This window comes from Ambystoma mexicanum, chromosome 12 (genome assembly GCF_040938575.1).
Source record: "Ambystoma mexicanum isolate Mex_15411 chromosome 12, UKY_AmexF1_1, whole genome shotgun sequence".
NCBI lineage: Eukaryota > Metazoa > Chordata > Amphibia > Caudata > Ambystomatidae > Ambystoma > Ambystoma mexicanum.
In genome coordinates, this window is record NC_090936.1 from 917,918,825 (window position 1) to 918,063,003 (window position 144,179).

Sequence of the window (144,179 nt, forward strand, 5' to 3'; positions counted from 1 at the left end):
AATTGTAAAGCCCTCCAGCTGGGGTGTGGCCCTAAGCCAAGTCTCCTGTAAGCAGACTACATCAAAGTCCTCAAATTGGAGGTCTCTTTCACTTAGCAAATGCTTAAATCCCCTGGTGTTCCAGCAACCCAGTGAAATCTCCTGCTTTGTATCATCTTTCTCTGGGTTTAAATGTTATAAGTTGGTAGCTAGCGCTCCAGCAAGATTCTTCCTTATTCACTTGTCACTTTCCTAATTGTTGGATCCTCCCATCATGTTGAGGTTGGGTATTATCTACCTCAATCTGAAAATGATCAGCTTGTGATAACCCGTCATCTTGAAGTGGGCTGATGGCAGTTACGTTTCGCTGGTTGTCCGCTGCTCTCCCTATATTGGATCTGTCATTCAGTTGGTACTTGTCTTCCTACAAGCTGCTGGTCAAGTCTGCGCCCTCGCCAATAGGGATGGTTCGATGTGGATCCTCCTCTCTGAGGTAGAAACCCATTCTAGTTAGTTGAGGGTCCTCCCTCTCCAAAAGATATTTAATTTTAGACGATGAGACGTAGGTGACAACCCTATCTTTTCTTGATTCCTCAGGGAAGTCAACTAGATGGATGTGCTTGGAGTGGATGAGAGCCAATTGAGGTACGCTATGGAAGAGTCTTAAAATGTTGGCTCTGTTGAGGATGAAGTCATCTTTTAGATTCAGTATTCTTTCAAGTCGCATTCTGGTGGTGTCTTCGCCATTGAAAGCTATAGATCGATTTGGGCCATGACAAGAGTCTAGTTTTCTGTCCACACTTAGAATTCTGGAAGAGGCCGATCCATCAGACCAATTTACCTTACCGTTGATGTCCCTGCTTCTTTGTTCAAGAGTTTTATAGTTGCCCTTTGTGGTCCTAGGCAATGTTTCATGTGTGTCAACTAAGTGGGGTCTGCCTCTGTGGACTCGAGAGCTCACCTTTGGCCTTTTTCGTGGACTTGGAATCGGGATCAGTTGGGAATTGGACTTTGGAGTTTCGCCACCTTCCCTCTGCTGGTCTGTGACAGCCTCAAAATTGTCACTACTTACTTCTTCTATAGTGTCGTTTGTATAGACACTATGCTTGCCCTTTGATCTCAAGGCTCCCATGCATTCCACCAGCAATTATTTTGTTGATGGGACTTCTTCCCAGTCAACTAAATAGGTAGAGAGGTTCATCAAATTGTCTAAATCACTGAGGGCTTCCTTTTCATGCGTGTCATTGCATTCCCTCATTGGAGCTGCTTTCTGCAGTCCTCTACTCAAACTGTCATCATCGCTATCTTTGTCTAGACTGATGTATGAGTCGTCCACAGGGCGTGTTGGGAGTGCCAACGTTCAGACACGTGTGTCCCTCGTAAACTGTCTCAGGTGGTGAATGCTATGGGCTCAATGACCTTAAAGTTTTCGACTTGCCTTTTTGCTCCAGACAGTATTCCCTTTGTAGCAGTTTTCCCCTGTTTTTGTTGCACTTTAGGCACAAAGGCATGCCTGATGTTTATTTGTCTTCCAGTATTGCTTGTGGTAGATGGTATTTCCTGTGGTTTGACAAAAATATTGTACGTTTTGCTCAAGGGCACCATGGAAAGAGCGGCTGGCTGTTTTCCTTGTATGTTTACAGGGCCCTTTAGCACATTGTCCTTTTTAGGGTCTTTCATGGCTTCACCACTGTTTGATCTATTCTTGTCAGCATATCTGTCTTTTATGGACTTGGGGGTGACGGTGTCGTATTTGTTGTGTGGATCCGTAACGTTATGTTTGTTTGGTACTTGAAGGGTAATGACGTCATCTTGAATTTGAAAATCCTTGTCTGTTCGTGTTAATTTGATGTTGTCTTGTGAATCACACATGGAGGCAGGTAGTCTCTGATGAGATGACAGCAGTGAAGATTTTCTGTCCTTTTCTTTTATTATTGGGTCCAGAATGCTCTTCAAGAAATGTGTGATATTCTATGAGTTTTTATCAATATTTCCCTGCAGAGCGGATATGAATCACTTGACAAAGACCATTTTTGAATGTAACATTGCTATAGGAGTGGTTTGCTCTTTGAGCTGGTCTGAAACATTCTCACGAAGCTTCATAAAAAGAGCCATTGTGAGAGATAAAGCTGTGATCATGCAGGCGTCTAGGGATGGTTTTGGCATTGTTTTTTCTTTGATGGGTGAGGCGGCGAGGTCAAACAACATGTCCTCGTCTGAAGCAGTGGTAGGTTCCAATAAATTGGGATTGGTCGATCAAGTTGTTAATCGACCCCGTTTAGTGGGTGCCTTCGTGCAGGCTAAGGCACTTGTGAACGTCAGACCAGGTTTTATGATCTCCAGTTCAAGGCTTCCTTCCGATGTTACTGCAAGGGCTACATCATCTTTGTCCGTTATGTTTCTTCTATAGTTAAACTTTAAGGATCCTGTAGGGATTTTTATTGACGCTCTACTTCTTTATCAATACCAATGCCTACTTTTGTCACCTTATCCTTAAGTGGACCCGTGAGTGGTGTAGTTAATTGTTTCTGTACTGGGGGTTCAGTTGCACTGGGTTCAGTGGGAGCAAGATTTGGCCGTGAGTAGGAAAAGCGATCTCTGGCCTGCAGCATAACTGGAGTCAGCCCCCTTGGTTTCCAAATTTTCAAATTTGGCAAAGTACAGTTAAGGCTCTTTGGTTTTTTTGGGTCTGGGGCTCCAAAAGGGGATACTTTGGAAATTGTGCTTGGCCCGTCTCTATTCAGCGGAGCAGTAGCCTCCAAGTTTATACAGTCATTAGTTGTGCCCCCTTCGGACTAGTTTGGGCAGATGTTGACTTCTGGCAGTTGCAGACCCTCTGCCCCCTGTTCATTGGCCCATTCGACAACCGGAGAAAACAAGTCAGGTATATCGCTGTCTGAGGGGCCGTCTAAAGGGCACTCTAAGATGTTCCGTGGGGATGACGTCCTTGAACCAATTTCTTTCCGTGCATTGATTGGGCAAGAGGGTCGATCCTCTTTTGAAAAGGGGGCTTGTGTATTGTTGTACTTTCCATCTCAAGAGTCTCCTCAAGATTTTACGTTTGGTTTATAGACACTAGTTGTGCTAGTGTTGGTAAATAGGCGAATCAAATGGTGAATCAAGCCCCACAGTCTCCGCACAATACCAATGAGTGAGAGAGTTTCACAAGCAATCTTCTACCAGAGCCTGGTTTATTGCAAGTATTTAGGCAGGGAACAGAATAGAAAATCTGTTACGCTTACAAAAACAGAAACAAAAAACCATGTGTGCTTGTGCGCCTACATGTAGAACTCCTACAGTCTTATCTCCCCGCTAGCCCTGTCCCCCCAGCTACTGAAGCGCTGACAACTGAAAGTCAGGCAGAGGTGAGCGTAGGCAAAATACGATGCAAAGTATGCGGCAACGTACGAGGCAGTCACATTACTCAGTCCCCACTCAGTCGCCACATGATAGGATATACAGATATACGGTGTCTCTTATCCCACCATCTAGCCAGTCTGCAAAACTGCGGCCAGTCACTGTTCCGGTCTAGGAGCCAGCTTTGTGCATTAAGCAGAGCAAGCCGCCCCTCAGCTCTCCTCTCCTCTCCTCAGCCTACCCGTCAGTCCAGACCCGGCCCGTCACGGCCGTGCGGCTCCAGTGGAAAGCAGAGTCCTTGCTCCTTGCTTGCTGCAGATGACTGGGGAACTCCAACTCAACAGAACAGGGCAGAGGAAAGTACCTACACGCGTGCTCACGCTCACTGGGTCAAGCCATAGTGGTTACTGGTAACAATTGTGAATCAGCCGTTTCCGACACAAAGTGTTTAGTCAATAACAGTTGTGGGGAAAAAATGAACATCATTCTTTGAAATTATTGCTATATTATTAATCTGTTAGTTTTCCAAGAATGTGAAAGAAACATTATTTGTTTAGGAGCTAAACTCTTCAACAAGCTCCCAATACTTTAGATATCATTTCGCAAAACATGGACAAAACAATTAATTTGTTACGAATGTAACCACATTTCTGTATCATTTTCTTCCACCTTCGAAGCAGCATTTCATTGGGTCGAGTGTGTACAAGCAACATCGCCGCAGACGTGTGTCGTATGTGCTAGAGTTGTTCTCCCCATACCTACTGCATGATGTATGTGTCAGGTTAACATTGGAGCCCACTGCGTCCGAGAGTAACATTTTACTGCCTTGTGTTCTCTAAAATGGGAATTCTACACAAATGTGTGCCAGAATCAACTCCAATTACTTTGTGATGTATGGAACTGCAAGTGTTTTAAGGTGCGGGCATATAGTCTGAAATCACACAAGGCTTGGCTTCATAAGCAGGGAAAGTCGTGCATTGAGACTAGGAAAATACACGTATATTCATAGTTGCCTCTTCAGCAGACAAGAAGCCGCAGGAAACAACAAGACTTTGACATCCAGTCCACATCTCCTGACACCTACAGGAGACACGCATCTCCAAGGAATCAGTCGTTGGTATTCTCTGAAGGATTGCAGCTCCCCCATACAATTATAGTGTTTCTGCTCCAAACAGGTCCCAAACAGCAGCGGGTTATATTGGTAGCTTTGCCTTGTGCTCAAAGAAGATCAACTGGCTCTGAACACTAAACACACGTTTGCATAAAACATTAAACATTAACGCAGTAGCTCAATTCAAAGTTGTCCCAGTCCCTGACATTCTCTTTATGATGCATTCAGGTGGGATGACCCCTCCCCAATGCTACTCATTACCGGTGGAGTACATATATATGAATATTGTAATTAATGACGCAATGTTTGCCTTGTGCGTGACCACCCTACTGTTTCCAGCTTAATATCTCAACTACTACAGCATGACTATGCAAAGCATGCTGAAATGGGTTATGCAAAGGCTCTAACGAGCTATATATGCCCTTGGGACAGTGCTTCTTGATAGAGCGCGCTTCACGTTCACTGCATAAATACAAAACAGTCGAAGAAAAATAATATCACAAGATTACTTGTAAGAGGTATTTTAGAATTTACACATATTACTAACATAGCAAGCACTAGAAACGGAGGGAATGCCTTGTGTAAAAATCGTTCGGTCACATGTGTATTCAAATGGTTACATCATTCTTTCAAAGACTTGTATTCATGTACTTTTTGCATTTATATTGAGATTATTTGAAGAACAAGGATATTTTTGGCGATCAGAAATTATTTGCAGATTGCAGAGGCATTCGCCCAAAGGGTCCTGTAAAATAGCAGATGAGAACAAGCGGTGGGACAATGTATGAAGGTGTATGAAAAGGGGGGATGGACAAAGGGCAAAACAAAACAAACACAAATATGTGAGAAACACTTCAGTTACAAAAGTAACACTAATCTAAAGGGCAAGTGCTTCAGACCAAAGAGGACCGCTGTATAAATATACAAAACTGTACTGTTAAGATTCACAGGAGGGAGTGGTGGGGTCAGAAAGGGATCATGGGGGAGAGGGCAATGGGAGCGCCTTCTTTATCAAGTAAGTGAAGTTAATTATTTTAAGAGTTCCAGAGTGGGCTGACTTTGATTGTGATGGACGGCGGGTTCCCATAGTGGAGTGGGGGAGTAGGGTAAGAGGAGTCACAGGAAGTATGGGGCATTGAGGTTGAGTGCAGAAGGAGGAGTGGAGAGAAGGAGATAGAAAGTAGGCACAGATCTGATAGGTACTGAGGAGCAAGACCATTAATAGATGTTTAGGGTTGGGCAAGGTATTTTAAAAGGGGGCAGTTGTCTATGGAGCTCCAGCCAGCATCTTGTTGGTAGGAAGAAGTGGTGGAGGATCTGGCTAGGTTATAAAGAGGGCAAGTAGCAATTTTGAGGACTTTATTTAAAGGAAGCATGGAATAGAGAGGAACATCAAACAGTAGTCTTCAGCAGTAAAGTTTGATTAGTGGAAGGGTGAAGATTGGTGTTTTCATATACTAGTTAAGTTGTAATAAAGTTATTTATTACAGAGGCAGTAATAGTGATGAATTGTTTGACTCTGAGGTCACTTTCAAAAGGAAGCCCAGGTTTGGAAGCCTTGCATGAGGGATCAAAAGGTTCATTTAGGAAGGAGATAGGAGAAGTACTGGAAGGAATCGCATTGGAAGCCTGAAAGAAAGATGACTTCTGTTTTTAAAGAGTTCGGTGTGAGGCAGCAGAGAGCCACCAAGTAAGAAATTGCAGTGAGACAGTTGGTAAACAGTTCTGAGAGGCTGGGGTGAAGGAGTTAAAAGAGAAAGCAATTTGATTGTCATCACCAAAGAGGTGACAGTCAAGCCAAAGGATGAGATACTTCTTCCTAGGGTAGAGGTATAGAGGGTGAAGCACAAAGGCTAAGGACTGATCATTGCGGTGCATCGACAAGGTTGAGGGATGAGGATCAGAACTCTTTGAGTTCCAGAACATTTTAAAGGATCAACCTTTCAGGTAGGTGGTGATTGAGGTGAGAGTCGATTTGAAAATCCCAAGGTCCTGGAGAGTGAGGAGGAGAGAGGACTGGTCAGCAGTGTCAAACTGACAGATAGTTCCAAAATGATGAGTATAGAAAAGAGGGTGGAGTGGTGAGCATCACAAAGAAAGTCAAAGAAATGGCATGAGTCCAAATACCTATGGCAACAATGCAGAGGGCACAGAAGATGTGCATTAGAGCCAAGATATCGAAAATATATATATATTTTTTTATTTGTTTAGTTGACGTAACAACTTTTCAAATATTTTTACAATTTCTAAATACAATTCATTACTACAATGAAATTAATTGCATTATTATCATACAATCACTTTTTAAGATTTTGCAAACTTCTAACTTAGAGCTTTGCATATTAAAAGCAAAGCATTCATAAAAAAAAGAGAAAGGAGAAAAAAACAAAAAACGGAAAAGGTTCACACTTCCCCATTTGCATAAGAGGTAAACGAATAGTCATGCACACCCACAACAAGCCTCTCCTTTTAACTTTTAAAATAATGCATGTAGAAAACAGTACATAGTAAAAAATAAAAAAAAAACAGAATCACACATCCACTTAGTTTGAGAATTAAGGAATTATTCAATTGCAACAAAAAACTTCAGATTATCAATCAGTGCAAACAGGTAAAATCAAATCTAAATATTGCACAATGGTAATTTGCACAGTTGTCCGTACATGCGAAAACAAGAAATGCCATATATAGTCTTGATCTAAACTGCAGAGTGAGGTTAAAGCTCTCTTAAAATACCTTTCTCGCGTCACCCTCAATTCTATGCACTCCACTACAAGATGTCAAATAGTCTCCCTCTGATTTCGATCCAAACAGAATTGGCAATAGTCTTGTTCAGGAGGCAGAATTTTCCTTCTACATAGCACCTCACGAGTATTCCACAAATTCAGTCTGAATCTCAGATATTTTGCTCGTACTATGGGAGATGGACATCTGACCAAGTATGCTGCCATTTCTCCATACTTTTTCGAGCCAAACAAAAGGCTATTGAAATCTTTGTAGAGAGTGCATTTAGTGCGGTTGTCTACCTAATCTTTTTGAAAATGTTCTCATTAAGATTCTCAATTGAGAAGTTAAGGCCTGGAGCTTATTTTTTAGGTCAAGTGCGTCTCGCTGAACTGATTTGGCATGGTGTATAATTACACCTTAGTATTTATATTGTGGGACTACGAGTAATGTCTGATTCTGCAATGTACATATATATATATTTTTAGTTATGTTTCGTGTTTTATTACGTACCACAATTTGTGTTTTTGTTAAATTGATCTCTAAACTATTGAGTTGCGCGTAAGTGCCTAATTGCTGTAGTATTAGTTGAAGGCCTTTTGGCGTCTGCGAGAGGAGAACCAAATCATCTGCATATAATATATAAGGAATCTTCTGATTTCCAAGTTTTGGTGCATCACTGTCGCAGCCCACAATGTCCAGAAGGAAGAAGTTCAATAAACATGAGGCAAGGGCGCAGCCCTGTTTCAAGCCTCGATAAATGGGAATTGTGGGGGACAATTTGCCATCCAGCGTCACTCGAACTTGCATCGTGATATTTATGTGAAATAGCATGAGCAACTTTATTAATGTTTCAGGACATTCCTGAAATTTCAATTTGGTAAATAACAGAGCCCTATCCACCGAGTCAAATGCGGCTCTGAAATCCATGAAACACAAGTAGAGCACCTGGCCTCTGGCAGCGAACTGTGAATGAATCGATAGTGCTAAAACATTTGGGATTGTTCCAAGTCCTTTGACAAAACATCTTGTAAGGGATCTATTAGTTTTTTTCTGCTACCCACTCATTTAACTCTTTGAGGACAAGACGGCAGAACATTTTCCCTGGAGCATCCAAAAAGAGAGATTGGCCTATAACTAGTCAGGGACTGACGATCACCTTTTTTATAAATAAGGACCGTGATAGCTTGTGTCCACGTTTTAGGCAACGATTGTGTAGAATTTACTGCTGTAAAGATTTTATACAGTATCAAAGACCAGAGCTCCGTATGTGTTTTAAATATATGATTGGATAAGCCATCTGGTCCAGCTGCCTGGTCCAGCTGCCTTTGAGTTACTAGATGTTTTAATCAGATTAAAATATCGGATTGGTCAACTTCTAGATTGAATTTAACTGGAATTTCAAGTTGCTGCAGGGTTTATTTTTTTTAGTTTTTTTTTTATTTGTGTATAATCTTTTTAGATTTTTACAAAGCGTTTTTTTTCGTCATTACGAAGTAGATGGACTCTTTGGTCGTCTAGACTATGCAGAGAGATCTGGGACGCCTTCTAGCTAATGGATACAAATTTGCATTGGCATCAATGAGGGTTGGTCTTTTCCATGGCGATGATTAGAAGTTTAGCCGTCGGAATTAACCATCTAGTACGAGCTCCTGTGATTAGACGGTTCCACCACGTATCTTCATCGTCTACGAAAGAGTTTATGCGCAGAGGGCCAAAGAAGGCGTCCCTTTCTTGTGCAATCGCCGGGCAGGCCATCAGTAGATGTCTTGTAGTTTCTGTTGTTTCTGAATTTTTTCAGAGTCGACAAGTTTTGTCCTTAGATGCTGCTCTGATAGCTAAAATTTCCTGGGTGGGTAGTAGGTTGAGACGAGCTTTTAGTAGAGTTTTCATTAACAATTTACTAGGATGCTTTGTGCAGTACTCCATAGGTTCTCTAAGCTTGTTAGGAGCAGGTGGCAGATGGCTTAGCAGTTTGTTTGATACTGCTTTTTCGTTTGTGTTTATCCAATCTAGCCATTCCATTTTCGATTTGATTATTAAAGGATTTTGGAGTAGATCTTCTTCTGAACACGCGATCTCCTGCAATGTTTGTTGTTGAATTTCAACCCAGTGTTTTAGCATCTGGTTGTTTCCTTTCGTAATTTCTTCGTTAATCATGCAGTATATTTGGAGGCTCTCCGGGTGTCGAATCTTTCCAAATAGTTGCATTGTGCTTTGGGCCACTATTGCAGTCAAGGAGAGCAGGCCAAGTTCTCGCCTTATTGCAGCAGACGATGTGGATTTTGGAAGACCAAGTACTGTTCGCCAGATAAAGCCTTCCAATTTAGGCCAGAGAGTGGACGGGATTGAAGGTGTTGCATCCATGCCGTATACCAGGGACGGAATTACTTTTGCCTTGTAGAACTGGATTACAGGTAACAGGCTAAATTTGCCATATTTCCTATCAACTGCTCGGAGCTGGGCTGTTAGGTGTTTAGTCTTTGTCCATAAAGATTGTTGCATACTAGATGCGTTCTTAGAGCTGTCAATTTCGACCCCAAGATATTTAAACGCCGAGACGACTTAAATTTTTGACTTGAAGAGGAACCACTGCAGACTTTCTTTCTTCCTATTTCTCTTTTTCTGCATGATCAAGATTTTAGTTTTTGATTCGTTTATCTCCAAATTGTTGTCCTTGGTGTACTGTGCGAGGTTGTCCAGTTGGCGCTGGAGTCCGACCTGTGTGTGGTCGAGGATTATCAGGTCGTCGCATATAGAAGTCGATTGACCCTTACGTTGCCGACTTTGGGAGGAAATGACATGATCGTATCTTGAGAATCTTTAAAGTCACCTAGGAACGATATGAAAAGAGCGGGCGCCAGCGGGCAGCCCTGTTTCACTCCACGATGGGAAGGTATATGATCAGATAGTAGACCTTGGTTGTTCAGACGGACAGACACGCTGGTGTTCGAGTGGAGTGCGATTATGGGAGCCAGGATTTCATCGGGGCAGTTCCATCTCTTTAGTTTATTCCATAGTTTAGGCCTATCAACTCTGTCGAACGCCTGAGATAGGTCGACGAATGCGAGGAAAACTCTTGGTGCGCCCGACAAGACTTTGTCTTTAATGATACTCAGGATCATTATATTGGCTGCAGTACTAGCGTTTTTCTGGAATCCAGTTTGTAGTGGGTCAGTAGAGGGAGAAAGCCGTGCCCATTTCTGAAAGTAGCTCAGGAGGATTGTGGCGAAGACCTTACCTATGACATCCAGCAGGGCTATAGGTCGATAGTTGGAGGGGTCCTCTCTGACGCCCTTCTTGAAAATGGGGACGATAACTGCCTGAGTCCAGGAGTCAGGTAGTGTCCTTCGGTTTTTGCAGTCTTTAAAGATCAGACTCAATACCGCTGACCAGTCGTTGGGGTATTCTTTTAGATCAGAGTTTGCTAACCCGTCCGGTCCAGGGGCTCTTGATAGTTTCGGCCTTTTGATGACTTTTTTTATCTCGTCTTCGTCTGAGAGGTCCACCCATTTTCCCTCCAGCGGTCTCGTTGGAGGGTCGATAGACGTTAGAGGTGAGTCAAAGAGTTCTGAGAAGTGTTTGACCCAGTTTTCTTCGGTGACAGAGTTAATCATTTGGGTTTTGGGATGACAGTTTGTTTGGTTGACCATAGACCAGAAGTCCCGAGATTTTTTGGTGGCTAAAGCCTTGAGCATAGTCTCTGCATCTGATTGGTAGAGGCCACATCTTACCTTTCTCAGCCATTGTTGGTATTTTCTCCTCTCAGTATGGTAAGATTCCCACAAGGTTGCTGTGTTCGACGCAGCTGCTTCTTTCTTTAGTTTCCTTAAGGATCTGCGTTTGGTTACCAGGGTAGCATTATACACATGGTTATGGTTAGACCTTAGATCATTGGTGAGCTTCCGTGGTTTTTTAAAAGGAAGGAGCAGAGGAATGTAGCTGTCTCTGAAGAATGCGTCTTTCACTTCAATATGAGAAGTTAAGCTTTTGTAGTTATCAGTCAGAGTTTTGATGTCTTTGGAGGACATACACAAACGGGTAGCCTGGCAATTTGTCCTGATCGATGGTTTGTAAAATAGATGGTCGCGCAGACTGGTGTTACATTTAAGGTTCAGTAAGTTGTGGTCGCTAGCCTTTGTTCTAATTATTTCGAAGGAGGTTATGCGCTGGTAGACCTTTTCAGAGACAAAAATGTAATCGAGGGTGGCTGATGAGCTATCACGTTCCCACATAGGTATCAGCATTTGGTCGCTCATAACGTTGGCTGCGTTGTGGAGGTTCCTGGAGGTCATTAATGCTAGCCATAGTTTTCCCCTTGACTCCGCCAGAGTGTAGGGAGAAGCTTTTGTCTTTGGCGCGGCTTGGGCTGCACAGTTTGCATTTAGGTCCCCACATATAAAAATGTTTGGGGTTTGATGTTTAATTCTGATTTCGTCAATGATATTGGCGGCTTCATCGCAGAAATTTTCTGGTGTTGTTTTTTGAGGGTTCCAATAGGCATTGATGATAGCGAGGGGCTCTCGAGAAGTTTTTCTTTCCACTGCGATTTCGTCCGTCCATGTGGCAAGGACAGCCAAGAATCCATAGGTTGCTTCTATTTTCTTGATGATATGTATGCCTGAGCCTATGCCGGTAGCTGTTAATAGGCCAGATGACGGGCGACCCAGTGGGCCTTTGTAGGCCGGAGAGATCTCTATGCTGTAACCATCCAGTGCCGGTTTGTCCAACAGCCAGGTTTCCTGGAGGCAGAGGATGTCGTGTACTCCCAGGTTGTAGCTGTCAAGTTCAGTTAGGTGCATATGGCCTCTGGTGTTCCATGAGGCGATGGAGAGAAGCGATTTTTCCTGTGCTTCTCGTTTTGGACGCGACGGGGGGGTCCGTGGACTGGCACCCCCTGTTTGCTGCTATCTTTTGATACCCGGTGTTAGGGCATCCCGTATCCATGACCAGCTGCCCTTTTTTGGCACGACGTCTGAGGTAGTAGTGGGCATGTCCAATGTTTTTTTTCTGCTTTCAACAGCGTATTCCGGGGAGGATCGATGATCTTGATATCGAACTCTCGAAGGGTGTCGGGGAGTTTGGTGTTTCCCTTTGTAGGTTGTGGTTTCTATGCTCTCTTCTTGTTGGGGTTCTCCCATTTCTGGAAGGACCATATTTCGATTTATCTGGTGTGTTTGTTTGTTCCCAGGCTGATCTGGTGTAGTTTTGGATGGTTTCTCTCGACTGAGATGAAGTTTTCCTCCTTCTCGAAGATCCATATAAGTCCTCCATTCGTGATTTGAATCTATATTTTTTGATGTCTGAGGTCTTACGGTTTTCTTCGTGGTTGCTAGTTGTGTTCTGAATTGGGATCTCGTTGAGTATAAAGCCCAACTGTTCTAACTCTTTGTAGACGCCCTGAGGAATTTCACGAAGTGCCGAGCTCCTGATATGAAGATATGCTTTTGCTTGCTTGGACCTGTGGTACGTCTTGATTAAGGTGAAGTCATTTGAATTTAAGGCCTCTAGCGTGGGTACTTGTTTTAAAATCTTAAGCACTGTTCTTCTATTTAGAATCATGTAGTATTCCTCCGTGATTTGTTGTTCTATTTTGAATAGGCGGGTAGCTCTTGTTGTAGTAACTTTTAGTCTTAAGAGAGTCTCTTTCTGGTTTGCTGGCGACGATTTTCGTTGCCTAGAGTCGATCTGCTCGGGAGAAGTTGCCAGGCGACCTGGTATCTCTTTCAGATGTGGTTGAATAGTTCCAGAGAGCTGCGATGTCGTCATTCTATCCTTATTCTCAGTTTTATGATTTAAGGATATTTCCTTGGTTTTAACGTTCTTAGAACTGGGAGGGACCTTTGGTGCTTCAATTTTGGAATTGGTAGAATTTTCAACTTGTGGCTCTGAGCTTTCGATTGTGTCCCAGTGCTGTGTTAGGTCAATCATGGAGCTTCGAATCAGGAAGTCCACCGTGGTCCTGGGAGAGGGGGTATCGTGTGGCTCTGCGTTGTTGTTATTTTCGCTCTGGTATCTAAAATCTTGGTTTTCATCCGTCGTTTTTTGTTGTTTTCTTTTTTTAGTAGTTTTCCTTGAAGCCAGCACTAGATCAAGCGCTGACACTGTTTCCGAGTTGGAAGAATCTTCTTGGGCGCCTATAGCGAGTTTCAGCACAGGATGGTTTCTCGTGGCGGCCACCGATTTTGGAGAAATGTCACTTGGTAGCATAGGTTTAGGTGTTTTAGTCGGCGGGCGAGAATGTTTGTCAGTTGTTTTTAAGAACACCGGAGCCAATTCTATAGGTGGAGATGGTGCCGTTGACTGGGTTTCTTTGTCAGCCATAGTTGGTTTGGCTAGAGTAATAGATTTTAAGGAGTTTAGTTGTTCATCGAGTGAAGCAAGTTTCTGGTCCCAAGTGTCTCTGTCTGTCTTGTTCCTTTGTTCCAGGGCTGTAATGAAGCCTTCGACGAAGATCAGCTTGGTATGCATCATTGCTGTAATTGTGATGTGATCTTTTAAGGAGTCACTGATGTTCTCATAGAGTTTCCCAAAGGGTGATAATGCTATTGTTATAGCCGACATAATAGTTGTTAGGTCGGGTTTTTTTTAAAGTGATTCCTTGGCGCTTGGTGTAGATATTTCACTTAACCTCCTATTTTTAGGTGGTGATCGATCTCTTATTGTACATGGCGATGGTGGTGATGTAAATACAGAGCTTTCGTCTGTCTGGATCGATCTGTTCAAGTTTTTTGGTTGGGGTGAAGGTTGGGCAGATTCCAGTTGACTCTTCGATGGGTGGCCAGGAACGCTATACTGTCTAGAGTGTGATGGCAGTGCCGACTTTGTTTTGGTAGGCAAGTTTTCTTTTGGTGTGCTCTCAGTGGCCCGTGGTTGTGCGCGGCCGTTTATTTCTTGTTCTGTGGGTGAAATGGGTTTATTGATGATCTCAGCTTGTATTTGCGTTTCTGTTTGTTTTGAGTTTGTTTTAGACAGCCCTGGTGCGGTGATTTTAACTGGGGACTGATTTTCCATAGTCGCACCAGGCGGGTTTGCCGTGGGCGGATTTTGGTCGTCCGTAGGGGGTGAGGCGCTATTGGGGTTAGCGCTTCTTTCCGGTGTAGATTTGCCATAAGTTGGTAGCCGGGGGGTCTTTTTTGCGTTTTCAGTCACTTTCCTTACTTTGGGCACTGGGCGTAGGTCTTGGATAGCCTCCAGAATTTCCGCGTCGATAGTTCTTGGTCCTGGTCCAACTTTCTTTTACATTGTTTTTTGAAAAAGTCTTTAAGAGCGACTGATAGAAGCGGATGCGGGAGGAGTTTTTTTGTTGCACCTTTTTTTTTGTATTTTGACGTTTGAGAGTTTTGTAAGCAAGACCTAGATTCCTTCAACGATTTTTGGCGCGAAGGTTTAAGGGCTTTATCAAGAGGAGTCGTTTTTTTTTACTTTTGGTTTTTCTGTGTTTGGGTATTCTGTAATCTAGAGAGCTCTGATACTGTAGAGTCAAATAGGTCTTTTCCCGCATATTGTTGTTTAGAAGAGGGTGCAAAAGGGTTGTTTGTTGTAACAGAGGAATGATCTATGGGGGATTGCAGACTTGGAACGTTTGTTTCAGTGTTTCTTGCGCGGTCTAGCTCAAAGATTTGAGACTTCCCTATTGGTAGGTTGGAGTGCGTTATTTCGTTTACGGTCTGCCGACCGTCGTTGTTCTGTTGTGGTGAGTCTGTGGTAGGGCTCATTGCTGCGTGGATTTGTGCCAGTACCAACGTGATCGCTGGGGTCACGTTTGTTGCATTCACGGCAGACTCGCCTTTGCGGTGATCCGGAGAGCTTGCTTTCTTGTCCTCTGCTGCTTGTAGCTGGTGTGAGGGGTTGGGTTCGGTCCCGTCAGGGGGGGAGATCCTCCTTCCCCTGCGAAACCTGCCCACCACACCCCTCAGCTAGTTCATGGGTCGGAACCAGTCCTCCGACCTGCGAGAGTCCACCTGCCAAAGGAGTGTCTCCTCGGGCCTCAGCTGGGGCATCAGCTGGCTCGGACAGCACAGGGGCAGGGGCCGGCCGTCCTCCGACAGTCACGGCCGCTGCTCCTCTCGCCGACCCAGGGGTACGGCGGTGAGGCTGTATGGAAATCGCAGAGCAGGGGGAGGAGGAGAGGATCGCCACCGCAGTATGCCGTCCCGGCGAACGAGGCGCAGAAGCACCCGTGGGGGAGAGGCATTCCTCCAGCTCATCGATCCACGGCACAGGTGAGACGGGCAAGTTGGGAGGCATAGTCCGGTCCTTGGTTAGCGATGGCGGTGCGAATGCAGATTTGTTGGTAGCTTGGAAATTAAAGTGGTTTGAGGAGATCCTAGTCTCCGCATGCTCCGCATGTAGATTTGTCGGGGACAGAAAAGGTGAGCGCCGAGAGATGTCAAACGGGTTTTCAAAATCAAACAGCGTTTTTGACGATTTGCTTGCAGAATTGGTTGCGGTAAAGGGTGTGATTACACTAGTCTTTATCTCCTTTACTTTTTTGGTTGGAGGCTTCTGTAGATGAACTTCTGGAGCCTTGTAGTTACTTCTAAGCCTTCACACTTCCAAGGCTGATTCCGACGGTGACAGCGATTCCGATGGTGATGGTGATTCCGACGGTGTTTGGGGAAGGGTAGGCACCCCAAACGAGGCTCCGATGGCGGGCTTCATCGGGGAGCAGCCGCGGACTGCCGCAGACTGCTCAAACCTCAGCTCAAAGCTCCGCTCACCGCTCCGCGGTGTCTGCTGAGTATAAGTGGGTCCTCCCACAAACGAGATGGTAGAAAGACTGCCGCAGACTGCTCAAACCTCAGCTCAAAGCTCTGCTCACCTGTCAGGTACTGTTAGGATACAGTGACATATTCTGAGACATTAGGTCTGGGGAAAATTAGTATAGAAAGGTTTTTGGAAGTTATTATGAGTTTAATTTTAAAACAGCCAATTTTGCCCTTAACATTCATTGCAGTCTATGGAGAATGCCCCAAGCCAAGATGGAGGTCCTCAGTCTAAGTTCTGATTGGCTGGTGATTGTTTATAGGGAAGACAGTGAACATTCTAAACTGCCTTTCATCGTCTTTGCCCAGCTGAGAGGTTGTGTATTAAGCTGCTCCTGCTTAACTTGTTCAGGGGTTTCAAGTTTCAAGCGGTCGAGCGGCTTATTTGGAAAAGCAAACAGGAATCTTGCGGAGATTCATTTTGGCACTGAACAGGAGTAAGAAGATTTCGAGTTATCCGAAAAGAAAAAAAAAGGTTTCAAAGACTCTTCACAAGATAAGTCCTTTTAAAACTCAAGACTCTTTTTATAATGTCATTGTAGAAGATTTAATCTGATTTTCAAGTTCATATGAAAAATATTTACTAAGAACTATATTGCTGTCGCATGTTTGGCTTTGCTACGCTACGTTTTCTATCAAGCGCGTGGTTTTTCCGTTATCAGAAACCTGCGCGTGAGAGTCTTCGCTTGAGTATCTTGCGCGAGCTCTATGGTGTCGCGTGATACTCTTGTGCGTGTGTTTTTTCTACCCGCGGTTAGATTTCCGCGCGTGTGCATCTTGTATTAAGCGCGTGTGGATTTTTCCCGCTGTTCCGACTTTAGCGCGTGTGCGTGTGATCGCATCTTGGACTAAGCGCGTGTGGATTTTTACCCGCGGTTTGTCGTCAGCGCGTGTGCGTGTGCTCGCATCTTGGACTAAGCGCGTGTGGATTTTTACCCGCGGTTTGTCGTCAGCGCGTGTGCGTGTGCTCGCATCTTGGACTAAGCGCGTGTGGATATTTCCCGCGGTTGAACTTCAGCGCGTGTGCGTGTTTTCGTTTAATCGCGTGTGGATTTTTCCCGCGGTTTCGACTTAGCGCGTGTGAGTGTTTTCGCATTTTGGACAAAGCGCGTGTGGTTTTTTCTCTCGCGGTTCGATTTCAGCGCGTGTGAGTTTACTCGCTCCTTGAATAAGCGCGTGTGGTTTTTTTTCCTGCGGTTTAACCTGCAGCGCTTCAACGATCTTCACTCAGTTTGGATCCCTATGCGAGTTCAAGAGATTTCCACGTGAGATTTTTGACGCAAGTTTCAAGAACTGTTTATTTAAGTAAAAACACTCTAAAAAGAAATTAATAAGAAGAAATATAAATACTTTCCAGAAACACTAGAACTTCCATTTACTTTTAATGAACTTAAGACTTTGTTCAAGCTTCTTGAGTTTAAAGAAGATTACCTGCAAAGTTAATTTCACATTCATGGACCTACTAAGAAGGCTGAATGATCGTTGAGATTCAAGTCAACTAGTAAGGAAGTCTAGTCAGCTTATCACTTCTCTGGGCATTTTGTAGAGAAGTTCCAGGTATGGTTTTTACTTTATTTGGTAAAGGATATTGATACTTAAGGTTAGTATAGTGCCTCATGAATAACAAGGTGTATTATATGTTTATGTTTTACCACAGGTGAAGAACCAGCTAGTCTTAGCTTCCAGCCTGGTGTTTGTTAATTTGTCCCTTCCCCCTTTCCCCTGGAAGTGAGGTAAACTGAGCAGTTTATAGTATCAGCTCAGAGTGCCACATTTTGGGTGGATTGTCGGGGGCTCAGCAGCTTCTGCAGACACCAGGATCTCAGCCTGACAGAATGAAAGGCCAATAAAAAAGAAAAAGTCTGCCCAAGCTGTATGAACCCCGACGAGACAGCCATGGAGGCGTTGGGAGAAATGGTTAGGGAAATTAGAGTAGAGTTACGGGTGGCTCATCGAGAATACTCAAATCTTAATAAAAGAATAGGTGAGTTAAATTTAAAGGTAACACAAATACAAGAAAAGGAAGTGGAAGTTTCGGAAGGTGCAGGAAACCCACCTGAGTTGGTGAGAGTAGGGGAAGAACAAGAACATAGACTTTCAAGAGAAGTGGTGGGTGGTTTAGGAACTTTAGTTGTGCCAGTTCCTTTGGCTGCTCCTGAGCGTTTTTTGGGAGATCTGAGAAAGTTTCAAATTTTTCAGACTCAGTGTGAATTACATTTCTTAAGTCGTCCCGAGTTATTTTCAACGGATGCTTCCAAGGTCACATTTACATTATCTTATTTATCAGGAGAAGCATCTGCGTGGGGAAGTCTTTTGGTGAGTCAAAAGAGTTTGGCTTTGAATAATTATTCCCTGTTCCAGGCCGAATTTAAAAAGATGTTTGATAAGAGACAGGTATCTCTAGAGGTAGATGGAGAACTACTGGAGCTGCGTCAGGGAGGAAAGGAGTTGATTTCTTATATCACTCAATTTAGAACTTTAATTTTAGAGAGTAGATGGCCAGAGGAGAAGAGGGCTTCCTTATTTTATCGGGGCTTAAAAGATGAATTGAAAGATGCTTTGGCTGGTGTTTTGGAACGACCAACTACTTTAGATGCTCTAATTGATTTGGTAGTTTGGTTAGATTTTCGTTTAACCGAAAGACGTTTAGAGCGTAGACGTTCTCAGGGGGAAGTTAGGTTTCCAGGAAGAGTAGAGAGATCTAAGGTTGAGGTGGTGAACAGGGAAGTTAAGTCAAAGGGAAATGAGCTGCAGAGTCGGGTGAGAGGTCCGTTGTCAAAGGAAGAGAAGACAAGAAGAAGGGAGAATAATTTGTGCCTATACTGCGGTAGGAGTGGTCATTTCCTTGAAAACTGTCCTTTTACCTCCAAGAAGATCTTCAATTCTTCAGGCAGAGTACAACAAGTTGCTAACACGATACAGACAGCTGTTCCTCATATAACTGTGAACGTATCCTTAATGTTTGAAAAGAAAATCTTAGGTTCTGGGCCAATTATTATTGATTCAGGGGCTACAGGAAATTTTATGGACAGAGGATTGGCAAAGAGTTTAGGTGTTCCTTTAGTGGCTAAGAAAGAAGTTGAGCAGGTAAGGGCAGTTGATGGTGCATCTCTTTCTTCAGGTCCAATCACTCATAATACAGAGGTACTTGAGATGGAGTTAACTGGAGGTCATAAGAAAACTATCTCTTTTGAATTAATTGATGCTCCAATCTTGAAAATAATCTTGGGTATGCCCTGGCTTACTCTGCATAATCCTAGAATTGATTGGAGTGCAAGACTTGTATCCCTAGAATCAACTTTTTGTAAGGAACATTGTTTCTTAGGGAAAGGTCATGGAGAGGAAGAAAGATTTGTGAATTCTGTTTCGTTTTCACTTGCAGAAAGAGGGGCAATTGGTTTTGATGTTGGAGCAGTAGTGGGTGAACTTCCTACTTGTTATCAAGATTTTTGGGATGTATATGATGAAAAGGAAGCTGGAGAGTTGCCTCCTCATAGACGGTTTGACTGCAGGATAGATTTGGAGCCTGGAGCTATTTTACCTAGCAGTAGGGTTTATGCCCTGACAGAAAAAGAGAATGACTATTTGAAAGAATACTTAAAGGAAAATTTGGCTAAGGGTTTTATTCGGCACTCTCAATCGCCGGCTGCCTCACCATTGTTCTTTGTGCCAAAATCTGACGGTTCCCTCAGAACTTGTATAGATTATAGGGCGGTAAATAGAATGACAGTAAAAAATAGGTATCCGCTCCCTCTCATCTCTGAGATGTTAAATCAAATTCAAGGTGCCACCATTTTTTCTAAATTGGATTTAAGGGGGGCTTATCATCTTGTACGAGTTCAAGAGGGGGATGAGTGGAAGACGGCATTTAAGACCAGATTTGGCCTGTACGAGTACCAAGTGATGCCATTCGGTCTTTGCAATGCCCCAGCGGCTTTTCAATTTTTTATCGATGAGGTTCTTCGGGAATTTCTTGATATTTTTGTTATTGTTTATATTGACGATATTTTGATTTTTTCCCAAAGTTTGGAGAAACACAAAATTCACGTTCGGCAGGTCTTGAGAAAATTGAGAGAGAATAATCTTTACGCTAAATTGGAGAAGAGTCAGTTCCATACGAATTCAGTGGAATTTTTAGGTTTTGTGATCACTCCTAGTGGTCTGGAAATGAATCCGAAAAAGGTGGAAGCGGTTCGTGATTGGCCTATTCCAACGAAGGTGAAGGAGATCCAGAGTTTTTTGGGATTTGCCAACATTTACCGAAGATTCATTGAAGGCTTCTCCAGTTTGGTGACTCCAATTACTCGACTTTTGAAGAAAGGAGTTCCTTTTGTTTGGGACGTTAAGGCTAATGAGGCTTTTAAAGTATTGAAGGAGAAATTCATAACTACTCCTATCTTGATTCATCCTGATACTTCCAAGCCATTCTTTGTAGAGGCTGATGCTTCCAATGTGGCAATGGGAGCAGTGTTGTCGCAGAGGCATAATGTTACTGGACAATTGCATCCAGTGGCCTACTTTTCTAAGAGGTTCTCACCAGCGGAAGAAAATTATTCCATTTCAGATCGCGAGCTTCTTGCTATCAAAGCAGCATTTGAAGAATGGCGACATTTTTTAAAAGGAGCACGTCACACTGTGACAGTATTAACTGATCACCGAAACTTACTTTTTTTGAAGACAGCAAGAACTCTGACACCTCGACAACTAAGGTGGTCTTTATTTTTTGCAGATTATGATTTTATAGTTACTTTTAAGCCAGGAAATCAAAATAAAAAAGCAGATGCTCTGTCACGGCAATTTCCAGAAAGTGAAGTTAAGTCGGTTTGTGAGTCACTTCCTCTGATCGCTCCAGAACGTTTTGTTCTTGCTGGAATTGAGAAAGAAAACGAAATCTTTAAACAAGTACGAGAATCCATATCTGAGAGACAACTTGAACATTGGGTTCGTTTGGATCCAGCTCGCAAGATTAAAGATGGTTTACCTTATCTAGACGACAGGCTTTATTTACCATCTATTGAACTTAGAGAAAAGATTTTGAAGGAATGTCACGATTCAGTTCTGGCAGGACATCCAGGATATCGAAAAACACTTGAGTTGGTCAGAAGACATTTTTGGTGGGAGAAAATTCGACAAGATACTCTTAATTTTGTTAAGACCTGTGAAGTTTGTGCTAGATCTAAGAACCTCATCGGAAAGCCTTCTGGGTTATTGGAACCGTTGCCAGTTCCACCGCGGCCTTGGTATTCAGTGTCTTTAGATTTCATCACGGATCTACCACTAGATAAGGGGTGTACATCAGTATTGGTTGTAGTGGATTTACTCACTAAAGAAGCACATTTCATTCCAATGAAGGGAGAGGTTACCGCTGATAGTTTAGCTCACAGTTTCTTGCAAGAATTAGTTAAACTGCATGGAATTCCCAGTCAGGTTATCTCAGACAGAGGGTCTCAATTTATTTCTAAATTTTGGAGAGCTTTCTGTAAGAGATTGGGAGTTGAGGTATGTCTATCATCCGGTTACCATCCCGAAACCAATGGGCAAGTGGAAAGGATAAATCAGGAGTCGGAGAAATATTTGAGATGTTATCTACAGACAGGGGAAGAGTGGGTAGATATGTTGTGGGTGGCAGAATTTGCATATAACAACTGTAGTAAGGATGCCACCTCAATGTCTCCATTTTATTTGGGACAAGGTTTTCATCCTCGTTTTCTTAGTATAGAGATCGATTATGATGCTGAAAACCCAGAAGTGGAAAAGAGACTAGAGATCATGAAAAGAAATTTGGAGAAGGCAAAAGGGGTGTTGGTGGAGAGTAAACAAAAATATAAAAGATTTGCGGACCTTAAAAGAAAGACTAGTCCCCAGTATAGGGAGGGAGATTTGGTATGGTTATCAACCAAATTTTTGAGAATTAAGGGAAGAAATAAGTTTTGCCCTCGTTTTGTAGGGCCGTTTGTTGTTGAAAGGGTGATAAATCCAGTGGCTGTTCGCCTTAGATTACCAAGACATATGAAAACTCACCCAACTTTTCATGTTAGCTTGTTGAAACCTGTGGTTAAAGGAAATAGATTGACACCTACTCCTTCACCAGTTGTATTTGAGGAAGATGATTCAGAAGAATTTGTAGTTAAGAAAATTCTGGACTCTAGAATAGTGAGAGGAAAGCTACAGTATCTCATTGATTGGGAGGGTTTTGGTCCTGAAGAACGCACTTGGGAGAAAGCAAGTGATGTACATGCTCCTCATTTGGTTGAAAAATTCCATAAGACATTTCCATTGAAGAAAGGCCCAGGGACTGGGCGTTAGAAGGGGGGTACTGTCAGGTACTGTTAGGATACAGTGACATATTCTGAGACATTAGGTCTGGGGAAAATTAGTATAGAAAGGTTTTTGGAAGTTATTATGAGTTTAATTTTAAAACAGCCAATTTTGCCCTTAACATTCATTGCAGTCTATGGAGAATGCCCCAAGCCAAGATGGAGGTCCTCAGTCTAAGTTCTGATTGGCTGGTGATTGTTTATAGGGAAGACAGTGAACATTCTAAACTGCCTTTCATCGTCTTTGCCCAGCTGAGAGGTCGTGTATTAAGCTGCTCCTGCTTAACTTGTTCAGGGGTTTCAAGTTTCAAGCGGTCGAGCGGCTTATTTGGAAAAGCAAACAGGAATCTTGCGGAGATTCATTTTGGCACTGAACAGAAGTAAGAAGATTTCGAGTTATCCGAAAAGAAAAAAAAAGGTTTCAAAGACTCTTCACAAGATAAGTCCTTTTAAAACTCAAGACTCTTTTTATAATGTCATTGTAGAAGATTTAATCTGATTTTCAAGTTCATATGAAAAATATTTACTAAGAACTATATTGCTGTCGCATGTTTGGCTTTGCTACGCTACGTTTTCTATCAAGCGCGTGGTTTTTCCGTTATCAGAAACCTGCGCGTGAGAGTCTTCGCTTGAGTATCTTGCGCGAGCTCTATGGTGTCGCGTGATACTCTTGTGCGTGTGTTTTTTCTACCCGCGGTTAGATTTCCGCGCGTGTGCATCTTGTATTAAGCGCGTGTGGATTTTTCCCGCTGTTCCGACTTTAGCGCGTGTGCGTGTGATCGCATCTTGGACTAAGCGCGTGTGGATTTTTACCCGCAGTTTGTCGTCAGCGCGTGTGCGTGTGCTCGCATCTTGGACTAAGCGCGTGTGGATTTTTACCCGCGGTTTGTCGTCAGCGCGTGTGCGTGTGCTCGCATCTTGGACTAAGCGCGTGTGGATATTTCCCGCGGTTGAACTTCAGCGCGTGTGCGTGTTTTCGTTTAATCGTGTGTGGATTTTTCCCGCGGTTTCGACTTAGCGCGTGTGAGTGTTTTCGCATTTTGGACAAAGCGCGTGTGGTTTTTTCTCTCGCGGTTCGATTTCAGCGCGTGTGAGTTTACTCGCTCCTTGGATAAGCGTGTGTGGTTTTTTTCCTGCGGTTTAACCTGCAGCGCTTCAACGATCTTCACTCAGTTTGGATCCCTATGCGAGTTCAAGAGATTTCCACGTGAGATTTTTGACGCAAGTTTCAAGAACTGTTTATTTAAGTAAAAACACTCTAAAAAGAAATTAATAAGAAGAAATATAAATACTTTCCAGAAACACTAGAACTTCCATTTACTTTTAATGAACTTAAGACTTTGTTCAAGCTTCTTGAGTTTAAAGAAGATTACCTGCAAAGTTAATTTCACATTCATGGACCTACTAAGAAGGCTGAATGATCGTTGAGATTCAAGTCAACTAGTAAGGAAGTCTAGTCAGCTTATCACTTCTCTGGGCATTTTGTAGAGAAGTTCCAGGTATGGTTTTTACTTTATTTGGTAAAGGATATTGATACTTAAGGCTAGTATAGTGCCTCATGAATAACAAGGTGTATTATATGTTTACAATAGTATAATGAAAACGGGGGTAGGAATGCGCTTGACACTGTTAAACTAAAGTAAATCAACAGTCTTGCTGAATACAATGTTTTTAATAATAAAGCTTTCTTTGAAGAACAGCCGACACGTGTTTCGACACTTAGGTCGTTTTCAAGGCTGGTTAACACACATCGTAAATAAGAATAATATAGATGTTCAAAAAGATAACAAAGAAATAATCATTGAATACATAGCAGTAGAAAGATAATCGTTAAAATAAAGTACACATCGATATTCCAAAACGATAACGGAAATGCAAAAATAAAATAAAATGAATAAACATACCAGGAAAACATGCAGAGGGCGAGGTACAGCAGTTGTGGATCAGTAAAAACACAGTGAAATCAAAGATAACAAGAAAAGAAACGATTTAGAAAAAGATATAGACAATGTTCAGATGAGAAATCATCCATACGTATTACAGTTGGTACTCAAATATCATCTTAAAACTAACTGTAGCCAGCACCCCGTGGCACAACCACATGCGAGCCCAGACACCAGGAAAAAAAAAAAAAAAAACAAAAAAAAAAAACAAAAAAACAAAGTGCTAATCACAGTCCAGAATAACCCAAAATTAAATGGAGGGATATTGTAAATACAGCATCAGCTAATATTACGTGATACTAAATAATTAAAAGATACCAATTATATAGAGTAGCATAAGGATAATGCAAAATTCCTTTCGATGATAATATGATACAGAAAAGTCACTTACCACACAAAACTAAAGATCATCAATTAGCTGGTTATATCCTATTCAAAGTAAAAATATATAAAACAAAAATAGAACTCAGTACAGGAGCTATGAAATCAATTGAACAAAATGATGAGGACTAAAATAAATCACTCACCGGATCAAAATATTGAAAAAGTTCCCATCACTTGGGAAATATGGCGAAATGCAAAAGAACAAGGTACTAGTTGCCGTATTGGCCGACTGAATTATATAGCCTGAAAGGAAACCGGATCTAATAAGAAAGCTGTCGATTTCAATCAGTTAAAGATTCAATATTCACCAAGAGGAAATTACTTACTCGATATATCGAGTGAGAAACATATATACCAGGATAAATTCAACCGTCAATGATCGAAAGCTTCCAAGATAAAGTGTGTCGCTAAAGACGTCACAGAAGTGACGGCGACGTAAGTGGAGGCGCGTTACGTCGCTCTGGTGACGTATTGTATCAACAAGGTGACGGTAGCCGTACGCAGTGCGCCCCGGTCGCAGGCTATGACGTCAGATATCAACATAGTTTCGAAAAGGTGACTTACAGTGCCCGATAATTGCCGGAAAATCCTCACAACCATTTAACGTGAACTCCATGAATATGGTATACAAACAGATTCCAAATTAGACTAAAGAGTAATATAAAAATTACTGGTGGTCGGACACGCATGAGAGGTGAGCCACGGTGATAACTGGCCCCAATCAGATAGATGTTCAAAACAGTGATGCACATGCATGAAAAAAACAACCTTTCTGCTCACAAAATTCAATATTGATAAGGTAAGCCTTATTTAGAGAAAAACATGCATCTCATGATCTGAATTCAACCCACGTGTTGTGCATCTCAAAAGACAAATTAATTTGGCTTCCATCTGTCGCAGTTTAAGCTGGAGATTGCCGCCTCTTTTCCCTTTATGTGCTTTCTGCAGACCAATAAAGCGCAAATCAGTGATTGAGTCCAATTGATGCTCTACTTGCCAATGAATTGCTAATGGTGATTTGGGTTCACACATCCTGAGGCTGGCCAAGTGTTCCCTGATGCGTATTCGAAGCTGACGGATGGTACTGCCCACATAGAGTTTGCCACATACACATACAATGGCATATACCACATGGGTAGATCTGCAATTAATGTAGTCCTTAATGGACACTCTAGTTCCAAATTTATCAGTGAAAATTTCACACTTGGGAAACGCCCAGGCACATTGATTGCAATTTCCACATTTACGAAAGCCCGTCAGTTGTTGTAACCAGGAAGTTTCTGTGGTTTTGTTATCAAAGAATGATGGACTCACCCGTGATTTAATAGTTGGTGATCTTAAATAAGTAAATTTCGGTTTAGGAGTCAGGTATGGCTCTAGATCCTTGTCAAGTCTCAGGATGTGCCAATGTTTGGCAACCAATTTGTACATCATGGAAGAATCAGACGTAAATGGGGTAACCAAAGAAATATGGGGTAAAGAGTCTTTAGATTTGGCTGCCTTGTTCAAGAGGTCTGGTTGAGTGACACCAATGAATTTAGCATGTGCTTCATTGATTACAGAGGCTTTGTATCCTCTGTTCAAAAAACGTTGACTAATAATATTAGATTCTTTGTCAAAGTCGATAGGGCGTGTACAGTTCCGTCTGGCCCTGTGAAACTCACCCGTAGGGATATTATTAATAGTAGTTCGTCGATGGTTGCTCTGTGCTGCTAATACGGAATTCACCTCAGTAGGTTTCCTGTAAGTGCACGTGTAAATTTGTTGATTCTCGACAAATATATGTAAGTCCAAGAAGTCAATTTGTTTACAATCAGATTTGCCAGTGAAATTGATCCCAAAGGTATTAGTATTGGCATAAGTAAGGAAGTCATTGAAGGTATCCTCAGTGCCTTTCCAAATCAAAAAGATATCATCAATAAAACGTCGCCATGTAACAATGTTGGCATGATATTGATTTTGATTCAAAATATGGGTCTCCTCAAAGTATGCCATAAAGAGATTAGCCAGGGAGGGTGCAAACTTGGCTCCCATGGCTACTCCCTTCAGTTGAAGATAGAATTGGTCATTGAAAAGAAAAATATTATTGGCTAGAACAAATTTGAGAAATTGTTTAAGCATAGAGACATGTTCAATATAAGATGCCGAACAATCTTTAAAAACATAATCTAATGTAAGTGATGCCAGATGGTGATCAATATTGGTATACAAAGCAACAACATCAATGGTAGCTAGCAAAAAGTCTGATTGCCAAGTAGTGGCAAAGAGGTCCTTAAGAATATGGGTACTATCTCTGATGTAAGAATTCATTCGTATTACATATGGTTTCAGCACTTCATCCAAATATTTAGACAAGCTCTCTGTAGCCCAATGAATACCGCTCATAATAGGTCTGACCTCAGGTAGAATCTCATAAGGTTTGTGAATTTTAGGTAAAAAATACATAGTTGGTATGGTAGGATCAGTAATTAACAAAAAATCTTTTTCATCATCAGTTAAGAATCCTTTAGAATGCCAATGAGAAATCAGATCAATTAAATTTGACACAACACGTTTAGTGGGATCAGATTTAAGAGTGAGATAGCAGCCAGGGGTTGAAAGATGTTTGAGACCCATGGAAATGTAATCAGAAGTATTCAGAATGACAATGTTGCCTCCCTTATCTGCCTCTTTAATTACAATACTACTGTCATCGGCTAATTCTTGAAGAGCAGTTTTTTGATTTTTGGTAAGATTGGATTTAAAATGGGGTTTGGAGTGCTTGTCCATATATTGATGGATATCTCGAGTCAAAGCTTGATTAAATGTCTCAATGACATTGTCTCCAATAAATTGAGGTGTAAACTTAGATTTCGGTTTAAATTCCATGATATCCAAGTGCAATGGATTGATATTCAAATCATGGATAACATTAGAGGTGTCACGACCGGCTTCCTGATCCAAGGAAACCAAAGTTTCAATGGTTTTAAGGTCTGAAATGCTGAAAGTACTCGGGGGATCAGGTTTGGGTTTAGGTTTGTACATAGTAACCTGTGTTGCAAAATATTTTTTGAGCTTAAGTTTTCTCAGAAATTTGTAAAGGTCAATCTGAAAATTGATGAAATTGGTACACACACTGGGTGAAAATGATAAACCTTTATTCAGGGCAGATATTTCATGATCAGTCAAGTTACGATTGGAAAGATTAGTAACTAAGTCAACATCAACTATTGTCCCAAACGTTTTCTGGAGCGAGTCAAGATGCCCGGTCGGGCTAGTTCCTCGTCTGAGCTGCCACTTCCGCTTCCGCTTGCCCCCCCTCCTGCCCCTGGTATGTTTAGAGGTACTGAAGTCTGTTACCAACGGATGACGTTCCAACTAATGAACCTAATTTAAAGGGTAAACATTTTTTAGGGGAAATTCGGAGATACAAAAAAGGGAATGTAAGATTCGCAAATACCAAACAAGTTCGTTTCACCAAAACACCAACAGTATTTACTCCAATACCTCTAAACATACCAGGGGCAGGAGGGGGGGCAAGCGGAAGCGGAAGTGGCAGCTCAGACGAGGAACTAGCCCGACCGGGCATCTTGACTCGCTCCAGAAAACGTTTGGGACAATAGTTGATGTTGACTTAGTTACTAATCTTTCCAATCGTAACTTGACTGATCATGAAATATCTGCCCTGAATAAAGGTTTATCATTTTCACCCAGTGTGTGTACCAATTTCATCAATTTTCAGATTGACCTTTACAAATTTCTGAGAAAACTTAAGCTCAAAAAATATTTTGCAACACAGGTTACTATGTACAAACCTAAACCCAAACCTGATCCCCCGAGTACTTTCAGCATTTCAGACCTTAAAACCATTGAAACTTTGGTTTCCTTGGATCAGGAAGCCGGTCGTGACACCTCTAATGTTATCCATGATTTGAATATCAATCCATTGCACTTGGATATCATGGAATTTAAACCGAAATCTAAGTTTACACCTCAATTTATTGGAGACAATGTCATTGAGACATTTAATCAAGCTTTGACTCGAGATATCCATCAATATATGGACAAGCACTCCAAACCCCATTTTAAATCCAATCTTACCAAAAATCAAAAAACTGCTCTTCAAGAATTAGCCGATGACAGTAGTATTGTAATTAAAGAGGCAGATAAGGGAGGCAACATTGTCATTCTGAATACTTCTGATTACATTTCCATGGGTCTCAAACATCTTTCAACCCCTGGCTGCTATCTCACTCTTAAATCTGATCCCACTAAACGTGTTGTGTCAAATTTAATTGATCTGATTTCTCATTGGCATTCTAAAGGATTCTTAACTGATGATGAAAAAGATTTTTTGTTAATTACTGATCCTACCATACCAACTATGTATTTTTTACCTAAAATTCACAAACCTTATGAGATTCTACCTGAGGTCAGACCTATTATGAGCGGTATTCATTGGGCTACAGAGAGCTTGTCTAAATATTTGGATGAAGTGCTGAAACCATATGTAATACGAATGAATTCTTACATCAGAGATAGTACCCATATTCTTAAGGACCTCTTTGCCACTACTTGGCAATCAGACTTTTTGCTAGCTACCATTGATGTTGTTGCTTTGTATACCAATATTGATCACCATCTGGCATCACTTACATTAGATTATGTTTTTAAAGATTGTTCGGCATCTTATATTGAACATGTCTCTATGCTTAAACAATTTCTCAAATTTGTTCTAGCCAATAATATTTTTCTTTTCAATGACCAATTCTATCTTCAACTGAAGGGAGTAGCCATGGGAGCCAAGTTTGCACCCTCCCTGGCTAATCTCTTTATGGCATACTTTGAGGAGACCCATATTTTGAATCAAAATCAATATCATGCCAACATTGTTACATGGCGACGTTTTATTGATGATATCTTTTTGATTTGGAAAGGCACTGAGGATACCTTCAATGACTTCCTTACTTATGCCAATACTAATACCTTTGGGATCAATTTCACTGGCAAATCTGATTGTAAACAAATTGACTTCTTGGACTTACATATATTTGTCGAGAATCAACAAATTTACACGTGCACTTACAGGAAACCTACTGAGGTGAATTCCGTATTAGCAGCACAGAGCAACCATCGACGAACTACTATTAATAATATCCCTACGGGTGAGTTTCACAGGGCCAGACGGAACTGTACACGCCCTATCGACTTTGACAAAGAATCTAATATTATTAGTCAACGTTTTTTGAACAGAGGATACAAAGCCTCTGTAATCAATGAAGCACATGCTAAATTCATTGGTGTCACTCAACCAGACCTCTTGAACAAGGCAGCCAAATCTAAAGACTCTTTACCCCATATTTCTTTGGTTACCCCATTTACGTCTGATTCTTCCATGATGTACAAATTGGTTGCCAAACATTGGCACATCCTGAGACTTGACAAGGATCTAGAGCCATACCTGACTCCTAAACCGAAATTTACTTATTTAAGATCACCAACTATTAAATCACGGGTGAGTCCATCATTCTTTGATAACAAAACCACAGAAACTTCCTGGTTACAACAACTGACGGGCTTTCGTAAATGTGGAAATTGCAATCAATGTGCCTGGGCGTTTCCCAAGTGTGAAATTTTCACTGATAAATTTGGAACTAGAGTGTCCATTAAGGACTACATTAATTGCAGATCTACCCATGTGGTATATGCCATTGTATGTGTATGTGGCAAACTCTATGTGGGCAGTACCATCCGTCAGCTTCGAATACGCATCAGGGAACACTTGGCCAGCCTCAGGATGTGTGAACCCAAATCACCATTAGCAATTCATTGGCAAGTAGAGCATCAATTGGACTCAATCACTGATTTGCGCTTTATTGGTCTGCAGAAAGCACATAAAGGGAAAAGAGGCGGCAATCTCCAGCTTAAACTGCGACAGATGGAAGCCAAATTAATTTGTCTTTTGAGATGCACAACACGTGGGTTGAATTCAGATCATGAGATGCATGTTTTTCTCTAAATAAGGCTTACCTTATCAATATTGAATTTTGTGAGCAGAAAGGTTGTTTTTTTCATGCATGTGCATCACTGTTTTGAACATCTATCTGATTGGGGCCAGTTATCACCGTGGCTCACCTCTCATGCGTGTCCGACCACCAGTAATTTTTATATTACTCTTTAGTCTAATTTGGAATCTGTTTGTATACCATATTCATGGAGTTCACGTTAAATGGTTGTGAGGATTTTCCGGCAATTATCGGGCACTGTAAGTCACCTTTTCGAAACTATGTTGATATCTGACGTCATAGCCTGCGACCGGGGCGCACTGCGTACGGCTACCGTCACCTTGTTGATACAATACGTCACCAGAGCGACGTAACGCGCCTCCACTTACGTCGCCGTCACTTCTGTGACGTCTTTAGCGACACACTTTATCTTGGAAGCTTTCGATCATTGACGGTTGAATTTATCCTGGTATATATGTTTCTCACTCGATATATCGAGTAAGTAATTTCCTCTTGGTGAATATTGAATCTTTAACTGATTGAAATCGACAGCTTTCTTATTAGATCCGGTTTCCTTTCAGGCTATATAATTCAGTCGGCCAATACGGCAACTAGTACCTTGTTCTTTTGCATTTCGCCATATTTCCCAAGTGATGGGAACTTTTTCAATATTTTGATCCGGTGAGTGATTTATTTTAGTCCTCATCATTTTGTTCAATTGATTTCATAGCTCCTGTACTGAGTTCTATTTTTGTTTTATATATTTTTACTTTGAATAGGATATAACCAGCTAATTGATTATCTTTAGTTTTGTGTGGTAAGTGACTTTTCTGTATCATATTATCATCGAAAGGAATTTTGCATTATCCTTATGCTACTCTATATAATTGGTATCTTTTAATTATTTAGTATCACGTAATATTAGCTGATGCTGTATTTACAATATCCCTCCATTTAATTTTGGGTTATTCTGGACTGTGATTAGCACTTTGTTTTTTTGTTTTTTTTTTTTTTTCCTGGTGTCTGGGCTCGCATGTGGTTGTGCCACGGGGTGCTGGCTACAGTTAGTTTTAAGATGATATTTGAGTACCAACTGTAATACGTATGGATGATTTCTCATCTGAACATTGTCTATATCTTTTTCTAAATCGTTTCTTTTCTTGTTATCTTTGATTTCACTGTGTTTTTACTGATCCACAACTGCTGTACCTCGCCCTCTGCATGTTTTCCTGGTATGTTTATTCATTTTATTTTATTTTTGCATTTCCGTTATCGTTTTGGAATATCGATGTGTACTTTATTTTAACGATTATCTTTCTACTGCTATGTATTCAATGATTATTTCTTTGTTATCTTTTTGAACATCTATATTATTCTTATTTACGATGTGTGTTAACCAGCCTTGAAAACGACCTAAGTGTCGAAACACGTGTCGGCTGTTCTTCAAAGAAAGCTTTATTATTAAAAACATTGTATTCAGCAAGACTGTTGATTTACTTTAGTTTAACAGTGTCAAGCGCATTCCTACCCCCGTTTTCATTATACTATTGTTAATTGTTGCCAGCCTTTGTGGATGGGTTGGTGGGTACGGAATTGCTGCTAGAGACGCCTTTTCTGAATATAGTAGTGATAAATAGCGCACAAGTATTCTGTTTGTGACTCCACACATTTTCTTGTCACTGTATTATATGTTTATGTTTTACCACAGGTGAAGAACCAGCTAGTCTTAGCTTCCAGCCTGGTGTTTGTTAATTTGTCCCTTCCCCCTTTCCCCTGGAAGTGAGGTAAACTGAGCAGTTTATAGTATCAGCTCAGAGTGCCACATTTTGGGTGGATTGTCGGGGGCTCAGCAGCTTCTGCAGACACCAGGATCTCAGCCTGACATCACCGCTCCGCGGTGTCTGCTGAGTATAAGTGGGTCCTCCCACAAACGAGATGGTAGAAAGACTGCCGCAGACTGCTCAAACCTCAGCTCAAAGCTCCGCTCACCGCAGGGGTTTTCTGCCTTCAGTTCTCATGTATGACTGTGTGAAATGTGATACCCAAAATTGTGTGTCTATTTTACTGGACTGCATTTCCATTTGATGGCTCGCTGTTGTTAGGCCCACATTTTTTAAAGGTTCTTACTTGCCAAGGTCTTTAGCATATCAGCCCCATCCTGTTGGAATAGATGTGCTCTATGTCCCCTAATCCAATTTCTGTACCTTGTTCTAATCAGTTTTGCTACACCCATCCTGCTGAAGGTAGGACAAAGTGCAAGCTTTCTTAAGTCACAGCGATACTGTATTTTTCTTTGTCTTACTTCATTATCAAAGCTGTGTAAGTGTTGCACTATTAGTTTTTTACCAATTCTTCCCTGTTGAAATGCTTGAATATTAAAAATATGTACTACATTCAGTTTCATGCTGAGAAGACCTTAGCACCTCCCTAAGAAGTCTGCCAGTCTACAGAACGCACATTGTTTGATGCAATGACTGGGCCCTAAAAATCATTTCTGATATCCATCTATTCATATATCCATCTGACATGAAAATATTTCTCTCACATGGCAGCTTTTTCATGCATGCAATCATGATGTAAGCTGTGCTTAGTGACATGCACAACATAGACGTGATGAGGTACATTTTTTGTGTGGATTAACATCTTGCCTCATCTGGGAGACACTAGTGGATGTATCTAGCAAGCACTGCACAGAAATCCCAACAATTACTAATCCACTATTGACTTGTAGGATTATCCTTCTTCAGACAGGTATATTTGACAATCTCTTAGGAGCATGACACTGTTATGTCTCATTATTGGGAATATCCTTTTTGTTACATAATTCCATCCGGCATATCCCAATGTACCAGTTCCAGGTGCTTATACAAAGAACTGCTGGTATCACTGTTGCATCCGCTTTTAGCAGATGCAACCTTAGGATGTCATCCTGTGAGGCAATTCTCCATTCACTCTCCTTAGGTGAACGAGTATTACCCATCCTGACTCACTGCTGGAGGATCTTTGCATTTTTCAAAGATATGTGTGATGCTTGCACAGGCACTCTGCCTGATGCTTCCTTTGTAAACCCATTGGCCTTATGGCTCTCCCATGGTGCATTTTATGCTCTTCTTTTATCTGTCTTGGCCTGCCTCCTGGACAGTCTACTATCTCATTACAGGTTGCTACTGGACTCCTACGTTACCAAACTTGGCTTGTTACCCACATTGTGTACTGTCTACACTACCTGTCATCTGGTCCTTGTTTAGTCAAAGTACTTGCAAACATTCATCTTGCTCCTCCTTGTTCCATCAAGGTACTAGTGTTAGACTTCCATTGTACCTGTCCTTGTTCTGTTGTGTCTTCCAATGTTGACTTTCTTGCTGACCATTGTTTAGACCACTACTATTGAAGATCTTCATCCCCTGACATCACCCTATGTCAGTATGCCTATCTAATGTACTTGAACACCCTTTTGCCTTGTGTTACTTTGTGTTTTCCCGGGGCCCCGAGCGTGTATCTGAAACCACCTTCTGCTTCATGTACATCATGTTCTAAGAGTATGTCAACAGCCGCTAATTGTTTCTCTACTCTTTCGCTTTCAGCATGGGGTTGGAAAACAAAGGTCTTTCCTCCCAAATCTTTTCCTCATTGTTTGGCTAAATGTGTGCCTATCTTGGCCATGTGGTTGTGCGAGACACCAGTGGGGATATCCTCATCGACATCATTGAAGCATGTTATATTAACGATCCTTCTTTTCCACCAGTGTCACCTTCATGGATGATGCCTCTGATCCCATTGTACACTCTCTGTTATAGGCAAATGTCAACTTATGGTTATAGATGACCACGCTCACAATGCCATCAATAACTATCAGTTGTAGGCCAATGCCCATCAACTACCTGATGATGCAGAGGAACATGTAGCGTAGGCCACAGTAGTACCCACTGTAGAACTGCCACAAGCATCACTGATGACAATGGCTCCCTGTTGTCAATCCTGTTGGAAACACATGAGAGGGTCTAAATGTATTTAAATGTGTATAGCACCTTTCTCAATCAGTGTAAAATTCCCTTTTTGTGCTGTTTGACAGCCTTCAAAGGCTGCTTTTATTTGATCATATTTAGGAGAATTTGCTGCCACTCAGGGAAACCAGCAATGGGGATGGACTCCCACTTATTATGCAATGTCTATGCCATCTCAGCAGCATTGACATGGGTCCCTCACACAAGTTACAAGACACCAACATCAGCCATACCTCTAATTACTCAAACTAAGGTAAGGCAACACAGGCCGTTTATATTACTCAGTCCAATATAGTCAGTTAAGCACAGAACCTTTACAACATGAAGAAAAGAAGGCTGAGATTTTGAATAGTTTTTTTTCACAACTTGAAAGATGCCCCATCAATGGTGCCCTCCTTTCATTCATGTTTTCGGATCATTTGCACATAGTGTTGCAGAACAATTGAAGACTAGCTGAGCAGAAAAGTGAGTATGGATATCATGAGGCACACCTGTCCCCTTGACAATAATATCCAGAGTCCAAAACTCCTGCCCCTGAAGGCACTCTGGAGCCTATGAAAAGTAGAGCTGTTAGGGACAGCCCAGCTCAGAGGAAAGGGTGACACTGAAAATGCCATCTTAGTCTGTACTGTGGCAAGTCCAGAAATTCCATTAAGAAATGCCAGGGGTGGCCTCCAAAGGTTGTAGAAAAAAATCAAACACTCATTTCTCATAGAGCTTATGGAACAGACCTTGGAGGGTTTAGGTTCCACATGTCTAGCCAGCACATGCAGTTGAATGCTTCACATATCCCAGTGTGCATGTATGATGCCGGATACTGAAACTTATCCCAGTGTGCATATATGATGCCGGATACTGAAAAACATTTGTATTCATCCATTGGGATTTAATCAATGCACTTACTTTTGTTACCATCCTGGTCTTGCACAACAATCCATCTGTTGATTGGTTACATAGTAGTGTGATGCCTTCTTCACCCTTTTGTAGTCAGTCATAGAAAGCACCTTCAACTATTATCAGTTACTGAAGACACGCCACATACCCTTCCTCAGTATTTCATTGAACATCATGTTTTAGAATTTCTGCAAGAGTATTACAGTCATGCACTTGTATAGTGTACTCAATGTGCCCTGATTTGGGTGAAGGAATAGAGCTCTGAGTTACCAGTAAATACCTCAATATTCAGAGTTAATCCATCCAGGTAAATACAATAAATGGAGATCCTGCCAACCATCTTGAAGAGCCATGGCTGTCACAAGATGGGTGAGTCAGTGCCACCATAATTGAATTTCTACTTCGGTAACTCCATCTACTGAAATCTCTTTTCTATCAAAGTTGAATAGTTCCCCAAGGAGAGTTTTGAGAGTAGTGCAATCATTTTGTTTTAATTGTATTTAGTACTGGCAGAGATACCTGTTCTCCAAACGGGTTCTGTGGACAGACATGATAACAATGATCCTGTAGGTCGCTGTTTTGATTTGCTTATCGCTTTATGTGCTTTTCCCCTTGAAATAAGCAACACTAAGAATGGGCGTATAGCTGGCTGACATACCCCGGAGCAGACATTGTGGGAGGTGAGAGTTGGTGCGCTGTTGTATACTGGAACTTTCTATACTCTCTCCCCACCTGTCGCCTCACCCTGGCATGGTGCAGTTCATTGCGGTGCATTACGATGCAAATATCTTGGAAACCATGCATCCTAGGGCCTGGACCTCGAGTTGTGTTCCTCATGTCAGGGCCGGGCTTTCTATGACGACAGTGATGTTTGGCTGATTTCAAGCAACCATCTCATGTGTGAAGGTGCTGAAATCAGGGGAAAATGGTGGGGTTTTTAAATGTCATGTAGCAAATATTGTCACGAGGGTCCTAACAGGTAACTCTGCAAAATATGGTGTAGATTGGTTAAACAATGTTCAATTGTATAAGGAACAACGCTTCGCCAAGTCGCAAACCTGCAAATTGGATTTGTAAGGAAAAAAGCTTTGCCACAAATTCCTCCACAAACAAACACATTTTCACTTTTATATGTATAGATAGATAATACAGTCAATCAATGGCTTTATATATATATTTTTGTATTGGCATTTTTGGTTAATATAAACCTTATACACATTTTATCAGTACATAATAAATGTACATATAAAAGTACATATTTTATTTATTTATTTATTTACTTTATTTATTTATTTATTACACGCCCAGACCCTCGGGTAGCACGGCGTGGTTACAAGACAACTTCGGAATTGGTCATACATTGTTACAGAGTACAAGATTAAGCACAGATGGCGAAATAGTACAACAGAATAGACAGTATTTACAGTTTACAGTTTTCACTGGCATGATACACTTACGTGGCGGCATGTCCCATAGTGCTAATATTGGTCAAATAACCAGGTTTTTAGCAATTCCTTATAGCCAGGGAAGGAAGATTCTTTTTTGATGTTAATAGGGAGGGTGTTCCAATGTTTGGGGGCTAGAACAGGGAAGCGGCTACTCCCCGCTCTAGCAGTTTTGTAGCGAGGGGTGCCAATAGGAGGTTGTCATTGGATCTTAGTGATCTAGTGTATTCTTTCAGGTGTAGAGTATTGCTAAGGTAAATGGGCCTTTTTTGGTCAGACATTTGTGTGCAATGCATAGTGTTTTAAAGATAATTCTTGCTTTGATGGGAAGCCAGTGAGCGTCCTTCCTAGTCTTGGAGATGTGGTCTGATTTTTGTATTCCTAAGGCTGCTCAAACGCACAATGAAATCAATATATGCCACGTAGATCGGAAGTTTCCTGATTCCCGCTTGTGAATTATGGTGGAAATGGTGGGGAAGTTAATTTGTGTGTTAGTATTCTTCTGGAAGCCTGTCTGGTTGTAAGGAATGTTGTTACATTTTTCTGCCCATTCCTCAAGCTCTTTTACAAGAACCCAGGTGAAGATTTGTGCCTGCCCTTTTTTAATACCGATACGATTATGATGTCACGCCAGGAATTGGGAATGCTCTGAAATTACTCAATGCTACAAAATAAGCAATGCAGGGCCTGCGACCAGATATTTGGGTCCAACTTAACAATGGAGCTGTAGATCCCATCAGGGTCAGGAGCTCTGGAGGATTTAGTGGTTCCTATAATCCCCAGTCTGTCTTTAGGGTCCAAGGCATAAGACCACTTTGCCAAAGGGGCCATCCAACCTGAGGCATCCACTGACATACTACAAAGTACTTGCTGGATATACTGTACCCAGCCTCTCTTGGATATGCCTTTTAGGTATCTAGAGCGCTGTCCCCTGCCATTTATAATCCCTCAAAGGCCCTCATTACGACCCTGGCATTGGACCATGGTGCTAATAGCACCATGGTTCATGCCGGTAACTTACAGACTCCGCCATGGCGGAATGGGGAATTACCACCCCATTCCGAGGTTGGCGGGGCGGTAATTCCCCATGCCGCCATGGCCCTTCCCCATTCCCATTTTTGCGCCATAGGGCTCAATGGAAATGGGGAAGGCGCTAAGTACGGTGCCGCAAATTGCGGCACCGTACTTAGCACCAAGGTCCCTTTGCGGGTTGGTTTTTAACGCCTGCAAAAAGCAGGCGTTAAAGTCTCCAACCCGCAAAGGGACCTCATAATCAGGCATTCAGGGTTTAACAGCGCTGCCACTTTTTACGGCGCCGTTACCCACTTAACGCCAGGGTTCTAATGAGGGCCAAAATCTTTTGATGTTGTTAGTGAGAGACGCCTGTACTAGTTCTTGCCAGTGAAGGCAATCCTTAACGTACTTATGGTTTTTCAACCATTTGTGGTAATTATGTTCTGCCAATCTTATCCTGTTACTGTGGGGCACTGACAGTACTTCACACCTGGCAATGGCCTGCAATTCCACCCTCAGTTTACTTTTTCTGTCCCGTATTTCCTTATCGAAAGAATGAGGGTGGGAACTCCTACGACCAAGACCCACCCAACCTATACGATGACTGGTTGACAGGGAGCACCCCTGTTTTATTCCCATAGCCCTCAAAAACTGGGAAACCACAAAGAAGAGCCTCTTCTCCACAGAATGAACAAACTAACCCAGTGTAACTTGCGCGGCCGACCTGGCCTTAGCAAAATTACGGCTACTCCAGGAAATACGGTTGAAGCCTGTATTGACAGATAAATGGCCAGTGGACCTTACAGCATGCCCCTTTGGCCGTAAATCCAAGTGTGCCAAGATTGGAAAATGGTCACTCTCCAGTCACGAGAAAACAAACATGTCCATCACAATGTAGGGAATGTTGGCTATGACCAAATATTCCAGGATGCTGCTCTCTCCAGTGCCCACCCCAGTGAAATTAGGCAGGTTATCTGACGGGCGTGTGCCATTGATCATTGAAAAGACATGCAAGGACAGAAGGCATGCCCAGCATAGCCCCCATCACTGGGCTCTCTGTATGTGTCAACTAGTTGCGGCCGTCCTCCTGTGAAAAGGTTCTTCCTCTAGTGCAATATTATAGAGTGGTATCCTAGCATTGAAGTCCCCACAGAAAATTATTGGGCCATCAAAGTTCAAGTCACCCAATAGTCCCTCCATTTCAAGTCATGAAGGTTTTCTCTGATCAAGCATATGCTGCCCCGGCTCCTCCGAGAAAAGTGTTGGGTAATCGCTCTTGACAACGGATCCGCTCCTCGTATTGACTGATAGAACTTGCTCTTCTGTGCTGGGATCTAGTCTGATTTTTAATTTGTCTTGATCATCCCAGCCCAAAACTGCAGGTCCTTCGTGGCTGAAGTAGACCCTGGTGATGGTTTCTCTTCCTTTAAATTCGACTTTGCTGTTGATATACCCTAGCAGTTCGACTGAGGCCCCACCAAACACAGTGGGCTTGTGTCGTGTGGTGAGTACTTCCACTTTCTCTTTACCCACCATTTCTTTGTATGTCCGAAGGGGTAAGATGGTGAGGTCTGAACCGGAGTCTGCCATGACCCTTGTCTCTCTTCCATCGATTTTGATCACGCAGTGGGGCTTCTCTCTCCTGGCTCGTGTGCTGTTCACCATAATGACTGTGGGTCTTCCCTCCTCATCTGAAGAGGATTCTCTTTCCCTTGTGTGATCTGTGGTAAGGCTGGTGACTTTCTTGTTCCTCCATCGACACACTATTGAGAAGTGTCCTATGCGTTTGCAGACGGAGCACTCCTTGTCTCTGGCTGGGCACTCTCTGTCAAACGCCAGGTGTTTGGTGCTGGTGCACCTATGACACTTGAGGGGTTCTTTCTTGCTGTTTCTTACTTCTCTCGTGTCCGGTGCAAACTTTTCCTTTCTTGGACGGAATCCCACCGCTTGTATTTCAGTGGGAACTTGGGCCCCTGTAAACTCTTTCCTTCTTCCCGCCGTTTCCTCTACTGCTCTGGCGATCTCGACGGCTTTCTCTAACTGTAGCTCTTTTTCGAGGGTGAACTTATCTTGGACTTTCCGACTGTTGGTGTGGACAACTAGCATGTCGCATATACGGTTTTCCGCATTGGTGCCGAAGTTACACAGGGCTGCTAGTTCCCTTAATTTAGTGACGTAGTCATCGACGGGTTCGGACTGTTCTTGTTTTCGAGTGTAAAACCTTATTCTATGGAGTACTGTGTTCTCTTTGCTGGCGAACCTCTTAATGATTCTTCTAACCGCCTCCTTGAACACATCATCATTGTCATCATCTACCAGAATCGGGGTAAGGCCCTCGAATATTCTTTGCCCTTCCACCCCTAGGGCATTGAGTAGCATGGCCCTGCGTCTCGCCGCTGAAAATCCTGCACCACCCATAGCCTCCACGTATGTCGTGAACAGGGGCTGCCATTGTGGCCAAGGAATGGTAGGCCTACCTGGCGTTTGTAGAAAGGGTGGCGGCGGTGTGGCTCCCTGCATGTTTCTGCGCGGTTTCTTGTGGTGATCCTCGTCGCCAATTTATGTTGTATATTGATACTTGAAGGAAGACAGGAGCCAGGCAGGGGTTTCACCAGTGCTTTATTTCTGGTGGCTACTCTGGACAGTTCTCATATAAACAGTGCCCTAAATGGCAAAGGCCAACGTGGCCAACTGGGGCAGGGCTGCGGTAGCCTTGATGTCGCAGCTTTAATGCTGAATTTATCCCGTGCTCGGAGGAGCCGGGAAGACGCAGCTGTCCGTGTCCTCAGCTCGTCCCGTAATGCGCGCGTAGCGCGCGGGGGCAGAGCTGCGGGCGCGAGCGAGATCTCGCGAGAGCGGGGCTCTCGCAACATCTCTACAGTATGCTTTTTTGTTTCCATGTTGTCCGCATGTTGTGTCCATTGTCTGCTTGTAGAGCACTCATCCCCCATTTCGCGCAGACTGCGAAATGGTGGACAATGGTCTCGCCCGCTGACAGGTGTTGCAGGTGATAGGGTGGCAACTGTCCCGCTTTTAGCGGGATTGTCCCGCAATTAGGGACTCTGTCCCGCCATTTGCAGAGTGGCTGTGCGGGACGCAGGTTGTCCCGACTTTCGCCAGGACAACCTGCATCCATCACAGCCACTCTGGTATTGAAGTGGGCTGTTAAACAGCACGGCGCTGCCGCTGCTGCTTTCTTTCCGCTGGCTCTGCAGCCCCGGCTCCTTTTGAGCCTGCAGCAGGTCGAGCTGTAACGCTCGACACCTGGCTTCATTCAAATGCTAATGGTTTGTTCCTGGGTCGTGATGGTCATGTTTTCAGTTAAAACACGTGACCATCACCTCCCAAGGACAAACCATTTGCATTTGAATTAAGCCTGGTGATAGAGCGTTACAGCTCAACCTGCAGGCTCTAAAGGAGCCATTAGAAAAAAGGAAAAAAAAAAAGGGCCGGGCCAAACCTGAATGACGTAGTGACGTCATCGCCGCCTTGTGGGAAAGTGTCCCCTAAAATACCATCAAAGAGTTGGCCACCCTAGCAGGTGAGCATCTGAGGTGATTTCACCTCACACTCGAACATAACACCCCTGTGGGCGGTGTAGAGGGCAAGTGCAGTAAAAAAAAGAAAAGCATGGGGAATGGTGTGAGAGAGGGACCGGGTGAGGGAAAGGAGAGCAGACACCTTTTCAGTCTCTCAGGCAGATTCTCTTTCAGGCCGCACCGAATTTTGTGCTAGGGCCCTGGTTCCCTGTAAGCCCCTGTTTTAGGGGATGTGAGCTGTGCGACACCCACTCTGGGGAGGTAGCGCGTTGGTTATACAATCCAGAACCTCTGTACAGTCAACTGAGAGGCAGCATCGCTGCCAGTTACCTATATGTAAAGGATTAGAAAAGTTATTCACTGTTGTTGGTTGGGGTCTGGCCCAGGGATCAGCGCTATTCATGTAACAGTATTGGAAAGGGATAAACCCACTAACCCATTTTATTTCCTGATGGCATCTGTTAAAAGGGCGCAGCTGATTTGGTAAGGGGGGCGGCACCATTCTTTTATATGTATAGCCGCTCCACAATCTTTTTCTATGGTCATGAAGCACTGTTTGAATTAGGAGGCTTTTTATGTCAGAATTATGTATGCAGAGTGTATTATAAATTCCTACAAGGTCCACAGCCCAGCCAAAGTAGTGTGTTTTGTTTATTTATTTATTAATTCCTGTCTGTGTAACGCAGCAGCCAATCAACCAGTGTTCAGCATTGATGTTATTTATTTATTTATGAATTCCTGTCTGAGTAACATAGCAGCCAATCAACCAGTGTTCAGCATTGATGCTGATTATTTATTTATTAATTCCTGTCTGAGTAACACAGCAGCCAGTCAGCCAGTGGTCAGCATTGATGCTATTCATTTATGTATGTATTCATTCCTATCTGAGTAACAAAGTAGCCAATCAACCAGGTTTCATCATTGATGCTGTTTATTTATGTATTTATTAATTCCTATCTGGGTAATACAGCAGCCAATCAGCCAGTGGTCATCACTGATGCTATTTATTTAATTATGTATGTATTATTTCCTGTCTGGGTAACACAGTAGCCCTCCGTCAGTGTTCAGCATTGATGCTATTCATGCGCTTGTTTATCAATTCATGCCTGGGTATCACCATAGCCAATCAGCCCTGGTTCCACAGCAATGTGATTTATTATTATAGTTATAAATTAATGTCTCGGACAATAATGCTACCCAGTTAATATTGATGGAGGTATGCAATACATGTATTGAATGATTTATTTACTTATGTCTAATATATAAAAGTTGGTTTTATGCTCACAAACTCATGAGTGGTGCTGGTATTTGATGCAGAGTTGGCCCGGCCATAGCAACACACGATTGGTGGGAATTAGTCCACACAGCACTAGGACCCAGGCTAGGGTTCCTGGTCACATCTGGTGCCCTCGGAATCTGGTACTCACACTAGTGTGCAGTAAGGGGTGCGCCTATATAATTTCTCCTAATTCTCCCAGGTTGCTACTGCTGTGCACGTTCTGTCTAGAGCACAGCACCCATCACAGCTGCATCACCGACACCAAGATACTCTTCCTCACTCCAATTCCCTTCACTTAAGCCGGAGTGTTTGTAGGAGTCCATCTTCTCTCTCCCTCTGAAAACAATTGAAAGACTGACGCGAGGAAGGTGTTCAACGTAGTGTCGTCGGCACCAAGACACTCACTCTGCCTCGTTCCGCTTCTTTTCACTGAAGCCAGAGTTTCTGTACGGGTCTGCCTTCTCTCTTCCTCTGTGAAAACAATAGAAAGACTGCTGGCGAGGAAAGTGTGCAAGGTAGTGTCACCGGCACAAAGACACTCACTCTGCCTCACTTTCATTCATAGCGAACTCATGTTCTCCACTACCCGATGTTGGTTAAAGGGATGGCATTTTAGAGTTGAAATCTCCTAGAATAACAACTGGGAAATTATAAACATAATGTTTACATTCCAACACGTTTCTCAGTTTATTCAAGATTACTGCACTTGATTTTGGTCCTGGAGGATTATATATGTTTATAATGAGAGTGGTATCGTGTCAGCTTAACCAAATACCAGTAATTTGCCCTACCAGGATAAAATCAGAATCAAAAAGGCATATGTCTAATAGTGAGAGCATTATGTATGCTAATCCTTAATCCACCTTTTGGTCTACCTCTGTCACCTTGTTGGGCTGCCAACTGAACAGATCAAATCATCCACCGCCAAGGTTTCTTCAAAGGCAACAATCATATAATCCTGTAGGAAGAACACATATCGACTTCCCCAGTATATTTAGCATGTCCTCTAGGGTTCCAGGATATCACTCGATTTATAACATCAGGACCTACTAGCTTCCCTGGTTTGTAGAGCAATGGCCAACCAGGACCAGTCTTCTCCATCTGTTACACTATAATTCGAAGGAACCGGAAACTTCAGGCTACATTTTCCTTTGGTGATTCCTATCCACTTCCTCCCTGATTTCTTCCCTACCCAGACCGATAGTACCAAGTGGGAAGCAGATCAATTATCAGTTTCCAGTTTATTTCGACCTCTGGTAAATGGTGGACCCACCTCCCAACATCCTCTCCTGATTTCGAGAAGCATTGCTGATGAGATCAAACATTATGTAGCACAAAAATGGAGTGAAGTATAGGCTGGACCCAATCCATGCCTTCAGGCTGCTCCACAATTCTTTTTTTTATTTTTTTTTATTTACTTGCGTATAATCAAAAACATTTGATTTTTACAAGACGTTAATAAACAATAAGAAAAACACATTGGGTATAAGTAGAAAAGAATCAGCAATTTGAAAAGAAGATAAAGAGAAAAAGATGCGTAAGTAACCAGAAAACTAACACTTGACCAAAAACAAAGACAAAGCAAAGGAACAGAGAACGATGTTCATTGAATCACGCTTGAATGGATTGTGGATTCTGGTTTAAGGTCAGAGCCGCTTCTAGAATCTTTACAGTCGCTATCAACCACCTAGTTCTGTCTCCTGCAATCAGACGGCACCACCATGTGTTTTCCTCTCGTAGTGATACGTCGTAGAACAAAGGGAGCAAATAGGCTTCCCGCAGAAACGTGGTTCTGGGGCAGGTCATGAGTAAATGTCTTAAGGTTTCCACTGTTTCTGGATTTGAACAGAATCTACAGGTTTGTACTTTAGTTTTCGTCCGAATTGCTATAATTTCTTGCGTTGGTAGTTGACTGAATCTTATTTTCATGAAGGTTTTCTGCATTTTTCTGTTGGGAAATTTTATGCAGTAGCTCATTGGTTGATTTAGTTTATTTGTTGGAGCTGGTAAATGAGCCAGGAGCTTGTTTCCTGTTGTTAATTCTCCAGTTTTGATCCAATCTGCTTGTGCTATTTTTTCCTTGATTCCTTGATTCTGTTTGGGTTCTCAATTAGATCTTCTACTGAACAAGCCAGATCTACTAATATTTTTGTAAGTTTTTGAGACCAGTGGTTTAGTGCTCTACAACGTCCTTGGCTGAGCTCAATCTGTACCAGTTTGCAAATTGGGAGGGTATCTGGAAGAATAATTTTCCGATAGAGTCGCATCCGACTTTGGTCAACTGATGCTTGTAATGACAGTAAGCCCAATTCACGTCTGACCGCCGCAATTGAAGAAGATTTCGGCAGACCACGCACCGCTTTCCACAAGTAACCTTCCAGCTTCGTCCATATGGTATGGTCGATGTTCAACGCAGCGTCCATTCCATAGATTATTGATGGCACTACCTTTTGTTTGTAGAATTGGATCGCTGGGAGAAGCGAAAATGTACCGTATTTTCGATCAACTAATTTCATTTGGGTTGTCAGGCTTTTGATCTTTAACCATAGTGCTGAGTGGGTCGCATTTTCTGACCTTTTTGACTCTATCATAATTCCCAAATATTTTAGAGTAGACACGGTTTCGACTTTTGTGTTGTTCAAATACCAATGTCCTTGGGCTGTAGTTGCTTGACGGCTTTTCCCCATCGTCAATATTTTTGACTTATGAATGTTTATCTCCAAGTCGTTTTCACTGATATAGTTGGCCAAGTTCGTAAGCTGGCGTTGGAGACCAATTTGGGTTTGATCCATAAGGATCAGATCGTCGGCATATAACATTCTGGATATTGCTGTGTTACCCACTTTGGGCGGGAAAGCTCTGATTGCTGGTTGTGTATGCTGAAAGTCTCCTATGTAGGTGATAAATAAAGCCGGGGCGAGCGGACAGCCCTGTTTTACGCCACGCTCTGATGGAAATTGTTCTGATAACATCCCTTGCTGGTTTAGGCGTACTCTAAGTCTGGTGTCCGTATGTAAAGCAATCACCGGACCTAAGATCTTTGCCGGACAGTTCCACGTTGTTAATTTCGCCCACATCTTTTGACGATTTATATTGTCAAATGCTTGTGTTAAGTCAATAAACGCAATGTGAACTGTTGGAGCACCGTTCTTTACATTTTCCTTTATGATGTTCAGAATAAGGATGTTGATGCTGGTGCTTGCGTTCTTGACAAAGCCTGTTTGAAATTTATCTAAACATGGCGCCAGTCTCGCCCAATTGTGGAATCTAGTTAATAAAAGAGTAGCAAAGATCTTTCCCATGATGTCAAGGAGGGCGATGGGGCGGTAATTTGCTGGACTTTCTCTATTTCCCTTTTTAAAAATAGGTACTATTATCGCCTCAGTCGATGATTTGGGTATTTGCCTAGTGATTGTACATTGCTTGAACATTTTTTTAATTAGGGAGGCCCATTCCTCTGGATGTTGCTTAAGGTCTACGTTAGTTAGACCGTCGGGGCCAGGTGCCCTAGAAGTTTTTAATTTCAAGGTTGTCGCCAAGATTTCATCATGGTCCGCCAGATCTTCCCAAGACGATGGGATACAACATAGAAAGTTTCTAGAAGTTTGCGAAACAGGGGCGAATTGGGCTGAAAAGAAGGTTATCCACGCCTGCTCTGATACGGCATTCACGAGTTGGTTATTTGTTTCGTCATTTTTATCTTTGATCAGGGTCCAGAATTCTCTTGGATTTTTCGTTGCTAATGTCTTCAACATTTGCTCTGAGTCGTTCTGGTACATTGCTGATTTATGCTGTCTCAACCAAGATTTATATAATATTGTCGCCGCTTTAGCAGAATCCATTAGTTCCTGGTTTTTGGTAACTTTCGCCAAGCGGTTCAATTTGCGCTTTTGTTTACGCTTCAAAACCAGTTCGACATCGTACACATGTACCCCTTTTCCTTTGGGTCGGCTACACCGACCTTTTTCTTTCCTATATGGCAGTAGCAAGGGCATATAGTTTGGTCTATTCATTTGATACGTGGAAGTTGTACTCAATACATCAACTTTCTTGATAATTTCTTTGATGTTAGTCGCTGTGAGTTGGATTTGAGACGACTTTCGTGTTACTTCTACGTCAAATGGATATAATAATAATAATATTAATAATAATTTGGCATTTATATAGCGCTACGAACCCTCAGGTATCTGAGCGCTGCTTATTATTACCCACGGTGTGTGGTGCTCATTTATCGACCTCGGAAGGATGAAACGCTGAGTTTGGCGCTGCCGGGATTCGAACCTGCGTTCACAGGCTCTGCACTGATGTCAAAGCGATCGCTCTACTCGCTGTGCCACTTGACCGGATATACTTGCTTAGTAGTTGGAGCGGACTCAAGTGGACTCAAAGGTCATTACTAAAGGATTGTGATCACTAAATTGAGTTCTGTATATCTCAAAAGAGTCAGCAAACGGAAGAAAAGAGTAAGAAGTGTAAATGTGGTCCAAAGTTGCTGACGTTTCGGCTCGTTCCCAAGTTGGAATTCGGGGGAGATGGCCTCGAGCTAATGCAACATTGTAGAAGTTTCTAGAATCCATAAAGTCAGACCACTGCCCACCTCTCACAGCAGAGGGGCAGAGATAGGACGTAACAGAAAATTGGTCGACTCTGGCGTTCAAATCGCCGCAGATTATAATGCAGTCTGTTGCCTCTTCAAAAAGGAATTTATCTATGGTTTCCGCGATGTTATCACAGAATTCAGTATTGCTTATTCTCTGCGGATTCCAATAGACATTGATGATTGCTAGATTCGATTTCGTTTTGCTGCTCAATGATGTTTCTGTGTGGAGCCATTCAGCTAATAGAGCTAACATACCATATGATTTAGCCACTTTCTTTCTAATAGTAATTGCCGATCCAATTTTAACTGCCAGTAGGAGACCTGAAGAAGATCTTCCAAATAGACCTTTTACTGCTGGTGATATGTATGTATCATATCCTTCAAGCACTGGTAATTCTGTAAGCCATGTCTCCTGAAGACAGATAATGTCAAAGCAGCTTAAGTCGAAGGCGTCTGGCTTGGTCAGATGATCGGGACCCCTCGTGTTCCAAGAACACATAGAGCTCTTTTTTTTTGCAGGAGCATTTCAATGGTAGAGGTGCGGTTGATGTCGCTGGATCTTTTAGTTGTTAACTTTGTGCGTTTGGATTTAGCACCTTTTTTAACCATCCCCAGGGCCCCGACGGTTCATGTTTTTTGTTATGAGCCCACTCAGCACTTTCATCCGTGCCCTCTGGACGCCTGCGATTGTTCCCCCGTCTGTTGTTCGAGCTCCAATTTCCTTCATGTTGCACTTTTCGGTAGTTTGTATTGTTGTTAGACAAATGGAGTCTCGATCTAAATCTCCCCCTACCAACTTCGGGTTTTTCCCTGAAAGCGACTCTTCTGTTGCCTACTAACCGATCTGCAGTATTTGGCTGCTTTGCCATCGCATTGCTTACGTGTGGGACAATCTTATCCCGTAAATCTGACGTTGTAATTTCATCCAGCAAAAAGCCCATTTGATTTAAGGCCAAGGTTACATCATCTTTGCACGTTAGGACCAGAGGATTTTTCACATGAAGGTAGGATTTCGCCTTCCCACCTCTGTGATAAGGTTCAACTAATGCCAAATCCCCCGTTTTTACAAATTATGTTATTTAAGATTTTCAGAACCGTCTTTCTGTTCAAGACTAGGAAGTTTTTCCCCGGTACAAGTTGTTGCATTTTGTAGACTCGATTTGGTGTTACCTTGGGTTCTGAACGAAGACTAGGCTCTGAAGGTACCTTATTGTCACAGCTTCCAGTTTTTGTCTTTTGTGAGGAGTTTTCATGTTGTTTGGGCCAAGGAATTTGTTCTTTTTCAGATAGACCCGCTGCTGCTTTTTCCCCCCCTTTACACATAGAGATTTTTGTTCTGTTTATTTCTGAGGGCGAGGAATTGCACGCTGTTTGAAGTTCATCTTCGTCATTTGTATTTAACTCTGAGTGATGTTCTTCGTCGTTCAAGTGGACGGAAAGGTCGAGAAGTGACGAATTCCCAATTGAACCCAGCTCAGTTGACTTAGAGTTGTCAAGTTCAATTATGATTTGTTCAGTTTCTAAATTGTGGCTTACTGATGATTGGGGCGCCGTGTGCATGGTTAAGATCTTTTCCTGAATCGGAACAGTGGCTTTAGGGATTTTAAAGATCAATGGCACTTTTTGAATTTCTTTAGTTTTTTTGCCAGTTTGTGGCGTGGACTTTGGTCGCTGATTTTTTCAGATTGGTTGGCCTTTACACATTTTGTTTGAGTGGCCTTTAGATTTAACAGAGGCGAGTGCTCTGGCTGGCATTTATGTTTGTTTTCTCCAGAAATGCTTGCGATGGTTATTGTGGTAATTAAGGTCGCAAGCCGATTGAGCTTTGTGTCCCATTGTCTTTCTTTCTCAGCATTCTGCTGGCTTAAAGCCGTGATGAAACCTTCCAAAAATGTTACTTTAGCATTTAATGTTGAGACAAGAGTTACTGAATCCTTCATTGAGTCATTAATTGATTCATACAATTTCACAAAGGGCGCAAGGCCCACTGTTATAGCCGACATGATTGTGACTAAGTCGGGTTTTTTCGTTGGTGTGTCTTTGGGTAGCTGACCTACCATGTCACTGGGTCTTCTGTATCTCATCGGTGTTGAGGTGTCTTTGGGGGAATCATTATACAGAGTCTGCTTTGCGGATGGAAAGTCCGTTAGAGTTGTTTGTTTCCCCTTTGTCACCGGCACCGGTTGGGCCACTTTGAGAAGGGGCTTATTTCTTAAGTCCTGTTGGGCCAACGTTGAGGATGGTAGGTTTCTTTGATTCATTTCAATCGTTGAAGGGGGAATGGTTGATGGCATTAATAAATTATTCCCCAGAACACCTCTCTCCGATCGGTGGGAAGGCACGTCCACGTCAAGCAGACTTATTGCCTCTGTTCTGGCGCCCGCTCGACAAGGGCTAGCCACGTTACCTTGCACTTCCCTATCACACCGACTGGTGGAAGATGGAGTATCTAACAGCCCGCCATGGGCGTCTGCTACATTCCGGTCATTGGCTACTACTTTTCCTTTTTGTATCAGGGCTGAAGATACTTCCAACGGGACATCGAGCATTTCTGCATCGGAGAGTTCGGTGTCTGTTTCTAACGTCTTCTTTGATTGTTTTGAAAAAAATTCTTTAAGAGTGTGCGATGTCGGAAAATTCTGGAAAGTTGATTTCACTGAGTCACATTTTTTTTGTTTCTTATGAGTAGTACTTTTTACTTGGGGGAGATCGTGGTCTGGATGCTCCCCCGACTCCTTTTCGATCCTTTTTGATGATGCTCTTTTTTTCAATAAAGCCATTGCAATACCTCTCTTCTGAGCATTAAGCTCACATATCGCCGCATTTAGTGTGTTTACCACCATTTGACGGTCCAAGGCCACATCCTGGGACCCATTTTCAGGTGAACAGGTGGATTCAGACGCCGAGTCGATCTGTTTTCCAGATACTTGGCTTTGCCGAGAGATGGCAGCAGAGAGGAGCTCTGCATCTCTGTCACTGATGATTGACACGGGCTGTGCCTGAGAGGCAAGAGCCTCCGCCTGTGGAAGCGACTGGTGGTCCGAATGACCGAGATCCTCGATGTTAGAGGCAGGAAGCCCCGGCGCTCTCACTCTCACCGATGGAAAGAGAGGCACAGAAGAGCCCGCAGTCGGCAAGGCGGCCCGCGAGCTGAGGTTTGCCTCGAGGGGTCCTCCGACTCTGCAAGGCTCGCTCTCACTCGCCACGGCGGAGGCCCGCGGGACGCCTACGGCCGATGGCGGGGAGCTCAAACGGGGATACGGGCTCTCAAGCTCCAGCACCGGAGCGGCTACGGAGCAAAGGCCATCTCCACGCCGGTCCTCGGCCAGTTGGCCTCCAGGTGAATTCGGAGATGAGTGGGAGTGAGGAAAACTGTGCGGGTTAAAGGCAGAAGGCTCCGAGTGTGCTGGATGTACCGGAGCCAAAGAGTCGAGTGTTTCACAAGAAATGTTTGTAGAATTCATAGAGTCATCCTCTGAGTTTTCACCCGTTTCACCTTCCAGAGCTTCGTACGAAATGTCATTTGGTGCACTGGATGTAGTTCGGGTACTCCCGACCTTACTGGTCGGATTTTCAAGGGGGTGTTCAAGGGGGCTGGGAATTATTGGAGGCGGGGACACCAAGGAATGCGAAGATGTCATTTTTTCCAATGGAGTAATGCCAGAATTGACATTTGTCCCACGGTTTTTTCTTGCCGTGTACACTTTGCGGAGATCCTTCTGCTTTTCTAGGCAAAGGTATTTGCTCCTTAATACCCTGCCAGATGGACTTTTCACTTGGGGATGAGCAGAGAAAAGTTCAGGATTTACCGTGGCAGGTTCCTGTCTAGAGAGCAGGGGGAGTAAGGGGTCTGTTTGCAAGTTCATACCGCCTTACCTCCTACCCTCAGTAGACTGCAGTTGACTGCTCGCACCTCAGCGAGCCAACTCCGCGTGTCCGCTCCGCGTGAGGACTGGGCTTTTCACCACAAACACAGTAGAAGGACTGCAGGCAGGCAGGCAGGAAAACAGGAGGGACTGCAGTTGACTGCTCGCACCTCAGCGAGCCAACTCCGCGTGTCCGCTCCGCGTGAGGACTGGGCTTTTCACCACAAACACAGTAGAAGGACTGCAGGCAGGCAGGAAAACAGGAGGGACTGCAGTTGACTGCTCGCTCCTCAGCGAGCCAACTCCGCGTGTCTGCTCCGCGTGAGGACTGGGCTTTTCACCACCATCAATATAACTAGATTCAAATAGGCACACTGTGAAATCAAGTGAAACAGATGTAATACAGCCTCTCTATTGAGGATGCACTGTAAAGGAGAGCAAAAAAAGACTTTATATTTTCAATACACGTTGGGCACTAACATTGGTTTGTTCGAGAGTGGTCGATAAAAATGCTTCTGTGAAGTCAAGGCTCCATCACTGGCCGAAGCGCTGCCACTGCCAGTTTGGGTGGGGGTAGTCACCATGTGTATATATGCATGGTACGAGAGCTAGGTAAAGCCATTGGAAGCTTGCCCCTCTCCATGGAGTTACAGGACTCGACCCCCTCAGAACACCCAAATAAATTTCTCACCCCCCCAACACGGCAGAATCATTAAGGAAGTGGGCAGATGTCAGCTGCAATGTAATTTTAGGGCCTTTTTATTAGCTGATAGACAGTCACGAATATCCATATTTTTACACCCCTCTTCAGACGCAATGGTAGTATCAAAAGTAACTTTTGTTCCCGTGGAGTTATTTCCTTTGAAGGGGCCTTTAGGCTTGCAAAACAAGTCGACTTCAAGGAGAGGTTTTGACTTATCATTAGCTACTTGTTTTTGTTCATTAAGGAATTAAAAAAAAATTGGTTCCTTATTTTTATTCTGGTGTTTATGATTCAGTGAATGTTTTTTGGTAAGCATCGATAAACCTTCAATAGTAATTTCCAAAGCATTATTAACAGAATTAGAGTCTATAAGGCATACAGAAGCTGGCTTGTCCAAGCTTTCAGGCCTAGTGATCATGTGGCCAGGGAAAAGCAGACGCTTCCTGATCCTGAAACTGGGGGAGGTGTTCTGTGGGATGATCACATGAGTGGGAAATCAGTAGAACTGGGAGAACCCCTTGACTAACTTTGCTAGAGACCCTACATTCTTAATGGCCTATTGTAGAATTGAAACCTTGGAAGAAAGTATTTAGAACATTGTGGCCTTCAAATCCCACAATACCCTGAGTACTGAGATGAGGAAGAGATGCTCACAGGTGCTAACCTGCAGTATGCAGTCTAGTGGTTTTAATGTCCCACTCCTGAGCAGGACTTTTGAATATGTATGACCCCCTCAGGTGCAGGTCATTAGAACAAGGAGATGGAATAGTTGCAGGGATTTCCAGTCACAGTTGCAGTGGAAGAAGATAGGAAACAGATCTGCCGGAACTGCCACTATCTTTGAAGCAGATGTCGGTCCTGAGAGGGTTTCCAAGATTGGTGACCTTGCTTGCAGAGATTGCACATCAGGAAGCGGCATTGCAGCAGGCTTTTCCAGTGGAGAGAGAGGCTCTCCTTATTGTATGTTGTGTCCTGGTAGCTGGCGGGCACCAGAGTGCAGTAGGAGCGAGACAAGCTTCTTTTTCAATCAGTGTGGGCCACGGGAAAACCAAAGCAGTTTGCTGTGCAGGAAGAAGCAGAACGAAGACTGGCAGTGGATCGAGCGGACGTGTGTACCTACACTGATGAGTTTACCATTGTCAGATAATCCCGGTACCCTCTGTGATCGACCGCTAGCAACTAATAATGCTTTTGAATACCAAACTAAACTAAAGAAGTCACATTGGCATAATAAGACAAGAAAAGAAAGGTTATACACATTGCTATCAAAAACAACATTATTTCCAAGACAAAGAGGAGGCAATACTGAAAAAACGAACAAGAACAACCATTGCCAAAGTAAAAAGGGGGCAATACTTCAAAAGGCATAACATCCATATTGGGTGGATAACCTGAGAATATTATTGCAGAAGGATTGTGGTGATTATTGCCAGAGTGAGGAATAGGCAATAGTTGAACAAGACATTAACAAGCATTGCCCACGTTAAAAAGGGGCAAGTGTGATAAAGAAACATTTTCAGCAGGTATTTGCTGTGGATGTGGGGAAACAAGAGCGGCAGGAGAGAATCCCTCCTGGTAGAAAGTATCAAGGAGGAGAGGAGCATAACCTGCATTGCATGTTTCAAATACAAAAGTGGAGCAAACAGCACCACTGTGTATCATGTCCTCCCAGAAGAGGTTGTGAATTTCAATCGTATTGAAAGTTGAACACTTTTCCAAAAGGTCTGAAGTAAACCTCACCACAGAGTACTTGTAGTAGTGTTAGGAGCTTTTGTCCTGGCAGGTGAGTAACCAGGAAAGGGACCTTGTAGTGGTAGTCCTGGCAGGTTAATGGACCAGAAAGAAACCATTTAAGTACTGCATTGTGGTTGAAAGTTGTGGAGAACAAAAAGTGATAAGACCACTAAAGTGTTCACTAAATTGTGGTGAAATCATCCTGACAAAACATTGTTGTTGATACAGAAGAATTGTGAAAGTATTTTTGTTTCCTTAAGGAGAAGAAGTTGTGTGGAACTTTTATCTATAGGTAGAGAGATAAAGACTTTTATTTTGGTTGAACCTTTTTTAAGTCCAAGTGAAAGACTTTTGGGCTAAAATGAACTTTATGATCAAAACTTGGATAAAACAAGGAACTTTTTTTTTTTAAGCTTTGATTGAAAATCTTGCTTTGAATTTGGGGAAGGGGTTATGAGTTTGATGTATGTATAAGTATGAAGGACAGATTCATTTTTATTAAAGTGTTTTCTTTTAGTTTATTTCTATAGGAAGGGAAAGCCTTTTTAGGTTAGGGATAGTGAGGCATTTGTCAAAGTTACTAAAATGACTAACTGTGAAAATCATTTACCAAGCTGTTTGCCTCACATTTCTGCCCCGTCACAAAACGTTTGACTCCTTCTCTTGAGAGGCAATGAGAAGCAATGATTCCTTTTGCATATGGGGCCCAGGCACAGTTTCCACATCTGATAGGGTTGAGTTCATATAAGGCAACAAAAGGGAGCACAGAAGACTCTTGCCCTAGCGATCACGATTATCCATATGTATGTTAAAATCCTCATTTTCAATACTGGGGCTGATGGAGCAACAGGTAAGTCAGGGTTAGTCGGCTGAGCAATACAACTGTTAGTCAAATTGATAATAGTTACTGGATTGGAGACACTTTTATCAACAGCATCCACTACATGTGTTGATGTATCATACTCCCTGTTTAACAAGTGAATGATAAATTCAGTGATCTTAGTGCCAAGGCAAACCATAAATGCACTCAATTGCTCACTAATCGGAGAGCTCGCAGATTATTTGGAGTTAGATGGGAAGTAAGATGTGATTTCATTTTGTTTTATTTTTTATTTACATTATTTGTCTTAGTTCATACAAACTTTTACAAACAATTATGAAAGCATGCATACATTAAATCATATCACATCACATATTATACTAATAAGATCTCCCTTTAACATCATAAAAATGGAAGCATACAATATTAGATAAAAAGTGGTTCCTATATCATGACTTTTAACACTTAAATCTCTTCGTTAATTGATACATTCTTCAATTCCAATTTGTCCTGTTTTTTGCATAGGCAGCAGAATCTTTGATTAACAGGTATTTTTAAATAGGCCCCCTGAACTGCCCCGAAAAGGTAATTGGTTAATTCTTAATTGCTAGATCAAGTTGCGGACGGCCAGAGTCAGACTCTGAAGAAAGTACACCTTTGATGTAAGATAGACATGAATAACTAGCAGCATACTTGTAGCTATTCAGGGAGCTTAAGTGGTCGTAATTCAGTGCCATTGCTCAATTTTCTTTTTGGATATAAATGTTAGCATCGGGATCCCTGTGCCCCAAAATCAGCTGCCAATTAATTAGAGGGAACTAAGCCTAATTTACGCTGCAAAAGTTACCATTCTGTCTGCTGCACAATAGAGGCTTTTGATGTAGCCCCAACATATTCAACATAGGCCAAAGGGGTCTAACTTGGGATTGAATATAGAGGGCCCCTCGCCGCACCATCGCCTGACTACTAAGGGAAACGAGCCCCAACTCGAGGCATAGGAATTCCAATGGAGTAGAAGGCTAGAGATTCAACATCTTTCACCAAAATTATATTTCATGATTGTCGAGTTTATCAGACAAAGTTGAAGTGGGAGAATGGAAGACCAAGCTCCCGTCCTTTACCTCTCGCGCTTGGCCTAAAGGGTCACGACCCAGACACCCGCCACGAGAAGAGTTTGTCCATTTACCAGACGACCAGATACCCTGGTACAGGAACATACGGATGTGTCCATCTGCCTGCCCAGCAGCCCGCACTAGCCATGCCTACACCTGCGGCACGGACCAACTAGACTAAAACCTACACGTAGTTAGAGATGCCATGACGACCTAGCCAACGGATAGCACACCTGTACAAATATACACACTGGACACTCCCGCACCAATCTACACGAAGAATATACCCAGTGCTATGACGCAGGCGACAGACATACTCACGGACGTGCATCTTTATTATTTTCTATATAGGCTTTCAAAATGCAGCAACGCAAGACGCGTCATGAACTCATCTAAAAGCTTGCTCATGCTTCTCCTAACACCAGTTGCCACAATGAGAGATATAATGAAGACACGATACTGGTCATGAAACTATATGGTACTGTAACCTAAAAAGCACCTATGCACCAGACGGACCCACTTATACACCAGGCCTAAGTAGGCCGCAAGCAAGAGCTTCCATGGACGTTAAAAGAACAAGAGTCAGATTGCTGATCCTGCAGAATGAGCCCGGCGAAGCAACCAGCCAAGGTCGCACTGTTGCAAACCCACATTCCAAAAGCCAGTCATCAAGGGCACGATGTTGCAACCTCGCACGCCGCGCACCAACGTTAAAGTCACACCTGCAAATTAAACCAGACACACAGTGGAAAAACAATATTAATTGTGCAGAATTATGCCTCAAATACGGTCTCACCTCACCAAGCCGAACCTGACATGATGCCAAGCCCAGGAGAAAGAAAGCGTCTGGATCTCTCGTTACAAGACATAAGCAGATACAACTAAAAAGGCTCAATGGACATCTGCGACAGTGGGAGCAGTCAGCCCTCCAGCTATGAATAAATCCTCACATTGTCTGCACGTACCCATAGTGAAACATTGTTGCAAATGACAGGTACACCGAGAGCTGGGAACAGCGATGGTCCCAGGCTGGGAAGCTCGCGGGCGCACCAATCAGAACATGGGGCTCCTATCACTGACGCCATTAGCTTTAACCAATCATCAGGGGTCTCCATGTAACAATTCTCATGTATCTAATTGTAGGGACAACCCAGATATATCACCTGACTAACCCTCGACCACTAACATTGTTCTCTATACGTGTGCTATACTAACCCTACCACTCGAGTAACAATTAAGAGTGGCGATAGGTTTTTTACTAACTTTCCAATGTGACGCAAGTAGCGCGTCATATCAAGGTAAAAAGGGCCTGCAAGCCCTACGATTGTGTGTGTGTCAGGACGGACGCGTACGTTCCCTGACCCATCCCTGCCGTTTTTGTCTAATAAACAGCAGAGTCACCTTGCTTCTTGCGTGTGTCTCATACTCTGTCTCATCTGGGATATACGGGAGGAGTTGGGGCCTCCCTGCCCGGAGGTCTGCGGACGGCCCGGCCGACCCCGGCAGAATTTCCCCACGACAAGTTGGAGGCACTGCTGAGATCTGTTTAAGATCGACTTTTTATTTTTACTTTTTCCAGGCACTCCCGTTGCGAGGCGGCCCGGCGGCGCGGCCCCCTCTGCCGTTGCCCCCTTCTGAGGACTACAGGACCATCGCGGAGCTGCGAGAAGACCGGACAGCGCAATCCGGATATTGGCCCTTGGGAGCCGGTTGAGAAGTATCCCGCCCGCGGTTGGCGAGTGTCCAGACGTGGTCCAGACGAGGGGAGGTGGCGAGCCGCTTGGAGGGGTGAACGCAGTCGAGCGGCCCTGCATCTAGAGAACTTGGTGAGCATGACACGCACAACAAGCAATGCGAAATTGTGAGGGAGGGGGGAGGAAGTAAATAAGGGAGGAGGGAGGTGTTGCACAGGTGCGCGAAGGTTTAACAACCTAGTGTTGGCAACGGAATGAAGGGTAGCGAAACGAGTGCGAGAGCAGTCGGCTACGTCACGCGAAAGAGGGGGGCGGAGCACGAAAACATCACGTGCGGCCGCTCGTAGACACTGATTGGCCTAGGTCGCGACTACGTGTAAGGATGGGTGTGTGTGGTTTCCTACGATTTGGCATGTATTGATCAATGAGTAGATGAGGATCCCTATTGTTCGAGCAAGAAACTCGATAGGTAGATGACGTTTCCCTGTAGGCGGTAGCTAGCTAGTTGCCCAATACGGAAGATAATTGGCTGGTTAAGCCCTCCTGTTGAGGGGCGTATCACACGCGAGGCGACGCAGCGTGCGCAGTCCGATTATATTATTGATTTGATTACCTTGTTCCAGGAGTGACAGGAAGACAGCTGTAGGGTTAACGGGGGTAGATTGCAAGTGTATTTTGAACTTAAAGAATATACGAAGAGCTTACCAGTAGCTCGAAGAGATCGGTGACGTCACCAGTAGGGCTTTAATAGGATATCGCGAGCACAAGGCACATTGGGTTTGAGAGTGGTGGGGAAGAGAAATATGATAAGGGAGCGGACACGGAGATAAACGGTAAACGAGTAGATCGGGGAAAGGAGAAGGGGAGAGGAGCGTGGCTGCGCACGGAGAACGCCGGCCACGGCAAGTGTAAAAGGGGGAGGAGAATACGGAAAGAGGACGACTGTATAAGAGCGTCGTAAGGGGTACGCAGCCGCAGGGGGCTGCGTGCGCTTCGGCCGCAGGGGGCTGTAAGGATATTGTATAAAGAAAGAAAGACAGAAGGGAATATACAAATGTAAAATCCCATATATATTTTTTTATTATTGCATAATTTTGTCAAAGGATTGTCGTAAGTCCCCAAACTTACGGGGCCAGGTAAACAATATAAGGTTGTATATTGTAAACGGCTAGTGAGATACACTGCTACCAGATAGGGGAAGGGTAGCAAGTGGGGCGCTACTATGTCATACGGGACTGGGTCGGGAGGGTGGGGGAACACCCTCACTACCCCACTACAACACATATGCACCTCACTGCCACCCCATAGGGAGAAACTAATTAAGTACAGCATAGAATGGACCCAGGGGACGGATAACAAAATGCTAACACCATGGCCGCCTAATGGTAGCTTCGATCCATATGCCCAACATTCACTGGTAAACCATCTGCACAATACATACAAAGGGAAGAAGTTGGCAAACCATGTGGAGGTGTTTAACTTATGGAGGATGTTCCAGGGGTCCCGACCAGGACCAAATGGAATGTTCACTATGGGGGAAACACCGGAAGAAAAAGAGATTAAGGAGGAAGGAGAGGATGGGAAAAAGGGGAGTGAAAGCACAAGGAACACGGGGAACGGAGGAGAGGGAGGAGAAAAGAATAATAAATCAGATGACATAAAAAAGGAACCAAGCAACGAGATACCCATAACACAGGGAGTGAAGACAGAGGGAGGGGGGTTGTACCCTTTAAGAGAATTAGGCGAAATAGAAAGAGGCATTCTGAGGACCAATCCTCATCCAATAAAGGCTCCTCCCTGCTCAGAAGCTGTGCACAACTTCAAAAAATACATGTCCAGCCACAGATAACCCACATTACAATTTAAATATTGCACCCTCTGTAAAAGTCTGCAACCGAGTGCACCTGGCCAATGGAACACTTCTTGTCAAACATTGAGGTTATATTCTTTGACTTTAGTATTGTGTCCAATGCACTCAGCCAATCTGAAACTCAATTGTTCGTCACATGTAATATGATGCTTCTTATTAAACGAAGAAGAGACCCTTGGATGGGATTAACAACGACATGGGTGATAATGTACGATTCCTATGTCCATTTTACTTTAGAGCACTGATGAACAGTCATGGTATGCTGTATGGTCCAATATTGTACTTCTTCTGGCCCTAGTTGATTACAGAGTTTTCCATATGTCCCTTGGAAGCCATTGCAGATGCAAATAAAAAATATGTGTTGCCCAGCTCAGGAAAAAACATCTAATTCCTAAAGAATTGAAGCAGAATTTTCTAGCAGGGCATGTTTCCTTTTCGTGCCTACAGGGATGAATTCGTGGGTTTGGGATCCTCGCTATTTAATACATCAATGAGTTATCCTCCAGTTATCTGCCTAGTTACTTATTCATTGGCTTGTATCTGCATCAATTTGCCACTTCTTGCACTTCATATGACAGATGCATGGGTTCATTTTATGATCAAATGGGTGTCCCTACGTTTCGGCTAGTTAATGCACTCATGACTTTTTAATTCATATCTTCACTTTAAAATGCAGTCATAATTAGATTCTTGTCAAATCGTTTTTTCCCTCCCTTATATAGATTTCTAAAACGCAGTGGCGCACTCTCAAAATGGCCGGACTGCTCAGTGATTGCATGGTATCAATACGTTTCTCTATCCCAGGGCAACAATAATATGGTCAGAAACAATGCGAGTGAATTATGGGCAGAACTCTTTCGTAATAATTGAGTGGCTTTATGCAGCATTAAAAACCTTGTGTTTCCGAAGAGCATGTTCTTTATGTCATCACTGATCTACTTCAGTAACTGTACATGCATGATCTTCACGTGTGCACATATGCATTTCTTGACACCCATTTGAACATGAATGGCATAGTTGGATAATGCAATAACGTTCAATATTTGTAAAACAGATACCAGTGAATAAACGTTGGCCCTTATTCTAAATGCCGAAAATGTTGCCATTGATATTTATCAGTATAATCCGCAGGACGGCTCCATGTGTCTGCATTGCACACGATTTGCGATTTCTCACACATATTTTCCTGACTAAGTTTTGCAAGGTCTAGTTCTGCTGAAGTGCCAGCTTCGCAAAGGGCAAGTGGACGTTTTTGGAGGCCGAATGAGCAATGCTTCTGTGCACGTGCGACATTCATTTGACATTTGAATGGATTATGGTAGTACGTGCCGGCGCTGGTCAGGTATATACTTAGGCAGTCTAGACACGTGGCGTGAGTAATGACAGGCCATACCTTACTGACAAAACTAGGATTAAGGCCTTCCCTGCCTCCTTTGCTATTTTTCTGTTAATGCTCTAGGGTGATGTGCAATTCTTTCTTGAATTTGTCACGTATGAAGAGAAATTTGGTTGGTGCATAGCACAATTAGTGTTGTCATGTATTATGAAATGTGCAAACTCAAACAAAGAGCAAATCAATCCTTTTGGAGCTGATTCACATTTAATGTTTGGTTAAGGTGGTAGTATGTGCCCATACATACCTGTACTAATGAAGGATCACTGGAGCCACATGTACGTTCATCAGGTAAATCCTCGTTTTAGTTACATCGTAAGAGCAATGTCCATTTGGGAACCGGTAGCACCCGGCGACAGGGATGTGGAGACCTCCCTGTTAATGAGGAGGCTCGGAACAGGGAAAGACCCCACTCCGAGTTTCCTCAGAGCAGGAGGCTGCCATATTCCCTCGCCGGGATGAAGGTAATTGCGCTCCCCTGCGACACTGTACCCCAACGTCCCCTACCAACCCACCCCCCCTTTTCAACATATTTAACCTCCCGTTCCCTGTCCCACATACCTTGTGCTGCCATCTCCCTCACCGGTGTTCCCAGCACGTCACTGCCTCGCGAATGGCCACCATGGAAAGAGAGAAGGGACTATGAGTAATTCCCTCCGACCTGATCCATGGCAGCCACCTTTTTTTTGTATTTTTTTTTTTAGTTTGTAGTTTGTATGAGCAGGGTTTGTATGATGTGTATGTTTTGTAGTTTCTAATTTGTTGATGGTGCTGGTGTAATTATTCACGGCTATCCAGGAGCCACTCAACAGATGACATTGCTGTGCAGCCATGGCTATATGAGGAGAAATGGCATGTCGTGTGTTTGTAGACATGTGGTAGACACGACTATCCAACATTTTGCATCAGGTAGCATCTTTGATGCATTGAGTGTTATGAAGGATTATAAGAGACTAGGGGAGTGGAGGAGGACCACGAGAAGTGGAGGGGAACTGGTATGCATGCTGGAGAGTATTGTTTTGAGTTTGGTGGAGCGCAAATACAATTTCAAATCCATAGTTTTTGAAAATAGCCGCGGCTATCAGCAAATGGGCATGGCGGGCTGTTGTATAATCGTGTCTATACAAAGCATGTGTGTAGGTGCATCAACGCTTTTCACCATTTAATTGGTTTAACCCGTAGACACGGTTATAAACATATATTTCCTGTGCCATTATTATATTGTTATGTGGATGATAAAGTACAGAATTTTATTTCTGTTTGTTATTTATCTGGTTAGGTGTTCTCTTATTTCATTTGGAGTTTTGAAGGCTAGTTTAGTTTGATTTTGGGTTTGCAAAACATGTATGTGTAGCTATGGATACAAAGCAGGATCTGCAGTCGTGTCTAATAGCCGCGGCTATGAAAGATGCTGGGTGGGGGAAAATAGATTTCTGTGAGTTTCATTGTTTGTTATTCATTGTTGGTACTTTACTATTTGTGTGCTGTCGGTGATAGTTTGTGGAGAAAATGTGTCATTCATTTTAGTAGTTTTATTAGTATATCGTTCTCTTTTTTTTTGGTATTCATTTTGGAAAGTATAAAAGCCACCATTGTATGCAGTTTTATCCTTTTGATTCCAGAAATCTCACTGTGGAGGTGGCAGGAGTGTGACTGGTATGAAAGTAAGTGCTCATACATTCTACATTGTTGAAGGTTTATTTGCAGTCTTGTGTGTGTTAGTTGTATGTACCACTGCTATCGGTTGTTCATTATGATTTTTCATCTGCTTTGATTTTGTGGCATGTAGTTAATGTATTTTCAAGTTTTTGGAAAAAGGATCTATAAAATTAGATTTCTCAATTAATGACATTTATATGCAGGCATTTAGTTTTGTATTTATGTTAGTGAGGTTGAAAGGTTTATTTAATTGTATTTTTTGTAATGCACTTTCAGGTATGCTGTACTCTTAGGTCTTTATAGTGTTTTATGAGATAGTTGAATAGATGGTGGTTTGCAGGTTTATTTTTGTCATTTATTTGTGTGTGTATTTTGTTGTAGCTGTGTCAATTCCATTATCCCAGCAGACTCTCTGTAAGATGGCTAACAGTTAGGTCCCTTGAAAGGTCAACCTATATTCAGAACATAGTGGTACATTTGAATATGGAGCAGCTGGTAAAATTGGACACTGCTACAGAAGTTGAGGCTGCTTTCAGTCTAGGTGATGGTGTACTGGTGGATGCAGGTGCTGGAGGTGGTGCTAATCTGTACACATGTAATGTATGAGCCTGATGCATTTTTATTTTGTGGCGCTCACGTGATTTCTGATAGGCATCATCCACATTTTTGCAGTGGTTTCGCAATAGATGGTTTCTCATTATTGATGTTCCTACTCTTTGTGATAGGACATTGGAAGGGGAAAATAAAATTGGCAATTGAAAAAAACAGAAATAAGGATGACTGGTAATATGCTGTTCGTGATTAACCTCTCCCATTCCTTAAATGTGGCACCTCCCTTGGCTACCCATTTGTGGCATCGCTTACACATGACTTGCATCATGGAAATATTGCGACTGGGTAAAATAGGAGACTGCAGTTGGCACTGCTGCTGAAGTTGAGGCTTCAGTTGCAGTTGATGATGTTGTTGCACTGATGGGTGGATGTGCAGCAGGTGGTGCTGATCACTATCTATGCAAGGAATGGGACCCATGGATTTAGCCCAATTATCTGCATTTCTGCTGTCCATGATTTATCACACATTTTCAACGTCCTTTTTCATTGATTGTACTTCTTTTTAAATATTAATTAGTATTTGTTTTAATCCTGTTAATGGATCCATGATTAGTTTTGTGGCTATTGTTTGTGGTGCTTGCTGCTTGATTCTTGATAATTGAATGACTTCATCATCTTTTTGAAAATATTTCAAATATTTTTAAACAATTGCCGATATAATACATTTTAAAAATATTTGTGTTGGCTATATTCAAATTTGATAGTAGGCAGATAAAGTATATCTGTTTGATGACAGATAATTGTCCCTTAAAATGTTATTTTTAGTCTCATTTTAAATAATATAAAAATTAACTTACAAAATCCTGTATTTTCTTCTTGTTCATTTTCTTCAGAATTTTCTTTTTTAATTTCTTCCTCCAGCCATTGTAAGTAGTTTACCATTTTGGTGTGGTAGGAAGAAATTCTGCTTGTCACTTCAGCTATTAGAATTAGCAATGGGGGAAGAGTACACGAGGAGAGAAAGTGAAATGTTTGTATGAACTTTCTGATTGGTTGTTCATTGTCTGTGTGGTGGGTAGCTGCCAACAGGATGTCAAGTACTTCAGATGCTGTTGAAGCTTTGAACCTAGCATATAATGTATTTGTTTGAGTGATGTTTATATATGCCAATACAACTGTAGATTATATTGTATTATTTTATTAAGAGTTTTTCTACATAGTATATTTGTATTGATTGAGAGTGAGGTGTAGTTGTAGGAGATTGTGGTATTTATGGGGTATATTTATTGTTTGATTGGATATTTGAAACATGCAGTCAATTTTCCAAGGAGAGGATTTTCATTGTTCAGAAGACTGTGGAGAGTTTAAGAATTTTGAGAATGGGGTCCATAGTGATGTTGTGGGCATAGGTGATGTGTGCTCAAAACATTGGCTTAAAAAGTATTTTTGATTCTAGAATATTCTTTTAGATGGAGTGTTTGAAATGAGAGGAGTATGCTGCAATTATGGAGAAATATTTTTGACAGGGAGTACTGTTTTTTTACACTTTGGTAAAATAAATAAATTAATCATCTAGAGAAAGAGCACAGAAAAATCTTTCAAGAGGTGAAGAGTATTTCTCTGATTAAAATATATTGTTTGGTTATGTATTGGTAAGAGAACGCAAAGCCTCTTTTACGAGCCATCGAGAGACTTATTAAGTATATTGGAAAAAGAAAATACCTTTGATGCCTTTTTTTCAAATAGCCACTGTTATGATAGCAGCCAATAAAACGTCATGCCCTGTCAGGCGGATTATAGCTGTGGGTAGAAGTAAGCCAATAAGATGTGTACTTTTGGTAGGTATAGCCGCGTCTATGACTATCACCTTAGCGACAGATATGGTGATTGCAACTTCAGTGCATTGATCATGTTGTTGCATTGATTTTACACTGCACAATTTCACATGTGTTTGTGATTCTATGCCCTCATGTATACCTTTATGTTGTTTCAATTGATATATTGTTGTCAATATGTCTTTTTGAATGTGTAAACCTTTGACGGATAGCTGCATCTACTGGCGGGTGACTTGATCCATAGCTATGAACGCTCCAATCATATGTCGTACTTTGTGGTAGTCTTTGGTAGCCACAGGTATAAACCCATTGGCTGTACCCACGGTTATACCTGTCTGTAATTTGGTGCAGTGATCATAGTATATTATGGATGCATCAGCACATATTTGTACATGTGTTTCAGTGTGGATGTTCTTACCTGGAGGCTAGTGTGAATTGATTTTTAAACCTTTGTAATATGTGTTTTTCAGCACATTTGAAAAATGTACGTTTAACCGCGTATATAAGTGGGTAATCAGCATGTAACTGGGGTTGTAGCCAAATAAGGAGTGCTTTATATAGTGTGTAAATGTTGTATATAGTATTCCTTGGAAGGATTGTGAGGTTTATTGATTTATATGGGTTGTAATAAAAATGTGTTGGGTATTTTACTTGGTTGCTTTCTACAGTCCTCTTTTTGTGATATTGATTTATGAAAGCTATGAAAGTGACCTTTTGGTGAACATTTCACAATCTGGTTCCAGAATTCAGAGTGTGCTCATGTTCTGTGTTTGGCTATTGTAAAGATCTATTAATTAATTGGAGCAGCTGAAGGTGAGTGACAGTTTTTATATATTTTATGTACATTTTGTTTTGGGAGAGTGATGAAGTAGTATGACATGTTATGACATGTTATACAATGCTTATGTGTGACAAAAAATATGTTTCAAAATAAAGGTTGTTTGACATTGACATTGGAATATGTGATATGAATATGGGTGTATACAAAACCCTAGTGTGAACCAAGGAGTATAACTCTACCCTTGATCAATAATGTGGCTGTGTGTGTGCTTTGTAGTTGGATATTAACACGTATTTCTCAGACCCTATATTGTTGATGTTGTACTTTCTTCGAATTGTGGAAGCGTTTGAATGTGGATTAAAATTGACAAGTTTTATGAGACAGTGTACCTTGTGAATGCGAACTTGCTAGTCTTTTAGAAATAATAATCAACAACTATATTTGGCAGTTTCACCATTTGCTTGGAAATGGTGTGCTTTGGAAGGGCAGGATTAAATTTGGGTTTCATGCTATGTAATGTAATATGTTGTTACGCAATGCACTGACATAGGGAGATGTAAAATGAATGGGGGTTCGTAGTGAGATGGGGGAAACAGTATTATTGATGCAGTTTGCTAAAATAGCTTTATGGGTCTGGCCAGGGCACTTGGATATTCAAACCCTAGTGGAGTGGGGATGGGCATTAAAGGGAGGACGTACTGCTGATATGTTTTCTTCAGCAGCAGTAGTATAATTAGGTTGTAGGTGAAAGGCAGATAGTCGAGCAGGCCATTGGTTTATGATGCTTAAACAGGTGGGAACAGGTGAGGTGGTTCATTTCACATGTTTTTTATGATGATGGCTAAGGAGGACTAATTTAAGTGGGTTTTGGGAGAAGCAAGGGTGTGGCAAGTCCCGGATATGTGACCAGGAGTACACTTGATGTTGTGTGACTGGAGTTGACCTACAGTTGTTAAGCAGAGGCTTTCAAGGTGTGAAAACTGGAGCTACGTGTCAGTGTGTTATGTTGGAGCTATGTTGTCTTAACATGGACACACCCGAGATGAATGAATAGTTGGTTGGTATATGGAAGCAAAGATGTGTTACATATCATTTTGCAACACCTTTATGAATGTGAATGAAGAAATGTCTGTTTTCAGTAGCTTTTGTGTTTTCTTCTACGCACATTAGTTCAGTAAATTCTTCACTGCATCCTGAAGATGAGCAAACAAAACTGCTTTGCCAATGGATGACAACAAAATGCAATTTTCTTGGAAACACTCAGCATGTCCACAAGTAATAATGTCATTGTTGCAGAAGAACATTCCACGACTGGACAAAAAAAGTGTACATGCTTCTGCTGATGAGACACCTTCCTTCGTCTGGCTTGACAACATCCATGAGCAGTAGGCCATACTCTTTGCGGTATTATAGATGAGAAAAGCACCTTGGCGGTGGAAAAAAGCATCCTCACAACATCCAGCAACCTCCTCAGTCTATGTGACAAATGTAAGCAAGGTGGATAACCCATATGCATTCCACTGTAATGAATTATGATAACATCTACTACTGGAAACGTGGCGAGGTCTTTGCAAAAGTGCATGCATATCGACGAAATGGCACTCATGCACAGAGTTCCACGATGCGTCCACTCCTTGCAAACCAAAATTGATGTCAAAGTTTCTTTGCAGAGTATAGTTGTGCACATCTATTACAAAGGGATCACCTAGAGGCAAAACACAATACGTTTCACCATGTCGGCCATCCTCAGTACGCAGAGGAGAATGTGCAACCGTTTCACCTCCCCTTTCTGTTAACTGCACCCACACTACCTGATTAGCTAATCTCCACACTGCCATGGCAATTGGGCAAGGTCGTGTAAAGGGCAGATGTTGCCACGTGCGCCTCCCGAAGTAGCATGTGCTCCGCACCCCTGTAAAACTGGAACAGTTCTTCTTCCCTTTGCATCTTCTCAGCAGCTCTACTTCATTAGGTTACTGGTAAATAGGCAAACACACATCCACCAATCGCATTAAAGTTGCCATCATCAAACACTGTCACTGCTGTACAACACTTGAAATTTACCATTACACATTTAAAGTACAAATGTAGTGCCATTCCAAAGCACGTCCACTACAAAGTTCAATGAAAGTATGCACGATTTCTCCATCCTCAAACATCCTCATAGCCACCCAGGATGTGGCACTTGCCATCCTGAAAGTACTGTGTAATCCACTATCTTTTTGTGATAGAGACGGTGGGGGGGGGTGTGTGGGGTGAACAATATGAAACTAGGCAGGGGATTCATAAAGTGTTTCATGAAAGTGTTTCTTTTTTTTGTATGTTCTCTTTATATGCGTTTCTGTTTGCCTGTCCTCACATTTTTACAACATTCTGGTCAATGCTTCTTGCACAGTGTGAAAGAAAATGGCATTGCCAATGGCGCTCAAATAAATGCCATTTCTACGGAACCACTGGATATTTTGCGACCTCATTGCGACCTCATGATCTCATAGTGGGTGGAGAACATGCTAGCAGTCTGCATAAACTGATGCATAATTCTATTTATAACACACCTTCCGACTGCTGGCTGGGGATAAATTACACCGTCATGGACCCGCACTGCTCTTGGTATTAAGCATGAGAAAACCCCCTTGGCAGTAGGAAAAATATGCATCACTGCGGTCAGCAACTTCATTAGTAGACGGATTTATCATCCACACGACATGTAACCCAAATTTGCACTTCCATAGTGCACCACGACACAGTCCACGTTCGTGACGGACACCATATATCTGCAAAGGCAAACCATCCCGCGGAAACTGCAGTCACCCTGACAGGCCCAGAAAGCATCCACTCCTTCCAATCCGAAATTACCAGCAACGCCTCTTTGCACGCAACACCTGTACAGATGGCACACAAAGGTATCACCGACGACCTTGTTGGATGCCATTCACGATGACAGAATCCGTGAGCTGCTTTTGGAACTCCACAACTTTTAACTGGTTATCTGCATGTTCTAACCACTTTGGAGCTCCATCGCACAAGTTGTGCTCATCACCATCTTGGCTTGAACACTGATACTCTGCTGTGAGCCTTCAACTCGCTGCTTCTTCGAACACCACATCAAACAAACAGGGCCACACCACGTCCTGACTCGAACCGCTGGATGCCTTTGTGTTATACATTGACTGGCACATCGGTAACAATGTCACAGAGCGACTTGACCACCAATTTGAGCCTGTTGCTCTCATTGAAAGGCAAACACAGCTTCAAACCACACAGAGTGCTGACTCACTGGCTGGATCATTGCAACTGGCTACATCCCAACCACGGTTTAACTGCAAGAACAAAACATTTTTTTATATATTTTCTTTTTTTATTGTGTATTTTACAGTCAATATATATATCAACCTTTTAATACATTTGCATTCTAGAGTGTAATTACATAATTAAAATGAAAATAAAATACAATTTTAATATTCATATTAATTACAATTCATCAATATTTGATGATCCTTAAATTACCTCAATGGTTTTTCAAAATTTCATCACTTGGTAAATACGTGTCTCACCATCTCCAGTAATGAGGACTTTCCAAATGTTGTTATAGTTATAGGATTCACATGTATCCCATGCCACGAGGTACCCTCTCCTGGCAATATTCAAAGCAGAGCAGCTTAACAATAGATGCTGTTCAGTCTCAACTTTATTATCACCACTTAGATAGCACAATCTTTCATCCCCTGGAGTTCCCAAACAAGCTCCAAACTGCTTGAATATTTGTACCCTATTGAATATGACTCTTAGATATGTCCAGACTAGGTGATTGCCCAAAAAGTGTTCTACATACAATGGAACACTTTCTCACCCAAGTAAGTACTTTAGGTATAGTGCAGCAGAGGACTTACTTGCGAGGTCCACAAGTATTTGCTCTCTGCTGTGTTCACAGAGTATCTCCCACATTCTGCTCTTAAATCCTATGTAGGAAAGCTTCAGTACATCAAGGGAAAACCTGTTTGACCACAGCCAGTACTGTCAGATATGTTGTAGACAGTACTGTTTTCATGAAAGCAACCTTAGTCAATAGTTCATCCGTCATTAGTCATTGCAGTGAGCTGGAAGTCGCAATCTTTATTTTCCAACCCATGCATGCATGCATGCACAACAAGGCTGAAATTTGGTGGTAGTGCGCAATATATTGAATTCTAGGTAGATGAACTCGGCCAGAGTAGTCCTGCCCAACCGTAGGAGCCTCTGCAGTGTGCACCTTTCCAGAAATTCCAGTTTAGCCACCAGAGTTCAACCCCATATGTTATCATCCACATGATCTTAGTTTGATACAACTTCACAATTGTTCCAACCAAATTTCCCCCTGCTTTACATGTCAGGCACTTGATAGCACCTGTCATTGAGTAGTCTTGAGCTGAACCTTTTGCAAGTGTAGGTTCCCATCCAATTTTGGGTCAAGGATCACCCCCAAATATTCATAGGAGCTCACCAACTCAATGGAATCTCTAATAAGTCTCCAGCTCCAATTTCCAGTCTCTGTCTTATTTATATTCCTTAGGGTAACACCATCATTTTGGTCTTGCTGGAATTGATCTTCAGTGAGTTATGCAAAGCGTATTCTTGTAGGTGATTCAAAAGTGCTTGTAACCCCCTAGGTGTTAGGACCAGCAAGGCCAAGTCGTTGGCATAGGCAAGCCACTGTATGCTGACACTGTCCATTTTTTTAGGGTTTAGGGATTGAGACAGAGTTCTTAATACCATCACCCAAATCTGCCATGTATAAGTTGAAAAGTGTGGGGGCAAGGATACATCCCTGTTTTAATCTTGAACATGTGTCTATCCATTGTGGCATGGCCCCTAGATGGTTCTTCCAAACTCTTACTTTGGTGTGGTCGTGCAATGCAATTACCATTTTGAGCAAGTCACCTGGGATGTTCCATTTAATCAGCTTTGACCATAGCCTGCTCCTGTCCAAGGTATTGACGGCAGCACTTTAGTCCACAAAGGCTAAATAAAGAGATAATTTCCGAATGAGCCAACCTTGTTCTATGGTAGTAATCAAAGACAGTTCGTTATCTGCGGTGCTCATTCCCTCTCTAAACCCAGTCTGGCTAAAGGGTATGATGTTATTTTGCATGATCTAAATGTTTAGTTAATATAACCCTAGCAAATATTTTTTACAAGGGCATCGAACAGAGCCAGAAGTCGGTAACTATACGGATCATGTCTCAAACCTTTTTTATAAATTGGGACTATAGTGCTCGCCTTCCATGTCATAGGGAGTTGCTGGGTAATCCCTGTCAGAGTAAAGAGCTACTGAAGAGCACCTGCCCATACCTCTGGCTCATTCTTGACAAGCTGACTGCATGTTCCATCAGGGCCAGGTGCCCTGAAGGATTTACACGTTCCAACATTCTTGGATGTTTCAGCCAGCTCCATACACTATTCCCATTGCGCTTCAACAGTTTCTGTACTTGGTGCCACAGAGGAGGAGAAAACACCCAGGTTTGCCTCTACATGCCTTATCCAGTCAACCTCAGGTCCATCACTTCCAATTGAGCCATAGTCCCTAGTAGCGTTAATTATCCTCCAAAATGTGTTGGCATCATTTGTAATACTACTGTACACTCATTTGTGCCATTTGTCACATTCTTGTTGATATTTGTGCTTTGTCAGCCAAGTTCTATATTGCGCACAACATTTTCTTACAAGTAGGGAGTGTATCTTTCGTTCCAGCGATTCACGTGCAATCAGCCTCAGTTCATAGTTCTCTTTTTTTATTATTCAAGACAATGGGCCTCATTCCGGGGTTGGTGGTAGTCATGTCACTATTTGCGCCATGACTGCCACCAATAATGGGTCCGGCACCGGTCTAGTTCAATGGGGACTTACCGGTGTAGTCCGACCTTTGCGGGACCGGTAAATCCCCATTGAAAATGCCATTCCCCATTCCCATTTGAGCCCCCATAGGGCTCAATGGGAATGGGGAGGGTGCAAATAACGGGCTGGCGTATGTCAAGCCCGTTATTTGCGCCTTGGTCTCTTAACTGGTCCCGTCCACAATGCCAGGTCAGACCAGGCGTTAAAGGAGGGACCCGCTAAAGGGACCTTGTAGTAGGGCGGTAAGAGATTACCGGCACCGGTCTCCTTACCGCCGCCCGGTATCCCTTACCGCCCAACTTGGAATGAGGCCCAATGTCAAATTCATACCTGTGCACTACCTTTATTTCACTGGCACCTTGATTAAATAACCTTCTCTTACTTGCCATAACTCTCGAGCTGATAATCTTCACGCACCTCTCATATTTATCAATGCCATTTCAAACCCTTTCAGTAGTCATCAGACTAATATGTTGTAGGTCATACTCTGAAGTACATTTCATGAGTAAGTCTTTTGCTTCCTCACCTGCCCTTTCCAGGTGGTTAGTTGTTCAAGAAATATGATTATTCTGTGGGTTCACAGTGAGCACACACTGCACTCCCCCGCTGTAAACAGAAGCCGACAAGTTCAGTGCACTCATTGTGGGTAATGATCACTTTTCTCGCTCTGTAAAATGCACATATCTGCTACCAATGTCGTGTACTGTGTGGAAAATATTAAATTAATCCTGAGGAATAGAACATGCTCATCGAAGTAATTTCTCATTTACAGACTTGCTCTAGTCTTCTGTTAGTACACAGACAGGAACTCTGCTTGATATCAGGTTCTTTAGTCCCAGAGTCTTTAGGAAACCTAGCGTTAAAATCACTGCATACAATTACTAGTTTAGGCCACCTTATGGATTGAAGAAGTTGCATCTCTCGCATGATATCACAGTGTTCTACTACAGAAGGGTATCATAGACGGTGGTAATACATAGCTCTGCTGCCCATCATCTTCTTTTCCGGGGCATAGTTATTATTCCTGCCAGTAGATAAGTAGAATTTGTGGCTATTTGTGTCAATTGTAGGGGAAGTTTGACTCCCAGGGCAATTCCACTTTTAGGTCTTCCTCTTGTGCCCTGGGTGGCCAATTAGGAGATACATGTCTAGCCATTTCCAACAATCAGTTTCAATAGCCAGGTTTCTTGTAAGGCAATTATTCTGAAGTTGTCGATGACCTCCAATAACCCCCCTTGTACAAACAGGTGTTTATGTCCCCTGGTGTTCCAAGATATTCAAATGTATGGTTGTTATGCAGTAGGGAATCATCCCTGTTGAAGAGTATCTAGCTGCCATTCCCAACCTTTCTCGTCCCTTTTTTTATGATAGTCATGATCATCCTGTTGATTTTGTTCAATCCTGGTCATCAGTGTGACTTCAGGATGCTGTGTTTGCGATGCTTCAGGAAACTAGGTTTCTTTCTCCTTTCTCCCTATGAAATGCACTCTGCAAGCTATGCCAAGAAAGGGGACTCCGCTGAGTAACAGAATGCCACCTGGCAAGAGTGTGAAATCCCATGCTTTTTTATTTTTATGAAATAAAAAAAATAAAGTGGGTTTTTCTGTTTCTAAAAGGGTCCTCATTACACAGTAGGCAGTAGGGGATAACCGGCACCGGTAAGGGCACCGATGCCGGTAATCCCCTACCACCCTGCTACAAGGTCCCTCAGCGGGTCCCGTCCTTAACCGTGTGGTCTGCCCAGGCGTTATGGACGGTTCCCGCTGAGGGACCTCAGAGCTAATAAAGGTACCGCAAATTGCGGTACCGTTATTAGCTCCTTCCCCATACCCATTGAGTCCTATGGGGGCTCAAATGAGAATGGGGACTGGTTCCCGGAATGGGGACTTACCGGTCCCGCACAGGTCGGAATAGACCGGTAAGTCCCTATTCCAGGAACCCGGACTCCGACAGCGGTAGGGGGTAGCCATGGCGCTAATAGCGCCATGGCTACCTCCTACCGTGTAATGAGGCCCCCTGACTTTAATTTAAAAAAAGCATAGTGCTTATATGTGCCATTGCTTCACCAGTCTCCTGAAAACTGCAGAACCTGCTCTACAGTGGCACAGGGCAGGTTCTAAGGTCATATGATGACTAACACACAGCTATTAAAGCCACACAATCTGATAGCACACAAGTGGCAGCTATGTCAGCCTGGACCTGCTATCCGAAAGCAATGTGTATTTATGGCAGCCTAGATATCTGCACTGCTTGCAGTGATACAGAGCCCAGGATGTTGTCCACCTTTGATGCTACTGGAGGAAGGGTTTTATGTCCCCTTAGATTATTATAATGGTATTTTTTTAGCACAGACCTGGTTTCGAGAAGCAACAACGCACTTCACAGAGATGTACATCACTACAGACACACAACAGAGCACTTTAAAGAGGTATACAACAGTACAGATGCATAAAGGAGCACTTTTCAGAGGTAACAACTGAAGAGATATACAACAGGGCGTAGGATACAGAGTGGCAAACGGGATGGGTGCAGCTGTACAGAGTTGCAGGGAGGAGCAGGGCGGACTGCATCTAGCAAGTCAGGTGACGCGGGGTAATGTGATGGACTAGATGTCAAGGAGGAGACACTACTTGAAGAGGTGGGTCTTGAGTTATTTTCTGAATTGTAGGAGCATGCTGGCGAGTCTGATGATGACGGGGATGAGGTTCTATTGGGCACTCTGCTTGAAAGGAGCACATAATAAAGTGCAGCCTCCAACCTGTGTTCTGAACACCAAAGGGCCTTTTAAGTTGAAGCATGGGAAAGGGCTAGAGTTAGAGAAGCTAGAGAAGGAAAGTCGACCTGAGAAAGGGGCCACCACCCTAGTTTTTGGTGGGGCTCTCTTTAATTCCTTCCAATCCCCGGTGACATTTTCCCTTATAAGGATGGGTTCTCCCACTCATTATTTGACTCTTTCCTGAATTAAAAAAAGAATACATCTCTGGATCCCTGTTGGCAGTGCAGTCCATTCCAAAGTCCATTGCCATAGAGGTGAAGGAATGTGGCATTCATGGAATAGGAAAGCTCTGCTCCCTAACCACTACAGGGCACATTGGGGTTGACATTATTTGGACCAAGGCCTACCACTCTGCCAGCTCCACTGGAAGCAGGCTCATCACTGGAGGTGATGGAAACCCTGCTGGTACCAGCCTTACTCCCTTGACTGAGAGAGCAAAGTAAGAAGGACTCACCTTGTCTAGGAGCCCCTAGATTGGGACTCCCAACAAACATAATCCCAACAGTATCTGGAATCCTGTTTGCACAGCACCTCTTTGATCTGCCTCCAAATCTTGTTGCTGCCCATCACAATGACAGGACCCATGGGCTGCTTTTTGAATGCCACAACTTTGAACTGGTCATCTGCCTGTTCAAACCACCTCAGAGCTACATCACACAAGCCATGCTCGTCACCACCTGACGCTGTGCTGTGGAAGCCTTCAGCACACTGTTTCTTCGAGCACCACATCATGCCAACAGAGCCACACCTTTGCACGACTCAAACCGCTGGAATCCTTCCTGCCATGCATTGACTGGGCCAGTGGTAACATTGTCTCAAACCGACTTGACCACCAACTGGAGCCTATTGCACTCTTTGAAAGGTATTCCTTCAAACACCACTTCAAACCATGCTGAGCCCGGACTCAGTGCTGACTCATGGGGCCTCATTAGGAGTTTGGAGGTAGCCATGCCGTTCTTACCGGCATGGCTACCCCCAAACTGGGTACCGGGTACCGGGTCCGGGTCCCGAAAAAAGTTCATTACTGGGCCATTCCGACTATTGCCGGCCTGGTAATTCCCTTTTCTTGTGTCCCGGACCTGGTACATCCCCATTCCCATTCGAGCCACCATAGGGCTCAATGGGAATGAGGAGGATGTTAACAACTGACCCGTTAATGACGGGTCCGTTGTTAGCATCCCGGTCTGCTCACGGGTGCCAGTATGCATGTCTGGCCAGACTACACGTGCAGTTCGGCACCCGCGAGCAGACCTCGTAATGAGGTGGTAGAGTGATAACGGCGCCGGCAGCTGTACCGGCGCCGTTATCACTCTACCTCCTGGGTCGTAATGTGGCCCATTGTCTGGTTCAGCGCAACTCGTCACATCTCAACCCTGGTTCAACTGCAAGGACAAAGCTTCTGAAAAAGGTAAATCAAAGGGGGGTAAGGACAAAGGTTCTGACCATTCTGCCAAGCAAGTCCCCATAATTATGATGTGAAACCCCTGCCCATGGCAGATACGTGATCAATCCTCTGAAACTGGGACAAACACATCCACAGCACCCCTAGGTTGCTTTATGTGTGGATACATGACACATATGAAGGAATATCCAGCCTATAAGGCATATCCCAAGTGGGTCTCATGGAGGAAGCCATAATCAGTGTGGGAATCTTAGAAGATGAATTCTCACTGAGTCAGTGAGTGGCTGAATGTTCCTTAGTACCTCGAGCTGGGAAGAATACTGTCTGCCCTGTGGTGGCCTCTGTTCCCGGGAATACTCAATTCTTTTTTAAGCAAATCTTCTTTAATGGGAACAAAGTGCCGGAACTGAGTGACACAGCTGCAGTTGTCATTGCTGCCTGGAAATGATGGTTGCACGAAGATCAGATAATTCCTGATCCAGATATGTTAGCTATGGGGTTCGACAAATTAGCGTATGCCCACTGGCATCCACAGAGATTAGCTGGAGGGAGGAGACCTCTCAGTGCCATGTTGCTTGGAAAGACACAATTCAATGTGACTATTTTTTAGGGAAGGACATTTCCTACCCCAAGATAATTGCCCCAGTCACTAGATCAAGCAGCATGGGAAGTTAGACTTGAGGCCATGGGCCCAGAGGCTTACTGCTGGAGAGATCTTAAGAACAGATTCCCCCGGGAGCAGCAAGTCCCGATCCTAAGTCTACAGAGGTTGCCTGATGGCATAGAACCAGAACTTGATGTGGAGGATACAGTCATTTCAGACCATAAGGGCCTGACAGAACTGAGTGAGTTCTCATGAGATGTTGACCCAAGTATGTCTGACTTTTGCAGAGCACAGAGGGATTGCCTCACTTTCTCTATTCTGCATTAGCAAGCACGAGGAAGCCCCTGGTATGTTTAGATTGTACTTGTAGAATGATTTCCTCTAAAGTGATCTAAGAATTCTGTGGTAGGGGCCAACCAGAGGTTGGTTGCGCCCCAATTCCACATGATCGCCTACTGCAGTTGGTTGATATCATTCCTTTGGCAGGTCACTTAGGAATGACCAAGACAGCTAACAGGCTGTCTGTATGTTTTTAATGGATTCAGATGGGCTTAAAAAGTAAGGAATTTGTCCGGTCCTGCCATACTTTGCCAAGCATCCGGTAATTTGGCAAGGTGAAAAAGGTATGGACATTGTGGGTGCTTTGGACCCCATAATACCTCAGGGAACTGGTACTTGGGATATTCTCTTGTGTGTGGTTCCCTTAAGAGGTACTTTCTGACAGAGTCTCCATCTTCATATCTGCATTTATGAATACCATAGGGGAAAAAAATGGAGTAATTTATTATTTTATTAATTAAAAGTTGTTTATTAGTTTGATTAACAAACTTTTATAACATCATCATCAATATCACAAAAAAGTTTAAAAACCTCATTAGTTCGATACATCCAAAATGATGACAAGTTTAACTTAAGCTTATTCACAAAATCACAAAGTCATTTGCATAATAGAGTCCGTTCAGTCAACGAGAATCAAAGGTACTTTCATTTCATTTTTGACAGCAAATTCTTATTATCCAATTCTGAAATCCCAACCTTAAGAAATTTTGTGAGGGCCAAGTTAGCTTTACATGAGGAGCCCCACATGAACACTTTCCAACACCATCCTCTAGAATGATGTGTTGTACCAAGTAGTTCCACTCCCATTAATGTGGAGCGACGCACTTCAAAGTAACTGCAAAAAATTGTTAAATTCTTTAGTTTTTCCTTTAATGTACCATCTCCACAAAATCGGGATAATGCTTCCTTATTTAAACTAGTTCCCTTCTCCCAACTCACTGTTTTTTCCCAAATATGCAATTGGGTGAGCTTGAATCTTAAGTATAGCTCTTGTAATTTGCTACAGGGAAATTTGAGCAAATATGGTCTGCGAGGATTCCTCGCTTGCGCAAATACTGAAGCTTCTGTGTACAATTTCTTGGAATGCATCTTCTTTAACGTTTTAGCGCAATCGTGCTCAAAAAGCCGTTTTTTCACATAAGCAGAGTGAAATTCAAGATCGATAGGTTTTAGAGCAAATTCATCAAGCAGTTTAGTCATGTATTAAAGAAAGTTACCACAGAAGGTGGGTTTGCTGATTTCAGCATGATGGAGAAGTATAAGTAAAGTGAATTTTCTGGAGGAAAGAGCATCTTTGCCAAGTTGGGTAATTGGCGCCAGTGATATCTGGCCGATAATGCGTTTAGACCGAGCTCTTGTCGCAATACACAATTTGGAAGTGAGTTGGGCATTCTCAAAGTGGTCTTCCACAATTACCCCTGAAGTTGATCTAATACCGAATCAATATTTAAGAGGCATAAGTCGAGGCCATACAAAATAATGGCTTCCACTTTTAACAAGTAGAATTCCAACAAGGGACCCACTGAAAATGTGCAGAATTTGGCATACACATTCTACATGTGGGAACCGACAACAGTTATTTTAGCATTCAAATTGGTTGTCCACATTTTTCTCGAGTGAGAATCTTTAACATCGTATCCTAAGTATGTTAAGCTTGTTACCACAGGAATGGCAACACTGTCTATGGTCCATTTCATAATCTGAAGTTTTTTTCTTTCATATTTTTGAAAATCAAAATTCTTGATTTATTGACGATACACCTGAAGTTGTGCTTATAAAGGTTTTCTGAGAAAATATCCAGTTTATTTGCAGTCCATAAGGTGAGCGATCAAAAATCAACACCTCATCTGCAAAAGCGATCCATTGGATCTGCAGATGACCAAGCTTTGCAGGGTATGTAATTTCAGATTGCCATATTCGTTGAATATCGCAGAGGTAGAGGTTAAACATGGCTGTTGCCAAGTTGCATCCCTGCTTAACCCCCACCCCCGTTGGAATTGGTTTAGTTGTTACACCGGAATTGCCAGTTCTCACTAAGTAGGATGTGCCAGGGTGTAATTTCACAACTAATCCAATTAAATGTAGCGGGACAACCTTACTTTCTAGTTTCTCCCATAGGATTACACAAAGAAAAGCCGCAGAGAGATCGATCGACACCATATATAAGGCACCTGAGTTATGTTTTTTTGTTTTGACCAGCAGATGTGCAAATACTGTTGTATTTAATGCAGTGCCCAATCTGGAACCTTGACAGAATAGAATGTTTTGTTAAATGATCTTGTAGCTGTTCCAGTAACAGAATCGCAAACACTTTGGCTGCTGATCGATCAGTGCAATTGGTCTGAGGTTTGCAGCGTTAGACTTCTCACCCTTTTTAAAAATGGGTACTATCACTGATTTCAACATGAAGATGGAATCTGTGAAGCCTTAAAGATCTCATCAAACTGGATTTTAAGAATACGTGCCCATAGTTACGGATTGTGTTTTACTACGCATGGTGGAATACAATCGGGTCCTGGTGCCTTAGAGTTGTTAAGCTTTCCGATTGCCCACCCGATACCATTGCAAGTCCAACCCTTGAAATCTTCCACCCTGCTAAGTGAAAGTTTTGATGGCTGGTTGTTGAATCTTTCAGGCAATGAGAAATTTGTTTTGAAAAATTAAGTCCATGTTTCTTCGAAAAATGTTAGAAGATTGTTCACAGTTAACTCTGGCATCATCCCCCCTTAAAAGGGCCCAAGTTGATCTTCTATCATTGCGACATAGATTGTTGATCATTGCCTGATTTATAGTATGATGAGTATAAATTCTGCAATTTTTAATTTTATTCCAGCACCTGTTACTTATCATGATTTTTAAAAAAAAATCTGTGACATTAAGTGATCATTTTTTCAGGTGCCTGATCTCTGCGTTTTTCATTTTTTTAAGCATTCGTATTTCAATGTTAAATGTGTCGGCTGGTTCCTTGAGTTTTTTTATTTGGGTGTTACGTTCAACCAAAACTCCCATGGAGACCTTAATAGTGTCCAATATTTCTGAAGATGTTAATAATTTGTTGGTACTTAGATATCTCTTCAACCGCCTGTGATGCTTAGATATCTCTTCAACCGTCTAGCTGTAATTTGTTGTGTAATCAAAGCGTTAAGCCTCTCACATAAGTAAGGGTTCCACCATAAAGAGGCTCCCGGTCGATCACATAAAATAAAAATGTGAAGGGGATCTCTTTCCAGAGCAGGGATGTGCAGTTGAATCTTTACAGATAAAATACTATGATCACTTAGTTCCGATGCACCAATCTCAACTTCTCAACTTCGTTGCATAATAAACATAAGTCTTCAGATACTACAATGTAATCAATGCATGATTTCATATGATTACGTTTCCATGTGTCAATGCAACCCTTGTCTTCAAACGGAATCAAAACAATATCCCATTTGGCAAGCCATGTATGCCATAATTCACCTCTCTTAATGGAGGCTGATGTGTATCACATTCTGGGGCTAAGTGCCTCGTACAATCTGAATTGAAGTCACCTCCTAGTATTTCTTTGCATTGTGGCCATTGGGAGAAGACCTCATCAAACAATATCTCCAATGTTTCCAAAACCTTTTCAAGAGACATGTAATTTGGGTTAAAGTATAGCGAGATTATTAAGTAACAGTCCCGATTGCTGGCCCCTAATTCAATGACAACAGCTACAAAAGATTGAGACTTATGAAACTTTAAAAGGGAGAATATAAGTTTGTTATTGAGAAGAATCCCAAGTCCCCCAGAGGGCCTACTTTTGAGACCATGAATAGCCTCAATCTGAAAGGCAACAAAGCCTTTGATCTGAATTTTTTTAGTGGACATTGTTTCCTGGCACAGTATGATGTCCATACACTCGTGCAGCGCAAATCTTGTTGCCCAGATTAGAAGGATTTTAGTTCCACAAGAGTTCCAGGACATCACCCTGAGCCACTTTTTGCTACTATGTGGAGGTTATTTTTTGTCCCTCCTTTCCCGAACCCAACAGCACTGATAACCATGACCAATCTTTTGTGTTGTTAGAAATAGCTGCTAATTGTCCAATAACCGCTGCCTCTGGATGTTGGGAGAATGTGGACCCCAAAGCTTCTAAGTTGGTTGCTGTTGTGGTAACAAGGGGAGTCTCATTGAATACTTTCGCTTCTGATTGCAATGAAGTTAGTGAAAGTCCTAACATTTTTAACTATCTTCTGTGCACCCAAATTAGTTCAGAAATTATAGTGGATTGAATTTGAAGTACCATCTGGTAATTGTTAACTGGAGGCGATGTGATACATATAATATCTCTAGATGTTAATGTTCTGAGTGCGGGAATTTTCTGAAATGCCTCAAGCATGAATCAGCGATTTAGTCTCCATTTATTTCAGGAGTACTAATCCAGCCCAAAATACTGAAAATCGGTGGCATGTGATCACATTCTTTGTTGAGGCCATTTGTCTCTCCAACATGTTGGGGAAGTGTTTGGGATTTTGCAGCCAAAGAAGGATCACCCTGAAATTGATGTGATTTTGTGGGGAAGGTGCAGGGAACAAGGCTCGGTATTTCCCGGGCCACCATCCCTGCAGCATCCTCGTTGTTGGGATTTGATTGTGATTCGCTTCCCCCTTTCCACCGGAAGATTTCCTTCCATAAATGTCAATCCACCTTCAGCACCACTGTTTGTCTCTACAGCATCTTGGATTTTTAGTGCTGAGTTTTTTTTATTCATATAGGTTTATAATAAGTGGATAGCAGTGCTTGCTGAGGGATGGTGAGGGAGGATGTAAACTCAATTTGTTTGCCAAAGTTATGTTCTCCACTACAGTTGGTTTCTTTGTTCTGCTTGAACCCCCCTTAAGGGTCTGCAATTGGAGAGCTAATCTACTTTCTAAGGAAAGTTCCTCGACATCAATCCCCAATTCTGTTGATACCGTTTTAGATAAATGAGTTGGGGGTCGACTGCTGACAGACTCATCATTCTTTGCAATTAAGGAGTCCTTGCTCTTGTCTCTATTTTTTTGTTTTTGGGTTACTTTTTTTTATTTGTACTGTGTTGTTCAGAGTCCTTTTATGCAACTTTACGCAAGTTTAATCTGTTCATTGCACATGTGTAGAGCCTCTTTTCTTCCCGCAAGGCAAAGTATTTTTGATGTGTGATATCGTGGAAGTCATCAGAGAGTCTCTCACCCAGACCTGGAGAAGTTGTGTTATAAGTTGCTTCGTCCAGAATAGCTATAAGGGCAGAAGGACTGTCCGGGTGCTCTTGATTTGATATAGGTGGTGGAAGATCATCTTGTACATCTAATACTCTCACTTCCACATCGTTCGGTTGGTTAAAGTACAGCAGTTGATCCATTTTTTCTGCGTGATTAGAGACCATCTGACAGAGCTGGGCATGAGTGAAGATTTGAGTAGCCTCACTAATTTTAGGTCCTGATACTGTGTGTGTTTCGAAATATTGGCCAAAGACAAACGCTGGAGGTCTCTCCAAAGAGTTGAGATCGTCCAAAGACGTTGCAATAGGTATATTAGTCTGTGTAGCTTTCGAATGGTGGGAGGCAGTGGAATTACAGCCTCTTTCTTTTTTTAATTTTTCAGCAAAAATAAGCCTTCCAGCTTGTTTAGTTTTGAGAGCATGGCTGCCTGAGCGGATTGACAGGGTAATTCATAGAAATTCGCAGAAAAGTGTCGCAAGCGGCTGGCGCAGAGTGTCCGCGTGCGATTGTCTGCGCCAGGCACGTGCTCTAAAACCGATTTCTGCGCACAGCGTATTCATGGATTTCAGGCTCCCAAACCAGCCGTGGCGCAGAGAATCGCAGCGACCCTGCAGCAGCGCCATTAACGCCCCCAAGAACGCCCTCGCGCAAGGAAAAGCCATCAAAATCGCTAAATCATCGCAAAGGGCTGCGCGAACCCTGGACCAGTTCACCGGGCTGCCAAACAGCAAACGCCAAGCGGGGAACGTGTATTTCAGGGGTGCGCGGGAAGTTGCATACGCGATTGCAGCAGGGTACGTGTATTTCAATGGTGCGCGGCAAGTTCCACACGCGATAGTCCCAGTGCGAGCAGGGTACGTGTATTTCTGGGGTGTGCGGGAAGTTGCACACGTGATTGTCACAGTGCGAGCAGGGTACGTGTATTTCAGGGGTGGCGGGAAGTTGCATACGTGATTTCAGCAGGGTACGTTAATTTCAGGGGTGCGCGGCAAGTTCCACACGCGATTTCAGCAAGGTATGTGTATTTCAGGGGTGCACGGGAAGTTGCACACGCGATTGTCCCAGTGCGAGCATGGTACGTGTATTTCAGGGGTGCGCGGGAAGTTCCACACGCGATAGTCCCAGTGCGAGCAGGGTACGTGTATTTCAGGGGTGCGCGGGAAGTTGCACACGCGATTGTCCCAGTGCGAGCAGGGTACGTGTATTTCAGGGGTGCGCGGGAAGTTCCACACGCGATTGGCCCAGTGCGAGCAGGGTACGTGTATTTCAGGGGTGCGCGGGAATTTACACACGCGATTGGCCCAGTGCGAGCAGGGTACGTGTATTTCAGGGGTGCGCGGGAAGTTCCACACGCGATAGTCCCAGTGCGAGAAGGGTACGTGTATTTCAGGGGTGCGCGGGAAGTTACACACGCGATTGGTCCAGTGCGAGCAGGGTACATGTATTTCAGGGGTGCGCGGGAAGTTGCACACGCGATACCAGCAGGGAATGTGTATTTCAGGGGTTCTGGGGAGTACTACACGTGAATTGGCCGTGTGGGTCCTCCCAGGTGTACGCTCCACAACCTCCACGGCCCCTGCAGGCAGCCCACACCACGGGGGACTACCCTGCACCCCTGCCCATGTCCCGCAGGTATCCCATTCATCATGGGCATGCCCCCCAGCCAACCCACATGTCACCTTGCACTACCGATCAACAATGCATGTCTCCCACCACCCCCAACCCCCAGCAGTGCAGGGGCAGCCTCCACCAGGCCCCCACTCATGTCCCCCTGCACCCCCACCCCTCAGCATCCAGGGTCATCCTCCACCAGGCCCCCACTCATGTCTCCCACCACCCCCACTCCCCTGCCACCATGGGCATCCTCCACCAGGCCCCCACTCATGTCTCCCACCACCCCCACCCCCCTGCCACCATGGGCATCCTCCACCAGGCCCCCACTCATGTCTCCCACCACCCCCACCCCCCAGCATCCAGGGTCACCCTCCACCAGGCCCCCACTCATGTCTCCCACCACCCCCACCCCCCTGCCACCATGGGCAGCCTCCACCAGGCCCCCACTCATGTCCCCCTGCACCCCCACCCCCCAGCATCCAGGGTCACCCTCCACCAGGCCCCCACTCATGTCTCCCACCACCCCTATCCCCCTGCCACCATGGGCATCCTCAACCAGGCCCCCACTCATGTCCCCCTGCACCCCCACCCCCCAGCAGTGCAGGGGCATCCTCCACCAGGCCCACTCATGTCTCCCACCACCCCCACCCCCCAGCAGTGCAGGGGCAGCCTCCAGCAGGCCCCCACTCATGTCTCCCACCACCCCCACCCCCCAGCATCCAGGGGCACCCTCCACCAGGCCCCCACTCATGTCTCCCACCACCCCCACCCCCCAGCACTGCTGGGGCAGCCTCCACCAGGCCCCCACTCATGTCTCCCTCCACCCCCACCCCCCTGCCACCATGGGCAGCCTCCACCAGGCCCCCACTCATGTCCCCCTGCACCCCCACCACCCAGCATCCAGGGTCACCCTCCACCAGGCCCCCACTCATGTCTCCCACCACCCCCACCCCCCTGCCACCATGGGCAGCCTCCACCAGGCCCCCACTCATGTCCCCCTGCACCCCCACCCCCCAGCATCCAGGGTCACCCTCCACCAGGCCCCCACTCATGTCTCCCACCACCCCCACCCCCCTGCCACCATGGGCATCCTCCACCAGGCCCCCACTCATGTCTCCCACCACCCCCACCCACTGCCACCATGGGCAGCCTCCACCAGGCCCCCACTCATGTCCCCCTGCACGCCCACCCCCCAGCGTCCAGGGGCACCCTCCACCAGGCCCCCACTCATGTCTCCCACCACCCCCACCCCCCTGCCACCATGGGCAGCCTCCACCAGGCCCCCACTCATGTCCCCCTGCACCCCCACCCCCTAGCATCCAGGGTCACCCTCCACCAGGCCCCCACTCATGTCTCCCACCACCCCCACCCCCCTGCCACCATGGGCATCCTCCACCAGGCCCCCACTCATGTCCCCCTGCACCCCCACCCCCCAGCAGTGCAGGGGCATCCTCCACCAGGCCCCCACTCATGTCTCCCACCGCCCCCACCCCCTAGCAGTGCAGGGGCAGCCTCCACCAGGCCCCCACTCATGTCTCCCACCACCCGCACCCCCCTGCCACCATGGGCAGCCTCCACCAGGCCCCCACTCATGTCCCTCTGCACCCCCACCCCCCAGCATCCAGGGGCACCCTCCACCAGGCCCCCACTCATGTCTCCCACCACCCCCACCCCCCTGCCACCATGGGCAGCCTCCACCAGGCCCCCACTCATGTCCCCCTGCACCCCACCCCCCAGCATCCAGGGTCACCCTCCACCAGGCCCCCACTCATGTCTCCCACTACCCCCACCCCCCTGCCACCATGGGCATCCTCCACCAGGCCCCCACTCATGTCCCCCTGCGCCCCCACCCCCCAGCATCCAGGGTCACCCTCCACCAGGCCCCCACTCATGTCCCCCTGCACCCCCACCCCCCAGCATCCAGGGGCACCCTCCACCAGGCCCCCACTCATGTCTCCCACCACCCCCACCCCCCAGCACTGCTGGGGCAGCCTCCACCAGGCCCCCACTCATGTCTCCCACCACCCCCACCCCCCTGCCACCATGGGCAGCCTCCACCAGGCCCCCACTCATGTCCCCCTGCACCCCCACCCCCCAGGATCCAGGGTCACCCTCCACCAGGCCCCCACTCATGTCTCCCACCACCCCCACCCCCCTGCCACCATGGGCATCCTCCACCAGGCCCCCACTCATGTCTCCCATCACCCCCACCCCCTGCCACCATGGGCAGCCTCCACCAGGCCCCCACTCATGTCCCCCTGCACCCCCACCCCCCAGCATCCAGGGGCACCCTCCACCAGGCCCCCCCTCATGTCTCCCACCACCCCCACCCCCCTGCCACCATGGGCAGCCTCCACCAGGCCCCCACTCATGTCCCCCTGCACCCCCGCCCCCCAGCATCCAGGGTCACCCTCCACCAGGCCCCCACTCATGTCTCCCACCACCCCCACCCCCCTGCCACCATGGGCATCCTCCACCAGGCTCCCACTCATGTCCCCCTGCACCCCCACCCCCCAGCAGTGCAGGGGCATCCTCCACCAGGCCCCCACTCATGTCTCCCACCGCCCCCACCCCCTAGCAGTGCAGGGGCAGCCTCCACCAGGCCCCCACTCATGTCTCCCACCACCCGCACCCCCCTGCCACCATGGGCAGCCTCCACCAGGCCTCCACTCATGTCCCCCTGCACCCCCACCCCCCAGCATCCAGTGGCACCCTCCACCAGGCCCCCACTCATGTCTCCCACCACCCCTCCCCCTGCCACCATGGGCAGCCTCCACCAGGCCCCCACTCATGTCCCCCTGCACCCCCACCCCCCAGCATCCAGGGTCACCCTGCACCAGGCCCCCACTCATGTCTCCCACCACCCCCACCCCCCTGCCACCATGGGCATCCTCCACCAGGCCCCCACTCATGTCCCCCTGCACCCCCACCCCCCAGCATCCAGGGTCACCCTCCACCAGGCCCCCACTCATGTCTCCCACCACCCCCACCCCCCTGCCACCATGGGCAGCCTCCACCAGGCCCCCACTCATGTCCCCCTGCACCCCCACCCCCCAGCATCCAGGGTCACCCTCAACCAGGCCCCCACTCATGTCTCCCACCACCCCCACCCCCCTGCCACCATGGGCATCCTCCACCAGGCCCCCACTCATGTCTCCCACCACCCCCACCCCCCTGCCACCATGGGCATCCTCCACCAGGCCCCCACTCATTTCTCCCACCACCCCCACCCCCTGCCACCATGGGCATCCTCCACCAGGCCCCCACTCATGTCTCCCACCACCCCCACCCCCCAGCATCCAGGGTCACCCTCCACCAGGCCCCCACTCATGTCTCCCATCACCCTCACCCCCCGGCAGTGCAGGGTCACCCTCCACCAGGCCCCCACTCATGTCTCCCACCACCCACACCCCCCAGCCACCAGGGGCAGCCTCCACCAGGCCCCCACTCATGTCCCCCTGCACCTCCTGCACCCCCACCCCCCAGCAGTGCAGGGGCATCCTCCACCAGGCCCCCACTCATGTCTCCCACCACCCCCACCCCCTTGCCACCATGGGCAGCCCCCACCAGGTCCTCACAATCCCCAATCATGTGCGTAATGGTCAGCCTCCACAGCCAAAAAGCCCTACCAAGTAACCCATTCACCCACATGTTACACCCCCAATGTTCATGAAGCTAATGAACCCATGTCCGTCACACACAATTGTTGCAATTGAATGGGAAAACACACAACATGACATGCATGAAACCAATGAGATGATACCACACAGTGAAGTATGCAAACAAAATTGTATTGAAAAAAATAAAGAATGCTAAAGAAAGAAAACAAACTACAATGTGAATGAGAAAAAATAAGCTGCATGTCCGTATAAAAACACAAAACTGGAAATCCAAATCAAAAAATATTTTGTCCAAAGTCAAATGTAAAAAAATCTCCATGTAATAAAGAACTATGTACAAAAATAACAAGGATCCATGAGCCCAACTGAACAAAGGAAACCTACTAAAAAACCTACCTAAAAATCAACTATATACAAAAAGTGGAGCAGTGTCCGTCGACTCCAAATCATAATACGAAAGAAAGGAAACCTAAAACTAAAGAACTATATTCAAAAGCGGCGGGCAAGTCCAGCGGCTCACTCCGTGGTGTCCCGGGCCAGGGCATCATCGAACTCCTGTTCGATGTCCCGGAGGCGGTCCAGTTCCATGGCCCCGAGGGTCTGCAGGGACGACGCTGTGTCCTCCTCCAACCCCCTGCGGATTGCCTCGAGGCACTCGGCCCACCTCAGGGCCCTCCGCATGGAGTTCTCCGCCCTGACCATTGTGAGCCGCGCCTCTTCCGCCCGCCGCCGCTCCGCACCTATGGCGTGGCCCAACCGCTGCCACACGGAAGACACTCTCTGTCCTGGGTCCCCCTGCCCTCCGGCCGATGCCTGCCCCTCCGATGTCGAAAGCCCTGAGCCTTCATGTCTCCCACCATGTTGCTGCTGCTGCTGCTCTGCCTCTGCCCGTGCACTGCCTCCTGCTGCCTGCACATCCTCCGCCGGCTGGGGTGCACTTGTTGATGTGGCCACCCCCGCTGAACCTCCGACTCCCGACTGTGGCAGGGATGCCTCCTCCACCAGCCTGGCCGCACCGTCAGAGGCAGCTCCACAGGGCACCCAGGTGACTGATGGGTGGGAAGATGGCACAGAGGACGACTGGCACGTAGGGGGTCCAGTTGAGGAGGGGGTTGGAGCAAGCCCCATCAGACGGAGGAATCCGGCCTGGGTGACCTGTCCCAGCAGGCTGACATGGTCAACGAGCCATTCGAGATGACGTGCAGTCTCTCCATGAAAAGACTGCAGGTCACCTTGCATGGCCCGTTGACGCAACACCACACCACCCAGGACAGGCTCAACCCGGACTGGATGGCCACGTCCGCAGGCAGAGGAAGGCCAGTTGACGTCAGCTCATCCCCTGCCTGAAAACGGGTCTGGACGTAGGCATCCCTGCTGGTGCAAGATGATGCAGGGACAGGATCGGGGACAGGATTGCACACAGGCACCTCCGCGGCTGCCTGTGCTGCCTCCTGTCCCCGGTCCTGCACTGCACCACTAGCACCAGTGGGATCCCCACCTCCAGACCCCGTCTCTGGTGCTTGCGCGGCCCCCTCCTCCACCAAACCCCCCACCAACCTGGATGACTCCGTGCCATCTTCCCCTGTTGGGCCCTGTGGGGTCCCAGCTGCCCCTTCTGCTGCCGAGGAGTCCAACTGCAACCTCCGCCTCTTGGACCTCCCCCCGGCAGCTGCGGCCTGGGACGCGGCACCGGACTCCTCACTCCCCAACGAGATGACAACACGGGAGGGGAGCCGGGCCTTGCGTCTCCGGCTGGCGGTCGGATCCCCGCCGCTGTGCTCCACAGCACCTTCTCCGCCCTCTTCATCAGTTGACGCTGCAGACAGGGAGAAACAAAACACAGGCATCAGGGCACTGTACAATGGACACATACACGCATGACAGTTGCACATGAGTGGCATTGGCAAACCTCAGACATGTCATCACAATCCCCAACACACGTCATTGCAACTGGCACACATGAGCCATACCACAGCCATATCGCAACTGCCACCACCATCCCTACACATACAACAGCATCAGCAGCCAAAGGGGAGCCAGACATCACATGCAACACAGGAAGTGCACCACACATGTACACACACCACCACACTTGCATGCATGTCTACACCTCTGCCAAGTGTCGCACTGTTCAGACGGGCATCCATGTCACATCTGCCAATCAGGCTTCCACATACCGCTGTCACATGCATCCATGTTGCATCACTGTTGCACCCTTGTCAAATACACACACATGCACATGTAAACAGTGCTCATACATGCAGCCGAAAACAACATACATGCCTGACATCACGGACATGTCTACTTACATACACATTCATCCAAACATGTGTGCACGCACAACTGCATTTGCCATGCAAGCCCACACACACAAGCACCATCCATGTCTCACACATTACAGCCCTCGCACGTGTCAGCCCCACGGCCCTGTACACCCCCACCCATACTTGACCCCATAAAAACAGATGTGCAACCGGCACAATGGCGAATGATCACCACACGCACTGCTCACAATCAGGATGCATGTACACTCACCGCTCGACTCCAGACGGGTCTGCTTCTCTAGGACCTGGACGTGGAGCGCTGGGGATATGCGTTCCAGGACCCCCATCTGTTCTTCCGACAAGTGGCCCCGGCGCCCCTTGGCATCCGCTGCCTTCAAGAGGCGCCGGCCCTTGTTCAGGGTCCTGGACCTGAAGTCCTCCCAGCGCTTCCTGACATGTTGTAAGTCCCGGACTGCCACCCCCTCCGCGTTGATGGCAGTCACGATGTCAGTCCAGATCCGAGTCCGTCCTTCCTTGTCGGCGCATGAACTTCCGAAGAGGGCATCATACTGCCCCAGGACTTGCTCCACCAGGACACCAACTTCGGTGGCACTGAAGCTGGTGCCCCTCTGCCTCTCTGGCCGGGGGTTGTCAGTGGTCACAGATGGTGTTTGCCCCGACATGACAACCCCAGAGGCAGGAGTGGGTGGGCAACTGGGTCCTGGGGCTGGGCTGTGGAGCGATGGAATTCCAGTCGGGAGTCTTCGGTTCCAGCAGGGGTGGTCACAGCAACAGCACCCCTGGCTGATGTGCAGGCAGCAAATGGCAGTGCACGTGGGCTGCAGGCAGTCAGCCAGCAGCAGATGGCAGGTGGGAGCGTGCTCGGGGCTCTGGGGGGCAGTAGTTCGGCCTTCTGGGCAGGAGCGTGGTCTTCTGTGTGCTTACGCGTGGCCAGCTTGGTACGGAGTGATTTGGCACGTGAAAATCCTGCACGTCAGCGTGAAAACCGAGGAAAGGCCCTTAGCGCGTAAGCGCGTCAGCACGCATACGCGATTCTATTGGACCAAAGGCCCTCAGCGCGTAAGCGCGTCTGTGACGTGAGCCGCACGGGTGTTTCCCACACAGCACGTGATGACAGAGCACACGTGGAAAGACTGCACGTCAAATTATCATCGTGTGTGATTGGTGTAAATGGCCGTACACGCAGAAGTGACAAAGCGTGTAATTGGTGGAAATGGCCGTACACGCAGAAGTGACAAAGCGTGTAATTGGTGGAAATGGCCGTACACGCATAAGTCACAAAGCGTGTAATTGGTGGAAATGGCCCTAGCGCGTAGACGCTGCGTAAGTGACGCTGGACGTGTGGGCCTGTATAAAAGGTACGTGTAGAACACCATTTCCTTGTATGTGCTTTTCGTGGAGAGCGAGTGGGTGAATTCTGTACTTCTTGTCGGTTCACACGCGATTTACTTCACGGCGTTTCAAGTTCGTATTCCCTGTTACCTCTGACAGATTTTTCTCCTTTTTCTCTTTTACTGGTTTACCTGGGCCTGTTCCCTCAAACAGTGTTCCCTTCTACTGTTGTCCTGTCTCCTCAGACAGCGTACATATCTTCTTTTGGCGGGGGTGTTGCCAACCAAACGCGCTCCTTTTTCACGCTCTTTTACCTGGCAGACGGTGAGTCACGCACGTATCTAACATCTGTGCTTGCCCCGTGTGTAGCCTACCCCTTCAGAGGTCATTCTAGGCTGCATGTGACACGCATACGTTCATTCTTGTGTTACTGGGTGCCACAGCGTAGTGCAGGTTTTTCTTTCTGCACACGTGGTCTAGGAGGGGTTGCGTGCACGTCATCTCCCTTTTTTGGGGCTCCTGTGCGTAGCGTGACCCGTCATCTTTCCCCAGGGGTTACAATCAGCCTTGCAAGAGCACTAGGGTACAATTACCATCTGGTACCCAACCCCTTTGACCCCCAATTGCCCAGGACAATATTTTACTGCCACTCCAATACGCACATTAACATCAGTGCCATGGCTGGGAGGCGTGGATTCCGTAAGGGTGGCAAAGGTGGAAGAGCCACAAGTGGTGGCCGTGGTGGATCCGGTAGGGGACGTGGTCGTTACTTGCAGGGTGAGCCTGTCCCCCCATGTGTGGAGGACCAGTCAAGGGCACCCATAACCCCCCCCCTCCCGTTGAGGCTGATGTGGCTGACACCATCCATGCTCAGCCCTTGTTGGACCAGCCCATTGTGGCACCAGACCTGGCTGACTCCATGGCTGACTTCCAGGTCAGCAGGCCTATGACACGTGCGCTGGTGCACGTTGATGTCACCATGCCACGTGCATCTGGGGCAGCAAGGTCATCTGCTGCACCAAGTAGGCAGGGCGGAGAGGCTGCAGGGGCAGCTGCGGCTCCATCCACCCCAGCCCTCACACACCCAACCCGGACAGTGTCGGTCCTAGTCCATGCTGCTGATATACCCCCTGACACCATCACACTAGAGCCAATGCCTGCACCAACTCCCATGCTGAGTGTGCAATCCCACACTCCTCATACAGAGTCCACCAGGGCTCCTGCCCCTAGTGTCCAGAGCGGCGCAGGACACTCAGGATCACCACCACCTTCCAAGCGGAAGAGGAAGAGTGCTCGTCCGGCACAGGCTGATGCCCCAGACACGGCTACACAGTCCGGCCCGTCCAGGAAGCCCAGCTTCACGATGACGAACTGAATGCACTTGTCGAGTATGTGTCCGCACATGACAACGAGATGGTCATTGTTGCAGGATCCAAGACCACACCTGCACAACGCCAGGCACACTGGCAGACCGTTGCGGACATCGTAAGTGCCCTTGGAATCGTGAGGCGCACAGCCAATGATTGCTATAAGCGCTGGAATGACCTAAAGTGCAGGGCAAAGAGTAAGCTGGCCTCAAGTCATGCCGCAACTCTAGTGACTGGAGGTGGGTCTCCAGTAGTAGACATGTAACTCACTCCACATGAGTCAGTCGCTGGGACCTACGTCACGGAGGAACAGATCCAAGGCGTGGGAGATTTGGCTGATTACGAGGCATTGTCCGGTGAGTGCACATGCATGTGTGTGTCATCCATGTGCATGGTGTGTGTGAGGGCTTCTGTTTGTGTGGCAGGTGAGAGTGTGTGCGCCTGAGTCGTATGGGTCAGCCATGTGCTTCATGCAATACATCCTGCGCAGCTGCATTTGGCCATAGCTGTATCCCTTCTGCCAACAGTAGACATCTAGCCCAACTGCACGCCACTTGCCCTTGAAGTGTCACCTTGCCACAACATTGTTGCAAAATTTTCCACTGTTCATTTAGTCAGATTTTTTACATTCCACCACTTTTACTAGGCATGTCGCAGTCCTCTAGTCACATGTCTGACATGGCTATGGTAAAGTGGAGTGACTTTGTTACCTGGATATCATTTGTTCAAACATGTCCCTGTGCAATTGCACCATTTCGGACTGGCAGCTCCAGGTGAAGAATCTGACCTGTTTGAATTAGAAAAGCTATTACATGCGGGAACTGGACAGAATGAATAGGTGCTGCCCTCCTCTCCATCTTCACTCAATAGCAATGGTACATGCCATCTGTGTGATGGCATGTGTGCTTCACCTGCCAATCACAGGCCAATGTGTGATGCCACTGCCAGGCAGCATGCAGAAAATTTGTTCATCTTCAATCTTGGTGTCATCAGTGTGTGCCATTTGCCTGCCCTTCATACGCAGTGAGGGTGCATGCATGGGAGGGTTTTAGTCATGTGGGACATGTGTCAAACAAGTACTGGTTCTCTTGCTTCTCAGCCCTCATTGTGTGCCATGGTGCTAATGCCTGTTTCCATTTCTTTGTTTTTATGTCTTTGCAGGGGAAGACGCACCTGATACTGCTGGGGTTGTGGAGATGGTGCAGACCCAGGAGGGGTCCGAGGGCCGACCAACCACCAGTGAGGGACGTGGTGTGGTGGTGGGTGAGAACCCACAAGTGCTGCAGGTCGTGCTCTCAAGGGGTGTCTCTGGCTGCACCTCCCCCGAGCTGTACTCAGGTGTTGATTCGGATGAGACCTACGTGCCGTCGCAGGTGAGTGTTCCAGGGAGGGATTCTGTTCTGTCTCACCCACCTGCACCAGGGTCAGAACCCTCAATGGGGATGTCAGTGTTGGCAGCTACGCCTTTGGTGGTTACGGATGCAGGGTCACACTCCGTGACATCTGATCCTGTTCCTGGGCCAGCAGATCAGAGGGGGAATGCAGTCCTGCAGCCTCAGGCAGTGCCGGCACAGCAAGGCGCAGTTCGCCTTGCCCCAGACAGTTGTGGTGCCCGCCGACGTGGTGGCCGTACGCCACCTGGCAATACTGCATGGGAGCAATCCATTTACGGTATGGCAACCCAACAGGCAGCATCATCCAAGATGATGGCTCAGGCCATGGATAGGGTGGCCACTTCCATTGTCCCCCCTGAAAGGCTGATGGAGCGACTAGAGCAGGCAACCGACTCCATCTGCCAGTCACACAGGGAGGACATGTTGGGGTCCAACAGGGACAGGCGGGCGGCACTGGCGACTCTGCAGGAGGCCATCTCCATTGAGTCCCAGGGCCACAGGGAAGCCCTGAGGCAGGAGCTCCTTCACCTCAGGACGACTCTTGTTGAGCTTGAGGCTTCTACATACCAAAGGACAGAACAGCAGCTGGAGCGTCTCACCCGTACGCTCTCAGCTGAGATGCAGGCAACAAGGTCAGAGGTCCGGGCATCCCGTGAGTTGTTGCATGGGGACCTCCGCACACTCATCCTCCAGAACCAGACCTACCACACCCGCATGCTTGCAGCCATGGAGGAGCAGACTAGGGCCTTGCGTGGGCTGCCTCCCATAGTGCAACCACCTCCCGATGCAGCTGCACAGGGTGATAATAGCGACAGCAGTGATACTCCCACAATAGGGTAGCCGTGTGGGCCATGAGCCCATGGAGGTGTTTTTTTTTTCCCAGGATCCACGCAGGTGGGTTCTGGTGTGCATCCTGTCCTCGGACCTCCTGGGTGGCCTCCCCAACCCCCCCGGGCCCTTCAATGGCCATTTTTATTTTTTTTTATTTTTATTTTTGTTTTTATTTTAATTTCTTTTATTCCCAATTTTTTTGGGACGATTTGTTGGCTTCCGTGGTTCCTGTGGGCATACGCTGCATTGTGGCTGGGCACATGCAGGCTTGTAATGTATTTGGTTCAGATGCTTGGGTTTGAGTCACACACACCCCTCCTGCTTCCCGTTTCCATGGGCTTGCAAAGGGTGTGCCCAAGTGACAGTGAATTACACAGTGACGTTGGACTCCCATGAGCTGTGTGGGCAGTCTGTAGTCAATACTGTGTATACATTCCTAGTGCATATTGCTGTTGTGTTGTACACTGCATGTTGCATTGATGTGTAACTCATCTTCTGTGTCTACCTCCCAATTTGCAGGTCCCTTCCTCATGTCTACACAAGGACCTCTAGTCTGGAGATGTGGTCCATGTTGGCAGCAGTGCACCTACAACTCTACAGGCGCCAACACTGCACAGTTGGTAGTGGTGGGAGTGCGGGCATTTCCAGGTGGTGAGACTACTAATATTATACATTAGTGATGTCAAGTTAATGGTAGTACGTGCTCAAGTTTGTTGTTGGTCCGCCATTACTGTGAGTATTTCAGGTGTTGCAAGTTTCTAATAGGGACACTGTACATTGTGACACTAGTGTCATGTTGTGGGGATTACTTTGTTTACCTGCAAATAGCATGACATGGCACGGTGTGTCGTGTGGCAGTGCTGGGGTTGGGTTGGCTGACATGGCACTGTCCTCTTGTTGCATTTTGCAAGTGGGTATTAATTTTAGCTGCTTGAATGTGTAACTTCAAAAAACTACATTGGTGGTGTCAGTGTGGGTAGGGATGCACACATTGTGACACTTCCAGGTGAACAATCTCAGGCTGATATGGTTTTCACGGTTCTTTCTCCAGACATTCAGGATCAGTGTCAGGTTGAGTCATCATTGATTGTCAGATGGAATGTGACAGGGCAGTGTGCACTCCACAGGGGTGTGATTTCTATGTGAAGTAATTAGCCACTAGCTGTGTACGGGCTGCCTCCCCCCGTGCCCTTTCACCTTCCATGCGCAGCGGCTGTGCATGTGGTTGGGGATGGGGGGGCACCACCATGTTCTCAGCCAGGCCCCGGCGTGTTGCAACGTTGTGCAGGACACATGCTGCCACTATGATCCTGCACACTACTGGGGGAGCGTACAACAGCTGCCCGCCAGAACGGTCAAGGGAGCGAAAGCGTGACTTCAGCACTCCGAATGTGCGCTCCACTATGCCCCGGGTTGTAATGTGGGCAGCGTTATATCTTACCTGGGGTGGCGTGGTGGGGTTCCGAATTGGCGTCATCATGTGGGGGCTGAGAGGGTAGGCACTGTCCCCTGTGGAGGTGGTGATTGGTATCATTGGTGAGGTTGTGACCTTGCTCAGTATCTGACATGCATGCATGTGCAGTGGCATTCATACTCACCAAGCAGCCATGTATCGCCATGCCGGCCAGCTTCTAGGTCCCGGCTTAGGGTGGACATTCGGTAAATGAAGCTGTCGTGGGTTGACCCAGGATAGTTGGCATATACTGAGGTGATGATTCCCTTGGCATTACATACTACCTGCACGTTGATGGAATGCCAGTGCTTGCGGTTCCTATAGATGTGCTCAGATGCCCTGGGGGGACGTAGAGCCACATGGGTGCAGTCTATGGCACCTAGCACTTTGGGGAATCGTGCCACAGCGTAAAAATCCAGGGCGGCAGCATGCCTTTCTGCAGGGGTTCTGGGCAGGTATATGTGCCTGCGGACTGATGGGCGTGCAGTGATGATGTTCAAGACCTGGTGTAGGCAGCGTGACTGGGTGGCCTGTGATACACCACCCACAATGGCACTTGTCCGCTGAAATGATCCAGTGGCTAAGAAATGCAGTACATTGAGGACCTTCTCCAGGGGGCTGAGTGCTTGGGAGCACAGGGTGGGTTATGTGAGGTCGTCCTCCCACTCACTCACCAGGTCCAGTATGATGTGTGGTGGAAACCTGTACCTCCCATGCACCTGGTCATCAGGCATCCCGAAAAGGCTGGTTCTGGGTGTGAATATTCTGGCCCTGACTATCCTCCTCCTCCTCCTTTGGTAGGCCACGGCCACTGCTGCTAGGAACCGTATGTTCATCCTGGGTCTGAGCTAGTTATTTTGCTAGCGCGCAAATTAATGCGTTGCGCGTGTTGTAGGCGAGCGTGTGACCCGCGCACACCTGAAATCCAGTGCACAGTCCAATAGCGTGTGGAAATTGCCGCGCACACCGGGATACAGGTGCGCTGACGTACTTGCGTGTGTAAGTGTCCGCGCACACCTGATATACACGTACATAGGCCAATCGCGTGTACACGCACTTTTGTCCAATTACACGCGATGAGACTCTGACGTGCTGTCCAATTACACGCGATGAGACTCTGACGTGCTGTCCAATTACACGCAATGAGACTCTGACGTGCAGTCTTTCCACGTGTGCTCTGTCATCACGTGCTGTGTGGGAAACACCCGTGCGGGTCACGTCACAGACGCGCTTACGCGCTGAGGGCCTTTGGTCCAATAGATTCGCGTATGCGTGCTGACGCGCTTACGCGCTAAGGGCCTTTCCTCGGTTTCCACGCTGACGTGCAGGATTTTCACGTGCCAAATCACTCCGTACCAGGCTGGTCACGTGTAAGCACACGGAAGACCATGCACCTGCCCAGAAGGCCGAACTACTGCCCCCCAGAGCCCCGAGCACGCTCCCACCTGCCATCTGCTGCTGCCTGACTGCCTGCTGCCCACGTGCACTGCCATTTGCTGCCTGCACATCAGCCAGGGGTGCTGTTGCTGTGACCACCCCTGCTGGAACCGAAGACTCCCGACTGGAATTCCATCGCTCCACAGCCCAGCCCCAGGACCCAGTTGCCCACCCACTCCTGCCTCTGGGGTTGTCATGTCGGGGCATACACCATCTGTGACCACTGACAACCCCCGGCCAGAGAGGCAGAGGGGCACCAGCTTCAGTGCCACCGAAGTTGGTGTCCTGGTGGAGCAAGTCCTGGGGCAGTATGATGCCCTCTTTGGAAGTTCCCGCACCGACAAGGAAGGACGGACTCGGATCTGGACTGACATCGTGACTGCCATCAACGCGGAGGGGGTGGCAGTCCGGGACTTACAACATGTCAGGAAGCGCTGGGAGGACTTCAGGTCCAGGACCCTGAACAAGGGCTGGCGCCTCTTGAAGGCAGCGGATGCCAAGGGGCGCCGGAGCCACTTGTCGGAAGAACAGATGGGGGTCCTGGAATGCATATCCCCAGCGCTCCACGTCCAGGTCCTAGAGAAGCAGACCCGTCTGGAGTCGAGCGGTGAGTGTACATGCATCCTGATTGTGAGCAGTGCGTGTGGTGATCATTCGCCATTGTGCCGGTTGCACATCTGTTTGTATGGGGTCGAGTATGGGTGGGGGTGTACAGGGCCGTGGGGCTGACACATGCGAGGGCTGTAATGTGTGAGACATGGATGGTGCTTGTGTGTGTGGGCTTGCATGGCAAATGCAGTTGTGCGTGCACACTTGTTTGGATGAATGTGTATGTAAGTAGACATGTCCGTGATGTCAGGCATGTATGTTGTTTTCGGCTGCATGTATGAGCACTGTGTACATGTGCATGTGTGTGTATTTGTCAAGGGTGCAACAGTGATGCAACATGGATGCATGTGACAGCGGTATGTGGAAGCCTGATTGGCAAATGTGACATGGATGCCCGTCTGAACAGTGCGACACTTGGCAGAGGTGTAGACATGCATGCAAGTGTGGTGGTGTGTGTACATGTGTGGTGCACTTCCTGTGTTGCATGTGATGTCTGGCTCCCCTTTGGCTGCTGATGCTGTTGTATGTGTAGGGATGGTGGTGGCAGTTGCGATACGGCTGTGGTATGGCTCATGTGTGCCAGTTGCAATGACATGTGTGTTGGGGATTGTGATGAAATGTCTGAGGTTTGCCAATGCCACTCATGTGCAACTGTCATGCGTGTATGTGTCCATTGTACAGTGCCCTGATGCCTGTGTTTTGTTTCTCCCTGTCTGCAGCGTCAACTGATGAAGAGGGCGGAGAAGGTGCTGTGGAGCACAGCGGCGGGGATCCCACCGCCAGCCGGAGATGCAAGGCGCGGCTCCCCTCCCGTGTTGTCATCTCGTCGGGAAGTGAGGAGTCCGGTGCCGCATCCCAGGCCGCAGCTGCCGGGGGGAGGTCCAAGAGGCGGAGGTTGCAGTTGGACTTCTCGGCAGCAGAAGGGGCAGCTGGGACCCCACAGGGCCCAACAGGGGAAGATGGCACAGAGTCATCCAGGTTGGTGGGGGGTTTGGTGGAGGAGGGGGCCGTGCAAGCACCAGAGACGGGGTCTGGAGGTGGGGATCCCACTGGTGCTAGTGGTGCAGTGCAGGACCAGGGACAGGAGGCAGCACAGGCGGCCGCGGAGGTGCCTGTGTGCAATCCTGTCCCCGATCCTGTCCCTGCATCATCTTGCACCAGCAGGGATGCCTACGTCCAGACCCGTTTTCAGGCAGGGGATAAGCTGACATCAACTGGCCTTCCTCTGCCTGCGGACGTGGCCATCCAGGTCCGGGTTGAGCCTGTCCTGGCTGGTGTGGCGTTGCGTCAACGGGCCATGCGAGGTGACCTGCAGTCTTTTCATGGAGAGACTGCACGTCATCTCGAATGGCTCGTTGACCACGTCAGGCTTCTGGGACAGGTCACCCAGGCCGGATTCCTCCGTCTGATGGGGCTTGCTCCGACCCCCTCCTCAACTCGACCCCCTACGCGCCAGTCGTCCTCTGTGCCATCTTCCCACCCATCAGTCACCTGGGTGCCCTGTGGAGCTGCCTCTGACGGTGCGGCCAGGCTGGTGGAGGAGGCATCCCTGCCACAGTCGGGAGTCAGAGGTCCAGCAGGGTTGGCCACATCAACAAGTGCACCCCAGCCGGTGGAGGATGTGCAGGCAGCAGGAGGCAGTGCACGGGCAGAGGCAGAGCAGCAGCAGCAGCAACATGGTGGGAGACATGCAGGCTCGGGGCTTTCGACATCGGAGGGGCAGGCATCGGCCGGAGGGCAGGGGGACCCAGGACGGAGAGTGTCTTCCGTGTGGCAGCGGTTGGGCCACGCCATAGGTGCGGAGCGGCGGCGGGCGGAAGAGGCGCGGCTCACAATGGTCAGGGCGGAGAACTCCATGCGGAGGGCCCTGAGGCGGGCCGAGTGCCTCGAGGCAATCCGCAGGGGGTTGGAGGAGGACACAGCGTCGTCCCTGCGGATCCTCGGGGCCATGGAACTGGACCCCCTCCGGGACATCGAACAGGAGTTCGATGATGCCCTGGCCCGGGACACCACGGAGTGAGCCGCTGGACTAGCCCGCCGCCTTTGTATATAGTTCTTTAGTTTTAGGTTTCCTTTCTTTCTTATTATGATTTGGAGTTGACGGACACTGCTCCACTTTTTGTATATAGTTGATTTTTAGGTAGGTTTTTTAGTAGGTTTCCTTTGTTCAGTTGGGCTCATGGACCCTTGGTAGTTTTTTATACGGACATGCATGTTTTTTTTTCTCATTCACATTGTAGTTTGTTTTCTTTCTTTAGCATTCTTTATTTTTTTCAATACAATTTTGTTTGCATACTTCACTGTGTGGTATCATCTCATTGGTTTCATGCATGTCATGTTGTGTGTTTTCCCATTCAATTGCAACCATTGTGTGTGACGGACATGGGTTCATTAGCTTCATGAACATTGGGGGTGTAACATGTGATTTCCATTTCCATGTGGGTGAATGGGTTACTTGGTAGGGCTTTTTGGCTGTGGAGGCTGTCCATTACGCACATGATTGGGGATTGTGAGCACCTGGTGGAGGCTGCCCCTGCACTGCTGGGGGGTGGGGGTGCAGGGGGACATGAGTGGGGGCCTGGTGGAGGCTGCCCCTGCACTGCTGGGGGGTGGGGGTGCAGGGGGACATGAGTGGGGGCCTGGTGGAGGCTGCCCATGGTGGCAGGGGGGTGGGGGTGGTGGGAGACATGAGTGGGGGCCTGGTGGATGGTGACCCTGGATGCTGGGGGGTGGGGGTGCAGGGGGACATGAGTGGGGGCCTGGTGGAGGGTGACCCTGCACTGCCGGGGGGTGGGGGTGGTGGGAGACATGAGTGGGGGCCTGGTGGAGGCTGCCCATGGTGGCAGGGGGGTGGGGGTGGTGGGAGACATGAGTGGGGGCCTGGTGGAGGCTGCCCCTGCACTGCTGGGGGGTGGGGGTGCAGGGGGACATGAGTGGGGGCCTGGTGGAGGCTGCCCATGGTGGCAGGGGGGTGGGGGTGGTGGGTGAGATGAGTGGGGGCCTGGTGGAGGGTGCCCCTGGATGCTGGAGGGTGGGGGTGCAGGGGGACATGAGTGGGGGCCTGGTGGAGGCTGCCCATGGTGGCAGGGGGGTGGGGGTGGTGGGAGACATGAGTGGGGGCCTGGTGGAGGGTGACCCTGGATGCTGGGGGTGGGGGTGGTGGGAGACATGAGTGGTGGCCTGGTGGAGGCTGCCCCTGCACTGCTGGGGGGTGGGGGTGGTGGGAGACATGAGTGGGGGCCTGGTGGAGGAGGCCCATGGTGGCAGGGGGTGGGGGTGGTGGTAGACATGAGTGGGGGCCTGGTGGAGGGTGACCCTGGATGCTGGGGGGTGGGGGTGTAGGGGGACATGAGTGGGAGCCTGGTGGAGGCTGCCCATGGTGGCAGCGGGGTGGGGGTGGTGGGAGACATGAGTGGGGGCCTGGTGGAGGCTGCCCCTGCACTGCTGGGGGGTGGGGGTGGTGGGTGACATGAGTGGGGGCCTGGTGGAGGCTGCCCCTGGTGCCTGGGGGGTGTGGGTGCAGGGGGACATGAGTGGGGGCCTGGTGGAGGATGACCCTGCACTGCCGGGGGTGGGGGTGGTGGGAGACATGAGTGGGGGCCTGGTGGAGGGTGACCCTGGATGCTGGGGGGTCGGGGTGCAGGGGGACATGAGTGGGGGCCTGGTGGAGGCTGCCCCTGCACTGCTGGGGGGGTGGGGGTGCAGGGGGACATGAGTGGGGGCCTGGTGGAGGCTGCCCATGGTGGCAGGGGGGTGGGGGTGGTGGGAGACATGAGTGGGGGCCTGGTGTAGGGTGACCCTGGATGCTGGGGGGTGGGGGTGCAGGGGGACATGAGTGGGGGCCTGGTGGAGGCTGCCCCTGCACTGCTGGGGGGTGGGGGTGGTGGTAGACATGCATTGTTGATCAGTAGTGCAAGGTGACATGTGGGTTGGCTGGGGGGCATGCCCATGGTGAATGGGCTGCCTGCGGGACATGGGCAGGGGTGCAGGGTAGTCCCCCGTGGTGTGGGCTGGCTGCAGGGTCCGTGGAGGTTGTGGAGCGTACACCTGGGAGGGCCCACACGGCCAATTCACGTGTGGTACTCCCCAGAACCCCTGAAATACACATACCCTGCTGAAATCGCGTGTGGAACTTCCCGCGCACCCCTGAAATACGCGTACCCTGCTGAAATCGCGTGTGGAACTTCCCGCGCACCCCTGAAATACACATACCTTGCTGAAATCGCGTGTGGAACTTCCCGCGCACCCCTGAAATACACGTACCCTGCTCGCACTGGGCCAATCGCGTGTGGAACTTCCCGCGCACCCCTGAAATACACGTACCCTGCTGAAATTGCGTGTGGAACTTCCCGCGCACCCCTGAAATACACGTACCCTGCTCGCACTGGGCCAATCGTGTGTGGAACTTCCCGCGCACCCCTGAAATACACATACCCTGCTGAAATCGCGTGTGGAACTTCCTGCGCACCCCTGAAATACACATACCTTGCTGAAATCGCGTGTGTAACTTCCCGCGCACCCCTGAAATGCACGTACCCTGCTCGCACTGGGCCAATCGTGTGTCGAACTTCCCGCGCACCCCTGAAATACACGTACCCTGCTGAAATCGCGTGTGGAACTTCCCGCGCACCCCTGAAATACACATACCTTGCTGAAATTGCGTGTGGAACTTCCCGCGCACCCCTGAAATACACATACCCTGCTGAAAACTTCCAGCGCACCCCTGAAATACACATACCTTGCTGAAATCGCGTGTGTAACTTCCCGCGCACCCCTGAAATACACGTACCCTGCTCGCCCTTGGCCAATCGTGTGTGGAACTTCCCGCGCACCCCTGAAATACACGTACCCTGCTCGCACTGGGCCAATCGTGTGTGGAACTTCCCGCGCACCCCTGAAATACACGTACCCCGCTGAAATCGCGTGTGTAACTTCCCGCGCACCCCTGAAATACACGTACCCTGCTCGCACTGGGCCAATCGTGTGTGGAACTTCCCGCGCACCCCTGAAATACACGTACCCTGCTGAAATCTCGTGTGTAACTTCCCGCGCACCCCTGAAATACACGTACCCTGCTCGCACTGGGCCAATCGTGTGTGGAACTTCCCGCGCACCCCTGAAATACACGTACCCTGCTGAAATCGCGTGTGGAACTTCCCGCGCACCCCTGAAATACACATACCTTGCTGAAATCGCGTGTGGAACTTCCCGTGCACCCCTGAAATACACGTACCCTGCTCGCACTGGGCCAATCGTGTGTGGAACTTCCCGCGCACCCCTGAAATACACGTACCCTGCTGAAATCGCGTGTGGAACTTCCCGCGCACCCCTGAAATACACATACCTTGCTGAAATCGCGTGTGGAACTTCCCGCGCACCCCTGAAATTCACGTACCCTGCTCGCACTGGGCCAATCGTGTGTGGAACTTCCCGCGCACCCCTGAAATACACATACCCTGCTCGCACTGGGCCAATCGTGTGTGGAACTTCCCGCGCACCCCTGAAATACACGTACCCTGCTCGCACTGGGCCAATCGTGTGTGGAACTTCCCGCGCACCCCTGAAATACACGTACCCCGCTGAAATCGCGTGTGTAACTTCCCGCGCACCCCTGAAATACACGTACCCTGCTCGCACTGGGCCAATCGTGTGTGGAACTTCCTGCGCACCCCTGAAATACACGTACCCTGCTGAAATCGCGTGTGTAACTTCCCGCGCACCCCTGAAATACACGTACCCTGCTCGCACTGGGCCAATCGTGTGTGGAACTTCCCGCGCACCCCTGAAATACACGTACCCTGCTGAAATCGCGTGTGGAACTTCCCGCGCACCCCTGAAATACACATACCTTGCTGAAATCGCGTGTGGAACTTCCCGCGCACCCCTGAAATACACGTACCCTGCTTGCACTGGGCCAATCGTGTGTGGAACTTCCCGCGCACCCCTGAAATACACGTACCCTGCTGAAATCGCGTGTGGAACTTCCCGCGCACCCCTGAAATCCACGTACCGGCCAAATCGCGTGTGAGACTTCCCGCGCACCCCGGTATACACACACACATATTTTTAGTCAGCGGGTGTCCATGTTTGTGGGTACCCCTTTGCACGTCATTTGTCCTGGAGGGCCACAGTATAGGACATTGATCATGGCAGTATATAGGTGCTATTTGTTGGCGCACCTTTTGGCGCACATTTCTTACAGCCGCAGAGACGCTACCGCCTGCTTTCTTGTGGCGGTCGTGTTTGTGCCTGTGCGCTGGTTTGAGCGTGCGCTTTTTTACCCTATTCTATTCCATGAATACGTGTTGTAGGCGAGCGTGTGGGCGTTCCGCGCACTTGTGGCCTGTACTTCCCCCGTGACGCCCATATTTTGGCAAGTTGTTCCCCATTCCGAGTGTTACGCCCGTGTTCCGCCTACTTTTGTTGCGTGCGCCGCGCTATGTGCGAGTTTCGCTGTGGCCTGTGCGATTTTCGCTGTGACCTGGCGCACGCTGTTAGATGGCCTGTGCGCCAACGTGCGCCGCGCACTTTTTTATCGCACATCCGCTGGTTTTCTCGCGCACGGCCTTCCATGAATCGATGTGCCCTGCTTTTGGTGCGATTTTCGCACTTGCACTGCGATTTTCGCTATTCCACTGCGATTCGCACTTTTTTGCCCACTTGCGCCGCGCTAATTATTCCATGAATCGGCCCATGTCACGCAGCTCATAGTGAGTGCCCACAATCTAGCAAATTTAGTACTATAGAGATTACTGGATAAGAGGATTCAAAAATTTGCAAGTTGTCTGCTAGCGTAGTAGGATTAAGTTGTGGACTAGCATTATTTTCTCCACTAGAGGACAAAATAGGTATATCTAAATCATCCTCGGGCGAAGATTATGACTGTCCAGAAGTAGTCTGTGGCTTTTTGTCATTGTCTACATCAATCAATATGGGTATATTGTACAATGTGTCTATCGCATTGTGAGAAGGATAGACTGCTGACGACGAAATAGAGTGGTCTAGGCGATGTAAGTGCACTTTATCTTTATGCCCCGGGCAAACTGTGACCGGTGTCGATGGCCCATCAGAAAGTAGTCTCCTTTTTTCAAGTTCTATCAATACTGCAGGAGCTAGAATAGATATATCTGATGGTGGCCCTAAAGATGAGTCCTCAATTGTTCCCAAGCTATTTATTTCTTCAGACTCATGTATGCTTAGGAAACTTTTCCTAAAGTGTAGGGTCGAATTAGATTTGCCTGTCTTCTCAACGGAAGCTAGTGGCACCTTTCCATGGTCTTTAAATGTGCTAATGGAGCATGTGTTTATATGCGCAGGTACCGCATCAATGCCAGTGATTTCCTTCTGAGGGTTTTCCTCCAATGATGTATTGTTCCACATCGGGCTTTGTGCGCAAGCTTTATCATTAGGAATCATGGCGTGGCAAGTTCCCAGCTATGTTATTTCAGACCTTTGTGTACCAAGTTGAGGCGTGCATTGTCCCCCACTCTGGTATTGGTGCTGCATTTTTACAATCACTGGCTCCTTCCTATCTATTTCCTGTCAATGATGCATTGTTACCTGAGTCTACTTGTAGGCCAAGGTATTATTGACATATTACCCTTTCAACCAGATCTCTCTGTGATCTTTGTTTGGTATGATTCTAGCATATCTATCTTTCAATTGGTAAAACGATATGCCGTAGATTGTTCTTCCCTTACTTCAGTTGATGGGCAGTAGCTTAGGGAGACCGGGAGGATCGGCTTCCTCTCTCAGCATTGTTTCAGCTGTGTATGTGCCCCAAAGGCATTCTTTCTAGTTACGGCATGAAGAGTCAAGATTTGAGGAGTTTTCTGAATAGGAGGTGATCTCTTGTGTTACGTATGTTCTTTGGTAACTCGTTCCAGGTTTTTGGGGTGAGGTGAGAGAAGGAGGATCCTCCGAATTTTCTTTTGTTGTGTGGTTTTGGTTCCAAATGGATGTCACTGCTGGATCTGAGTGGCCTTGTTGGCTGGTGTAGGCTTAATTTTTCTCTTTGGAATTCTGACCCTTGACCTGTGTGTTATGCACATTGATTTGAACTTGATTTGCTGTTTTATTGGTAGCCAGTGTACCGTTTTCAGCGCTGGTGTGATGTGTTCTCTCCAAGGTAGTTTGAGGAGCAATCTGGCCTCTGCATTTTGTATGTGTTGGAGTTTTTTTTAGAAGTCGTTCTGGCATGCCCATATATAGGCTATTGGCATAGTCTACTCTGGACATGACGAGAGTGATGATGGTGAGAGTTTTGTTTGCGTATGACCGGAATGGTAGGATCCTTTTTACTGCTCGCAGGAGAAAGACACATTTCTTGATTAGAGCATTTACTTGTGGCTCTAGAGTAAATTTGTTGTCCATCAGGACTCCAAGGTTTTTTTACAATCGATGATGGGGCTGGGGTTGTGCCAAGCTATGTTGGCCAGGGAATGTAGTGGTTGTCTCCTCCAATTTTTGTGATGATCATTATTTCTGTTTTGCCTGGGTTGAGTTTGTGGTAGTTTGAATTCATCCAGTTGAAAATTTCACGAAGGCAGCTCTCTGTTGTGTTTTCTTCTTGTGTGTCTTATAGTTTTTAGACTATATGTGTGTTGTCAGCGTAGTTGTAACAGGTGAGGCCATGTCTTTTAATTATCTCAATCAGTTGCAACAGGTAGATGTTGAATAATAGTGGGGCGAAGGATGACCCTTGCGGTACCCCGCATGAGGACTCTCTTGGATCGGATTTGCAAGGTTTGATTCATATGGTTTCTGTTCTGTTTGTTAGGAAGGATTTGATCCATAGTAAGTCACGGCCAGTGATTCCTATTTCTTTTAATCTCATGATGACGTTGTTGTGTTTAAATGTGTAGAATGCCGCACAGAGGTCTAGAAGTAGCAGAGCGGGATGATTGTCTGAGTCTGCGTTTGCCTTTAGATCATCCCAGATTGATAGAAGTGCTGTTTCCATTCCTCTCATTGCTCTAAAGCCTACTTGTGTTTGGTCCAGTAGGCGGTGCTCTTCTATCAATTCTTGGGTTGTTCTATATATGTATGTTTACAGCAGTTTAGCTGGGTACGGGATTCTGGAGATAGGTCTGTAATTGGAGAGGTCCTCCACATTTCCTGCTGTATCTTTGAGGAGCGGCTAGATGTATGCTGATTTGAAGGATTGTGGCACTTTCCCTGTTGAGATAGATTGGTTGAAGACGGTTCTGTAGTAGTCCATGAGTGTTCTTTGGGAGAGGGTTGATTTGTATTTGTATGGGGGGCAAGGATCTGTGGGGGAACCTGTTTTGTTGCTTTTGTTTACAAATTTCACAATTGTCTCCACTGATATATGGGGGAATCTTCTGAATTTGTTTGGGCGTTACTCGTAGGTGTTGTTGGGTTGCATATTGTGGTTGCATGGTCTGCTTTGTATGGTCTGTTGGATGGTCTTAACTTTGTTTTTGATGTGGTCTGCGAGGTCATTGTATAGTTTCTTCAATCCTATTGAAGTATTGTTGCAGCCAGGTGGTTTTTTAATTTGGTTTATGATTTTAAAGGGTTCTTTTCAGGTGTTTGGTGCTTTGAAGATTCTGTTGTCATGGTATTTCATTTTTGCTTTTTTATGTTTCCTTTTTGTATGAGGGGGTATGTGGTTGGAATTTGAATTTCTTTTTGCAGTCGTATTTGCTCCTCCATTCTAGTTCACGTTTTTAATTTTTCCTTTTCATGGCGCTGAGTAAGGGGGTAAACCATTTTGACGTTGCTCTTTTGTGCGATGGAGTAAAAGGTTTTTGCTGATCTCGTCTATTGTTGCCATGATCCAGTTGTGAAGTAGTTCTGTATTTTTGTCCAGGTCAGCTTCGTCCATAGTTGTTGCTTGTGGCCTGCGGATTTCCAGTAGTTCAGTTAACTTGCAGTTTTTGATGGCTCTCCAGTTTCTTTTCATGATGATCAGTGGCTTGTCCTGTTGCTTGATTATCGGTGTGGCCAGTGTGATTCTGAAGGGAATGATGAGGTGGTTGCTCCAGAGGATCTGAATTGGTTGTGCCGTGGTAATTAGTTTTTTGTTGGCGAAGATTGCATCTAGTGTACAACCTTGCCATGTAGGTTGCTCCTTTGACTGGTTGATGTAAGTTCCTTGTTGCTAATTGGCTGGCTAGAGATTTCTGTGTGGTTGTGGTTTTTTCATCAAACCAGATGTTGAAGTCACCGAGGATAATCAGGTGATTGTGCTCGATGGCTAGGTTGGTGATTGCTTCAGTGAAAGCATCTATGAAGGTTGCATCATAAGTTGGTGTTAGGGAGAATTCTTCAGAATGGCTCATTTCCCTTACCTGTTGAGTCCCCCAGCAGCTTTGCTGGATTTCTAGGATTTATTTTTTTCACCTGGTAAGTGTGAGCCCTTTTTCCCACTCTTACATGTGTTTTGCTGTGTGTTGTACATTTTTGTGCTCATGGACTATGGAGTCTCACCCACTCCATAGGCATCATCGTTTTACGGTGTGTCACACAGCACCTTTAGTGCAGTGACACAGGGTTGTCTTTTTAGACTTCCCACTTTAAACTCCATTTTCTGGGACTGACTACTGTTTCCCAGAACATGTAAAGTTGCCATTGACTTAATTGTCTTTTTAAATCTACAGACCCAGTACAACCTATCTTCCAATAGAGTACTGGAAGGGTTAATAGTTATCCCTTTTTGTCTGATTCTCATGGAACATTATTTCGTTCCCCGTTCTCTAAGATTTGGCTGGAGGCAGTGCTATCTACCATTTTTATTTTACCGCAAGCTATGAAAATAGCATTGGTACTGTTAGAGGATATGGTGGTAGCCTCAAACTCTAATCCTCTGGACCCCTTTTATTTTTATTTGTTTCTGGTCGGGTGTATTCACCATTTCTTTTTGTAAAGGTCTTTCTCGTGTTTTTCTCTTTATGCCAAACCAGGTTTGGTTCCTTTGTTCGCCATCCTTTGGTGGGCTTCTGCAAAGAAGCCCTCCTTAGGCGCCTGAGTGTCTGGGTGGACAGGATGTGAGGGAGGGGTTTGAGGCCCCCTGCATAGGGTCTCCTTGAAGACCCAAGTCACACTCTAGTTTGAGTGGCTAGGTGGCTGTCCTACCAGGACAGCCACCCTGCTGTGTGATTGACAACCAGGCTGTGTGAATGGGGGAAAACTTCTTAAAAGCAGGTATCTGGGACTTGGAAGGGAGAGTCGCCACTGGAACGAGAGAACCAATGAGCAGCTGAAGGAAGAGGATTGCTGCAACTACTGGACATCCCAGTGAAGCCCTGCTGCAGGTCTGAATCGCCCGAAACTCAGACGATAGAGAAGATCTGCAAGGAATCTTCTTCCCTTAAGCTTGGTGGGACCAACTAGCTCACCAAACACCAAATGCCGGTCTTCCTCTCATGGTCGAATTTGCTGTGCATTGCTGCAGTGAACCGGATAGCCAGGAGGAACGGAACCTGTTTGGGTTTTAAGGAGCACACCTTTTGTTCAGCGCTTTGCTCTGCTGCTGGCTTCCCTGGGTAGTGCAGGACCCTCCAGTCTTCCTCCTTCTTGTCACCACAACAGTCGCTTCAGGAACCATGAGCCTGCAGGAACTGCCAGGAACCACTGCCTCAGCTACAGCATTCTTCTTCATTTAAGGTACTGTGCCATTTCGGTCATTCATCCCGTCCGACCGCGGTAAAAGTGTTTGAAATCTTTCGCCTCTCCAAAGGCTTGTCCTCCTCTTCTCTTTTGAATAACTTTTCTTCCGACCAACTTCATTTGGAACTCTTGGCAAAGAATTAACCGTGAACTACTCTGAACAGTGTGATCCTCTGCAAAGACTCTGAACCATTAACATTGGCCCAGGCCTATTGACTTGAATCCTAGTTGTAGTAAGCCTTTTTGTAACGCTCACCTGGTATCCACGGGGACGCCACTCAGCCTGTCTGGACCTTCCACAACCTCGAACCCTTCCCTGGAATCTGTTAGGCTGGAGGCTGGGCCTGAAACACAGGATTTCCAGATTTAAACTCTGTTGTCTCTTGGTGCTTAACCCCCTCTTCCCTCGGGGGCCAAACCTTCCCCTATGTCCTCTCCTCACCTTGTTTTCTGGTGGTGTTGGCTCTCCGTCCTGCTTCTTTGGTGCAGGGGTGCGTTGTTCGATCTGGGAGCTATGCAACCTAGTTGCTTCACTGGTGCGGGCCCAATTGGTCTGATAAGATATGTTTGTTGATTCTTATTGAATTGTCCTCTTCTTGTCTCTTGCCCCCTTTATAACTTTTTCTTTCTCCTTTAGGTGTTGGCGAGGTCGGAGATGGTGATATGCGGCTAGAGGAAGCCGACCACTAAGCGGTGAGTGAAAGCGCAATGCGCTGTGCTGTTCGCTTTTCTTGTGCTGATCAATGGGCCTCATTACGGGTCAGGCGGTCCGGAACTAACAGTGGCGGTAAACCCGCCGCCACTGTTAATTCCGGACCACCCGATCTCGAGTCCTGCAGGTGGGAGGTGGCGTTCCCGCCAGGTCTGACCTGGCGGGTTTAACACCGCCTGCCTGCAGGCGGACGTGGAAACACCAGCACCATCACGAGATGGTGCCGTTGTTTCCATTTCCCCATTCCCATTGAGTCCTATGGGACTGAATGGGAATGGGGATTTACCGAATTCCGCCTCCGGAATTCCCGGGACACCAGGGTCGTAATGCCCTGGTAATTCCGGGAGTCACGGAAGCGGAATGGTAATACGAGTCCGGCGGTAACCGAGCCGGAAAAACCAGCTGGTTGCCGCCAGACTCGTAATGCGGCCCAATGTCTCTCTCTGTCCCCTACAGGCGCTGCAATGTCCCAGCATGGCTGCCGGCTGAGAGAATAAGGTGCGTTGAGTAAGAACGTTATGCGGCACCTTCTTGTCCTTTATGTGCTAACCTTTCTTGTCTTTTCCCTTTGCAGGTCGATGGCGTGCTCTGGAACTGAAGTTACCCTGAGCGACTCGAGTCCAGGTAAGCGTTTGACGCTACTTGCTGTTTTCGGTTGAGCAGGGATACAAGTATGCGTATTAATGTCTTTTCCTTTCATTCGCTTCTTCCAGGATGCTGCGTGCCGAGATGGAGATGACACCGCCGTAAATGCTGCCCACAGGACTGGAGGAGCGATGGATGGAAGCAAGATACTCCCCAAGCTAAGTATACTATTAACTCTGTTCTTGTTCTTGCAGGTGCACGGGAGCGGACGAAAAGGCAAAGGCCTACAGGAGACCGAGTCGAACACGGTGAGTGTCACGCTGCAGGTGCAGAGTAACGCAAACCGTGTTCCTCTGCCCGGGCGTGTTTTAAATAGCCTCCAAGTATCCCAGGTATCCCTGGGTTGAACCACACCCAAAAATCTAGACCGCATAGCTCAGTTCATAGAACAAAGTCATGTGGGGGCATTCATGTTGCCCACAGTACATCACAGGGTCCAATGCCAAGTTGTCCTCAGAGTTATGTATGAGCCTGGCGAAGTGGATCTCAGATAAGACGGAGAGGTCTTTCAGGTCCACATGGATGATCAAGGCCTGGCTCCAGTATGGTCTCTCAGGGGGTTGAGGGCAGGACACATTTCTAGAATGCCCTTTCTATTACTTGTTGGTGATGCTTGATTTTTGATAACATATTCTTTTCTCCCTTTTAAATTGCTGGGGTGCCATTTTGCTCACACTTCATTTTGAGCCTAACTTCTCCAGAATTGATTGGGGGTTATTGTAGTGTATTAAGATTGTGATTTTCTGCTGCTTTATAATAGTGAACTGTTTTATAACTGATGGTGTAAATAAATGAATATTCTGATACTCAGAAACCTTGAATTAGTGTTTATTTGAGCGATAGTAACTCTTGTCCTTTGTGTAACGTCTTGTACTGCTCACTTTACTCTTGAGAAAAGTCTGGCTGCTCAGCCATAACTACCACTTTACAGGCTTGTATCAAAGGTGAATTTGTACTTGCATTTGTAGTCTTAATTGTGTGTGGTGTTCCCAAAGGGTACTGCATATGATTCTGCCTAACAGTTGGTGGTCTGTATACCAGTATGAATTTCAGGTTTGTTCTGGGGTTTGTTGATAGGCGAAGGATTATAGACTTGCAGGTATCGATGTTTAATGGGTCTACCAGTTTAGTTTAGTTTCCAGGTGTTCCTTGTGGATTACTGCCAGTCTGCCACCTCTTTTGGTTTTCCTGTTTACTTGGACACACTTGATGTTATTATGCAGGCAGTTGTTGAGAGTGATATTGTAGTTGCCATCTAGCCATGTTTCAGTTACAAATAGGATGTTTATACCTCAGTCACATAGGAGGTTGTAGATTTAGGTGGTATGCTTGGACATTGACGTTGCATTTATTAGATTGCAGTGGATCTTTTTGGTGCGGTTTAGTTTATTTGTTGTTCACTGTTTTGATTTGTTGGTGTTTAATGTGGTGCTTCTGTGCTGATACTGGTTGGTTGAGGTTCCGTGGAGTAATGATAATAATTGTAGCATTTTGGATGATATTTCTGTTTGTTTATTTGTTTCTTTTACACTTCTTTCATCCTTTTGGTTCTAGTTATAGTGCCCTTCCGTTCTCTTTTGCTTGTTCTTCATGTCTGTTAGGTTCCTTCTCTTTTTGTAAAGCTCCAATATGCACTCCCGCTTGTCTTGTGCTTGATCACTTTCATTTTAGATTGGCTTATTTTCCCAACTGTATTCTTATTTTGTTTATTTTCAGTTTGTCTCGTGCATCTGTCCTGCATCTTTCCAGGTGATGTATCCAAAATGTGCTTGCCTTTCTAGCAGAGCCCAGTGTAACTATGATAGGGATCCCAGGCACAATGTGATTGAAGCGAGGGGCTACAATGTTGATCCATTTTGCTTTTCATAGCCAGTCTTCCTTTCCGTTTCTCTTTGTGAAATATCTAGCCCGGTATGAGTCGGTATTATATAGTTGGTGGAGAGCAAGAGATGGAATTAGGGAACCCACTCATTTCTTTCCAGAGTTGACTTTCTTTCTATTAGTCAGTTGTCCATGTAATAGTCTGTTGTGGTATTCATGGGTTCCTCAGCTTGGAAAACCACCTGTATCTTATGATCTCACTTTTGCACCAGAGACACATTGAGCTAATGCACTTAGCAGCAGTTCTTCTGCATGTGTTATATGAAATGCATCAAACAGGACTTGCCCCAGTCCACATTACATAAAGGGCCTGGTTTACAAAGCGTTTTTCAATGGGATTGAGCCATTGTAAAACCATTTGTAAATCTGGCTCAAAGAGTTTTGTGCTGGAGCAAAAATGAAGCAGTTTGAATTTAGTAATTTTTTCTGATGTGGGACATATAAAGTATTAGATTGTACTTCAAACAATGACTCAACTTTTACATGGGAAATATTGGGCAACATTATTTGGTCCTCATTGCAGAATAACATTTAAACATCAACTTGTGTGTTCAGTTCTTTATAACTTGGTTCAAACTGTTATGGAATAGTGAGTGCCCTGGTACAATTTGGAGCCTCTGACAGAGCAAATGATCAAAACCATTTTACCTCATTGAAATCTTGTTGGGATATAGATTAGGCCAACCCTGTTTCCTCCATTGCCCATTATATGTGTAGCAACAGTAAGTCTTAAATGCGTTTGCTTGATTTTTAGCACTACTACGCACATTGCGCAATATGGTCCCAGATGGTATCAGCATTCTTCATTGTTGGCAGTTGGGTATGCATTTGGTATGATAGTACTGAAAATGGTGTTGAAATCATTCAGAATTCTCGATATCAGAGTAATAGCGGTATAACATCTGGGCAGGAGGTAATTGTGACACCTTGGTCACTCACCTTGGAGCCTAGGCATGGACACTCTGAACACGTCCGTCTGAGGGTGTTGAAAGGCAAGGGTAGGAGTTGATTTTTTATGGTCTTAAACAATGTGTTTTTTGCTTGCTTAAAGAATGTTTTGCAACTTTTTAGCACCAGGCAAGTTATGTCAAGTAAGAACCAAGGCCTTCCAAACAATGTACGTATGTGTGTTCAACTTATTTTACATGGTAATGAAGCAGATTCGATTTTTCAAAAGTGAAGTGATGACTTTGTGTGAATGTCTAACTTTTCAGGAACGTGTATGGTTTTTCAAGCAAATCAAGCTGATTAAGTTGAGATTTTTCACTTGTAGATGTACAGCATGGTGAACATAATGTAATAAAGGCTATTGGGATTGTGCACCTGCACAAGCTAGTCCAAAAGACGGACATTTCCCGTGTTATTGAGTCAACACGACAGCTTAGTATATGACTAATTTAGCCTCGGAAGTATACTGCATCACGTTTGGCTCCTTGTAGCCATAACGTGCAATTTTTCACACATTAACTGTGCTTTACCCTCTCACCCACTATCCCTGTTTGTGTGCATGTTTGTTACTCCTATCTCCCCCTCTACGCCCACCCTGAGCTTTTCCGAACCACTTGTACCCTATAGAAGGACAGGTTACTCCAGTCTACTTACCAGCAGTTGACCGTTCATGTTCTAACAACCAGGAATCCTGATAGGCATTTTGCCGCCCCACCTCCGCCACCGCAGCGTTTACCAGCTTTGAAACCTTGGGTTCCATTACCCCCCATGGTAAGACTTGCCGACCGTTCACTGTAGGGGTCCTTTGATTGCCCCACCAATTTTCCTTTTTAACTTCCCTTTTGACTCAACCCCATCCTCTGCTCCCACCCACACACAGCCCACTAATTTGTTTTTAATTATTTCATATACTTCTCACAGGGTCCTCAAACTACACCCTGAAGAAGGTGGTCTGCTTCCCTTTCTTGCCACCGAAACGCGACAGTACAAGGGGACAGTGGTGGCTTGCACAGTTACGCCTGCCTTCACCAACTGTGGACTTTCGTCCTGCACTCTGTTCAACATTCTGTTTCCCCTATTTGAGTTGGCAGATGCAAGGGGGGCCCACTTGCAAGAATTGACATGTAAGTACATAATACAAGGAAGTGTATTGGCTTCCAGTTCCCTAGTAGGCAATGTTTATGTTTTCTAGCTGTCTCTAAATAATGTGACTGGAAGTTGGACGAGGAAATGGAAGTATAACCACATGAGACAATATTCCAGTCCTATAACTGCTTAAGTATTTTTGTTTTTGATAAATAGATGCTTGGTTCTCGGTGTTCATGTGTCATATACTTTTTGTACTTTTTGAACACTTCTGACACCAACTTTTGGGTCACACACAATTCTTTTGCACTGGGTTTTGTCTGTTCACCTACTGTCACATATCGCCCATGGAAAGTATGGAGGAGATGGTCGATATGGAAGAAGGACTGAATTATTCGATGCAACGCAAAGCGCGTTCTAGTCTTCCAGTATAAGCCGCCTTAAAGACCAGCAGATGAGAAGCACCTGTGCGTTGCAACTTCCTTACTTTGTTTCCAGCGAGTAAGTTTGCGTACGCTCCATCTTGTGTTCCCTTCCCGGTTTCTGCCTACCTTGTTGGTCGTTGGTTAGTGGGTTGCGTCCCACTCGAACGGCTCCTTGCTTCCTTCCGTTCTGGACTGCTATCCTCTCTGCTTGTGCGGCGTCTGTCGCCGTTACCTGTTTGCATCTCTCTCCGCCATTCCTGCTACTGCTGTACTCTCTACCACGCTCAGCGGTTCCTCAGGTTTCATTGTTTTCTGTGAGTGGTGTCTACCGTTGGAGCGGTGTGTTCCCGACACACAGTTCCTTCCTTGTGTATCACTATATCTGCGTGTTATCCGCATGCCAACTGGACCTCTACCCAGACAACAGGCAATCGCCCGCTACAACAACCAGTGCATTCTGGTACTTGTAGGCAAGACTACTTTTGCCTTCACTCTAACTGGATTCCTCTACGGACTACATCAACTACCATCCATATCACGATCTACCAGGGTTTTTTCATCCAGTTTTTCCCTGGTTTGGGGTGGGCTCCCTGGAGTCCCTGCTGCCGGGCACATAGCCTCTTTGGCAAAGTGGACTCTAGGCGAGTCCGTCCTTCTATTTTCAAATCCAAGAGCAAGATCGAAACCACCTGGAGAGAAAAGAAGAAGGAAAGTTCTACAGACAAATCTACTGCGTCTCCAACAGATTCATCAGGTGACGAGTGGGCTAGTGGGGCTAGTTGTGTAGACACTGTACTTGATCAACCTGTCAAACCTGAGAGATTGCAATGCCAAAAGAAGATGGCTAGCCTCGAGCAATATCAGGAAATGGCCAATGACATACAGGCTCTAACTGTGGAAATGCGAAACCTCAGAGCGGATAACGCCGCCTTGAGACAGCAAGTTCAACAGAGAGAAGACACCAAGGGAGACTTACCTCCCATTTCCCTACCCTGTGGAAAATGTGATGGCAACCCAAAAAAGGTGAAAGAATTCCTCGATGCTTGTACAATACATTTTACCTTTCGCCCTAAAACATATGAGCTGGACAGGGCTAAGGTGGGATTTCTGATTTCCAATATGGTAGGTAACGCTCTATCTTGGGCAACTCCCTTGGTGACCACTTCAGATCCAGCCTTAAACAACTATGGCACCTTTGTAACACATCTTAAAACAAGATTTGAAAGACCCGAAGTATTCTATTCAACTTTTGAGAATCTACTAGACATTCATCAAGAAACCTTGGACCTACAAACTTATGTCACCAACTTTCAGAAAGTAGCAACCGAAGCCGGAGACGGCTCAACAGGCCATTTTCCATTGCGGTCTGCATGAAGATTTAAAAGACGAATTGCCAAGAGTGACCAGGCCTGCGTCTTTCCAGGAACTAGTGGCCTTGGTTTTGCAGATAGACTACCGTATGTCCGAAATAAGAGCAGAGAAAAAGAGACCCCATTCCTTTTCTACCCTACCTAGCCTACCCCAAAGACCTGAAAAGACACCGACTGAAGAACCTATGCAGATAGGTACAGCAAGAGGACCGCTTACTGCATGCGAATAAAAGAGACGCAAAGATCTCGGGCTGTGCATGTACTGTGGTTCCAATACTCATTTGTTACGGGACTGTCCCGAGGTACCTCCCAGAAGACAGGGAAACGAAAGACCCCGACCTTGAACAGGGAAAAGGAAGCGGTAAGTACAATTAATCCCTGTGCATTGGCTCAACCCGCTGTAATTGACAGCAACAGTCTAATGGTGATCAAGATTCTTATTGACTGGAACATTGGAAATCCTATCGAATGTCTAACCATGTTGGATTGTGGGGCAGCTGGTAACTTTGTGGATGATAAGTGGGCCCTGGAGCATCAGATACCAAGGTGCTCCAAGATACGACCTATCCCAGTTGAAGGGGTTGATGGTACCCCGTTAACCTCCAGACCCATCAGTCAAGAGACACAGGAATTAAAGGTCCAGATGTCCAACCATCATGAATATCTATCCTTTGATTTGATAAGAGCAGCACATTTTCCTATTATCTTGGGCATACCATGGCTTCGAAGACACAACCCAAGCATAGACTGGTATCAGAACTCGCTTGAATTTCAATCCCATTACTGTTGTCAACATTGTTTGATTCCAGAACCTGCAAATCCTAAAGTACAAATAATGGTACACAAATCCATAAACAGTGTCAGCAGCTTGATACCTGATCAGCACCAAGAATATACTGATGTGTTTTTAGACACTCAACCACAGAATCTTCCACCTCACCGAAAGGAGGATTGCAAGGTCGAACTGGTTCCAGGCACTGAAGTACTATTTGGAAGAATGTTCCCTTTGTCACTACCTGAAAAGGAGGCCCTCAAGGAATACTTAGCCACAAATCTAAAGAACGGACTAATCCGGGAATCCACCTCATCGGCAGAGGCATCCCTTTTCTTTATTTCAAAGAAAGGGACGACAGAATTAAGACCATGTATCGATTAGCGAGGACTTAACAGTCTAACCATAAAAGACCGGTATCCCATGACATTGATGAAAGACATTATAGAGGCTGTCCAAGGAGCTTAAATTTTCACCAAATTAGATCTTAGGGGAGCGTATCATCTTCTGAGAATCTGTGAAGGAGACGAGTGGAAGACAGCTTTTAGAACACCACTTGGACATTACGAGTACAGAGTCATGCCCTTTGGTTTAGTGAACACACCCTCCCAGTTCCAACGGTTTATGGACAAGATATTCGCGGATGTCCTATATTCTTCGGTTGTAGTATATTTGGATGATATACTCATTTTTTCCAACACTCTGAAAGAACACCGCCAACATGTTCAGGAGGTACTACACAGGTTGAGAATGAACAGTCTGTTGGCAAAACCCGAGAAGTGTGTCTTTGAAGCTACAAATGTACCTTACTTAGGATGTATACTCTCAGCAGACAGTGTGCAAATGAACCCCTCCAAAACACAAGCAATAACTCAATGGCCAGTACCCACATCAGTAAAAGACATACAGAGATTTTTAGGTTTGGCCAACTTCTACCATAAATTTATACCCAACTTTTCAGACATCATCTTGCCTATTACTAATCTCTTAAAGAAGGGTGTTAAATTTATTTGGGACCAAACGACAGACCAAGCTTTCCAAAGAATTTAGACAGCTTTTGTGACTGCTCCCATATTGAGACAACCAGATCAGTCCTTATCTTTCATTGTAGAAACCGATGCTTCAGGCGGTGCAATTGGGGCAGCGCTACTACAAAGGAAGGAGGATGGATTGGAACACCCCATCGCCTACTACTCTCGGACGCTTAGCCCAAGTGAACAAAATTACTCTGTCTTGGAAAGAGAACACCTGTCCATTAGACAAGCATGCGAAGAATGGAGACATCTATTACAAGGAACCATTAATCCTTTTCAGGTTCGTACTGACCACCAAAATCTGAAGGTACTCCAGAAGATGGAATGTCGCAATTCCAGACATGCCAGATGGGCCTATTTTTTCTCTCAGTTCGACTTTGTGCTGACATACTTACCTGGAAAGGACAACCCCCTTGCTGATGCTCTCTCACGCAGACAAGGAGAAGTTGGAGGTTATCAGGGTCAAGAGATCCTTTTAGCAGGGAAGCTGTTTGTTAATACCCTTAACACTTTTCTGCAACAAGTACAATCCGCCCAGAGCAAGGAAACGGACCCTCTAAACAAGGGTATGACTCAAAGGGGAGAATTGTTATTCAAAGGAGGTTTGTTGTTTCTGCCTACGACCGATTTACAAGAACAAGCAATGACCTGGTGTCATGATGTACCATTAGCAGGACACAAGGGGCAAAATGCCACTTTAGAATTGGTTTCTAGACAATTCTGGTGGCCCACAATGGCAAAAGATGGCAGGAACTATGTTGTCTCATGTCCTGTATGTGCACAGAATAGGTACGCATATTGCAAACCCCTGGGTCTTCTACAGCAGGAAACCCCTCCAGAAGGTCCATGGCAACACATCCCCATTGATTTAATTGTAGACTTACCTGTTTCCAACGGGTACTCAGCCATCATGGTCACGGTCAATTCATTCAGCAAATTGGCTCATTTCTCACCCTTAAAAGGGTTACCCACAGCAGGCATTACTGCAGAGGTGTTTTTGAGAGACGTGGTCAGATTACACGGGCTACCCCAGACCATAGTATCTGATCGTGGATCACAATTCACATCAAAATTCTGGACTGTTCTATAGAAATCTCTAGGGATAAAAGGATCCCTTTCGTCTGAGTTTCATCCGGAAAGCAATGGACAAACCGAACGTCCCAATGCCACTTTAGAACAGTACATCAGGTGTTTTTGTAATCAAGAAAAAAATGATTGGTATCGGCTTGTGCCCATTGCAGAATTTACATACACCAACACCAGACATTACCCTACAGGCATGAGTCCCTTCTCATGCACCTATGGATTCCATCCCTGACACATACCTCTGTTTGGTCAGAATTCTTCTAATGTACCCTCCGTTGATCTGCTCATGAATACTCTGCAAGATCTCCACAGGAAGACAAGAGTCAACCTCGAGATTGCACTTCAGAAGAGCAAAAGGTGGGCGGATCTCAAGAGACAACCCAACCCTGAATGGGAAATTGGTACCAAAGTATGGTTGTCAACCAAATATCTACCCAGGTGGATACACCAAGGCAAGTTCTCTCCCCGTTACATTGGACCCTTTCGGATCACGGCTAAAATCAATCCGGTAGCTTTTGCTTGGCTCTGCCAGCCAAACTACAAAGAATCCATCCGGTGTTTCACACCTCATTACTGAAAGAATACACCAGACTCCTTGATTCCAGGTACAAGAATGGCACCTTACAGTATCTGGTACTATGGAAGGGGTACCCAATGTCTGAGAGCTCTTGGGAACCTATTAAACATATATCAGCACCTCGATTCTTTCAGAAGTTCCATCGTCTGCACCCGGGAAAACCAGGAGGAAATCTACTGAGAAGGGGTCATACTGTCACATATCGCCCATGGAAAGTAAGGAGGAGATGGTCGATACGGAAGAAGGACTGAATTATTCCATGCAACGCACAGCGCATTCTAGTTTTCCAGTATAAGCCGCCTTAAAGACCAGGAGATGAGAAGAACCTGTGCGTTGCAACTTCCTTACTTTGTTTCCAGCGAGCAAGTTTGCGTACGCTCCCTCTTGTGTTCCCTTCCCGGTTTCTGCCTACCTTGTTGGTCGTTGGTTAGTGGGTTGCGTCCCACTTGAATGGCTCCTTGCTTCCTTCCATTCTGGACTGCTATCCTCTCCTCTTGTGCGGTGTCTGTCGCCGTTACCTGTTTGCATCTCTCTCCGCCATTCCTGCTACTGCTGTACTCTCTACCACTGGGCGGTTCCTCAGCTTTCATTGTTTTCTGTGAGCGGTGTGTTCCCGACACACAGTTCCTTCCTTGTGTACCACTATATCTGCATGTTATCCACACGCCAACTGGACCTTTACCCGGACAACAGGTAATCGCCCACTACGACAACAACCAGTGCATTCTGGTACTTGTAGGCAAGACTACTCTTGCCTTCACTCTAACTGGATTCCTCTACGGACTACATCAACTACCATCCATATCAAGATCTACCAGGGTTTTTTCATCCGGTTTTTCCCTGGTTTGGGGTGGGCTCCCTGGAGTCCCCGCTGCCGGGCACATAGCCTCTTTGGCAAAGCGGACTCAAGGCGAGCCCGTCCTTCTATCTTCAAATCCAAGAGCAAGATCGAAACCACCTAGAGAGAAAAGAAGAAGGAAAGTTCTACAGACGAATCTACTGCGTCTCCAACAGATTCATCAGGTGAGGAGTGGGCTAGTGGGGCTAGTTGTGTAGACACTGTACTTGATCAACCTGTCAAACCTGAGACCTACATACACTGTCCTTTTACTCTCTCTTCTTTTGAGATTAAAATGTGTTTTTTCACACCTTTGATTCATACCAACATTGCTAGTTATGACAAATGTATTTTTGAACTGTTATGACTCTGAACTGAATATATATCTACAGCATGTAATGAATTATTTCCAACTATATGTTGAATCCAATTTCCTTGGAAAAATAATAATTCCAGTGTTCTTTTACTTATGGCTGTGTATGTGTGTTCTTTGGCAGGGGAAAAATATTTTTTATGTTAGGATTTGGTTATTATGCTAAATTTATTGTCTGATGCCATTACATTTTTGCACAATTTCTTTGGACTGGTATCAACATGTGGAAGCAGTCCTTTCTCTTTTGACCTATGTACTAGTAGTGGCCTCACTGCCGCCTGTCCTATTAGGGCACTCGAACCTCCCCTTTTTATTGCCTGTTTCATCTACAATGAAACAGCTAGTAGCACACCAGCGCACCTGGTGGCTAAGCTCCACATATCTGGTGGCACACGCTCCTCGCACAGCAAATTGATGAACTGGCTTGAATCACAACTCTTCCATAAACATTCCTTGTCTTGTCATGCACTCACCCAAGGGAACACGATCCCGGTGTTGTCTCAGAATGCCCACACAATTCTCCAATTTCACAAATCTCTCAAAACATGGCCTCTTTCAACAACACCTGACAAGAACTAATTCCAATGGACACACCTACTGACGTACAGACCTCACAGTACTGCGCTATTGTTAAAAGATGCCAGCCCAAATGCTGGCTATCCACACTCTGTACATTTTACATAGCCCTATTAAAATGTTTGTTAATCCCATCCGCGTGTCAGGTATTTTGTGGGTGTGTGTGTGTGTGTGTACGTATCAACCTCAACCACTTGACAGTTTTGTATCCAGGCCAGCCTTCTTCAGTGCAGTTGGAAACTGAAGATGTATGTGTCCGTCTGCTGGCCATTGTATTTCACTGTGATGGATTATGCAGGTTCTCCTATGTGAAGTGGTCAGGTCACAACATGTAGGAATTATTTTCTTCTGTGATTAAAAAGCCCTATGGTATGTCTCCATGTATTTATTTTTATGTGGGATTCTTATGGCCCTGTAAGATATGATTTAATACACTGAGAATGCTTTTTGTTTTACTTGCCAAGGATTTTAAACTTCTATGAACTGATATCTACACTTAAGTAGTAATATCAATGTAATCTCATAGCTAAACTTGTACTCATGAACAAATATATTTATTAAACCAGAACATCACACTTCATTAAACATTCTTCATTGAAATTAAAGATACAGCATTGCAATTCTAATGTATAACTCAACAGTGAACCACCAACATTCATATTAAAATTGAATGTGTCACATTAGTCCCAATAAAGCAACATCAAACCCCAAATATTACCTTTTTGTCTACATTTTTCAATGCAATGCATGCATGGCTTGCAGCCACCATGCCAAATACACACTCTCGTCACTGAAATACTTTTAGTGCAAAACATGAATCGTGTCTCCCCTGCACTGATTTAATTACTTACAGAATGTGATGTTCTAACTCTGTTTGGTCTGTTCAATGCTAAAGAAAGAAAGCACAGGCACACCTATGGTAGCCAGAGATGAGTCTCCAATGTTTACCTCGATACTTCACTCGTTTGCAGTTCGATGGGGGGTCAGCAGTATTCTTGAACTCTATCTCGGGCTGATCTCGGCAGTCCTTTTATATTTTAAAATGTTCAGAGGCAAAATCAGAGTACACTCTTTGAGCAAAAACCATTGAGTCTTCTCTTCACTAAGAAAAACATCCACCACCAGTTGAAAATGCAGTCAAAAGTGCCCCAGAATCAAACAGAAAAATACCTTTTCCCTTTCTTTTTTCTTTTTCTCCCCCTCTGCCTTTTTTAGAGAAATGTGCAGTCACTTTTGATGTTTCTTTGACTTCTCCAACACTTTCCATAAGGATCTATAAGTTCCTCCAATCAGAATGCCTTTGTTTAGCCAACACACAACCTCACAAACATGTAATGTTGTGCGATTGTTTCTTCCTTCTGAGTACAATAGCCATTGGTCCACATAGATATACATATTGTTCTATCTAAATGTGTTTTTCATTTCTGTGCCTTGGCTTGTTATTGGTGCAGGAACACAAGATGCAACATCGTTTGCCATGTCCTATCCACTGTTCCTCATGTAACAGCACAAACATTCATGCATTGTGAAAAAATACTTTTTCTTATTTCATGTTTAATTCTACATTTGTATTACAGTTTAGCCCTGTGTGGCTAGCATTAGCAATTGTTTTGCAATGATGGGAAGGCTTAGTGCTTTAAAATGCATTTTCCGGAATACAGTCTAAATTCAGTGTGCCACATTACTAAAACCCTAGAGAATGTTTAGCCACATATATATATTTTCATTCACACATCAATGTCCATGTTACTAAAAGCTCAATGTTCATGTAATACAGCTCCCTTAAATTTCACACACATAGCATGGTACTCTTGTATCTTTTGTCTGAAATATAGCATGCAAATAGAGTCATTGTTGTTTGATTATTTTTAATTGAGCGCTTATGGTATTTGAAGAAGGTCTAAAAACATCCACTTTAACTTCTGTTGCAGAGTTGCTGCAGAGATGTGGCAAGAACACAAAATTGCAGTAATGAGTCCCTGCATAACATCAGTATTTTTCTGGACTTTCTTGCCTAAAAACATTATAAAAACAGTACTGTTAATCTAGAAGGATATGCCATCCTATGGCTGCAGAGGGAATATATATTTGTTCTCACAATTATACCCACCCACTTGTTGGTAGAGTGACAGATAAAATAGGGCTACTGACCTTCTGACCCAGAATCCGAAGACGCAAAAGTGTGCTCTGCTCAGTCTGCTGAATGGGTCTGATTAAACCGCTGTACTAGGGCCTGCTTGCAGATAAAACCATTAAAATATGGAACAAAACAGACCTGACCAGCCATGTCATTCAAATCATCGGCATCAACCGCAGTATTACAAAATGGCGATTGAGTTAATGTCAGAAACTTAGCCCTTAGTAGATACCACTATGAATGGGTAACCAGAGCACTATGGGAAAAAAGCCTTCACTGAAATATCATTGATATTGTCTGTGAACCTGAAGTTGCATTGAAGGCCCATTAAAGGACCCACACTGTGCTGCCCAGAATAGGCATAATGCAAGTAGATGAATACTTACGGACTATGGGACAATTGCCTATAATCCGTTGTGTAATGCAAATGAAAAGGATATTGATGTCACTTTCCTTTTACTGCTAGCATAATGTGTTTTAGTTACTGTCAGAAATCTTTCTGAGTTTCAAACTGCATAAATATTCATCCCATCCATATTAAAACACAGGAAATACTACTACTGCATGGATTTTGTTCCTTCTGGTTGTTTAAAAATAAATTGTCTTTTCATGGTTTGAACTAAATTATGTGTGCCCATGCTTGGTTTTAGGCAAAGTATTTATGTATTTATTTATTTATTTATTTATTTATTTGTTTGTTTACAAGAGGAACAATGCTCTTTTCATCATTACATTGGGGTGAGTTTGAGGGACGTTCTGACCAGGTTGTGTAGGTAAATGGAACAGTCACCCCGGACAATACATAAGTGGACATACATAGATGTAGTAGGTGGCTGTTTGATCTTCTTCAGCAATTACCATGCCTGCTCTTTAGGTTGCTTATGGGGAAAATGCCTCTCCCTTGTTTAAAGAGGTGTACCATCTGGCACTGGTTTCAGATGATATATGGATGCTTAATGTGGAAGTTTTACTGTCCCACAATTGTGATAACCTAAACAGCTGATCTCTAGTGGGGACAAAATAGTTTATGATCTGGAATATTCTCCAGAACCCAGTCTCCTGCTTTCAGGGTTTGCATTTCTTTGAAGATGGCTATGTCCATGCTCAAGGAGTTCCTGAGGAGTATTATATGCAGCAGGTGTTCTGATCTGGTGAAAAAGCTAGAGGGATTGTGCTTTACTTTATTTTATTTATTTATTTTATTTTATTATGCATTTGTAAGGCTCTTATACAGCAGGTACATTGTATTTGAAAGCTCCCACAGTGCAACAGGGAGGGAGCATGGGATTGAATAAGCTATTAAAACACTACTAGGTCTTGTGAGGATTCAGAATGTGCACGTGCAGAGAGAGGAGAGGGGGAGAAGGTAGTGGGGTAAGTGCTAGGAGTGCCTGTGCTTTTGAGTGGGCAACATATGGAAGTGCCCAGTTGAGGAAGTGCTAGGGAGAGGTCAGCTGCCAATAAATAGGCAAGTGCAGGCCTATAGTATCATAGGCCAGTGGGTGCCAAGGCAATTGCTGGGAGAAAGTGGAGAATGATGGTGATTGCACACATACAGGTCCGGGTCACGAATCCCAGCAACTGAGGGATTAGCAGAGGAGGGAGGAAGGTAAGGAGGAGGTGAAAAGGAAAGTCTTGAGGAGCTTCCAGAATTCGAGGAGATCTGGCTCAAGACAAAGAGGAAGGGGGAGGCTGTTCAATAAGCGGTAGCCAGCAGAGGAATGCGATCGGCCAGCAGCCCTCTGTTCAGTGAAGCGATTGACACACAGGGAGGTGGTACAAGAGGAATGTAGAGATCTAGAAGGAGAGTGTTTAGTAAGAGCAAGTTGTAAATAGCGTGGTCCCCAGCCGCAGATGATGCAGAGGGATTTGAAATTGATCGTTGCAGCAACTGGGAGCCAGTGGAAAGTTTTTAGGGTTGGATAGATGCAGTCCCTGGGCCTGAGGCCAAGGATAAGTCCTGCTGCCCTATTCTGGATTAGCTGGAGCAGGCCTAGAGAGGAAGAGGGTAGATTCAGGAAAAGGCTATCACAGTAGTGTAGCCTAGAGAGAACCAGAGCTCTGGAGACATTGAGCTTCTGGGGGAAAGTGAGAAAATGGAGAATGCTTTTGAGAAGCAAGAGTTGAAAGTGCGTCTTTTTGGCAAGGTACTGGATGTGAGGGAGAAAGGAAAGAGAGGAGTCGAAGATGATTCTAAGGTTTCTGGCTTCAGATGAAGGAGGTGGGGGAGAGTGCATAGAAGATAGCCAGAGTGAGGGAAAGAAAGAGGGAGCAGGAGTCCCAAAAGGAAGGATGAAGGATCTCAGTCTTGCTGGCATTAAGGCAGAGATCATTGGTAGTGCACCACGACTGGATGGCAGAGGGGCAGTCTGGAATGATGGAAGAAGTAAGGAGAGGGTCAGAGGGAAGTTTGAAGAAGAGTTGTGTGTCATCTGCATAACACTGAAAGTTAGGAGAGAAGGTGTAGATGAGGTATGCCAGTGGAGCAAGGTAAGTGTTAAAAATCCAGGGAGGGAGGTTGGAGCCCTGAAAGACACCACAGATAAAGAATTAGGTAGGGCAGGCGAAAGTGCCCAAAATAACCTGAGATGGACGGTCGCTGAGGAAGGAGGTCAGCCAGTCCAGTGCCCGCTCCGAGATACCCAGGTATCATGGAGCCGTTTTATGAGGATGTAGTGGTTGACTGTGTCAAAAGCAGAGGAGAAGTCAAGTAGAATGAGGACAGCTGGAGAGTTAGAATCCAGAGATGCCAGCAGTTCCTCATGGGTGTTCAGAAGAGCAGTTTCTGTGCCTCTGGATATTCGGAATCCAGATTGATAAACGTGGAGGCAACTAACAAGTTCAGTGTGTTATGTATGTTGGGGGAAGGCCAGCTTCTAAAATTGGTTTTCAGGGACGAGAGAATGGCAAGGGATGTCCTGAAAAGACCTGGGCGCTTTGGCCAGCCTTCTAATAGTGGGATTTTTTGTCAGCTTACGCATTGTCCCAGGAATGGTTACACCCCATGAAACTGATCCTTCTAACAATATTCTATACGGTGCAAATCTCACATCCCTGGACACAATGAATATGTGAACACATTTATTGAGGAAGTAAAATAACTTCCAGTTCATTGTCAGTACGATTCTCTTGGGGTGGAGTGCTTTGAGCCATTTGATTATATACGTGTTGCAGAATTTTTGTGAGAGCTGGCTTCTAATCTGTTGGGTGAGATTTCCCTTTCACAAATGCATATAGTGGGTTGTCAAGAGTAGAGTAGTTTGCCATGCAAGTGCAGTCAAACATCAGAAATCCTACGACGGGTCAGCACCTTTCATCAGTCAATGAAAAGCCTAAAAAATGTGACTTACCGTTGTCTGATTTTTTTATGTTGTAGACTTAAATGACACCCCTTTGTAGCTTTTCAAGGTGCAGTAGATATGTTTAACGTACTACTAACAATGTGTAATGACCTTGAGGAAGCTCTGAATTCTACTGGAAAATGTACACAGTCTCTTTCCATATCCTTGCAGAAGTACAGTAAAACAATAATCAGTGGCTTTTAAATGTGAATGCTGTATATTTGTAGCTTTCTGTATTTATTGGCTGAGAAAATAAAGCATGTCCTAGATCAATACCTTTTTTAATCAACAGCCTATCTTGTTAGTCCACTGGCAGTATTGTGCTATTACACAGGGCCTCATTACGACCCTTGCGGAAATCAACAGACCGGACCGCCATAGCGTAAATAGCATTTCCGCCATTGCACGATGGAGCAAAGTGCGGCTAATTACGACCCATCGGGCACGAGCATTACGCCATGGCGGAATCCGAAAGGCTGCGATGGCGGAAATGACCCCAAAACGGCCCTTACCGCCGCCGTACGCTGCACCAGGTGCAATACCGCCACCCATCTTAGCGGTCACCGTAATGAGCGGTCACCGTAAAGAGCGGGCACCGCAAATTACGGGCACCGTAAATATACGGAAACGGAAGTAAAAGCATGTGGCCGGAACGGGAAACAGCACGCCGCACAACTATAAAATCCGAATCCCAACACAACCATTAAAAATCCGACCCTGACACACATCCCAACCCGTTAGCAACCCCAGTTAAAAAAATAAATATGGGAAAGGTAGCCAAGAAAGCGTGTGATCGCAAGCGGCAGGTCCACTTCTCCCGAGAGGAACTGACCGTGCTCACCGAGACCCTCCAGGAAAATGCCGCCGTCGTCTTCTCCAGTCAAATGACCAGGACGGCCCTTGCCAACAAGAAGGCCATATGGGCCCTGGTGGCACAGCGCGTAAGTGCGGTGGGGACAACACCCCGCACGCCACAGCAATGTCGCAAGCGGTGGGACGACCTGCGGATCCGCGTACGCAGCATACTTTCTGCGAACAGGAACATCGCCACAGCTACCGGGGGGGGATCAGAGTCGCCCATCAAGTTGACCCCCTGGGAGGATATCTGCGCCTCCACCATAGGAATGGAGAGCATAGAGGGAGTCGGAGGGATGGAGAAAGGAGTGCCGACATCCGGAGAATCAGGTAGGTTGGCCAAGAGAAACAATGCGAAATCCACAAAGCACGAACATGTGCAGTACCATGTGACCCCATAGTGCAATACATACTTTGCCCTGACAGCGCCCTCTAAAAGTCAGAATGAATAAACAAATTAATCAAGATGCCATAAACAACCCCTACATGTGCAGCATGCACCCCCTAACTGCAGGCAGCCAAATGAATGCATCCTCAATCCACACGAAAATGAGACCACCTCCAAGGCCCAGTCCCAAATCACCCTCATGTACCACCCCAATGCATTTGATACGTTGCCATTCCAAATCCCACAGACCCATAACTAACGCTCGCCCCTCTTTACTCCACCACAGGGTCCGATACCAACGACGAGCTGCAGGACACCCCTACCAGCACGCCTGCAAAGAGGGCCAGGACCAACGTCCCAAGAGCCTCCACCTCAGGTGCAAGGATCAAGACACGGCAGCAGCAGGAATCAAGTGGCAGCACACTGGAGGGGACTGCAACAGGCACCCCAGCAGCCAGCAAGTCCACAACCCCAGCACCACAGGTCCCCCCAAAGAACGTATCTGATGGCACTGCCTCTGGTGGTAGCAGCACCATAGGTGACACAGCTGTCATGCCAGCATGCTCCGACACGGAAAACAGTGCTGGCGACGTAGGTACCATCCATGACCTTTCCCAATCCCCCTGCATGTTCCATCCCCTACACCATGACGAAACCATGCAGGGGCACCCTGAAGACGACGACTGGCCAACCCCCACAAGTCCTGTGCCAAGGAAACATGTGTTGAGCAGCCCCCCTGTCACACCACCGCAAATGTCCATGGCCCAGCAGAGGCAACAGTCCCTCGACCTGCTGATCGAGCAACAGCAGGAAGTGTCCACGCTACTCAAGGACCATGCAAATGAATGCGGGGGTTCCAGGGCAGCCATGGAAACATCCACCGAGACACTCAGGGCACAAATAGAGAAAAGTAGTGAGAGCCTCAGGGGAGAAATGGAGAGAAGCACCGAGAGCCTGAGAGCACAAATGGAGAAAAGCACCGAGAGCCTGAGGGGGGAACTGCATGCGACGTCCAAAGACGTTTGTGCTGAACTTGCTGCTGTGCGCCGTGTGCTCTTGGAGCTCTCACAAACCCTCAGAGACATGCATGGACGCGAGCAGGCAGAGACATCATCCGTGGCAAGTTCCGTCCAGGGCAGCCCCCAACGCAGATCTGGCAGGAACCTGCGCTCCACGGGCAGGGGTGCCCCTGATACCCGTAGAGGGGGCTTGCAATAGCGTCTACCCACGGACAGCATGCATATCTGGACACTGGTGTTGGGGGGGGAGGTAGTAGGGTGGAGGGGGTGTGTTGGGCTTCACTGGGTGGCGGGTCCATAGGGTGTATAAATCAAATCACATTAACAATACAGTACTTCATTATCATCCAATGACATGTGTGGACATTGATATTTGCGTACGAGGCCTTCATAGGCGTACAGTCCACAATGTGCCTGTACTACACACACACAGTGCCACAGGTCCCCTTTCCATGTAATAGGCACCATGCGTGGTTGCTAGAAGCATGCATCTATGATGCTCTGTCGGATTGCACGTGCATCCTGTGCCTCATGGACTCCTTGAGGTGCCTCCACATCCCCACCCTCATCATTATCATCTTCAGGTGCATGCAGTACAGCGTCAGGGGGCATGGGCACATTCCTACGTATGCACATGTTGTGCAGCATGACACATGCCATGACCATCTTAGAAACCTTCTCATGGCTGTACATGAGTGCCCCGCCAGACCTGCTGAGGCTGCGGAAACGAGCCTTCAGTAGGCCGAATGCCTGTTCAATGACCACACGGGTACGTGAGTGGGCATGGTTGTAGTCCTCCTCATGCTGGTTCTGTGGGTTCCGGATTGGTGTAAGGAGCCATCTCTTCAGTGGATACCCGGCATCACCTGTATGAGACGAATAAAGGGTGTCAGTGGAATGATAGTGCTAAGTAGCCCCCCCCCCTTCCTGCAAGGTCATTGACGCATCAAATGGGCCACGATGTCATGCATGGAATGAGACTCACCGAGTAGCCAGGATCTGTGCCCTGCGTGTCGCTCCATGTAGCGTGGTATTCTTGTGTTCCTCAGGACCATAGAATCATGGGTAGATCCTGGAAATCTGGCACAACAATGCGTAAAGATCTTGTTGGAGTCACACACCATTTGCACATTGATTGAATGATATTGTTTCCGGTTGCGGTACTGGACCTCCATGGCATGTGGGACAACCAATTCAACATGGGTGCAGTCGATGGCACCAATGCAACCCGGGATGCCGCCAAGTGCATGGAATCCCACTTTTGCGTTGGTAATCTCCTGGTACGTGCGTGGTAGTGTGATGTGGTCGTCGGCGTGCTTCAGGAGGGCATCGTGCACTTGGAAGAGTGTCCGTGAGAACAGTGGCTGTGAAATGCCATGCAACTGTCCGACTGTGTGCTGGTAGGTGCCTGTGGCCAGGAAGTGGAGTACAGACACCACCTTCAGTAGGGGTGGGATGGCGGTTGGGCTATCTATCATGCTCACGAGGTCAGCATGTGTCATGTCCACAATGGCGATTATGGTGTCCCGGTCCAAACGGTAGAGGGTGTGGATCTGCTCAGCAGTGAGGTTGAACGGATCAGCTCGGAGGCGTGGGATTGCGGGCCGCCTGCGTGGTGGTAGTGGCAGTGCTTGTGGGCCTTGCTGACCCTGCCTTGCCCTCCTCCTCCTCCTTCTCCTCCGTCTCCCCTGTGCGCCCGGTTGTTGTACCTGTTGTTGTTCGTCGTCTTCTTGTAGTTGTAGCACTTGCAGTGCTATCTGGTCCCCCAGGCCCAACATCGCTAGTCCTGCCGGTAGCATTTTGGAGTGGGAGTGGTTGTGGGAGGGGTTTGGGTCTGCTATATATGTGCTGTCGGCCTGTATGGCCTCCACCTGTGCTGATTGAATGAATCTGTGGCAGATGCAATCCCTTCTGGCCGAGCACGTCCCGCACGTAAGGCTGCATTTGGCCGCATGGCATCTTGGGATTGGAATCATGTATCAAATCCCGATGGCAGTGTGATGTACTTTGACTGATTTTCATGCTATGCTCCCATTGTTACACATGCTATAATTGCAGCCGCTTACATACCTGTGAAGAGTCAGTGGTATGTAGGGCTCGATCGATGGCCGACCCTCATGCAGCACAGTAACGTACTTCACCGACGGGCGTGGCGTCCCATTTGTGATTGCAGCCAGTTAGCATTATGACACACAGCCGCACTACATTGATGTAATTGTGAATGCAAGCGTTCACAGAAGCCTTTTCGACGTAATGTTGCAAGTGAGGAATTCGAAGGCCAGCATTTTTGGTTTCGAAGTAGCGGTGAGGAGACGCCCACAGGTCTGCCTGGAAATGTAACGTTCTATTGTTGAATGTCCTTGGGACAGGGCCCATAACGAGCAAGCAATGAATGACATGAATTGAATGGGATGCGCAATAGCGTAGTGGACGATAAGGCAGGACGTTCCCAAATCCATCTTGCTTCACAACACTACAGATCCGGCCAGGAGCACAGTGGTTTTTGCAGACTGCATTACGCACAGACGCGATGGAAGTTTCAAATATTATGTGAGTGAATATTCATGCGTTTTCATTGCGGGATGAGGGAATGATGAATGGATGCATGGACAGATGATTCCATTTAGGGTCTGCCATGTACATGGGTTTTTTGAATCAATCCCCTTCCCCTGCGCTATGTGATGCAAGGCTGCCATAGTGGGACTTACGTCTATCTGCCCTTGTCGGATCCTCCCTGTCTCGACGCGCCTTCATACACTTGTGTCTAGGCACGTTACTAATCCCATGTCATGGGTTCTGTCTTGACGGACGCATGCACAGTAACCGACGTTGCCAATGGTGTATTTACCTCGATTGATTTCGTTATGAATCGATACTGATTTAGGGGTGTGTATATTCCTTTGGAGTGGGCTAGCATGCATATGGGTGTGGATTTGGTGTGTTGAATGAAGATTGTAATGCATCATGAGTCCCGTAATGCAATCGGTTAATTTGTGTTTCATTTGGGTGACAGGTATCTCCTGCCCTATTGCAGATGCCATCTGTACGCCACTCCTCCAGATGGGTTTTACTCTCGACACCTGCAGCTTCGGGTGAATCAGTGGAGCACCATTACGATCTTATGGGACGATCGCCAATGGGCCACATGCCCTTACGCTGTACTGGTGGCTAGGTGCAACATTTCGGCCTTTCAGCTGGACTAGTGCCTGCCTCATGGGACGGACCTGCGGTTCTTGCCGCTTCCATGTTGCCTTTTGGAACGTTGATGTAGGCCCTGTGTGCCATGATGGTACAGGGCGTCACACAAGTGGAAGCTGGTCAATTATTGCAGATGCAGCCCTCGGTGATGATGGATGTTTTGGTGTTATTTTGCAAATTGCTGTGTGGCCTTTGTCATTTGGATGTGCATTTAAATTGTATTCCGATATTTGGCGTGTTGCGTTATTCTTTGCAGGTGATGTAGCGATTTTCGATTTGTGGCGGTATGTATTGCGAGATGATCTGCATTGTGTTCCGCCTTCTGAGTTGAGTTGTGTGGTACTGTACTGGCCGCGTTTGCCTACGTAGCACAGTATGGTCACGGATAGGGGCTGCCATTGTGACTGTTTACATGATGTGCTGTTCAGGGGCGGGGGATTGGCTTTTGGCCGACTGGTGCCTGTCAGCCAGGTCGATTGGTGGAATGATGGGATGTTCAGAATGTGGCTGGTCACAGGTGCCTGTGTTTGCGTGCGTTTGTTGGAGGGGGACTGGGGTCATGTCCATTGGAATAGCTTCTGTATTCATGCCATCTGTGCCCTGCAGCTCCCATCGGCCCCTCTTGGGATGAGCCTGGCTGCTCAGTCACTCTGCCAACTTGTGTGGTACATGCTTCTGCTGATGGTTGGTTTGTTTACTGGCAAGAGTACAGGGCTGGTGCAATCCCCCTCAGGATGCTGTTTTGGATGTTGCCTTGCGCTGGTGGCAAGCGATGGGGGACTACTGTTGTTTTGTGTCATGTGTTCTTGATTTTCATTTTGATGTATTGTACCTTCACATGCCTGTGCTGCATCAGTACGGCTATGGTGACATGCCGTACATGGATGCCCACTCACGGGGCGCTTTGAGCCCCTGCATGCATTTCTACGTTGGCATGCATGGGTGAATTGTAGATTTCACTGGTTGCATAGTGTGAGTACATTGCGCCTGCCAGGAGTTGTGCAATGTGGCCAGGGAGTGGAGTACAGGCACTCAGTGGGCCATTTACGGTTGGTTCACGATGCCGTATTTCTCGCCATGGCGGAATGGTACTTTCCGACGTGCTTGATGGCGTTCAGTACATGTCCGCTAGGGTCAGAATTCGCGTACCGTTGCGCCATGGCGGTGATTCCGGTTTTGCAAGGCGCGCGTGCGCGTACTTGGTGCAGTTAGCGTTGCCGTTCACTGCGGTGTCGCTAATGGCATCGTACTTTACGGTGACGGGTCATAATCGCAACGAGCGGTGTTCGATGGCGGTATTGCATTTCCGCCATCATTTTTCCATTTCCGCCAGGGTCGTAATGAGGCCCACAGACTCTGCTCTGGTATCAGGAACCCTGACTCCAGTAAGTGTTCCACTATTCTTTTATCTGTAATTGCTTGGGTTTTCATAGGATATTGCCTTAGAAGTCTTGGATCCAAGTGCACTGGTACAATTTCTGGGAGACAATTCACTCTGTTTGCTCTTGATCCCACCATTTAATGGGGTGTGTTCCCTATTGAAATTTCCCTCTGAACCTTATGATACATTACTGTGGTGCTTTAAGAGCTCTAAAACCATATTTTCCATTTCACTTCCCTGTCAGATCCATTTTGGGTTTTTGGCCATTAGTTTGATTCTTTATTTAAAAGACAATGGGCCTCATTTCGTGTTTGGAGCTAACCATGGAGTAATTAGCACCATGGTTGCCTCCGAAACCATCCTAAATCCGGCATGGTGAATGGAGTGATTACCGGTCCATTCCAGTGTTGGAGGGACCGGTAATTCCCCATTCACCTTTTTCCCTTCCCCATTCCCATTTCTGCCCCATAGGGCTCAATGGGAATGGGGAAGGAAGTAATTACGGCACCGTAAATTACGGTACCGTAATTACCTCCGAAGTACCTTTGCGGGTCCCGTACTTAACTCCTGCTAAAAGCAGGAGGTAAGGAAGGACCCGCAAAGGGACCTCGGAATACGGAGGTAAGGGATTACCGGCATCGGCACCCTTACCGGTGCCAGTAATTCCTTACCTCCAACTTCGGAATGACCCCCAATGCTTCCCAGAATGCCTTGCCTGCTGCTTTATCTCCACCCTAGAATAACAAAGTTGGGTGGAGGATAATGAACACCTGTGGGTGGTAGGTACTAGCAAAAATCACACCTGAGGCATTTGATTGCTAGTCAGCTTTAAAAGCCTCAGAATGCTTCAGTCCAGTGGTGGTCATTGCTGCAGTGTTTCCGGTTTGTGGCTGATCCATTGTTCCTGGTTCTTTATTCTTAGTTTCTAGTTCTTACCCCCATTTCTTGTTCTTGAATTCCTGGATTTCGAATTGTGTGTGTTTATTAGTATGTTTTGCGTCCTGGATTCCTGTTCTAATTTTCTATATTTTTCCAGTGCTTTCCTGTTCCTCTACAGCCCAGTTTGTCTGTGTTCTATAGTTTTTGGACCTTGCTATGTTCTGCAATGTAAACTTAATCCTTTATATACAATCTATGAGAGATTTCCAATTTTTGTTCTCTTCCTTCGCAGAAGGCGGTTTTGAGCTAATAATTGTGTTTTCCCTGCTCCTGTTCCTTGACTCCCTCTTGTTTTCTGTTCCTAGCTTTTCCCTTGCACTTCTTCATTGGTTTCTCATTGTTAGGTGTGTTATGCTGTTTGTGCTCCTCCTGTGGTAATGTCTACATTTGCATTTCTCTCCTGTAAGCACTATTCCAACTTGCCCTTGTCAATGGTCTTATGTATTAATATATTGTCTTTGATTTTATAGACCTTGTTTGATGGGTAGGTTTCATGGGCTTCGCTAGCATCCCATGCATTGTTTCTTGTCCTTTGTAAGTGTTGTCATTGAATGTCCTTATATAATACCATCAAGGGTGTCAGCTCACAGAACCTGTCATTGCTTATTCTATAAGTTGGCTTAGTGCGTATAGTACATATAACTGCAACTATGGGTGTTGAGCTTGCGAATGTTCCTTGTATTAATAAGGCGCTTCTAGCCCACATCCATCTCATTTGTGTTGGCATGCATGTATCTTTGATTCCTGAGTGTTTGTTACATATACATAGGCTGACCAGATGTGCCGGTTTTGTCGGGACTGTCCCAGTTTTTGGTGCTCTGTCCCTCTTTCTCAAGATTATGTTTCCATTGGAAACTGCAGTGGTCCCGGTTTTTGGTCTTTATAGCTGACTGGCATGAATGTACAATCGCACACAGAAGAAATGCTGCATTTTACAACTTAAGATAGTGTTACTTTGTGATAAACTAATTATAGTATGGGTTTATTTGAACAGTAACACTTAAACCACCTTCTCCTCCAACCTCTACTGAAGTGTAGGGCCTTGTCAGCCACTTTCAAGAGTTAGGGCATCATTACACAGACGGCGGTGGACCAAGGTGCCATTAGCACCTTGGTCCATGCAGGTAAAATACCGGCACCGCCTTGGAGGAAAGAGGAATTACTGCCCTATTCCAAGGTTGGTGGGGTGGTAATTCCCCCTTCCCCCATTGCCCTTCCCCATTCCCATTTTTGCCCCAAAGGGCATAATGGGAATGGGGAAGGTGCTAAATACGGCACCGCAAATTGCGGTACCATAATTAGCTCCCTGGTCCCTTTGCGGGTTGGTTTTTAACGCCTCCAAAAAGCAGGCGTTAAAGTCTCCAACCCGCAAAGGGACCTCGTAGTAAGGCGGTAAGGGTTAACGGTCACCAGTACCATTAACGGTGACCGTTAACCTTTACTGCCGTCCATGTAATGAGGCCCTTAGTCCTATTTTTATCTTAGATGCCCTGTCCTGGTTTTTTACTTTTTAAATCTGGTCACCCTACATAGACAATCGCTGTGTGATCTTGTGCATATTTCCCTTGCAATATAATTTGTGTTTTGCCTCCTCATGACAGTGCAGTAGACGTTGTACATCATGACCCATAGGATTCCTAAACAGTAGTGCTGTGCCCAAAACGGTCTTTGGTTTTCCATATTATTTTATTATGTCTACCTCAGCTGATTTACCAAAGTTTGACCTATGACTTCTCTCCTATACAACATTCTTTAATAAATCATGGTGGCCCTTTTGGGTCACCAAGAGGCTATTCTACTTAATTATTGTTTTTATTTAGTGTGTTTTGGTTGCAAGTAAACCTTATACACTTTTATTTCATGATTACAAAAATAGTAATAAAACTATCACTTAATGCAATAAGACAATTGTTAAAATCCGATATATAAACATCATTACAGTAAAACCTCTCTTATTCGTTTTTTTATACATTAAAATGCCATCTTACATGTTTATCATATTTGATTTTGATGATACCAGCAACCAAAAAGCGGGCTATTGCCAGAGTAAGACCAAAATGTTATCCCTGACACACTCTATTCCAGAATGTCTCAGCATCCAGCCTATTTACATCAAAAGAACATTGAATGAATTGCCCACATCTATCCTTCATCAATGCTGGACAATATAAATATAGTTGTTTCATGCTTTCCATTTTGTTGATATCCTTACATAGTTTACATAACTGTTGTGATATAGGGATCCATGTTCTTACACCTGTTACCTCTAATATCTGAAGCAGATTCAGTCTAAATTTTAAATACATTCTGTGCAACTCTTTATTGGAGAAGTATCTTATGTATTTTAAGATGTTACTCCGAAGCAAATGTTCTAATATCCTGCTGTTGTTTTGTATCCTTAGCCAGTTACTGAGCTAGTCCCATTCTTTGGTTTTTTCTTCATATGTATTATTTTTACCTCCAGCAGCGAGTTTGGCGGATATGTAAAGTCTGTACAATGAAAAAGGTCATTATATGTTCATGAAATGTTGTCATAAGATATACCTTTTTCATCTGTATTTTATTTTGACAAGCTCAGCACTGACTATTTTCGTATACAGTACTGCTGATCGAATTCTGAATATTGTACTTATAGCTGTCAGGTTGAGCTCTACCATAAACAGATATGTGGGAATATTAGGGGGCAATCCAAAATTTTACAGCCAGAATTTGAATTCAATTTTAGCCAACGTTCCTTCTATGCTAGAATCTAGGACTTCTAATCTGTATGTTAAGCAAGCTATACATTATTGATTATATAAGGTTTTGATAGGGGTCGCCGAGTAACCCTCAGTTTTATGTCAATACCCCTGAAATATGCACCAATACCTTTTGCTTTATTTTCCCTCCGTGTTAAGAATCTCTGATTGGATTTACACACGTGTACCTTAAGTCCTAAATACTTAATTTCACTAACTACCTCTAGAAGATTGTTGTTCAGCCACCATTTATTATTCTTCTGTTTCAAAATTACTTTTTTATTAGAGCTTACTACGAGCTTAGTTTCAGAGGGATTTATCTGTAGATGATTCTTCATGGCATACTCCTCCAAAGTGTACAATGCATGCTGTGGCGTCCCATCTCATAGCATTAGGTCATCTGCATAAGCAACCAATGGCAGACGGCAATCACCAAAGTTAGGAGGAAATGAACGCAGAGTTTTAAGAGCAGATTCTAAGTCCGTCAGTTAAAGGTTGAACATGAGTGTGGCCACTACACAACCCTGCTTTAATCCTGCATGAGTGCACAATGGCCCAGGGAATTGTCCCTTCATGGCCAGCCTTATCCTAATCCTAGTGTTTTCATGAAGGCCTCTAATACATTTCAGCCAGCCAGTAGGGAGGCCCATCTGCTGTAATTTAACTAATGGACGATCTCGGCATATTGTGTCAAACACTCGAGAAAAATCTATATACATTAAAAAGAGAGGTAAAGAGTTCTTCCTGTATGCATCCTTCAGTAGCGCATTCAATATCTTCAAACTCTGCATCGTGGAACATGCGTCTCTAAATTTAACTTGGGCTTCTGTTAATCGATCATTTGTTTTAACCCATGCATTCTTTCTTGTAAAAATAATATTTTACAAAAGGCTTTTCCTAGTGCATCTAATAAGGTTATGTGTTCTGGACTAAACATTTCTATTTGGAACAAGAAAAAATAAACTAATTTATTTCTGTTGATAAATGAAAAAAACTATAATTCTGAGAAAATACTGAGAACAAGACAATTAAGAAAATATATTAGAAATGCTAGAATTCTAATAGAATTAAAGGAAGATAGTAGACTCTTGAGAAGGCAGATTCAGTCAAGGTACAAGAATTGGATGATGGTTAATGAGAGACACATTGCTGAAAAATACATATTTCTAAGAAGCATGTGCATGCCTATAATGAGGAAGTGGTTGATAGGAAAATACAGTTGAGAAAAGAAACTAGGTTATTGTGTTTATTAAAGCAAAGGTCTGATCTTTCTCCGGGTTTAGTGAGCTGTTTGCTGAGTCGATTACGTCAGACGGATCAGAATTGGCAGACATATAGTCGCAGTAGGATAAGTCAGGCTGATTCCAAAGCCCTTCTACTACTCTGAGGAATACAAAGGGGCACACGTTTTAGCAACTGTTGAATTCAATCGATTCCCTTCAGTCTGAGAAGCAAATAAACGCAGTTTCAGAAAGTGATTGGTTTCTTCATTTTTCTGGTCTTTATGACTACCTGATGAAAGGGATAGGATGGACCTAGCAGCCGTTGACCAGGAAAAGATTTTGGAAGTGATGAAGAAGATCAGTTCTTTGTGGGCTCCAGGTCCCAACTGATTATACAACTAGTTATTCAAAGCCGATCCATTTACCTGGGCAGCTGTGTTGAGTGCCTTGTTTAAGAGTGTGGTGACCCAGGACCGTTTTCCTGGCTCGTGGTCCAGGGCTCACATAGTTCCTATTTTCAAGAGGGGCTTGAGAACGAGTCCCCTAAATGATCGGCCCATTGCTCTTCTAGATGTGGACAGCAAGGTGTTTGCATCTATCCTGCTGTCCCATCTGGAGGAGTGGGCACTTGTTGCCGGTAGATTAGCAAAATGGCAAACCAGTTTCCGCCGGAATCTAGGAACCTCCTTAAGAGGAAACATGTCAAACTTATCCAACATTTGATTCTGGATGGAAAATACAAAACAGTTTATATCGCCATCATAGATTTAACTGCAGCATTTGATGCAGTAGATTAGCACCGCCTGTGGTCTAAGTTACACCGGTGGGGGGTCCCTACAGGCTTTTTCAGACTTCTGGTTGGCCTTCAGGTACAGACTGAAATTCAGGTGTATTTAAATTCTGGTACAGAGCTTTCTCATCATATATCCATGGGTAGAGGTGTCAGGCAGGGTTGCGTTTTAGCACCCTGCCTGTTTAACCTCTATCTGTCAGATATAGGCAAACAACTAAAATCTGCCACTTTTGTCACTCCAGTAATAGACCAGCTTAGGCTGCACTGCTTGTCTTGCGCAGATGTCCTTTTTTTTCGACTGCACATCGGTTGGACTTCATAGGTTGTTGAATGCATTTGATGAGTATACCCTTAATCACTCACTTAAGATCAATCCAGCAAAAACCAAGATCCTCCAATGCTCTAAGTGTCGAAGTAAATCCAATTTCCAATGACACGTAGCTTGACAGCCGATAATGAGAGTGGACAGGTAAGACTATCTGGGGTTTTTTATCCAGGCAATCCCTGGCCGGACAAAGCTAAAAGCCTGGGTTAGAGATCCAGGCTTTTAGCCTCGGACCCCTGTCATGAGGGTCCGAATGAAGCCTGCCAAAAAGTGCAACTCTGACCTGGTGGACCTTAAATGCAAGTGCAGGGCAACGGATCAGAAATGGGGATATTCAGGCACACCCCCTGACAAGCTATCCTGCCGTCTTCTGCAATGGCAATATAGACTCTGCATCCGGTCCAAGAGAAGAGCCCATTTTCAAGCCTGCATCACCGCTGTGTCCAACAACACAGCCAAACCTTTCAAAGTCTGTAAGGAACTGGCCAATTGTTTGGGAGCCTCTTCCTCTTCTGCACCCACCCAGGCCCTTTGCTCGGCCCTGCCTGCACACTTCACCACCAAAACACAGGACATCCTGTCTTTTCTCTCTTCCGCACCCATTCATATACCATCATCTCCTAGGCCCCCCTAGACCACCGCCACCACTCCCTCTCTTCTCTCCTCCCTCTCCCCTGTCACACCTGAAGAGGTATCTACACATGTCCGGTCTATGAAAGCTTCTTCCAAACAGGTGGACCCCTGCCCCTCCATCAAGGACAACATTGACTATCTAGCTCCATCCTTGGCAGACCTCTGAAACCTCTCCTTCACCACTGGAGTTTTCCCCACTTCTCTGAAGCATTCTCTTGTTCATCGTGCTTAAAAAACCCTCTGCTGACCCAATTTTTGCGGCAAACTGTCGCCCGATCTCAATCACTCCTTTCCTGGGCAAACTCCTGGAGAAGTTGGCTATCTCGCAGTTTACCCTCCAAACTGAATCTGTTAGTTGTCTCCATGACCATCAGTCTGGGTTTAGAGCATCCACATGCATGGAAACTGCTCTTCTGAACACCAGTGAAGACCTGCTCTCAAACCTTGACTCTAACTCTCTCTCTGTCCTCATTCTTCTTGACCTCTCCTTTGCTTTCGATACAGTAAACCACAAAATCCTGATCTCCTGTCTCTGTGAGACCCTGGGCATCACTGATCAGGCCCTGGCCTGGCTAGCATCCTTTCTCTCGGACCGTCCTTCCCAGGTAGAACTTGGGTCCTTTCTGTCCTGCTATTACTCTCTCTACTTGTGGTGTCCCCCAGAGATCTAATCTATCCCCCTGATTTTTCAATGTCTACATGGGCCCTTTGGCCCACATGATCTCTGCCTTCACCTCCAACTTTCAGTGTTATGTGACGACACACAACTCTCTTTAAGGCTACATCTGGCCTCTTCCTCCTCCTCACTCATCTCTGACTGTATGTCTGCAATTCAGTCATGGTGTGCTACTGTTAATGCCAGTAAGACAGAGATCATCCTCATTGGGAGGCCTGCTCCCTCTATACCACTTTCACCCTTGGTCTGGCGCCCTCACCCACTAGTGAGACAAAAATCTGGGGGTCATCTTCGACTTTACTCTCTCCTTCTCTTCTCACATCTCGGACATGTCCAAAATAGTCCCACTACCAGCTACACCTCCTCATGGGTATTCTACCTTTTCTCACCTTCCCACAGAGGGTCACTGACTCCAGAGCCTTGGTTCTCTCCAGTCTCTTCCTCAGCCTTCCTACTCTCTGACCTCTTCAATTTATCCAGAACAGAGACGTATCCGTGGCCTCAAGCCCAGGCACCGCACATCTCCAGTACTGAAATCCCTCCACTGGCTCCACATGGCTGGAAGGATCAAGTTCAAGTACCTCTGCATAGTCCACAAGGCTTTCTGGGGCCAGGGCCCCTACTATCTACCACAGTCTCTTCCTAAATGCTCTCCTTCCAGAGCCCTCCGCTCGGCCTCCTCCAACTATCTGTGGGTGAACCATTTTTCCAAACAGAGATTTGGGGGTAGATCCTTATCCACTGCAGGTGCCTCCCTCTGGAACAGCCTACCTGCCTCTCTCCATCTTGAGCTTGACCTCCTTAAATTCCGAAACTCCTCAAGAACTTCCTCTTCTCTTCCTCTTTCTTGCTCCCTCTCCCTTGCTAACCTCCTTTCTCTTATCTCCTGCTTCCCTCCTTCGTTCTCTTCCCCAACTTGCTCAGTTTGCTGAATGGTTGCCTGGTGCACCTCCAGAGTCTCACAGGTCCCAGGCTACCCAGCCAGTCCTGCACTTGCCTCTGGCCTCAGCACTCTGCCAGCACTACTGCACTTGGAATACGTTCCATGAGAGTGGCAATCACTCCGCACTTAACCCTGGCTCCTGCTGGACTGGGTGCACTGGTCCCCCTCCCTTGCACTTCCTGTCTGAGCACTTGCACAACTTTGAATGTACTAGGCTCAGCAGGTTTGTCTGTCCTGTCCTCCTTTGTCCCCACTCCCTAGCTTGGTTGTGCCTGAAATACTCATCCGTCGGTGCACCGATGAACAACCTTTTTGTTTTTGTATGTCCTTTTCCATCTCCCCCCCTCTCTCCCCACTCTTTTCTCAGGCACTTATATAAGTAGAAATGCCTCTGGCTGAGTATTCTAGCTATTGTTGTTTACATCATTCAAAATATTCAAGGCCTAAGAATGATGACTATATCCCCTTGTTCCCTTCCCACCTTGAAGCGCTTTGAAGCACTTCATTTTTGTATAAGCGATTTACAAATAAACAATTACATTTACAGTTACAATTACAATCATACTGTCCCATTAGTAAATACATTGGTGAGGGCTGATAGTCGTTATGGCAAGTATACTCTGAAACCAGTTTTGAAATACTACGATGGGAAACCAGTCCCCAAAACCCTAAGTGGTATGGGCATTGTGGGACCGCTTGCCCAGTCTCAAAGCCTGGGTCTGGCATTGGGGGTTGAGGGTACCCAATGCATTTCCCATTGACGTCATTTGTTATGAACTTGGTATTACTTCCCTGCAAGCAGGTGTACAGTGGAATTCTTGTCATTACTGAGGAAAATCCTTATCCCTGTGGGGGATCTCTGTTTAGAGATCGAAAAAACATCCTTGAGGGGAGGAGTAGCATAATGGTGACTGATATATATATGACTGTTTCTGTTCCACACTAAGGAAAGTGAATAGCTCAGTGATCGAATTATGTGAAAATCCCCAGCAGGTCAAGAAATGTCTATTTGAACAAGATTGGGTTGCAGCTATGGAAAGAATGCATGAATATTCACGCCTATCTCACTTGAGTTGTGATCATAAGAAATGAGGAACGTTAGCCCTGTCCGTGGAAATATATCCTGCCAATTGGGCTTGTTGTGTATTTCTGAGATTTCGCTGGAATCTGTTTCAGGCTAAACACATATTCACCAGAATGGGTTACATGGATTGGGATCAGACAGGCTGTCCATATTGTGTGAATGAGACTATGTATGAAACTTTGAAGCATGTATTTATAGTCTGTCCTGCATTATACGAGTTATGATTGAAGCATCTGAATACATCCCTACCCCCGCTGGTGTCTGGAGACATTGATGTGCTTTGGTCCTCTTGTCTGTCAGGCCACACATCCTCTACAGTAATTGCAGTAGTTACCTTCTTAAAAGCTATTAGGCTTGAGAAGGTTTTTTGAGGAAAGTGCAGGTTTTAAATGAGTGGCTTGAAACTTCCCTGAATAAGTATCCTCATGGAAGTTTTTAGGTTGTATTGAACAGTTGAAAAGTTTTATTTATAGTGTTTTAAGTGTATGATATTAATGTGGTTTATTTTAAATGTATCTAAGTGATTATAATGGTGATTTTACTATTGATTGTTTATTAATTATGAAATTTAAACTTTGTGTATTCATTGTTTGATGTTTGCTTTTATTCTTGGCAACATGTGTTGATAAACCTCTTCTCGTTTTCTCGTCTTAAAGTTTAACTTTGCTTAACCAATGACCAATATATATATATATGTATATATATATATACATATATATATATATATACTATAGATCTAAATGGTGGTTCCCCAGACAATCCTCCTTGCTATGCCACTGCCACTGTGAAATGTGTATTTGGTTTATATATGCCTCCATCATGCATTCACAATCTTAGAGCTAGACAGCAATTAACAATTATCAGAAACATATTTATTGGAAAGTGGAATAGCCTTTTTATCTGAGTACTTTTTCATTGTTTGAATGTCAAGCTTAATAGCCATGCTTAGTCCCCTATGATCAAACAGGAAGATTTGCTTATTGACCTCTATTGATCAAGACCCATGTTGGGCAATATCTGACATTGTCTTCA